Source organism: Pantherophis guttatus, chromosome 1 (assembly GCF_059756535.1).
Source record: "Pantherophis guttatus breed Tessera chromosome 1, ASM5975653v1, whole genome shotgun sequence".
NCBI classification, from domain to species: domain Eukaryota; kingdom Metazoa; phylum Chordata; class Lepidosauria; order Squamata; family Colubridae; genus Pantherophis; species Pantherophis guttatus.
In genome coordinates, this window is record NC_142063.1 from 323,469,671 (window position 1) to 323,611,143 (window position 141,473).

At 42.0% G+C, this 141,473-nt stretch overlaps 7 protein-coding genes and 1 long non-coding RNA gene across 15 annotated transcripts in view; 4 read left to right on the forward strand and 4 right to left on the reverse strand.

Moving 5' to 3' along the window:
- Positions 1-2,049: 2,049 nt before the first annotated feature.
- On the reverse strand, positions 2,050-26,625 carry SLC5A6 (solute carrier family 5 member 6). 2 transcript variants are annotated; one of them, XM_034421133.2, is made up of 16 exons: positions 25,302-26,625; positions 17,022-17,628; positions 15,406-15,471; positions 13,519-13,570; positions 13,201-13,268; positions 12,876-13,030; positions 12,580-12,720; positions 12,245-12,374; positions 11,741-11,829; positions 11,527-11,639; positions 11,359-11,426; positions 8,864-8,950; positions 7,855-8,027; positions 5,862-5,965; positions 4,899-5,020; positions 2,050-3,064 (listed from the first exon to the last, which is right to left on the reverse strand). In XM_034421133.2, the coding sequence occupies exons 2-16, from the start codon at positions 17,349-17,351 to the stop codon at positions 2,888-2,890; spliced, it is 1,875 nt and encodes a 624-aa protein (XP_034277024.1). In that variant the 5' UTR covers positions 17,352-17,628; positions 25,302-26,625; the 3' UTR covers positions 2,050-2,887. The 2 variants fall into 2 exon arrangements, with proteins under 2 accessions (XP_034277024.1, XP_034277025.1); XM_034421134.3 differs by having other exon boundaries at positions 26,306-26,427.
- A 2,802-nt stretch (positions 26,626-29,427) lies between these two features.
- ATRAID (all-trans retinoic acid induced differentiation factor) lies at positions 29,428-36,934 on the forward strand. The gene is made up of 8 exons (XM_034421132.3): positions 29,428-29,671; positions 29,753-29,877; positions 31,534-31,605; positions 32,503-32,574; positions 33,106-33,227; positions 34,854-34,954; positions 35,707-35,854; positions 36,513-36,934. Exons 1-7 carry the CDS (start codon positions 29,579-29,581, stop codon positions 35,809-35,811), a joined length of 690 nt encoding a protein of 229 aa, XP_034277023.1. The 5' UTR covers positions 29,428-29,578; the 3' UTR covers positions 35,812-35,854; positions 36,513-36,934.
- Positions 32,355-38,907, reverse strand: LOC148116969 (uncharacterized). Its single transcript, XR_015731609.1, has 2 exons — positions 38,835-38,907; positions 32,355-37,115 (listed from the first exon to the last, which is right to left on the reverse strand). It is a non-coding gene; the product is annotated as an uncharacterized LOC148116969 (long non-coding RNA).
- A 1,381-nt stretch (positions 38,908-40,288) lies between these two features.
- Positions 40,289-82,135, forward strand: CAD (carbamoyl-phosphate synthetase 2, aspartate transcarbamylase, and dihydroorotase). The gene is made up of 44 exons (XM_034421130.3): positions 40,289-40,620; positions 42,729-42,868; positions 44,088-44,217; positions 46,774-46,916; positions 47,558-47,699; positions 48,118-48,289; positions 48,980-49,165; positions 50,615-50,727; positions 50,941-51,083; positions 52,261-52,392; positions 53,463-53,696; positions 54,406-54,627; positions 55,482-55,670; positions 56,026-56,150; positions 56,470-56,603; positions 57,636-57,748; positions 57,874-58,127; positions 59,743-59,989; positions 61,428-61,526; positions 63,626-63,850; positions 64,296-64,478; positions 64,739-64,957; positions 65,755-65,922; positions 66,492-66,674; positions 67,094-67,198; positions 68,842-69,093; positions 69,285-69,366; positions 72,737-72,903; positions 73,533-73,697; positions 73,949-74,080; positions 74,307-74,508; positions 74,724-74,914; positions 75,558-75,698; positions 75,853-75,939; positions 76,094-76,235; positions 76,358-76,402; positions 77,381-77,535; positions 77,649-77,723; positions 77,814-78,026; positions 79,204-79,329; positions 79,425-79,580; positions 79,675-79,776; positions 80,601-80,695; positions 81,479-82,135. Exons 1-44 carry the CDS (start codon positions 40,536-40,538, stop codon positions 81,579-81,581), a joined length of 6,717 nt encoding a protein of 2,238 aa, XP_034277021.1. The 5' UTR covers positions 40,289-40,535; the 3' UTR covers positions 81,582-82,135.
- Positions 82,136-84,736: 2,601 nt separating this feature from the next.
- Positions 84,737-98,164, forward strand: MPV17 (mitochondrial inner membrane protein MPV17). 6 transcript variants are annotated; one of them, XM_034421126.3, is made up of 8 exons: positions 84,737-84,894; positions 86,290-86,379; positions 90,578-90,693; positions 90,923-91,015; positions 91,822-91,917; positions 95,657-95,689; positions 95,974-96,026; positions 96,154-98,164. In XM_034421126.3, exons 2-8 carry the CDS (start codon positions 86,307-86,309, stop codon positions 96,221-96,223), a joined length of 534 nt encoding a protein of 177 aa, XP_034277017.1. In that variant the 5' UTR covers positions 84,737-84,894; positions 86,290-86,306; the 3' UTR covers positions 96,224-98,164. The 6 variants fall into 6 exon arrangements, with proteins under 6 accessions (XP_034277017.1, XP_034277016.1, XP_060549119.1 ...); XM_034421125.3 differs by having other exon boundaries at positions 84,747-84,938; XM_034421127.3 differs by having other exon boundaries at positions 84,756-84,942.
- An 8,328-nt stretch (positions 98,165-106,492) lies between these two features.
- On the forward strand, positions 106,493-107,037 carry UCN (urocortin). Its single transcript, XM_034421359.2, has one exon. It carries the CDS (start codon positions 106,493-106,495, stop codon positions 106,901-106,903), a length of 411 nt encoding a protein of 136 aa, XP_034277250.1. The 3' UTR covers positions 106,904-107,037.
- A 1,929-nt stretch (positions 107,038-108,966) lies between these two features.
- On the reverse strand, positions 108,967-129,561 carry TRIM54 (tripartite motif containing 54). Its single transcript, XM_034421123.2, has 10 exons — positions 129,082-129,561; positions 119,827-119,999; positions 115,665-115,836; positions 114,680-114,775; positions 113,312-113,545; positions 113,058-113,080; positions 111,633-111,757; positions 110,388-110,495; positions 109,898-109,951; positions 108,967-109,197 (listed from the first exon to the last, which is right to left on the reverse strand). Exons 1-10 carry the CDS (start codon positions 129,247-129,249, stop codon positions 109,187-109,189), a joined length of 1,164 nt encoding a protein of 387 aa, XP_034277014.1. The 5' UTR covers positions 129,250-129,561; the 3' UTR covers positions 108,967-109,186.
- A 1,132-nt stretch (positions 129,562-130,693) lies between these two features.
- Positions 130,694-141,473, reverse strand: part of DNAJC5G (DnaJ heat shock protein family (Hsp40) member C5 gamma) — a 13,892-nt gene continuing 3,112 nt past the window's right edge. For both annotated transcript variants that reach the window (XM_034421121.3, XM_087883357.1), the window contains exons 2-6: positions 139,468-139,586; positions 137,285-137,498; positions 136,983-137,136; positions 135,228-135,311; positions 130,694-133,923 (exon numbers count right to left, since the gene is read on the reverse strand). In XM_034421121.3, the coding sequence (XP_034277012.1) occupies positions 135,232-135,311; positions 136,983-137,136; positions 137,285-137,498; positions 139,468-139,580 (561 nt within the window). In that variant the 5' untranslated portion in view covers positions 139,581-139,586 and the 3' untranslated portion in view covers positions 130,694-133,923; positions 135,228-135,231. The remainder of the gene's footprint in view (positions 133,924-135,227; positions 135,312-136,982; positions 137,137-137,284; positions 137,499-139,467; positions 139,587-141,473) is intronic.

Below are 141,473 nucleotides of genomic sequence, written 5' to 3' on the forward strand. Positions count from 1 at the left end.
GCCTGAAGCTTTGCTGAATAAATTAAATTGTTGCGATAGTTGAAACCTAGGATAGAATAAGTCAGAAAGCATTGTTTTAGGTCACTAAATCCAGTGTTCTGCTCCATGCAAGAATCTAAATTAAAATGCTGAGTATAGCTGGAGTTGGACAAATAACACAGGATTCTTTTTTCTGGTATGTTTCTTTACTTCTCAGTTTAATCTACAGTCCTGATATTTCCTGATTGTATTCCACTGAAGTATTAAACAGGTCTGACTCCAGGTAGCTTTCCAAAATCAGCCAGGATCTATTGAAGCTGAAACACTGAAACTAAACTTCTGAAGAGCATTTTATAATTATGAAGCATTAGCAGCTTCTGGTCCTCTAGGTATCGAAACAGAATTCTGGAACATCCTGTTGGAAGTACTTTAGAGCACACAATCACTCGTGTACAGGATCCAGTTATGACCCTCACATTGCCTACAGCAATAGGAAAGTCAACAAAAAGACCAGCTGTTGACTTCATTTCATTGGAACAAATCACATGTATCCAAGCATCTTCACTGCTTTTCACCTAATTCAAAGACTAGGTTTCTATATTGTGCTAAGTTAGACTAAGCCATGGGAATTTAGCCATTGTCTTAACATTCTGTGTGTGAACTAGGCCATCATTTGAGCCATAATATGGGTTTGTTATATATAAAAATAGCAATTGGGTTTTGTTAGGATTTAGTGTATAAAGTGGTCCTGAGGTACATTCATAGCAATGCAAAAAGTGGGCAGAAGGACAACTCTTTAACTATGGCAGCTCCAGAGAATGAAGTCTCGGTGGAAGGCATGGCGTCTGGAAGATGCAGCTTTCCCAATGTCCTTCCACCTTGAAATGGATCCATCCAGAATTCTCACTGCTTTGCCTTTTCTTAGAAATTCTGCCTAGGAAGCTTCTCCCCACATTGCAATGGATGCCACTAATTCGGTGCAGAGCTTCAAAAAGATATTTCTTACCAGGAGATAAAATATGTGTGATGCTCAAAGAATAGCATTCAATTCTCATCACTGACAATAGGGGATGAGATCTTGCTCCCCACAGAGAGGGCCCGCAACTTGGGTGTCCTCCTGGATTCACGGTTATCTTTAGAAGATCATTTGACGGCCGTGGCCAGGGGTGCCTTTTATCAGGTTCGCCTGATCCGCCAGTTGCGTCCCTTTCTGGATCGGGACGCCTTGCGCATGGTCACTCATGCCCTAGTTACCTCCCGTATGGACTACTGTAATGCTCTCTACATGGGGCTCCCCTTGAAAAGCACCCGGAGGCTCCAGCTGGTCCAGAACGTAGCCGCACGGGTGATTATGGGCGCAGCTCATTACGCCCATGTAACACCTCTCCTACGCGAGCTGCACTGGCTCCCGGTGGTCTTCCGGGTGCGATTCAAGGTGTTAGTTATCACCTTTAAAGCGCTCCATGGCTTAGGACCTGGGTACCTACGAGACCGTCTTTTGCCACCAATAGCCTCCCACCCAGTTCGTTCTCACAGAGAGGGACTATTCAGGGTACCGTCAGTCAAATTATGTCGACTGGCGACTCCCAGAGGGAGGACCTTCTCTGTGGGGGCTCCAACCCTTTGGAATGAACTGCCCCCGGAGATACGGAATATCCCTGATCTTCGTGCTTTCCGCGGTGCCCTCAAGACCCTGATGTTCCATCAGGCGGGGCTAAAAGTACGAACATGTGAATGATTTTTTAAATGTTATCTAATTCTGGGTTTTATTTAATTGACCAAACTAAGTAATAATTTTAATTAGCAATTTTATGATGTGTGTGTGTCTATATTTTTCTTGACTGTACACCGCCTTGAGTCCTACGGGAGAAAGGCGGTATAGAAATATAATAAATAAATAAATAAATAAATAGAAATGAGTGCAGTAGTAGAACCTCACTTGCAGCCCTTCTTTGTGGTATTTATTAAGCACAGTGACTCCTCCCCCTGAGATGGAAAGAAGGGGATGGAGAAAGCTGGAGGCAAGTGAGATGACAAACTCTGCAAACTGCAAATATGAAACAACAAACATAAACAATAATCGTTTTTACTAACCACAAAAATAATTGCTGAGTATCAGAAAGACAACTATTAGGAAAATAGACATTTCTCACAGACATAAATTACAGAGTACAGAAACAGAACAAACTGGCTTTCAGGCAAAGCCTTAAAGACAAGAGAAGTCACATTTTTTGTGGCAAGAAACACCAGGAACATATGAATGTCTACGCTCCCAAAATATCCCCACAAAAGTGCTAGACTTAGGAATGGATCCATGAAGGCTCTCCTGTCCCTGCTGGTTGGACTTGTGGAGAGCCTGTATTGGCTAGTTCCAGCCCTTCCTTTGGTAGCTTGATGCTGCAAGACATTTCAAGGGACAGAGGGATGGGACTGGGATCCCAATAGCAGCTTGATCCTATTGTAAGGTCAAATGGCTTTTTTTGATGAGCCCCACTTTACACCTGACAAAAGGTATAAATACAGGTAGAAAAAAAGAGATCTAAACTTTAATGATGATAATAGGGGCAATAAACCATGGAAACCCCACCCATGGCTCATTGGACATGAAGTGTCCAATGGGGGAAGAAGTACCTAGCCATCTCTCAGAGAAATTGGCACATGCACATGAGATGGAAAAAGCAGGAGAAAATGCTTGGAAAAAACATTCCATAAACATTGTCCAAAAGGGATAGACTGACTGGCCTGACAACCATCCAAGGTTCTATAAGAGAACTCAGGATTCAGTAGTTGATATGCCAAGACGACAAGGAGTTGGAATGTTTTTAGTACCAGGAATTCTAGGATTCCTCACCTGGATCAGAACAGATCCCTGCTGTGTCTCCCCACTAGTATCTTTGTTCCATACAGTTCACAGGGCAGTCTCCTGAAAGACATAAGTATGAGTTCCATCTACCCTGGGGAATCCTTCAGATGCTTCAACTTCTTCTGTATTGACTCCCAAAGACAGGCCTTTTGTCAATCCATTTGCTACACCATTGTTGATTTTCTCCACTCCCAAAGAGGTTGGCTCTGAGCAATTAGCATCCTTTAAAAAAATTAGAAAGCAAAGATCAACTATCCTCAAGGCTTCTGGAACACTGCTTTTTAACACACTAGTATCGTAACATTCCCACTGCACTATCATACCTCATCCTCCAACTTGTACAAAACTATTTTAAAAATCCCTGCCACAGAGAAATTGCAGGAATTGATCAAATATCAATTGATCAAACAAAGCTAAAGGCAAGCAGAGACTAAACAATGAGGTATGCAGCCACTAAATCCAAGAGGTTACGGGATCCGAAAAGGGTTTGCTGGAAAGGAGGAGGCTCTGAGGAGATAGGAATTGCTGGAAGATTCAAGAGAAGAGTTTGCTGGGATGGGTGGAGGGAGGGAATGATCTAAATTTAATGAGTTAATTGGAATTAGTTGGAATTTTATTGGTCTGAAAGTGAACTTTCAAGTATGCATGCTAAGAGAAAGTTAAAAAAAAAGATGTATTAGAATGTTTTAATTTTGGATATGTTTTTAAAGAAAAGCTTAGTGTTTTAAAATGGATGAAAAATATTTTCCCTTTAAGGTTAAAGAATCTAAGAATACAGTGAATTTTGTTAATATAAATGGTGATAATTTAGAGATTATTAAGTGCAAATAGAAATATATATTAATTCAACAGCAAGGAAGATATAGCAGTAATGGTTAAATTGATTGTTCTATTCAAAGAGGAGAATATAAGTTTTTTATTTGAATATCACTTCTGGACTTTGTGCTTGTGATGAAAAAAAATGAAAGTTGATTTTGCCGATTAGATAGATTTGTTGTTATAGAAATGGCCATTTATATACTAATGTGTAAAAGTAAAAAGTTGAGGTGGTAATGTTATCATACTGTGCTAAATAGAGTCAGAAGTCAATGCCTTTTTCTTTCTTCCCTTATACCTCATATTTTCTTTTCACCCTTTTTCCTTCCCTTAATTTCCTATTTTTCTTTGTATTTTATACATTGATAAAAAAATAAATAAAAGTTCTAAAATTAAAAATGCAAAAATGAGGAGATAGGAATTGCTGGAGGATTCAAGAGAAGAGTTTGCTGGGATGGTCAATACAGAAAGGCTGCATGATCAAGAGAGCACTACAGTATGCTGGAGAAGAGACAGCCTATCTTGAATGGAGCACAGAAGAAATGAAGAAGGAAACCAGGTGAGGAACAGGAGATGTTGTCCAAGCTACCAAGGAAAATTCATTTTTGGACAGAACCCCCTTTTTTGGGAAAAGCTGTCTTAGGAAACTCCCAGAAAATTATCTTTGCTTGTCCTCATACAGCAAAGCTGGCTGAGGAATTCTGGGAGTTGAAGTCCACAAGTCTTAAAGTTGCCAAGGTTGGAGACCCCTGCTCTAAAGCTTTTCTGCAATGAGTGCTTTATTTAACCTTCAGTCCACTAACGGGGTCATGTGGAAGAAAAACACTGCATTGTATTCAGGACTCCAAAGGAGAGGATATCCCAGGCACATCACTTCTACAGCCCACATTCTAATAAACTGATGCTTTGTAATTACTTTATTTCCTAGTAGGGAAACCCAACTGACAGCCATTTTCTGGGAGCATCCACAGCATGTTTTCAAAATTCCAAATGTATCCATCAACACACCAAATGCCTGGGTCCCTGAGCCTAATTTTAATCAAGTCTCTGCTCAATGCAACATCTGAAATGACAGAATCCTCATTAGTGGCCATCCAGCCTCTGCTTAAATGCTCTCTCAGCATTTGACTGCCAAATTGTGCTTAAATGATAGGATGTTTCTCTTAATGTGGAACTAAGATTTGCTCCTCCATAATGGCCACTGTTCCTTATCTTCTGGGTTAACAAACTTAAATCTCACCTCTGCAGGGTCACGTACTCCACAACGGAGCATTTTGTGGTACTTTGCAGGCAAACAGCAAAGTAATCGCGGCAGCACTAGAAAAATGGTTTTGGGATTTACATCCCTCCCACGTGTTGGGCCTGTGAGAGAAAAAAGATGGCGTTAGCAAGGGAAATGTGGGGAAGCAGAAACCTTGTAGGGCAGTTCTTGCTGAGTCCAGGAGTAGCATTAGTAAGGTTATCAGGAATGGGGAGCAACTCTTTGCAGAACTTAGATTTACATCTCCTACCAAGGAAAACAAAGAACCCTAATATTCCTGGTGTCAACTCATAAAGCATTCCAGGCCTGCTCTCGAGTTGCCATAGGCCTCATAACCCTCACACCTGGGTAAGGACTAAATAGAATGCTATCCCAAGGCAATCTAACTTTGTAAGACAAGATTTAGGCAACCTAGTTTCCTTTGATGCTTTCGATTTCTATTCCCATCAGGTTTAGTGACATGACCAATGGTAAGAATTTGTGGAAGTTGTAGATCAGCTAGATGGAAGACACTAGCCTTCCTATAACGAGGTGCACTGACTGGAAGACCAAACCCTTCTTCCTTGCTTTTTAAGCCATCTCTTAGCACTGCAAACATTTGACTTCAATCTTTACCAATATCAAAACCTGATTTTATTCATTTTATTTATTCCTGACATTTGCATCCTTTCTTTTCATAAGCAGTCGTGGCAGTTTACACATGGAAATAAAAGGAGATACTTCCTCACTCTTTTCAAGTTCTCCACTCTGCAGATGTAATGATACTATGTAAAATGATGGCAAGCTATGTTTGAATATCCAAGATCAATTTCCCAGCAAGACCTATTCTTGATGGCCTCTCCATGCAAGATGCATGTATATACGTATAGCCATATATACTTGGGGGTTATTTATGTTCTGGATGGTAGTTCTAGATCCTATGTATTTAAACATGTTACGTACCAGTGAGAAGACTGACTAGCAGTCCTACCACAATAACTGTGGTAGAGTTGTGTGCGCTGTACCACATGTATGATAAATTGTAAAACTTCCGCAAACCTGTCAGCCTAGAAAAAATTCAAAGAAATACATGTCAAGAGCTATTCCATTCAAACATCTCCTCAGACTAAGTGGTGGAACAAAGCCAGAATCCCAAAGAGGCAGTTCCACAAGCTTCTTTTAGGTTATACAGTAATCACTGTATTCTCCCAGTTCCATTGCAGCCCCTGATTTTCTGTCCCTCAAGAATTAATGTCCCAAAACAAACATTTGAGCAGCAATTAGCTCAAAGAAGGCAGGTTGATTTAGAAATGCAGTAGGGGAGCAGAAAACATGCTCAATGAAAGTCACATAGAGTTAACAAAAAAATGAGAAAGAAGCTCAAAAGGAACAGATCTATCAGTGGCTGTTAGCTAAAGTGATAGATGCAGTCTCCAAGTTGAGAAATGTTTTGAAACCAGTTATTGCAGAGCAAATACACGAGAGAGCACTGGTCCATTTTATTGCTGAACTTTTCTCAGTTGGCGATTGTGAAAAACAAGATGTTGGATTAGATTACTCTTTAATCTGGACAATTGCAACTTTTAATAACATGTTCCAATTCTTACAATGACCTTATAAAATTGCCATTGCTAACACTTATATATTACAAGAAAAGCAGTCAAAGGCTGCCTTTCCTCCATAAAGTTTGATCAATGCAATTGTCTTCCAGATCTCCTCATTTGATTCTGGCCTCTCGAGCCTGAGGGTAATTATGATAAAGATGGTAAAAGAGATGTTTAACCCTAATTCATGATACTTTCCCTTATACAAGTCCCCCCTAAGGAACTTTTCATTGTTCTGTTCTGCTATTCTGTTAAATGCAATTCCATATTGATAATTTATTATCTTGGTATTATGCTGCCTATAAAGCTTTATAAATAAATAGCTAAGGAGGGTTTGAAACCAGGAACTATGCTGCTCACAAGGCTCTTTCTCTAAGCTAGTTATAACAGTGTTTAATTATTGCTCATAAATGAACAGCCTAACAATTATAAAAGAAAATAATAAAAATGATCCACTGAAAAGAAAAGATTAAAAAATGAACTTGAGAGGAAGAAATATAGGAAGAGAAAGAGGTGATAACAAGAACTAGAAAGAATTAGCTAGAGAATGGATTAAGAAACATCCAATATTTGCAAGCACCTCCAAGAGTTGAAACATAGCTTGGAGAAGTTAAAAAAAAAGTTACTTTTTGTAAAGTGCAAATATGTTTAGGGTCAGGGCTAGTCTGAACCTATCAAAATTCAAGCATTCACTAGTGTAAACATGATTTTAGGGGAGGAATAAGAGCATTGCTGAAAATCCAAGAGGAACATGTCTTGCAATTTATACTGCATAAGCACAGGACAGCTAAACATCTTGCGGAGGCAATGTTTCAGTTAAACAAACATTGGATAATGTTCTGAACTGTGAATAAGTCAACAATTGAAGTACTTGCTAAAAAAATGAAGCAGGGCAAGGTGAGAACTTTCTCTTGGAGAAGGATCAAAAGGCAAGTAGGTTCAGGCTGTGACCTTTGATGAAACTTAAGAAATTGAGTAACATTTTGGAGAGGAATCTCCTCCCTACATGTCCTAAACAATTGCTTCTCAAGGCAAGGCTTCTTCTATTACCACTATCTTAACAAAACAATATGGACGTCTTCTCATCCGAAAAGCGAAACATCTTCAAAAGAAAAAGTCCAGTTGCCTCCTGAAAAAGCACTTTTGGGACAACTATGACCTGGATGACTGAGAATCTCTATAGACTTAGCTAAAACAATATAGAATTTTGCAGTGAACCACCTAAGATTCCTGGAGTTAGGCATACCCTACTTGACAGGAATTGAGAATGAAAGTTGGACTTTGCAGCATGTTCCCAACCTGTTACTTCAGCCCAGAAGATGTTGGACCACAGAACAACTTTCTTGTTTTACCTTTCTGGAGCTGTTGTTGAGGTCAACAATGTTGTCATGACTGCAGTAGTTAGATTCCCATCAGTTGCTAAAACAGTAGGATCAGGAGACACAGACTGGTAGTTGATAACCATGTTCCCAATGCCCACCCAAAATGCCATGGCCAGCCCAGCAATTAATCCAACTACAGCACCCTGTGGAGAAACAAGGAGTAAAGTATGAGGGGTTTTCCCACATGCATAAAAAGGCTTATTCCCCAAAGGGTCTGAACATAAACTGGCTGGGTTCACCCACCATGGCAGGTTGAATCTACTGCAATCCCTAAATAAATCCTATGAAACAGTGGCAGATGATCAAAAGAATTAAAAATTGCCCTGGTTAAATAGTGGGTAGCCATCTTCACCAGTTTCCTTGAGGAGGCTGGCAAAGTCCTGGTTTATTTTTTACAGTTAAAAAAAACTAAAAATAAACACCAATGATAACCAAATCAGATAGCAAAGACATTCACCTTCTGTCCTCTTTTCTCCCTTCAGGAGCTGAAAACAAACAAAAAATAATAGAATGTTCCCAGACAAGCTGTATTTTATAGGGCTGCTCTAGGCTCTTGCTTCTGTGATCAGCAGCTGGGACAGAAGGTGAACATCCTCTGTAAAGATGACACAGATCATTGAGACAGGGCAGTTTCATCCAAGCCAACTCCAGCTAGATGAATACTGATCTTCTCTTGCCCCATTGCTGACTCAACTTTTTTTCTTTGCATCACATACTAACTTCGTTTTTGAGTAGTAGCAAACAGTAGCAAACAGCAAATACTTCCCTGAGTGTATCAGTTGTTTGTGCATAATACACACCAAAGTCAGAACTTCTGTAAGCTTGTTTCTTTGGCAATACTACTAGAAACCTGTCTTGTCACCATCCTCCATCAGATGTATTGCCAGGTGAAGGGTACATGTATGTGCGTGTGTATGCCGAATCTGACATTGGGCATAGGTATGAGGATCTGCCCAGCGGCTGGGATAGCAACACTTACCACAGAGTTGGCACAAGGAAAGAACATGCCCAGGCAGAATAGTCCCAGCAGTGGTCCTCCCACCATGCCAAAGATGCTGATGGCAGCCTTAGAAGAGGGGGAAAAAAGGAGGAGTCTGATTTGGGGGTTTTCCCATGAAAAACTGCCTTCTGCTGAATCAGATAATTGGTCTATCTAGTGCTGCCTGCAGGTGCTCCTTACTGAATCTGGGAATTGCATGAAACACAGATAACTGAGCTACCGCTTCCCTTTACTGCTTATCCTCAGTAAATATGATAAGGTATCTGAAGTACAAAAATGCTATACTTTTGTTAAAATAAGCAAATCCAGTCTGGCCCAGAGTTCTAATGGCTGAGTCAGAAAAATTGTTCAATGCACAATGTTTTGATAGGGCATCAGGAAGAATAAACTCCCTCCTTACCTCCTGACAATTCTGGCAACTAATATCACCGGAGAGCTCTATTTGATTAAGATGCATTTGGTGCATTTGATGTCATCTATGGTCCATACAGCAATCTTCCCCATGTTAGGTGCCCTCCAAATACACGGAACTTCAATTTTCAGAACTCTCAAGCATGGCCCTGCTGGTTAAGGGTTACCCCTAACAAATTTTGGGAAACCATCTTTATACAGTGGCAGCTACACAGACAGAGAAGGCAGAATTATAATTTTCCAGGTAAAATATCAATTTGGCACACTGGGCACAAATGTAGTTAATTTGTGGTGACTGCACTGAAAAAAAGTATGTAATGTAATTTGTAAAATATGTTAAACAATGTAATTTGCTACACTTGCATTATATCTTTGGGATAGAGTCCTCCATACCTTTTAATTGCCACAGATTTGCTATGTGGCAATAGGCTCATGCTGCTGTAGTTCTTTCCCAAAGTTGCCAGAAAGTAGATTGTAAAGATGTGGTTGGGCAATTCAGGGAATAGCAACAGAGGAGGAGGAAGAAAAAGATGAAGAGCATCAAGTAGCTGGCCAGTTGTTCAGCCCCTAGGTCCTTTATGTCAACCCAGAAAGGGCCAAGGGGGGGCGGAAGGCAAAGAAGAGCAAGACTAAAAGTAAAAGAGAACGAAAAAATAAAAAAGGAAGTAACAAAGGAAGGCAAAAGAAAAGAAGAAATATGGGAGGGAGGGGCAAGGATTATGTTCTGAGAAGAAAAAGAGGGCCTGGAAGATTGACTTGTTACTTTGACAAGATACTGCCTATCAAGCATCCAAGAGGAAAAATCAGTGAAGAATATATTATTTTAAAAAAGCAGATGATAGGGCTAAAATGCTTCTCTCCTTTCTGAGATAATGATCTGGGACTGCATTACAATAAAATCCTCTTGATGAAGAAGCCAGAGTTTAGTTTGATTCTGCACTGCAGATGATATCACCAACAACAGAAGGCCAACAGAGAAAAAACATCATACTCTTTGACAGATGCCTAAAACTGAAAGCGATTGTTTCCAAACACAGTTTCCACAGTTCTCTTTTATCAAGATTTCTTAAGAAGAGATTAGGATTACAATAATCCTATTATTTGGAGAACAAATTTATCCATATGTACATTAAGGTGAAGATGTTTTAATTTTATTTCTATGCCTTATGATCCAATGAGGAGACAGGTCTTTTCAATTATAATGGGAGTTATCTTAACAAAGATAGATTATGGGGACAGATACAGTGCAAGTTGCTATAGAAGGAACACATCCTTTAAAATTACAAGAGCAAGCTAGCTCTCCAAAGGGGCATTGTCTACTGTTGAGTTAGTTAATTTTATTATTTGTTAACAGACATTCTACCCTGTTCTGAGGATTTAATTTGCTTTATATTATTAGGTTGGAACTTTAACATTCTAAAAATGTTTAAGAATTACAATTTCTTAGAGCTACCACAAAGAAAAATGCTGTCAATTTTACATTTTGTATCTATGAAAAAATTATGGCTTTCATATTGTTTTATATCTTTTTGCCATGATTGGTCACAGACTGCAATAAAGTATATACATATTGATAATGGAGAATTTTGCAGGTGGCCGATTATGTAACCTTTATCAGTCTGTGAACAATAATTACAAAAGGCTTCCTTCACTCACAAAAAAGAAAACTACAGAAAATCTCATATCCCAGGAAAACAACCACATTTTTGTAACACCTTCAAAGCAATGAACTGCTTTGAAGTCATTGAGATGACCTTGGAGAAGGCATCCAGAAGCCATCAGAACAACAAGAGCAGAAGAAGCAGGTGTTAAGGGGTGGGGGGTGGGGGAGAAAGTATTAAAAAAAAAGACTGGGTCCCTCCTGACTTCCTGGATTATAACAAAGAGAGAGAAAATACAGGCAGACTTGCATGAATTTATTACTATAGCCTAATCTCAGTAAAGCATAATTCTAGTCTTCCTGATCGGGTCTACCTTGTAAAGCTGACAATTCATAACGCCACATATCTTTTGGGGAGACACCTCTTCTCCACATGCTTTCCTGTCTAATGATCACTCCTTACCTGTAGCACTGGACCCATCATGGAGGAGATATAAGCCATGCCCAGGCAGAGAAGACCATAGGCCAGAGCTGGGAAGAGAAAATGTCAAGACAGTGGAGCCAAACTGAATGCTGGCAAGTAGAGGATGCCCTAAGACTGCATTTGACCACTTTGACAGGCATCACTCACCTAACAATTTGGAGTAGAGTGTGGCACGACTCTCAGGAATGTTGGCCACATATGGGCGAATCAGGTCTTCCATGGTCACTGTTGCCAGTGAATTGAAGGCTGAAGAGATGGTGCTGTTGAGATGAGAGGATTGAGACAGATAGGAGGACTATGTAAACCAAGCCCCCTTACATCAAGCCCAGATCCTAGGTCCAAAAAGGAAAGGAGGGCTTACCTTAGGGAGCCACTGAAGAGACAAGCTACAAAGAGACCAGGCAAGCCAGGCACATCTTGAAGCACATCCATCACAAAGTAGAGGACCATCTGCAAAAAGGAGGATGTCGGGTGAGAAAAAAAGACGAAAGGACAGAGGATCAGATTGGTGCAAAGGACTGCCACAGGCACTGTGCGATGCAAAGCAAGCAAGCAAAATGTTTCCAGGAGCGCACACAAGTGAAAGGACATCGCAAAGTACCTGAAGGTATCACTGTTACCCATCATCAGATTTCAGGGTGAACACATTCACTTTTCATCATGCATGGATTTCTGCCAGTCTCTGTGAAACAAGACATTTTCTCTTCCCCATTAGGCTGGAGGTCTGCATGCACATGTGTGAATATGGGAATGGAAGGAAGACACCCTTCAGCAAGTGCAGAAAAGAAGGCTTGAGTAAGAGAATAACGTAAGCCTTGTTGCACAGGCTAGCTCCAAATTGTGCACATGTAAGAATTTGGTCAACCTGATCAGGTGAAGCGTTGAGCTGCTCCTGTGTCAATTGATGGTCTTGGTAGTAAGCAAACATGACTAAGCCAGTGAGGCAGCTGAGGCAGAGCACAATTTGCTGGCAAGGGAACACTGCATAGCAGGACCTAAAGGGAACAAGAAAAGAAGAGACAGTGTTAATTTAACTAGTTACACTTTTCAACCATCTGCTTTCTCTTGGCTAAATGTATCATCTTCCCATCCTAAGTCCTGGTTCCATACTCAGCCAAGCGAAGCATCTACAGAGCTTCTTGAGACACCCAGCACGGTAATTCCCCAACCCTCCCAGTAGCCCACAAGTGTCACACTCACAACACAGCCTGGCGCTCTGAACGGGAGCTTAGATACCGTTGGACTTGAGCCTGGTTTACCCCATAGAGAGCCAACATCATGAATACGCCCCCAAAAGCCAGAGTCCAAAAGGTGTGTCGTTCAAAAGGGTCAGGATTCAGACTATTGAAGAGAAAAGTCAAGGGTCATAGGAACATCAGGCATGTGTATGCACATGAACTAAATTGCTTGCAGCTAGGGGAGCACAAATATGAGTGCTGAGGGAGCTCTTCAGTTACTGCTCTGTAAACAGGAAAGAAAACTTGTCCCTCACTTACTCAATGCCTGATATCTTGCCCTTCTCATCAGCCAGCTGCCAAACACGACCTATGCCGCCAACCTTAATAGTACCCACTACAATCACAGCCACCTGTCCTGCAAACATGACAAATGTCTGGAACACGTCTGTCCAGATCACAGCTTTGAGTCCACCCTACAAAGAGAAAGAATCTGCTGTCAATAAGGGTAGCAAGATGAAAATAGTGAGAATCTGGAATCCTCACAACACAGAAGCTAGATCTTCACAAAGGACAAATAGCAAGGAGTTGGGGTGATATAAGGGGAAAAACTGTCCCATCCCTTTTTCTTCAAGAGATTACTCACCAGGGCAGTATAGAGGGTACAGACGATGCCTATGGTCAGCACTGAAGCCCAGATGTCAAAATTGGTCACTGCAACCAAGAAAGAACTGTCAGGGAAGGGTCTAATTGCTGAAAGCCTCTTCCCAGCAAGCTAGAAATGTTCCTCATCTGTTCACATTGAGGCCAAACCAGGCTTTTGGGTCAACGAGTGCTAGCTTTCTTTGAGCAGATCTTTGTCCCAAATTCGTAGCTCAGAAGAACTTCCTACCCTAAATTCCCATTGTGAAAATGGATCATCATGATCCTCATTGGACCCTCAAGAATGTGGCACTTTACTCACCTGCATTGAGAGCCAAGGCTGGGGCATAAAGGACCACTCCCATGTATATCACCTATGGGGACAAAATCAGTACCAATGTTGCTGGACCACAGCTGGCTCTATGACCCTCAGGTCAGAGGAAGGTAGAAGGAAAGACAAATAAGGAGACCCATGTCTATTGCCTTCTCCTTCCAATACCTACATAAGTTCTTTATTCAAATAATATTCAAGGTGTATCTTCCCCTGAGATTTAGAGAGAGGAGAGGGAAAAACAGACCACAGGGACCATTTAAAATATATTATTGTGTAATGTACTTTAAAGCAATTTTTCCATCAAATAGTCTTACTTTTTGCCCTCACAAGAGCCGTGCAATTATTTGACTGAAAAAGTGACTTGCCCTAGAATTTTAGTGAGAGATTTTAGGAGTTGTTAAATTATGCTATGAAGGACTTACTATGTAATGTTTACCTCTCTACCTCAAAATGTCAGCAAATGGTTGTCATTTCGTAACAATTATACTTTGAGCATTCTTCAAATGCCATAAAAGAGAGATTTAAAAAAACCATATGCTGCGCTACAGTTACAAGTTAGCAATAGCAATACCACTTAGACTTACAGTATTTTTCAGAGTATAAAACGCACCTTTTCCCCCCCTAAAAGGGGGTGAAAATTTAGGTGTGTCTTATACACCGAATGTAGCCCCGTCCACCCACTGGCCCCCACCCTTTGGCCTCTGCCTCCCAGCAGTTACCTCCTTGCAGCAAGCAGCAAGAAGAAATAGCTCCTTTCTGCTTCAGCACAGCCTAATTAGCACAAGTTGATTGGATTGGCCTCCCGACTCTCAGCTGTTTTGCTCTCAGCTGTTTTGCACGGGCCTCTGCTGCTTGCTGCAAGGAGATAAATTGCTGGGAGGCAGAGGCAGATTTCTTTTTCTTATTTTCCTCACCAAAAAAGGTGTGTCTTATAGTCTGGTGCGTCTTATACTCCAAAAAATACGGTATATGCCAGCCCATAGTGTTTTACAGCACTCTATGAGCGGTCTACAGTGTCAGCCTATTGCCTCCAACAAACTGGGTCCTCATTTTACCAACCTCGAAAGGATGGAAGGCTGAGTCAACCTTGAGCTGGTCAGGATCGGACTCCTGGCTGTGGGCAGAGTTAACCTGCGATACTGCATTCTAATCACTGCACCACCATAGTTCCTTTTATTTGTTGCTCACCTCTGTTTATTTGTAAAAATAATGAAGGTGGGTTACAAATAAAATAAACGAAGTGACCTTCACAGCAAGGCAGATTTGAATCCACATATTCCCTATACTGTAGAGCATAAGACAACAGGAAGAGGATGAGGCCTTGGTATTCCAGAAAGAGTTTGATGAAGCCAAAAATGTCACAAGGAAATAAAGTTTGATATCTGGACTCAAAAAATGTGCAGGAGTGTCATTTGAATAGGGTAGGAAGCCTATCCTTGGCTAGAGATGCAAATGAATTTACAAAGCGAAGAGAGAAATAAGAAATGAGGAGATGAGGGGGAAAAGAGCCAAAACACACACTTAGATAGGAAATCTAGCACCTAGATCAAAAAAGGAGGAAAATATGGTTCTCATTGCCTGGATAGCTCAGCAGACTAATGCATTGTAATTTAACTCCAGCTGTCTGCAATTAGTAAGTTCAAATCTTGCCAGGCTCAATGTTGACTCAGCCTTCCATCCTTTCTAAGGTAGGTAAATTGAGGACCCAGTTTGTGGGGACAATCAGCTGACTTTGTAAAAATATACAAAAGTATGAAGGCTATTGCTTAACGCATTGTAAGCCGCCCTGAGTCTCCGGAGAAGGGCGGCATATAAATCAAATTTAAAAACAAAACAAAACAAAAAAAACCCAATGTAGATAAATTCTGTACTTACCATCTGGAAGATGAAGGTGGCTGTTCCACATAGTCTCACCACCTTGTTGAAACGCAGCTCCAGATACTGGGAGGGCAAACAGAACAGGCAAAATGATGAAGTTGTGGAAAGGCAGGTAGATGCAACCCTAATAAACTTATCTTGGTCAAGACTTTGGCTCCGTGGAAAACAAGGTAAGATCAAAACACAGGTGCTCATCAGTGATCAAATGCCTAAACTTCTTTGGGGAAGGGATATAACTATTTCTCTTGACATTCTTCCTAGCCCATGCTAAAATTTTGCCATTTGGTGCAGCTGCTATTGCCCCACATTTGTCTTCCAACCCAAATTACAGTTTACTTCTTTTGATATTCCCTACCTAGAGGGAGAGGGAGATGGGATAGAATAGTAGGGTATCTATATTTGGATTAGGTTTGTGAAGATGGGAAAGGGAGTAAGTTTGTCTTTAGACATACAGCCCATGGCATCCTTTCCCAGGCTGAACTTTGCTTTCAGTCTAAAGACAATGTTTTCAATCAGGATTTCAGTTATTTTAAACATTTTCTGTTATCATGGTATCCAAAGCAAGTGGAAAAGTACAAAAGCTATTCAACTTAAAAGCTATGTGCAAATGAATTCATGTCTTGTTTGGGGAAAATTAAATTAGTAGTGTTCAACTTAGAACAGATTGCAAGGAAAAAACTAGAACCAGGATGGATTTGATTTAAATCGCAATTTAAATCATGATTTAAATCACTAGTAAAAAGGCTTGATTTAAATCAACTCAATTTAAATCATAATTTTTAAAGAGCAACTGTCATCTCTGCTACTCCTTTGACCCACTGTTGACTCACCGATAGTCCCAGTGTTGCAGAATATACAGCCTCATGCTACATAACTAAGCTCCATTTCATGCTGAATAAACTAAATTATTTATGTATCTTAAATAGAAAACTATCTTACGATAGATTTTTACCCCAAAAGTTTTTTATTAAAATAAATTCAATAAAAATTTTATGTCCAAACTTCCACAGATGTATCCTTACTCTGTTTTAATGAATTTATAACAATAGATGTTGCCAACTAAGCCACAAACATTGACTATCTTTTAAACACTTTCACTCTAGGAGAAAACACAGAGTAAAGAAGAGGGAGTCAAGGTATTCTCCAAAGCGCCTGAGGGTAGGACAACAAGCAATGGGTGGAAACTAATCAAGGAGAGAAGCAACTTAGAACTAAGGAGAAATTTCTTGACAGTTAGAACAATTAATCACTGGAATAACTTGCCTCCTGAAGTTGTGAATGCTCCAACACTGGAAGTTTTTAAGAAGATGTTGGATAACCATTTGTCTGAAGTGGTATAGGGTTTCCTGCTTAGTCAGGGGTTGGAAGGTCCCTTCCAACTCTATTTCTATTTCTATTGATTTCTATTTCTATTGATGACTCTAATCCATTATGCAGGTACTTTTATGCATTTAACTTGTATGTTACCTTTTCAAACGTTTCTCTCCCCGAGGCAGCTTACAATACTCTAAAAATATTATTTGTTTCTGTAAAGCTAAAAAATACAATATAATTAAACATGCTGGCGCCAATTCTCATATTCTATGTCCATAGAATCCATGCCCAATACTTACCTCATATGTACTGGTAAGTCGCAGGCGATAGAAGATTGGGATGAAGACATGAGCTGGGATAAGAAGGCCCAGAAAATAGGAGCAACCAAGGAACCAGTATTCAGTCCCAAAGCGATAGATTTCAGCGGGGACACCAAGAATGGCCACAGCTGACTGGAAAGTGGCAAGTAATGAAAAAGCCAGAGGTAAGAAGGACATGCTACGATTGGCCAGTAGAAATTCTTGGACGGTGCGCTGCTTCCCACCACTCAGTGCATAGAAGAGTCCTATCCCTGCAGAGAAGACTAGCAGCAGCACAAAAATAGCATAGTCTGCCACAGTAAACTTCATTGTTGGTGTGGTACAATTGCTGACACCTTTGAAAAAGTAGTGGCTGGTGGAAACCGTTGGTGAGTCCAGCTGTTGGAGAATCCAGCTTGTTAATAACTCTTGTTCATAATGTAGAAGCACCCATCATGGGTCGAATGGCTAAGCTGAATTCTACCAGAGCACCAGGCTCTGTTTTGTCCACTGCTGGAAATGCAGACAGCAGCCCATCACCAAAGTGCCAAGCAAGTAATTTAGGTCCGGGATCCTGTTGAGGCTGGCATGCTCAAGAAGAGCCAATCTGGAGGAAAGAAAAGAAAATGCAAGTGAATAGAATGCCAGAGCATACAATGTTCAATGAGACATTCATCTTAAATGCCAACAAAAGCTCAGCTTACGCACTGTTCTGACCTTCATTCAGTCACCTCAGAGTCTCAAAACCTAGGACTGAGCAAGGAAAGTTTTCTTGACCTAGCAAGGGTTGGCAGGCTTCCAAGCAGGGTAAATGCTGGCAACCAACTGTAACCCCTTCAAATCAAAAACACTTTTGGCCTTTTGCACAAAGGTCCATCCATCTCCCAACAGCAGAGGCAGGGTGGAGTTGACAACTTGCACACCAGGGGTGAAGGCGTCAGAGCAAAGTACTCAGTCTGGGCAAGCCAAAAACAACAGTCAGAAGAGTCAGCAGGAGATACATTCAACACATTTTTCCTAATAAAATATGCCAGTACACACACCAAGGCAGCCAACTATGACACTAGCAACCCAGATGCTGAAAGATAGATCCAGTAGACCAATTAAGACAACTGGTATTTTGGTGTACCATTTAGTTGCATGTGTGAGGTAACTATCTTGAGGTTATAACCCTATCAAATCAAGGCTCCCTGCCCTTGAATGTTTTCTTCTTCCTCCCTCCTTCCCTCCTTTCCTTTCTCTTTCTCCCTTTCTCTCTCTCACACACACAATTCTCAAGCCTCATTCACACAAGCAGAGGAAACAAGAGTGTCTCCTCCTGAACTATATAATACTTTGAAATGCATATTCGAGTTTGCATTACAAAATATTCTTTCCTACAGTGAACCCCCTCTCCATTAGAAAAAAGAACTACTGGTATGAAGGATAAACTAGGACAGTGATGGCTAACCTTTTTGCCGTCGCGTGCCAAAAGCAGGGGGAGCATGGGGGGGTTGCGCGCACACGTGCTTACACCCATAATTCAATGGGCTCCGCCCCTGTGCATGTGACAACCCCCCCCACTCTTGGCATGCGATGGAATGGTGGGCCCGGTGGGCCCGTTTTTCACCCTCTGTAGGGCCTCTGGGGGCTGAGGAAGGCCGTTTTCGGTCTCCCCAGGCTCCTAGAAAGCATCTGGAGCCTGGGGAGAGCGAAAAACAGGCCTTCCCCACCCCCCTGTAGGGCCTCTGGAGGCTGGAAACAGCCTGTTTCCCAACTTCCGGTGGGCCCGGAAGGCCCGAAAATCAGCTGGCTGGCCCACGATTGTGTGCTGGAGCTGAACTAGGGCAACGCTCGCGTGCCCACCGATATGGCTCCATGTGCCACCTGTGGCACGCGTGCCATAGGTTCGTCATCACGGAACTAGGACTTCTACTCCTGACAGATTCCTTTTCTGTGTGCGGAGCTTAGGTGTAATCTAGAAATGGAGGAAGTTATATTATATATCCGTGATGGCGAATCTATGGCACACGTGCCAGAGGTGGCATGCAGAGCCCTCTCTGCTGGCATGCACACTGTCGCTTCAGGTCAGATCTCCATGGCGTTTCTTTCGTGAGCTTGTTTCTCTGCAAACGCCATGCTGCCGGTGTTGGGATGCCCCATCTACCGCCAGCCAGCTGGTCTTCGGGTCCCTGCTGCGCATGCATGTGTGTCTGTGCATATGCATGTCTGCGCATGTGCACGTTCGCCTTTCAGTTTGGGCATGCGCGGGCGCGCAGTTTGGGCACTCAGTGTCTAAAAGGTTTGCCATCACTGTTATATATCCTTTATTCAGAAGATCAATTAATTATAAACGATTAAAACAGGTTCAGCAATAATACTGTAGGCAAAGTTAGCATAGGATAAAAATTATTTCTAGTTTAGAGGCAGATGAATAAATCTCTCCTAAGTCTTTAATATAGAAAGGTTGGCATAAGAACCATGAATGTTGTTCCTTTCTTTTCTACAGTTTACACAGCTTATCTCCTTTGTCCACATCTATGGTTGTAGTCACCTGCTGTGATTATGTTGAACTGAGTTTTTAACGTTGCTTTTAAAATGCTGTATGCTTGCTGTTTCTATTTTAATTGTTTTAGTTGCTTTTAATTGTTGCAAACGATCCAGAATCATATATGGGAGAAGAACAAATCAAATAAATAAAAAATTGTCAACTGCATCTCTCTTCTGGTAATCCCTCCCTACTCTTAGTTTTCTGAATATTTTCCTTGTAAGCAAAAAAAAAAATCCAATTAAGTTTTACTAGCATTAATAGATTGTGTATAAGCCTACTGCGTCAATCAATATGAATAAATATTAAATTATGGGAGCCTCCATCTTCAATCTGTATAGCCGTGAAACACAATTACCACAATTACCACTTCATCTGATAAGTTCCAGAGAAAGAGATGTCAAAAACTTTTATACGCATACTGTATGCTGTAGTTTTTATAACTACAAGAAAATATATCTTATGTATAAAAAAATGTGTAAAAAAACCACAAGAATGTAATTGCCCTGTTTGAAAAGCCAATTTGTCTCTAGCTTTTATCACTGAGGGACATATGATTGACCTCAGTGGTGTGCAAAATATTTCATCATCCATCATTCCAGTTTCAAAACAGATAAGCAGAGTGCTGTAATTTGGCGCCTACAAAATACTTTCCTTGGAAAAGCGAAGATATGGCAATTAATGCTCTGAAATTACTCTGATGGAGGAAGATGAAAAGGCCTTCAGATGGCTCAGTGTTAACAACAGGCAGGAAAAATGAACATTCTCTTCCATACTGCTTCTTCTATGAATCCCATCACAAAAACCTTTTTTGAATTATTCTGTGAGTCCAGATAGCAGAAGGAGATTGTCTGAAGCCATTCTCCAAAGCCTATTCTTCAGCCAACTTTCACCTGATAGTTCATTAATATGGAAGAGATTTCAATTTCAAGAAAGAAAAGGAACATCCAGAATTTTTTTAAAAAGCCTTCAGCAGAATCAGGACAGAAAAACTGTGATGGAATGTAATCTGGATTCCCAGGAGGGAGGGGTGCATTCCAGAGGACAAAGAGGGCAGCGTTGGCAGAAAGAGGGTTAAAACAGTTCCTCTCTAGCGCTTCCCAGAGTATATCTGTAGTTATTCAGAGTTGCTTTAGTCTGGAAAAATTCTATCTATAGGTGAAGAACAATAAAGGAAACTATTCTAAAGTAACTCATATCATTTATGGTTCTTGGGGCCTACAAAAAAACCCAGGCAAATTTCTCTCAGCCATTAGCAATCCCTCAGCATCAGTGAAGAAATATGCAGTCAAATGGAACCCAAGCAAGAAATCCTTGAGATGTTGAAGAATGACGTGCAACATTATTGAGACAAAAGCATGGCCTGATCCAGGCTTAGACAACAGCTGCTGAAGGAACCTAGATTGATAAGACAGTGAAAAAAATGACTTTGAGGCAGAAAAAAGTATAAAGCAAAGATAGGAAAGCCTTAAATGTAGGGCTTAACCTATAACCCAAATTTCCTTCTCAGGTAATGTAAGAAAGATCAGGAGAAACAAGAGCTCAGTGTGAAGGGGATACAGGTAGTCCTCAATTTATGACCACAATGGAGCCCAAAATATGTTGTTAAGTGAGCTTTGCACCATTTTACGATCTTTCTTGCCACAGTTGTTAACGGAATCACTGCAGTTGTTAAGTTAGTAACACAGTTGTTAAGTGAATCTGACTTCCCTGTTGACTTTGCTTGTCAGAAGGTGATCACATGACCCCAGGGCACCGCAACCGTCATAAATATGAACCAGCTGCCAAACATCCAAATTTTGATCATGGGGAATGCTGCAAGGGTCATAATTGTGAAAACACATCATAAGTCCTTTTTTTCAGTGCCGTTGTAACTTTGAACAGTCACTAAACCAGTGGTGGGTTGCTCCCGGTTCGCACTGGTTCTATAGAACTGGTAGTAAAACTGTATCCACTGTATCCATGTTCGTTTGCACCCAGTGAAGCACTGGCGGCTCCAGAGGGCCTGAGAGAAAGTCAGAGACGCCCTAGCTCTCCACCCGTACTGTTTTATCCGGGAGGCTCCAACCACTGACCCCGACATCATGAAAATGCTTCTGCGCATGCGCGCGAGCAAAGCAAACAAACGCGCACGCGGCCCCGTTACAAACCGGTAGTAAAGGTAAGTAGAACCCACCCCTGCACTAAACCAACTGTTGTAAATCGAAGACTATCTGTAATTGCCATCCTTTGAAATCACAGCCTCTGCCCATTGATTATAAGACAATTGCCTTAGCAATTTTGAGCCCCAAATGGTACAGCAGTCCAAACATGGCAGAGACAGACTACAGATTTCTTTTTTATAACTACATTGTGAAGAACTTCACAGGTTCCTTGTATGGGAGAGAATCTGTGGCTTCCGTGGTCTGACTGCAGTACATTTAAGGACACCAGACAGAATTTGCCATCCAGCTATTGTTCTACCAGTCTCTATCAGTAGAAAACAAGCTTGCCAAGTGTGGATGTTAAAAGTCATAGTGAATTGACTGCAGAACTAGTAGATACCATCCTATCCTTTGTGGAAAACCATAAACAGTGATTCCTCTGCCTGACCCTGAAGCCTCCCCATAGCAATGACAAAATGAAGAAAAACATAACCATATTGTTCCAATATAGTTAATATTTATGTATTATTTAATATTTTGTTCTTCTTGCATTTTAGAATATGAACCAAGTGTTAACAGCTAACTGAATCTTTTGTTATTTTGGCCTTTGGGTACATTCTCATCTAGGCATGATTAATAATTGCTAAGTAAACTGAGATAGGCCTGACCCAGCAGGCATACAATCTATAATGACAAAAGGTGGAGAAAAGAAAGTAGAAGCATAATATGCTAGTAATAGAGAAAAAATCCAAGTAAATGGAAACGGCTTAGTAGCTTGAAAAATCTTAGGTCCAAATCGCCTCAGTGATCTAGCAGTTCAGGTTTAGCCAAAAATAGACTCCCTTGGAAATTAATGAAGAGTCAGAAAGACTGCAGAGAAATAGATTTATTCTGTAAAGGGCTTTTACTTTGTGCAATCATCAAGAGCTCTTAAATGAGCAAGACCTTTAGAGAAGACAAAAAGAAAATTAGTTTACACAACTAATTTCTCTTCTCTTTATATGAAAGTATCAGCAGGCTTTGATGCTGCAAACAAAATTGGGGAGGGAAAATATCATGAAGGAAAGTATTCTAAACAGAGAAGAACAAGTCTGGAAAATAAGCAGGATCAGTAGCTAATTCTGGCTAGGGATATTGAATGCATAGTTAGTGGGATTAAGGCAATTGCAAAATAGGCAGTGGCTTGTTAAGGCTTGCCAACCAAAGACTGAAAGTTTGAGGATCAAGGAGAAAGCACTAAGGAAGGATTCTAGTCATAGGGTGGAAGGAACATCAGAGATCTTCTAGTCCAACCCCCTGCTCAAGGCATGAGACTTAATACCATCCTGGTCAAATGGTTGCCCAGTATTTTTGAAAACCTCCAGTGATGGAGCATGGTGGCACAGTGGTTAGAATGCAGTATTGCAGGCTAATTCTGCTGACTGTCGACTATCAGCAGTTTGGCAGTTTAATTCTCACCGGCTTCAAGGTTGACAGCCTTCCATCCTTCCTAGGTGGATAAAATGAGGACCCAGATTGTTGGGGGCAATATGCTGACTCTGTAAACCGCTTAGAGAGGGCTGTAAAACATGGTGAAGTGGTATATAAGTCTAAGTACTATTGCTATCATAATTCTGAAAGGCAAGTTATTCAATTGATTAATTGTTCTCATGATCATAAAATTTCTCCTTACTTCTAGGCTTGATCTCTCTTTAACAAGCTTCCATCCATTACTTCTTGTCCTGCCTCTGGTACTATGGAGAATAAGTCAATCCCCTTTTCTCAGTGGCAGCACCTCAAGTACAAGTTCAATCCCCCTACTCTAAATAAATTGCTTCAAGAAATCCCTAGATCATTTTGCTCTCTACTAAATTACATATTCTGAGATGGAGAACTGGTTTTCTTCCAAAGACAGCACGTGGCCAGATACATAGCCAACTTGTTTATGTGCAGTTGAAGAATTTCAAGGCAGATGCTCCAGACTGCCCTTCTCAGTAGACTGGCCTTCATCCAAGAAAACCCACTTTTTAATCTCACAGCCATAAACACTATTTTAGGTCGATAATGCCAAACCTATGCCCAGTCACACCGCTATAAGTCCACTACACTAGGAATAGCCACATCCTTTTTTAATGTCACATAGCATCTCCAATATTACGGTAGATTAATTGCCTTGATACCCATTGAATTAAGTTCACAGGTTACTTTCACCCATTCTAAGGATAACATAGGCCAAAATACAGAACTTCGACTGGAGACAAGCTGCAAGTTCTTAGTCAAGGGCACTCTGCACAAAACTTTCCATCTACACTGAACATGTCAACATATTAGGGCATGAGATATGCTGGCTTCCTCTTGAGAAACCTCTATCATTTGCTGACTTAGATAAGAGTGTCCCTTCTCAGAGATTCACTCTCACAATTGCCCTCTGACCAGGAAGCGTCAACTTGCAAGCTCCAAATCACATATAAAGAGGATGGTAATTCATTGGGGAGGATACCAAAGCTCCCTTTTGTTTGTCAAAATTAGGCTACAAGTCTAGCCACCAAATTAAAATCTGGCTCAGCTATATCTCAAGATTTGCAAGATTCTAGGCATTCCATATCAGATGCAATAATTCCAGGCTGATTGCTGGAAGCATTAACAATAAAACTAAAGGTTAAATATTTTGGACATACAATCTGAAGTTTGGGATCAGGGGAGAAGATTATCATTTCAGAAAAATATCAGAAATAATTGTCAGAGATAAGTAGCTAGATCTTATTGATGATACAAACATGAGTTTACAAGAATTCAAAGAAGCAATTACTAGCAGGTAATTCTAACAAACTGAAGTTGATCCAGTCACAAAAAGTCACACGTGATTGAACACAAACATCATAGAGCTTCTCCTCTATATTGTTTGAATTTGAAAAAACTTGCTGGCCAGTGAAACCTTACTCTCAATCAACTTCTCCCCTACAAGTTCACTGGATGACTTTGATTTACTGTATATCCTTCTCTAAAATTAAATTACTTTAGAGATATTGCAAGCAAATGTGGAAAACTGCTTCTGTGCTCATCTCTAAAGAAATTACACCCGTTGACACAATTACAGGGGCAAACAGGTTACAGATGTAGCAGAGACAATTGGCACTAATCAGAATATGTCTAGTGGCAAGTGTATTTTATGTGTCTTAGGAAAAGTTTGGCATACCAACAGTCTCACCCCATGCGCACCCAGCCAGAAAAGGCAGATAATCCACAGAACGGGAATGACATATATAATTTCTTTAGCCTCAGGGGATCCAGGCAATTGCATAGATTCTCACTTAGGGGTCCACAATATCTTCAGCAAAGCGACCTGCTACACAACTTTGCCTGGGGCTCCTTGTAGCTGAACGGGAAAACAATGCCTCCCATCTAGATGGAATTCCCAACCTCCCCTCCCCATGGCTCTCTACCTGTGCGAGGAAGCAAAAGGTAGGGGACGGACATACTTAAATTCCCTGCTCATGAGAAACGCTCAAAGAAAAACAGCCCTAAACACGTGTAGCATCTTTGCCTATAATCAGGGAAGTAACAGGGAAAGCTTTTTGCTCTAACGCTAGAAAAGCAGCTTCTGGCCGGGGAGGTGTTTCTCCTACTTACCACGAGGCCAGCGATGGATGAGAGGTAACCTCTCCGCAGTTCGGCGGTGTAACCACGTGCAGCTCTGCTGCTGCCGACACTTCGGCTTTCACCGCTGGGTTGACATTCCCAAGGACAAGCACCGCCCACTTCGCGCATCAGGATGACATCAAGCCGCCCATGCCGCCTACCGCCATGTTAATATCTGGCACTGGGCTGCGTTTCTACTGCAGGCACGCTAAACTACAGATTAGCCTCATAGGGTTCAACCCGGCATGTTACGAAAGCCCAACCAGCGCTGTTGCTTTATAGTTGCATGAAGCGTGTACACTCAGAGAATGTATTAATTCCTAAACCATGGACAAACGTATCCTGAAACGCAAGCACAGCTTGCTTAACCTGTTTGCTTAAATGAGCTCATTTTTTACATAAGCAAAATACGCTGAAAAGCCAACGAATTAAATGAGAGGAGTTTGCAAAACACACTTCGGAAGTTATGGTTCACTCTTCTCCGAGGAAAAGAAAAAGAAATTTAAAGATGTTAAAAGGGCAGGAAAATTCCCCTACAAGAAAATAGAAGCAGAAACTCGGGCAGAGATTGAGCCTCCACCTTTGTCAATGGGCGATTAAGAAGCTGAAGCCACTCTTATTTTCCACAACAAAGGAAGGACAAAATTACAGCAGCCCGCAACACCCAAACAGGCATGGGACACAGAAAAAAGCAAACACCCAAAAAGCAAAAGAAATCAAGCCAAAGTAATTAGAATTTTAAACACGCGACAAAAGGAGATATTCACTAAAACACAGTAATAGCAAACTGATTAATTATAGGGAACAAACAAGTACAAAGGGTTAGGAAAAACAGATTGGACTATAAAACAATTACTTATTTGCCAGATCCAGAACGGAAGAACCCAATCACAAAAAGCAGAATTTAAACACCATAAAACAATCACACACACAAATCAAAGGATTCACATGCCAAATCAAAAGAATTTCAAAAGACTTTATAAAGGGTCACATACAAAATCAAAAGACTTTTTAGGATATAAAAAAGGGTTTTTCTTATAGTTCAAACAGGCTAGCCTCGGAACGCTGTGCAACTAATTCCGGCATTCACGCAGCCGACCTCCAATCATTTCGAAGTAATCTCCCAGCCGGGAGTTTTGAATTCGAAAAGGGAAAACTCTGCCTTCCAACAACCCTTAAAGGGAAAGGCTTCTTTTTCTTTCAACAACACTAAGCCATAACCAAGTTTTAACAGTAACCATTTAAGAAACCTGATTCAGCACAATGTCTTTCAGCCCAACAGGTTCTCAGGGTGAAGCAGGGTCTTTCTCAGCCAAGTACAGTGAAATACCTCAGCTGACATCTATTTATACCCCAACTTTCAAATTACAGAACCTTCAGGTTAATAACCATTTATAGCAGGTGAGCAATCAGATATTGCTCAGTGAGATATCTAGATTTGCTAATTCACTTTACTGAACCATGTCAGATTTCCAAAAACAGCTGGAAACTAATTCACTCATTCTAGACCAGTGTTTCTCAAACTTAGCAATTTTTAAGATGTGTGGACTTCCTCTAGCTAGGCTATGGAGCACTGGGAATATTAAGATCCTTTTTTCCATAAAAATTGATAATTGCTTTTCAATTCTGCAAGGAAAAGGGCTGCACTTGGGGAGACACTGTTTTTTAATAACTTCATTCCCTAAAATTAATTCCCTGCCCCTTATGCTGGGCATGATGATGGTTTTGGGTCTTCATACAGAGTATCCAAGCTCATGGCATCTAATAGAGGTCCTTGTGAAACTCAATATTTGACTTTCACTTTCTTCCTGCGCACAAAAGAATGGGTAGCTTGCTAATATAAGTTAAATAACTTACATTTAAATAAACTTCATTTAGCCGATATTACAACTAATTGCTGAATTTTAAATGAACTGGCGTGGCTTGTGGAAACTGATATTCATCTTTTGTCCCCCCTACTCATTTAAAAAGGCAAGAGATTTAGCAGCTGCTCACCCAAAATACAGTCTGTTTTATTCCAAGTAGTACTAAAAAAACCCTTCCCCAGAATTGCCCAAACTGATATTTCAGCAATACATTGTTGACCCTAAAAACAATGGTTTGTAGGAATTCATTAGCACTGTAGAACTTCACTATTAATAAGGAATCGCAATCTTATTAAGACCTTTTACATCATTAGAAAATTGGAAATAAAATCTGGACTTGGACTGCACTCTTAGTGATTAAGTCTATAAGAGGTTGCAACCAGGGAAATATAGAGGAAGGTGATTACCTTACTTCCAAGTCGGAACAGAAGACAACAGCTAGTGGAGTTAACAGAAAATTCAAAAGCTGATTGAAAGCTAGTTTCATCTAAGAGGGCTTGATATTTTTGATTTTTGGACTATCTTTTTTAAAGGGCAAGATAAAATTCAGATGGTGACATGCAGTTAATTTTTGCAAAAATGGTTGAACTATTTGTTTATCAGATCTATTTCTATTAAACTGGAAATATGCTGAATTTAGATCATAGGTACTGCCAGAACCAATTACCGTAAATGCCATCTAGGGCACGTCAACATTTTCAACTTTCAATTTCCAAACATTAGGGGTGCTCAAAAGTTGTGACCTGCCTTGGGGACTGTAAAGATATTTTGGTTACTTTAATATAATTTAGATATGCTTGATAAGTAACTACATAAATGTCATAACTTTTTAACATTTTGTTTGCTTCATTTGCCATTCCAAAGTGGATGGATTGTGCCAATACATTTATTAAGAACAATGTTGGAATGTTCTTAGAAACATACTGTGGTTTGTTCTTAGAAACATACTGTGGTTAGGTTAGACATTTTTAGTCTACAGTAGACTAGCATGAGGTCGGGTAGCTTGTAGTTCACTGTGTTGTGGGAACCTAGTCATTGTCTTAGACTTATCAACGAGGCTATCACATTGAGCCATAATAGGATTAAGTTTTATTTAACTTTTTATCACTTCATTTATACATTTTCTCTAAAATAGTTAATAGAATATATTAACTGAAAAATAAAGCATTTCAGACAATTGGCTATCTTTAACATATTTCCATATATTTAACATATTTCCATCTCTGAATTGCCTTATGAAATGTCAATCTGTTTTTGTGTTTTTCAGATCCAGTGGTGGCTGATTTAACCACTCTTTCCTCCATGTTTTGATCCTGAAGATGAATGTAAAAATAATCTACTTGAATTACAGTCCAAACTTTGCTGAATCCTTTAAAACTGAGATTTTTCATTCATTTTCAGTGTTAACTTCTAGATTTATTTTATGACTTGATTGCAGCAAATTTCTATAGGATCAAATTTACTGCTGAATTTCAATCTAGGTTGCAAGAATAAGTGGTAGCAATTTCTTAGATCTCAAATGTCACAAGAGCAAGTGGATGGCTTAACACAGTAAATAAGAGCATGCACCAATTAACATTATTTTTCATAATCTACTGTGATCACTGAGATGAAATGGTGAATTGATATCAGATGCACTTTGGTTTGGACTTAGTGTTCTCTTTTTCAAGGAATGTTCCTGGAGAATTTAGAAAGTATATTGGTGCAATTATGTGTCTTTAACAGTTTATTATAGGCATTCAAGGTCAAGGTGATAAAATGCAGTGACTTTTAAGAGAGGGAGACATCCTTGGGGAAATGATTATCAGTCCACTAATTTATCTCTGCAAACAACAAACAGCCTGGTTAAACCTTGTACCTTAAAATATAATTTTGACTTCAGTGAATAAGAATGGTTTGTTCTAATCAAGTTCAATTTAACCATGATGTATTGAATAAACCTAAAGCTAAGTTCACATAAAATACTAAGCTATAAACTGTGATTTACAAATCACAAAGGCTGAGTTTATATAATTTACTGAGTCTAAATCAAACAAAATCTATTATGATTTAAAAATTGTCCCACTTCCTAGTGTAAAAGAGCAGTAGAACTGTCCCCATATTCAGAAAGCATGTTTCTCTCCTCTGGCTTTATTCTACACCCAGGCAGAGAGCCTCAGTGGCAGACACACAGATGTGGTCAACGTCACGGGTACTACATTTCCCATAATGCAATTTCTGCCTACATCTCCCACAATGCAATCTCTTAAGGAGACAGCTCTTAATTCTTAAAGTGATTAATTTACTGTCTAAGCAACACATGGAGACAATATCCTTATTGTCTCTTTGGGAGAGAATAACACGCTTTTCGTGCTTGTTTTGATTCAGATTCACGTGACTAAGTTTGAGATCATGTGATACATCATGGCTGCGCCCAGCTGGCTCTGGGTTGCCCAGCTGTTCCTGTATTTGGTCGTCCCTTCGTTCGCCGGGTTCCTGGTAGAAACCTTAGAGCAGGTAAAGGCGGAGGCGGCTTGTCCGGGAGGGGGGAGATATATGAGGGGTCTTTCATGCTTTCCATCTACCTTTTCCTTTCAGGTCTGCGGCTGCTGTGCTGGGCCCATGCGAAATGAGTCCGCAGCAGCCGTTTTCTGCGGTTCCCGGGTGGGTACGGTTAGGCGGGGCCGCTGCTGCTTAGAGAGGGACAAGAAGATTGTTTTGGGGTGAGTCGATTCGAGCTGACATGATCTGTTTCTAACCTTTATTCGGGCTCCTCCCAGTCTGGAGTTAGCCAGGTTACACCCCGGAATTGCAACGGCGCGGGCGGCGCTTATGGGGAAAATAATTCAGCGCCTGACGCAAGCTGGCAGTTTAGCAAAATGTGTTCTGTAATACAGTGCTTGAGGCCAAGTACGTTATCTTTTGCTTAACCGTGGTAACAAGGCAATCCAAAGGCAGCCCTAAAACCAGATAATTGTATCTGGTTTTGGATTCCAAGAAGCATTGTCTAGGAATATATTTTAAATGTGCCATTGCCCTGAAGAGGTCGTGATCTGATTAAGAAGGCTTATTTTGTTTTGTTTTGTTTTTTTAAAAAACCAAAAGTATATTATGAGAACCTATAAAATGAGCTTTCAAAAAAAATACTATTGTTGCTGTTTTAAAAATAAATCTTTCCTTCCTTCTTTCTATCTTTCCTCTTTCTTTCTCAATGGTGAGAACAGTGACATAGCTAGATATTATTTAAACGGGAGAAAATATGACAACATTGCAAAAATTCTCCCAGGAAGTAAGGGATGTGAAATAGAAGGCAGGTCCTCCCTTTCTATGGAAAATGCTGCCTTAAATGTATTTGCCTTGTACAGTTCTGGCATTATATTTATATGGGCATCTAGTTTTAATTTAACTTTAAAATGATTATAATGGAGTGAGGTTGATGAGATTTTAATTATGTTAAGGTTTACTGAGAGTTGAGTTTTGTGAATGTATGTTGTTAAAATACAGAAATGCATTTCTGTAAAATAAAGTAAATATACTCAGTAAATGTACTGAGAGTTCTAAATATATGGTTATTGAATTTGTATGCTAATTTTATTTTTCCTGAATTGCTGGGCACCTCATTATGCATGATTCCTAGGATAGTAATCTGAAAAATATTAATTAGAACAAAATATCTGTGTTATTATAATCTGAATGATAATTCCCACATTCTCTTAGTATTGGCTATGATGACAGGATAATGTGAGTTGAAGTTAAATGTTAAGTAGTGTACCTTTTATTTATCATTTCATTTTCCCAAGTTGATTTATTCAATACATTAATGTATGAATGAACTTTATGGTACAGTATTATCCTGAAATATTTTTTCTCCAACATCATTCGTTGGATAAAACTTAGGAGATAGGATCAGAACTTTGGTGAAGGATAAAATTGGGGGGATAGCTGCCATGAGACATAAAGAACAATATATTTCCTCCTTTATGCTGGGAGTATAAAGAACATTGATATATTTCCCCTATACCTGCTCAACAGCCAACCTTTACAAGCAATTTGATATGTCACCCACCCAATATCTGGATTTGTGCAGCATGTTAGGATTGTTGAATTCAGCATTTTGTTTTTTTTCTTTGTTCCATTTTAATTAATAAATATACCAAAAGAATCAAAAATGTTGTGGGAACTCAGTCAACCAGTGTAATTGACTACTGCATCTGTTCAAAAAATGTTATACCAACAGAAATATAACATTCGATAACTGAGGTTTGTGATATGTCTTACCTAACTATTGTGAAATATGTTTTCTATTACTCCCCAATATAAAAATTACCCAGTCCTTTACACTAGAAGTAAGAGGACTGCTTATCTCTCTTCATCTATAGGTTGGATTATGGAAACTGCTCAATGCATCAGCTGTGCTCTAGCTTCCAGGAAGTGAATACAGCTTTTGTCATGTAAGTTTAATTCATTGGACCTGCCACCGTTTAAACCTCTAATTAGAAATGATCCTTGGAATGTGAAAATCACATTCCAAAATTCCCAAGCTCTACTCTTCCCTCCCTTAACTGTCTCTCATTGCTCCCCCCAGTATAACCACTCTGGTTCAGGCAAGAAGTTTTCCTAATGGTCAGTTCAAGCACAGATTGGTATGCAGCCCCCTTCTTTCTCCAATTGGGTGACCTTGAGGCAGCAGTCTTGTGGAGATACCACACTGAAGTTTGTTTCCCAAAGCATTCCACCCCTCATCTCCCCTCCCCTCAATTCATGGCAGTCTGTCACCACAGTGAAGCACAAGCAAGCATAAGGTGGCAGCTGACAGAATTACTGGTACCATCATGTTCATAAGTCCCCATACAAGACATAGAACTGAAAGGCTTTTTTTTAATAGTAGAACTCTTTGTGGTTCTTTATTCATCCTGAACACTAGGGGAGGCTAGGGGAGACAAAAGTCAGCTTGTGGGTTCTGGCTTCCCTTTCTGAAATACCAGCAATAATTGCAAGTAATTTATGCTCAGATGCTTGTTAATGGTTTATATGTGAGTCTTTGATACATACAGGCATTACATTTATCATGTAAACAGCCATGGAATGTGTGTTCTTTTTGTATGAGCTGCTGTTGGAAAGTGTTTTAATTCTGTATTTGGGCATTTAAATTGCACATGTAATATCTGTCTTCAAGCTGGAAAGAAGGAAAGCCTCAAGATTGAGATACTTGTTTTTAAATGTGAATTGTCTCACTATAGCAGACATGATATCAGAGTGATGTACTACACTAAACATCATTCACAGCATAGAGGAAGCACAACATTGGCCTTGAATGTATTCTCTTCATTCTCTTGTTCTTAATGTAGTGATCTAACTGACAATCCATTGGAAAGTCTCCCTGAAGACCGCTTCCGTGGATTCACTCAGCTGCAGACCCTGTGAGTATTGTAAATGATGACAGATGCAAAATGAGTGGAGGCTGCTGACTTGAGTTCATTTATCAAATTAATATCCACCACACAAGAAGTGATTCTGGCTAGCATATAGCAAAAAAGTATAAAAACATGTCAAACCAAGACACATAAAACACACACACATGCAACATGAGATTTGTTCAGGAACAGAGCCACCTCAAGATCTCACTGGTGCTCTTGAGGGACTTCCAAAAAATAAGGAGGAATGAAACTGACTTATAAGGGGAGAATGTTCCATAAGGTGTGGGCATCACAACAGAGAAGGCCTACCAAGCAAGGTTTACCAGGAGATGGAAACTGTAGCATAACCTTGCCTATTATGCATTACTGCCACATTCTCATTAAAAGGATTCAGTAGAAATCCAGCTTTTCTTGGCTATTTTCACAACATTATGCATTTGGGATGTAGTTTTGAGGTTCTATTTATTTGGGGGGTGGGAATCCTATTGAATCTGCCTCTTGCCTGTTTCTGATATAATTTATGTTGATCCCCAGTGCTTTGCCCCAGAAGCTGGATTGTCCTGGAGGCAGTGAAGTATGGAAAAATATCACCATCCAAGGGAACAATCGTATCTGTCAAAACCAGAGGAGCTCCTGCAATGGCTCATTGGGACTTGGTATGGATATAGTTAGGCAAGACCTTGGGTGCTTGGGCTGTAGACACCTAAGAAGAGGTAGAGAAAGGTGGGGATTGGTGATGAGGACCCTAAAAGTAAGTTGTTTACCTCCAAACTCCAACAAAATTATTTTCAGTCTTATGAAAAAACAATAAAGAAGAGTGGCTGCCTGTTGGACCTCTGAGGCTGAGGTATGCCACAGGGTTGAGGACCCTCAGAGAATGATTGTCTCCAGGGCTAGACTTACTGAAACTCTATTAGGAATGGGACCATTAATATCCATTTCCTGGAAGAGCATGAGAGACAGCCACAATCATATTGGAGGAGGTGGTACTAAAAGGTCAAAACCAGAAGATTGATTTAGAAGCTTCTTAGCAGCCAATGCGGTAACTGAAGAATAGGAGTTAATTCTACAGTAATGGTTCTTATCTGCTAAAAACCTACCCAATATATACTGCTCAAAAAAATAAAGGGAACACAAGCAGAAGACATCCGAGATCTGAATGAATGAAATAGCCTTATTAAATACTTTGTTCTTTACATACAGTAGTTTATATACTGCTCAAACAACTAAAGGGAACACAAAACTACTGTATGTAACGAACAAAGTATTTAATAAGGCTATTTCAGTCATTCCGATCTTGAATGTCTTCTGCTTGTGTTCCCTTTATTTTTTTTGAGCAGTGTATTTTGACTCACTGCAGTTTGGGTCGTGTTCAAAGGCAGCCCCACAGACTACTACATTGCAGTAGCCTAACCATCAATTAGTAAAGCTGTGAGTCAGGTGTGAGTCACTCTTATCACTGTATGTTTTGTTGCAGTCTGCAAACATAGAACAAAGTCTAGAATTCCCCTGCAGTGAAATAGCTACAGGAAGGCAAACAGAAATAAACACGAAGCAACTCTCAAATTTCATGTTTCCACTCTGCTATCTCTTGTATGTTGATGTCAATGAGGTAGCTAAATACTATATGATATTAATCTGAGTTCTGAATTTGGCTGTTGAGGTTTTGATTTTTTTCATCTTACTCTATTTCTTCATTGATAACATATAACTCTTAATTATTACTATCAAACAGCACAGTTGCCTTGGGCAGTTCTGTTAAGGGCAGCAAAAGACTATCCAGCAGGAAGTTCTTTTGCATGATATCAGTGTTCTTGCTTAGCTATTATTTCTGAAATTTATTTTTCAGAAATGAACTGCAGCTGGGGGAGGAGGTGGCTTTTCTACATATTTCTCCAGTGGAATCTACTTCTGATTTTAGCATTAGCGTTTTATGGGCTAGTCCTAATCCTGAGTAGATTGAGCAAAATATTTGCTACATGAAACACACCTTGTACAAAAAGATATCATCAATAGTAGTAGGAGGCAAAAGACTTGAAGTGAGGGCAGCGAGGTCCTCACGTCCCGAATCTTAGGAAGATAAAAATAGGTGGTTTTGGCAGAAAGGTTTAAGGTGGGCAGAAAAAGGTCAGCTCTGCAAATGGAAGGCAAAGTATTAATGGTGTGGAAGAGACTGAAAGAAAACTAAAGACAAGAAGCTGTGAATTGTGCTGTTTGTGGAATGAGATTTGAAAAGTGAGAGGATATCCTCACCCTTTCCCCTCCACCTCCTTTCTCTACAGTTTGGGTATGTCCAGAGGGATCGCTTTGTACTTCTGATGGACCCGGCTTGTCCCAGTGCCTCTGTGTAGATCCATACCATGGCTATAAATGTTTGCGCCAGGTAAGTTGGTCTTTGATTATGATGGGATTTGTGCTCCATATGCTTTTCTTCTGGTACAAGGAGATGGGGCTCTTGGGCAAAATAAGAGCTCTTAATGAAATAGATCAGGGGTGTCAAACTCAGATTTCATTGAAGGCCGCATCAGGGTTGTGTTTGACCTGGGGGTGTGGCCAGGGTGGGCGTGGCCAGCTCAACTTCACTCGTGTTGGGAGCGCCTGTGGTGGCCCGAGCGCTCTGCCAGCAAAAACAGGCTCTCGAGCTCCGTTTTTGGCTGCGAAACTCTCCTGCAACCCTCTGCCAGCAAAAATGGAGCTGGAAGGGCCACCCACGCCCTTTGCATGCTCCATTTTCAGCTGCAATGGCCTGCAATCCTCTGCCAGCGAAAACAGAGCTCGGGAGGGCTGCCCACAGCCCTCCCGAGCTCCATTTTTGCTGGCAGAGGCACCGTGGGCCGATCCTTCACTGTTTCCAGGGCAGCCCCACAAGCCAGATCTCCAGATCCGGCCCCCAGGCCTTGAGCTTAACACCACTGAAATAGATTATTTCAACTGGGAATAATCATTACATTGTGTTAGGACTGCCTTCTTCTCGCTGAGGTTGTTGGACACTAACATCCAACAGCATTCAAGGTCTTCAGTTTGGTAAAAGCTGTGCTAGAGCCCATTTGATTCAAGCCTTTGAAGCTGATGAAAAGGAATCTTTGTGAGCTAATCAAATTAGAAAAAGCCTTCTAATTTACCTTTACCTTTCAGGGCAATTTTCCATACCTGCTGTTCTTCGGAACTTTGGGAGCCATCACTATCACTCTCTCCACCTTCCTTTGGATCACCCAGCGGCACAAAGCCAAAACCGTTTAGTGGCCTCTCCATTCTCCAGGCCCACCAACACTGCACAAAGGAGGTGCTAGTTTACAAGTCTTATCTGCTGTCTGTTGTTACCTTTGGTTTTGGAACTGATGGTTCCCAATTTTTCTGGGGGAAATAATTTTTAGATTAGAGCCTGTCAGAGTGGTTACACTCTGTTACATGTTCGGACACATGGGAGAACACTGTAGCAGTTAATGTACAGGAACATATTATTTTCAACGAGACCGGTTGCTTTGCCAATGCATACAAATTGGGACTATCAATAAACTATAAAAAGAGAACTGGGGGAAATTAATGTCTTATTGGATGTTAGATATTCTTTGGAGTGTACATTTAATTTCTAATAAAGTAAATACAACTAATCAGGGTTGTGTCTGGATATGACAAAAACCAGTGCTTGTGTGACTCCTGATTCTTTAGGGCTTAATCCAGATTTCTTTCTTCTACTATTAGAAGCAGGGAGCCTGAGAAAAAGTGCTAGTTAGAAGCAGTATATGGGTGCTCTTTTTCAGGGGAAGTTTTTCTGGATCTGGAATGTTCAAAAGAGAGCTTATGAGACATTCAATCCCATCCTTGCTCCTGTTACTTCAGGACACCTCTTGGATTCTACCATTAATGTACCCAGTTGTTTTCCTGCCTTAAAATGTAAAGGTTTATTTTAATAAATAACTGAAGCATGTTTCTTTCTCTAGCCTTTACTCTTTTCTGGGACCCGATTACTCCAAATCACCTGCTGTTCTTTCCCCTCATGCCTGTTACAGAAAGGTTGCAAGTTTGCACTCTTTCTTCAAATGTCTTCTACAAATCATGAAGCCGTTGGAAAAACTATCTGTCTGCATTCCAGGCCAAAGTTGAACTAGTAATGTGATTCTGTGTTTGAACAATACTCATCCTTGAACGCTTTGCTTCTTTCTCTCCTTCATTGTTAAAAGACTGATGTCTATTCAGCCCACTGTCCTCTGTTCGTGCAAGATTCCCTAAGCTTTTAAATCATGTCAATGCTGTATACCAAGTATTTGAAAAGTGATTATTTAAAACCATTGTTTTCATTAAACAATTAGCTGATTCATGTAGTAACTATGATTGTTTAAATTAAACCATTAGCTTATCAATTTAATAACTGATTTAAACTTTTTTTTTAAAATAAAACTTCCTTGGGATATGTATTTTTGGGACACATTGTTCCAAGGATTTGATCCACATCTACTTCCCATTTGCAAAAATAAATAAATCCAACCTTGGCTCTCTGGAGATTGCTGAGTTAGGCAAAAATGTATATAATCAGGGCAGCAGCACTGTAAGGAAAAAGCGGCTTCAGTTAATCAATAAACCAGAGAAGATTTCATAGCATGTCTGCTCTGGATTGTTTTACATTCCATCTGCTCAGTTTTGAGGCTTAGGAATGTGCTCAGATAAACAAGGAATTTGGTTTCAATGAGTATGTACAGAGAAGGTCAGATGTATAATGTAGTCAATTTTGAAAAGTCAACAAGAAAAATATAACAAATAACCATGTCAAATTATGGCAAGAAATCGAAGAGATGGAAGAATTTAATGGTATCCTGGATAAGATCAATTACAATTATGAAAGTGAATATACTTTAGTACCAACAACTGTGTCGGAATGAAGAGCCAGCAAGTATATTCTCCTTGTGAGAAGACTTCAAAACGAAGATTCCTGCTGGTTTAGACCTCTGGAAGACCATCTTGCTCAAACCATGGATGGTGCCTTTAAAGTGCACCAGGTTCATATACTTCATTTTACTAATCATTTTCAGAAATTGGTTAGCTGCTTTTCAGCTATTAGGAACATTTGGATGTACTTTGAAATCAAACTTTTCTTAAAAGACATAATTTCACAAAACTCCAAGAAGAAACAATTTGATGAGAAATATATAAAATCACAGCAATAAGAATAAATTTTGACCAAAATTTACTAGAAAGAAGATATAATCCTGACAATATTTAACTGGGAATTTAAACTCAGAGAATATGCAGTAATGACAAAATTAGCAGCATAATTGAGTTTAAATTTAAAGAAGATTTGCTTCCATTCACACAATATATCACAGCATGGTAAATATAATTACAGTCTGGCTTCTAAATATTTACAAATGCTGTAAAGTAATTGATAGGGAAAGTACAAAAACAGAAAAGCTAGAAATCTAATTTCCCCCTCTTTTCCCTTTATTGACATTCTAATTGTTAAGACAGTCAGTTTGATATAGTGTAAAAGGAACCAGTGTACAAATTGGGAGATTATGAAATGATGGGTCTTTCTAGGCAATGGATAAGTAGGTATTTTTTGGATCCTCAGTTCACTGTTTCCTTGCCTTGGTATTACTGCTTGGTTGTTATTGTTCCATAACTACTATGGAGTTATACAAATAAAAGTAAGAATTGGAAAAAAATTGAAATGAAATATTTTCTATAATACAGCTTCCTGACACTGGCATAATCACAGGTGGCTATAGAGATTTCCATTCTTCTACCATTCTTTGGACGATAACGAATTTTATAAAAAATTAAGTCTTCCCCCCACCTCCCAATTTCAAAAGCAACAGTATGTGAATCCTATTTGCAAAAATACAAAGTTCTTGCTAGGCCACAAGATGGTGCTGGAGTGCTATAATTTGTGTTGAGGGACACTGCATTTAAATTATGAATTTACATTTGCACAGAGAAATAAAAATCAGATGGCTTTTAATACACATAAAAAAAATAAACATCTAACAATTCCTAGCTAAAAACATTTATTTATATACGAATTATTTGAATCTTGAAACAAAATATTTTCTGTAGATCTGCCCTAATTTCTGGGGGGTAAATTCAAACATATATCAGAATTACTTTTAGCTTTATATCATTTATCCCAGATAAGGCATAGCAACTTCTAGTCTGCATCTTCAGGATTCTGCCCTTTGTCTTTGTATAAGACACAAAGCTTTTTCCCAGCTAGAAGAATGGATTACAGGGAACCTCTTTATGTTTATAGGCCCAAAATTCAGCCTTACCTCTGTGAATGTATGTTTCAACTCAAGATACTGGTTGGCTGGGAACATGGCCAGGCTCAGAATCTACCTCTGAACAGAAGGCAATTGATCCAATATGTATTATGACATCACGAGGTAACCTCTAGTCGAACCCTTATGTACTTGATGAAACTGGGCCATCTCTAATCATGTAGCTTATTTAAGCAGCAGTGTTACACATTCTAATGCAATTTTAATTTCAACTGAGTGTAAAACACTGAACTCTGCATGGGTTTCCCCCTGGATATCAAAACCAGGGGCCTGGAGTTCTAGTCCCACTTTAGGCATGAAAAACCAGCTGGATGACTTTGGGCCAGTCAACCTCACAGGGTCGTTGTTGAAGGGGAAAATAGGAGGAAGGAAAATTAATGTGTTCCTATTAATGTATTGAACTGTGGGGTCCTTGATGCTCTCTGAGCTTGGTTGTTTTCTTGCAAACATTTCACCCCCATGGAGTGGGGTGGGCATATTGTTTTTTATTCTTTTAGATTAGGCTTTTATTCTTTGTAAGCAACCCAGAGTCACTGAGAGTGAATGGGCGGATACCAGATAACCAGATAACCAGTGTTAGCATGAGTGCTTACCTTACAGTTTGATAATGAAATGTCTTGCAAGATACCAAGCAAGCTCAAGAGAGCATCAAGGACCCCACAGTTCAACCCCAGCTACAAATATTCTCTTATATCGTAGCTTTTTTTTTTTGAATTTTTTTTATTTAAAACAAAACAAAACATAAAACCACCCTCATTCAAACACAATTACAGACAATGTGTCGATCGCTGGAAATTCTTTTGTGTACAATCCCATATCCAAAATTACCAATATTTAATTTCTCTTATTTAACAGTTTTATATAACCCTTTGTATTATTATACTCATATAACCATTATTTAACGTAAGAAAACGTTTCATATATTTTATCATTACATTAATTTCATATTTCCTCTCCATGCTTTATTATCTAGCCATTGGTAAAACAAATCCCAAATCAAATAATATTGTTTATCTTCCTGTTCTCTAATTTCAAATGTCAGTTTACTCATTTCAGCACAGTCCATAATTTTCTTAATGACTTCATCATCAGTAGGTATCTCCTCGCCTTTCCAATTTTTAGCAAAAACAATTCTAGCCGCTGTTAAAACATTCACAATTAAAATCTCAGTTCTATCGGTAGCTTTTGTCCTCCCGCAACTACTATTTGAGTGGGCCAAATGCAACTGCCCGCTGGCAAAAAATCTGCCCACGGAATGCATTGTTTTGTTTTGTTTTGCTTTTTTGCAAGCGCTTTCCTTCTACAGCACATGCCGACCGGGCCTGGCAAGGCGCAGGTACGGTACTACCCTAAAGAGAATCTGTGGCAGAAGAATCCCACCAGGGCGGAGCTCGAAAGAAAAACGTGCCCGGCTCGGTTCGTGCTGCGCCGCCCCTCGACAGGTCATTTCCTCCCTTCTTCACCCGCTCGGCTCCGCCTCCTGGCAACGCGCTTTTCACCGCTTTCGGCCACATCACCTCCCCCTCGTGCGTCCGGCGCCGGCCGCATCCTCTGCTTTCCCCCCCTTCCTCCTCCCGCTCTTGTCTCCCGGTGTCTCTCTGTCGCTCTCTTCCCACCCACCTCCGCTCCCCGCCGCCGGGAATTCCGAGCCATCCCATCCCGCCGTCGTCCTCCACGTGTTAAAAGCGAGCTATGGGCAGCCTAGTGCTGGAGGATGGGACGGTGTTGCGTGGGCGTCCCTTTGGACTCGTGGGGACTCCAGTTGCGGGTGAAGTCGGTGAGTTTCCATGCAGGACCAAAGTGGGGCAGAAAGAGAAGGAAAGCTCTTTGCTTGACCGGTCGTACTTCTGCCTTTCCGGCAAAAGGAAGGCTGGAGGTGCTCTCCCCTCCGTCTAATGTAGAGAAGGTCGAGATACGGTCCTGTCTTCTGTCGTTATGCCCATTTGCTCAGCAGGCGCCTTTGACCCGTTGTTGGATCCCCAAATGTGCCTCAGGCTATTTGAGTGCCTTTGAAACATGCCCAGACTTGGTAGCACAGCTGTCTGTGATAGACCTGACAAGACCACATCTCTTCTTGCCTGGTCAGGCCCCTAGACTTTTCTCCCGCTTGTTACATTGCTGATCTTGGAACTAGATCAGGCTCATTCCCAGTTCAGTTAAATTAGAAAGTATCATCCTGTCTGGGTTCATCCTTCTGCTTACCTACACCAATAGTTCCCAAGGTGTTTTTGAAACATGATCACCTGAAAGGTTTCAAAGGAGTAAATAAGGAATTGTCACTCCTTATTCTATGCCCTACGATGATGATGGCCCTCCAGGGGAAAAAAAAACTTTTAAGAAAAGAGAAGTGCTAATTCATGAAGATCAAGGCTCTTGCTGGCTTCAAATTATGCCAGTTATGCTTTGGGAATAGTGGCAACATACACCTCTCAGTGCCATGTGATGGATAACACAAGGAAAGTGTGCTGTTGTGTCAGACTTTTAGAAGACATTGAATCAGTTAGTTGGCTGTTTTGAGGACAGGCTGCTGGACAGAACAGATCAATGTTCTCATCCAATAGAATGGTTCTTCTATTGCTGAGTGTAGTCATATCTGGTTTGCTGATTGCTAAAAAGTATAAAATATCTTGTTGAAGCCAGTGAATCAAAGTGGATCTTCTCCTCGTACCCTTTCTATTGAAGAAGGCAAGTCCAGAATCTGAGAACATGTCACTATCAAGAGGATAACTCAAGCTTTTATAGGACTCACAATAATGACAACAGAACCACAATAATACACATTTGTGTAGTAGTTTTGAGTGGTCAGAGCACATCATATGATTTATTTAGTTGTAATCCTTAAAGCAGTCTTGCATGGATGGATTTAGAAACTGGAAGCCCTTGAATGTTGATCTACAATCATGATCTAGACTCTAGCCAATGTTCATATTGGCTAAAAATTCAGCACTATTTGGCGGGACAGATTGCTTACTAAGAATAGTCAATATTGATACTTGTAGAGACTAAGTTTTAGTTAGGCCTTTAGTTTAATCCAGCTGCAGCTCCTCCCATGTACCACTATCTTTTTAATAAAAAGCTATAGCATGGAGAACATTCTCTCCTGGTAAGGAGACAGCTGTACTGATAGTAGAAAGCTCATATCAGGAATATGATGAGGAAAAAGCAGACATGGATAGAAGAGAGTGCCAAATGGATAAGAGGTGCTTTGAGAAGTCTGTGTATCCTACAAGTTCTTACAATCATGAGAATTCAGCTTATTCAGTGAAAAAAAAACCCTTCTTGTACTAAACAGTAGCAGCAGCATTCTTAATGCTTCTGTAATAGTGTGTTCCTCCATCTTTGAAAAGTCTATGGCACTAGAAACCTGGTATTGAATTGTTCCATGTGACAAACATCATGACTGTGTGTTCAAGATGGATTTTCTGGATGTGGAAATTGTGAGAATGGAGCAGTTGCTGATAATTGTTTATCTTGGCTCTGCCTTTTTTATGTTAGGAATATTGTGCAGCTGTAGAAGTGAATATAGCGATATGGCCTGGGATTCCACACTGGGTAAACTGCAAACAGAGATAAAAAGGTGACGAGCTCAGTATATAGATCCCTGCATTTGCTTTGATGTTTCCTAGAGAAATTTGGACAGGTCAGCAGTCCACTCTATCCAGTCTTCTGAAAAGGCTGCTGATGTCGCATCTGATTTCTTTCCCTTAAATGCTCCTTTTGCCAGATGCAGCAGAGCGCTAAAGGACTGAAGTAACAACTACGAATGGGCTGGAGAAAGATTATTCAGTTCTTAGGCCTGGTTTGCAGGAGAGTCATTTGCCAAAACCAATATGGGTTTTTGCCAGGATCACTAATCCAATTTGTATCGTTTCTTGGAATCTACAGTGTTCCAGACTGGCATGGTGGGTTATCCTGAAGCACTGACAGATCCCTCCTATAAATCCCAGATCTTGGTACTGACGTACCCACTGATTGGCAATTATGGTGTTCCTCCAGATGAGTTGGATGAATATGGTCTCAGCCGGGTAAGTATAGCATTGGCAGAAAGAAACCCATTCTTAAATGTTAAAATAAACATTTCAGATTGCTTAGCATTGAGATTTAATTTCTGGATGCCTGGAGACCAGGTGCCAGAAATTATCCTGGCCTAGTTGAAGAGTTCTAGGAATTTCTGGCATAGCCAGCTTGGTGTTCACATACTTCATCTGCTCTGTCAGTGCAATGCTATAAAATTGACAGACAACATATCTAAATTTGGGTTATCTGCATCTTAGATGTAGAGATTTGATTTGATTCATATGTGATAAGATTAGATTGTTTTCCAGAATAATCCAGTGTCCTGAATTAGACTAATGATTCATACCAAATAATCAAAACACATTGGATACCTTTGAACTAATTGGATGAAATGAACTGGATTAGAGGTTCATGCACTTCTAATCTGCTTGCTGAATTAGATCAGTTTGTAGTCTTTCTTAACTACCGTGTATCCCTGAAGTTGTGGAGAGTTTCAAAGAACAGGAGAGAAACATATTTTTTGGCTCTGGGAATGACAGCTGAAAGTCAGCTGCAGAATTTCTTCTAATGAAATTGTTGACACAAATGATGGATATAAATATATATACCATATTTTTCGGAGTATAAAATGCACCTTTTCCCCCCTAAAAGTGGCTGAAAATTTGGGTGGGTCTTATACTCCTAATGTACTTTTTTCCAGCCCTAACGAGGCGCTAACGAGGCACTAGCAAGCGATCTTCCCAGCTTTGCCTGCTCATCCACTGAAGCATCTCCATGCTTTGCTCCAACTCTCAGCTGTTCTTTAGAAGCTTTTTTTCAGCCCTAACTAGGCACTAGCCGAGTGAAGCAATCTTCCCCCTCACCCCCACCCCGCTTTGCCTGCTTTTCTCATTGCTGCTTCCTCTCAGCTGTGCCTTAGAAGCTGTTTTTTATCCCCAAGCAGGGGATAAAAAACCAGCAAACTTAATGTGCTGAAGCTGACCAGACTAAGAACGCTAGCCAGATGAATACCTGGTAGGCAGATTTTTTTCCTCCTATTTTTCTCCCCAAAAACTAAGCTGCGTCTTATATTCTAGTGTGTCTTATACTCTGAAAAATATGGTATATAATGTACATATTTCAAATAAATAAATAAAGTGTTTTGGGGACTTGAATAGAAGGGGATTAGGAAATTTTTGTGATGATGAGATATGTTTCTTTATTAACTCTTTGCTTTCCCTCCTGTAGTGGTTTGAATCTAGTGGCATTCATGTAGCCGCACTGATTGTCGATGAATGCTCTAGAAATCCCAGCCACTGGAGTGCTACACGCTCACTGGATCATTGGCTGAAAGAAAAGGGGATTCCTGGTTTGGAAGGTAAGCACTTCCTGTCAGAAAGACTTGTGCTAGGGCAGAGGTCTCCAACCTTGGCAACTTTCAGACTTGTGGACTTCAACTCCCAGAACTCTGGGAGTTGAAGTCCACAAGACTTAAAGATGCCAAGGTTGGAGACCCCTGTGCTAGGGTTTGCCTCTAGAGGACCTGGTGAGTTGCAAGTTGAGTTGCAATATCTCTCTCATGTGCTCCTTGAAAGCCATAGTGGGGTGCTGGAAGGCTCAGTCCTTTCTCCCTTCCCATTTAATATTTACCTGAGGGGCTATTGGATGGGGTGATCTGACAGTTTGGGGTAAGGTAGTATCAACAGTATGATATCCAGATTTATAATTTTATCCCAAGCCACCTGAATGGATGCCATGGATATCCTATTCCAGTGCCTGGAGGCTGTGAAGTCTGGATGGGGCACCACAGGCTTTGGCTCAACCAAGCTAGACTGTTGTGAATTTGGACCTTTCAGTTTCAGGGATTTTCCACCTTTGGTTCTGAATGGGATAGCATTATCTGAGAAAAATCTGATCTGGGGGTGGGTGGTCTTCTTGGACTTATGGCTCCTGCTGAAAGAGCTGGTGGCAGCTGTGGCTATGAAGGCCTTTGCATATGTTTGAGTGGTTCATTGGACCAGGAGTCCCTGCTCATTGTCACTCATGCTCTTGTGACTTCCCATCTGGACTCCTGGAGCACAGTTTAACTAAGGTTGCCTTTCAATAGCATTTGGAAGCTTCAACTGGTGCTAAATGCAACAGCAGTGGTAATAAATGGTGTTATTTACTCTGCACATGTAACAACTCTACTTCATGAACTGCATTCATTGCCAGTGTGCTTTTGATGCAATTCAGGGTGCTAGTTGTCACCTTTAAAGGCCTTCATAATTGGGGCTGGGTCACCCTGTTTTTTCCCAGTTGTTTCTAACTGCCCAATCCGATATGGCAGGATGGGCATGCTTTGGGTCCTGTCAGCCAAGGATTGCTGGCTGGCAGTCATACAAATTGAGTGAATGAAGGAAGGAAGGAAGGAAGGAATAAATAAACAAACTCTTCATTATGCAATCACTGATTACATTCCAATAACATTTTCACATGATTACTGGATCTCTCACTTTTTTTAAGTTCATGCATTACATTGAACCATGAACTAAGCAAATTGGGTTCCCACAATGAATTTTCAAGGAAGTTAGAAGAGATAACACTATTCATTAAAATTCTGCTTTGTGAATAATTGCAAACTTAACTTAAGAGTCCAAGAGTGGACAGACTGATTCTTTTAGCCATTTGCTCCTTGGCTGGAGGACTGCTGGCATTTGGAAGGTTCATAGCTTTTAGAGTTGGATGCAGTTTGAGAAATCCTCCTCCTTCAGTGAATTAGAGAGACTTCTGTCTGAATTGCTTCCAGATGTTATCTGGATGTTCTGGACTTAAAATTGTTTCAGCCTCTTTTGCCTAGGCAACAGCTTCTGCACATATCCATTAAGGTAATCTTCCATTCTTTCTACACAGACAAAAATTTATTTCTGCAACAACAATCTGGGGAAGTAGGTTACTCTGAGAGATTGTAGGAGAAGTTCTGTCACTCTATACAGGTGGCCTTGACTTATGACCATAACTGGGCCCAAAATTTCTCTTATAGAGTAAGACATTTAATTGAATTTTGCCCCATTTTATGATCTTTCTTGCCATAGTTGTTAAGTGAATCACTGCAGTTGTTAAGTTATGACATGGTTATTAAGTGGATCAGGCTTCCCCATTGAGATTACTTGTCAGAAGGTCGCAAAAGGTGATCACATGACTTCAGAACACTGCAACCATCATAAATATGAGTCACTTGCCAAGTGTGAAAAATGGTCCTGTCACTTTTTCAATGTTGTTGTAACTTTGAATGGTCACTATATGAGCTGTTGTATGTCGAGGACTACCTGTACTAACAAAAATCAGAAGCAGTACAATAGCACCTTTTCTGATTACCAACATCTATTAAAAGACATAGGCTTTTCTGACATTTCCCATCAGATGGGACTTAATTGATATAGGATTTAAATTGGGAGGAGAAGAAAAGTTGACTCTGTGGATGCAGGTTATATGTGAGATAGATTACCTGCCTCCATGAAGCCACTCTGCAATGAAGTGAGATGCAGCTCATGAAAGCTTATGGCTTTTAATAACGTCTATTATTTGGAAAAGGGTTCTTCCTGATTTTTTTTTGCTGGGAATAAGAGTAAGTGACCCAAAGTTAACCACTGAACTCCATGACTAAGTGAAGGCTTAAACTGGATCCCCTTGCTTGACATCTAACAGATTAGATGGAACACTTGTCCACATAATTGTATTTCATTAGAAATACAGGGAAGCAAAACTGTGATAGAATCAACATTATTGATAACTGTCAAAATATGAAGATAGTTCGCTTGTTCCAAAGTTCCCAAGGTAGTCTTAGCATAGATAGAAATAGAGATTATCCTGTCTGTGAATTCTCCCGGTGATTACAGAACCACATAGTCTACTGATATAGTCCATCCTTTCTAACGGTTCATTTCTCCTGCAGGAATTGATACACGAGCGCTAACCAAGCGGATCCGGGAAAAAGGGAGTATGCTGGGAAAACTGATACCAGAGGGCGTCCATAGTTCACACCAGCCATTTGACGATCCAAACACACGGAACTTGGTGAAGGAAGTCTCACTGAAAGTAGGTTGGAAGGGAAGAGACAATGTGGGCAAAGCAAATTGGAAGTGGCAAGCAACAGCAATGGAGATACTGTATAACATTCAGAATAGGAGAGGGGTTTCTTTAACTATTGCGTTTGGAAAAAAATAAAAGTCCATTTAACATCTTATTTGTAATGAATTATTTTTGAGAAGAAGTTCTCTGATTCAATGGTCCCTCCTTCTGCCTAAAAATATACACTCTACTGCTTCCAAGTGGCTCAGTTCTTTCATAGAACCTTTCTGCACCAAAAAGTTATTATGTTATAAGGTTTCTATAGACACACAACTTATAAGGTTATGGGTGGTTCACAACAGTAATAAAAGCAATTAAAAGCATAAAGACCAATCAGTTTTGTTATTGTTGCAGGATTCCACCTCTGCTTTGTACCAATACTTGGACAGGAATTTAAATTAGATATGCATTGTTGGGGGAAAGCCATTCATGACTGGAGGGGTTTAAGGAGGAAGGGGATTATCCCAAGAGTTTACAATCTTCCAAACCATCACTCCTTTCTTGCTTCATCTGTATCATTAATAGTAGAGGTATAGGATTAAGTGTGATTTATTGGCCACTGTGCTATAAACTTCAGCATACCTACTTTCTCCCTTATGACTCCATAGAAACCTCGTTTGTTCAACCCTGGTGGGTCTGTGAGAATCACAGCAATTGACTGTGGCCTGAAATACAACCAGATCCGGTGCCTGTGTGCTCGTGGGGCAGCTGTTACTGTGGTGCCCTGGGATCATCATCTGGATAGTACGGGTAAGCATAACTGAGTGATGAGTATGGCGTTCACAGCTCCAGATAGGTGGCTTGTTTTAGCTTCGGAGCAAAGAATGTTCATGCTTGTGGAGCCCAAGTGGCTAGTTCAAGAGGAAAAATAATAACAGTTAAGGTCATAAAGAGAACCAGTTTGGTCTGGTGCTTAAGGTGCTGATTTAGAAACTAGGAGACTCTGAGTTCTAGTTTCATCTTACGCGTGAAAGCCAGCTGGCTGACTTTGGGCCAGTTGCTCTCAGCCCAACCCACCACACGTGGTTGGAATGGTGTGGAAAAAGAGGAGGAGGAAGGAGGGTTATATATGTCCACCATTTTGAATTACTTATAAAGTAATAAAGGCAGGATAAAAATGAAATAAATAAATGGATAATGCCTTCTGGTACCTCATTTCTTCCCCCAGAATTTGATGGGTTGTTTGTTAGCAATGGTCCTGGAGATCCACAATTCTGCCAAGAAACTATTTCCAGTCTCCACCACGTGCTGGAATTGCCAACTCCAAAGCCCATCTTTGGCATCTGCTTGGGTCATCAGCTGCTGGCTTTGGCCATTGGAGCTAAGACTTACAAGATGAAGTAAGTGTTTGTGTGGATATTTGAAATAGCAATAGCACTTAGGCATATACTGCTCCATAATGCTTTACAGCACTCTCTGAGCAGTTTATAGTATCAGCATATTGCCTCCACAATCTGGCTCCTCATTTTACTGACCTCGGAAGGAGGGAAGGCTGAGTCAACCTTGAGCCCGTCAGGTTCAAATTGCAGGCTGTGGGGCAGAGTTAGCCAGCAATACTGCATTCTAACCACTCGCCATCACAGCTCTTAAATAACCAATAGATACCTCTTCAATGATGTTGAGCAGTCTAATTCTTCAGTACTATAGTAAATGTTAGGTAGTCCTCAACTTATGACTGGTCATTTAACATAAAGCATGTCTGCCTGTTGTAAAATATCATGCCGGCACTCTTATTGTCCCTGTCACATGATCACACACATATGGAAGACCAGACCTGAAATTTATTGAAAACACTGGTGTTTGCTAGTGTTTTCCCCTCCAGCAGCATTAAATGCTAGCGAATGCCAGCATTCTGGGCCCAGCCAAGATGGCAGTCATTGAGCAAAGAAGTCATGTGGTTCTCATTTAACAATCGCTTCACCCAACAGCTGAGATTCTGGGTGGATATGGAGGACTACCTGTAGCTTGAAACAGAGGAATATTTTTTTTCTCCTAAGTTAAACCTTCTTCCCCTTCAAATTCCTCCTCAGATACGGAAACCGTGGACACAACCAGCCTTGCCTGCATGAGGGATCCCAGCGCTGCTTTATCACATCGCAGAACCATGGTTTTGCAGTAGATCCAGCTAGCTTGCCATCCGGCTGGACTCCTCTCTTTACCAATGCAAATGATCACTCTAACGAGGGACTGGTGCACGAGTCAAAGCCATTTTTCAGGTAAGGGCAAGCAAGAGAAAAGGAGGTTAAACGAGTGAGTTGGGGCACCCTTCTTTATTCTGATTTGATGCAGGGGTGAAATGCTCCTGGTTCAGACTGGATCGCCTGACCCAGTAGCAATGGCAGCGGGTGGTTCGGAGAACAAGTAGCAAAAATCCCTGGTCCCCCCCTGCCCAGCTAAGCCGCGTGATCATCAGAGGCTTTTTTTTTTAAAAAAAGCATTTTTTCTACAACCCCTTTGGCCAAAAAAAATGCTTTTAAAAGTAAAAAAAAAAAGCATTTTTTCTACAACCTCAAAGAGGTTGCAGAAAAAATGCTTTTAAAAGAAAAAAAAAGATGGCCACGCCCACCCAATCACATTACCCCCCCACCAAGCCACGCCCACAGAACTGGTAGTAACAATTTTTTCATTTCACCACTGCACCAAGCTGGTGTGTTCAGGAAGCATTATGAGGAATGTTCTCTTCTCCACTGTTACATCCCAAAATTTGATATTTAAGGTGTGCTAGTTATGATTTGTGTGTATGTTGTCAAGTTTTCCTAGCAACTACATGCAGTTTTATAGGCAATGTTTTCCAAAGTGGTCTTTCTATGGCTGAGTGAGTGTGACTGGCCCAAAGTCACCCAGCTGGCTTATGTGCCTAAGGCAGGACTAGAACTCAGTTTCCCCTACTCTTTTAGCACCTTAATCACTATATCAAAGACAGGAAGTAGCTATCAGATCTAATTGCCATTAGTAGCCCAGTCTTCCATCAGTTTCTCCAATCTAAGACCGTCTCCACACCAGATGGCAAAAAATTCTAGGTTCTTTTATCAGCCAAAAATCTTCCTTCATTTACTTCTGTTGAGACTTGGAATTCTCACCTTGGGTTCATAATGTGCACACTTCGGTATGCCTTGCATCATGTTTCCCCTTATCTGCCTTTGTTCTAAATAAACAGCCCCAACTGCTGTAGGTTTTTCTTATAGGAGAGCTGCTCTAAAAATTTTGACAGACGACTAGAGAGTGGTAAGGTAAAGGTAAATGTAAAGATTCCCCTCGCACATATGTGCTAGTCATTCCCAACTCCAGGGGGCGGTGTTCATCTCCGTTTCAAAGCTGAAGAGCCAGCGCTGTCCGAAGATGTCTCCTTGGTCTCCGGCATGACTCAATGCCAAAGGCGCACGGAACACTTTTACCTTCCCACCAAAGGTGGTCCCTATTTTTCTACTTGCATTTTTTACGTGATTTCGAACTGCTAGGTTGGCAGATGCTGGGACAAGGGAGCTCACCCCATTACGCGGTACTAAGGATTCGAACTGCTGAACTCCCGACCTTTCGATCGACAAGCTCAGTTTAGCCACTGAGCCACCCTTTGAAGAGAATGGTATTGCATTGCATTGTTTTAAGGGGCTTGGATTGCACCTGTAACATTTCTCTCCCTGTTTTCTCCCCCTGTCTGATTCCAGTGTGCAATTCCACCCAGAACACAATGCGGGGCCGATGGATCTTGAATGTCTTTTTGATGTCTTCTTGGAGACAGTGCAGGACACCATTGCTGGAGGGCAGAGCCCTAAAACAGGTGGGAGCTCTGTAACTGAGTTGGCTTCTGCAAGCCTGGAGATACAGGCCTGGCTTTACCTCCATGCTGCCCCGTATAGTCACCAGGTTGTGCCCTTTCTATACAGTGCTTGCTAGTCTCCTGGCAGGGTCGAAGCTCTGGTGGGTCCACATATGGGTTGAAATTACTGCAGTGATCATCCGGGCATCCCTTTCTCTTCTCTCCCACCTCTAGTGTGTAAACGACTGCAGGACTGCCTGCACGATTCAAAAGTCCTGCCTGCCATCAACCTACCCCGCCCTCACAAGGTGCTCATCCTGGGCTCTGGGGGCCTTTCTATAGGGCAGGCAGGTGAGTTTGACTACTCTGGCTCTCAGGTGAGTGAGTGAGGAAATGGAAGTCAAAAGGCAGTGGGGAAAATTGCAAAGTGGAGTGCAGGTTGAGTGGAATACGCACAAGCAAAAAGAATTAAGGGCTTTTGTTGATGGCAAAGTCACAAGTGTGCTTCAGGTATTTTTGTTATGGAGGAATCATTTCTTTTGTACTGATACAGGGCAATAGCTGATCTCAGTTCACCTTGGGCTGCATCATAAAGAAGCAAGGATTATTATTATGGTTAGTTGCACAGTCAGCCAGATGACTGGATCTGACATTTTTATTCCTCTTTTGAGTCCTTCCCAAGGATCTGGGATAGGCAGAAGTTATTTTGATGGTATTAAAGGTATCGTAGCAGGATGTAAGCTGTTCCACGTAAATCTGTCTTTTGTAATTGACTGATGGTGATTTTGTCAGTGCTGATGGTTTTCAAGATATTTGGGGATTGCACCCAAGGCATCCATTACTGTTAGTACTATCTTTGCTTTCTTTTATCATTATTATGATTTTACACAGGACCTGGCTTTTTTATCCACCTATTGAGTCAGTATTATTTTAATGTATATGTTTCATAACTCCCAGTAACTTTAGATGGTTTACAAATTGTTAAAAACATTTTTAAAAAGTAACAATCCAAGAAGCACAAAACAAAGATGGCGGAGAAAACAATGGGAACAAGGAAAGGGAAGAAAAGGAGATGGGTAGACAGTAACAATTTGGTGGCATTTGTTATCCGTTCATATCATGAAAGTGAAAAAAGAGAAGACAATGGGCCAGGATTAATCATGGTTTATTTCAGCAAATTAGTTTCCCAAAAAAGAACTATGTCTTCATTCTAAAACTGTATTCACACATTTATCTTGATTACTGAATTCACAACAGTTAATTTCCTGGTTTTGCATAATATATTTAGCCATAAAGTAACAGTAAAGGAACCAAATGGACTGAGTTTGCCCAACACACTGGGCCCAAATTCACATTAGCCAAATTTCCCATGCTGTGCCAATTCAACTGCTAACTCTTTAATAGACCTGGTTAATACATTTTTTGTTTTGATGGTGTTGCCTTGTGAGTGGCTTTACTACATTGTCAGGCCTACGTGCATATTTTGACGTGACTGGTGTTGTGTTGCAAGGATGACAATTTATTCAGTCATAATCTCACTTCCCACCCTCCCAGGCCATCAAAGCTCTGAGAGAAGAGAATATCCAGACGGTGCTCATCAACGCAAATATTGCCACTGTTCAGACCTCCAAAGGTTTGGCCGACAAGGTCTACTTCTTGCCCATTACTCCTGACTATGTTACCCAGGTGAATTTACTATTTCCCTCCCCCAGATTCCTTGTTGCTCATCTGCCACTCAATATTCCTATTCTACTTGGAAACCATGAATGTCCTAACATACAGGTAGCCCTCAACTTACAACCTTTTGTTGAGTAACCATTCGAAGTTACAGCTTCACTGAAAAAAGTGACTCTTGACCAATTTTCACACTTATGATCGTTGCAGCATCCCCATGGTCACATGATCAGAATCCAACATTGGCATGTATTATGACAGCTCCACTGTCCTGGGGTCATGTGATCAACATTTGTAACCTTCCCAGCTGACTTCCGACAAGCAAAGTCACTGGGGGAAAGCCAGATTTTTCTTAATGACCACATGATTCACTTAACAACTGTGGCAAAAGCATCACAAAACGGGGCAAAATTTACTTAGCTGCCTTGTTTAGCAATGGAAATTTTGGGCTCAATTGTGGTTGCAAGTCAAGGACTACCTAAACCAGTGGTGAAATCTGAACTGGTTTACTACCGGTTCGCTGGCTGCGCATGCGCAATGCGCACCATGCACCAAATGCGAGGTGTGCGCACACAGTGCATGCCAAAAGGAGGCATGCAGAAAGTAGAACAGCGCACGAGGGGGGGTGATCAGCTGTGGCGCGCAATCTTTTTTTTTACTTTTAAAAGCATTGCTTTTAAAAGTAAAAAAAAAAAAAACCCTCTGACGATCTGGCAACTCAGCTGGGATGTCAGAGCCTTTTAAAAGCATTTTTTTAACAACCTCTTCGGCCAAAGAGGTTGTAGAAAAAATGCTTTTAAAAGTTAAAAAAAAGCCTCTGATGATCACGCGGCTCAGCTGGGCATGGGGAAGGCCAGGGATTTTTGCTACTGGTTCTCCGAACCACCCGCTGCTATCGCTACCGGATCGGGCAATCCAGTCCGAACCGGGAGCATTTCATCCCTGACCTGAACAGTTAGGGGGATTGGAGAACCTCTCTACTTTCCTTACCGAATTCAGGGGTGGGACTGAGTGGAACTGGAACTAACTGGAACTGAGTGAGGGGGACATTCTCAGTCTTCCACTTTCTTCTCTGTGGTCAGGTGATAAAGAACGAGCGCCCAGATGGGATCTTACTGACATTTGGAGGACAGACAGCACTCAACTGTGGTGTGGAACTGACTAAGGCTGGGGTGCTGGAGCGCTACAATGTGCGTGTGCTGGGCACTCCCGTAGCCTCTATTGAGATGACAGAGGACCGCAAAGTCTTTGTGGAGAAGATGGAGGAGATAGGGGAACATGTGGCACCTAGTGAGGCTGCCTGCTCCATTGAACAAGTATGTCATTCTGCTTAATTATAGCCATACCTCTTTTGGGGGGAACCCAAGACTGTGGAGGTAGAGTTCTCCTTCAGGTTCCGGTCGACCCAGCTCTTGAGTAAAACATCCTCTTAAACATGGTGCTTCTTTTCCAACAATAGAAGAATCCATGTAAGAATATATGGGAAGAGGACTGGATTTGCAGGATAGAATCTGGTTCACTTTTCAGTGAAACATGGTTAGGAACTTTCTCTGACTGATAATTAATTAATTAATTAATTAATTAGTTTGATTTATATGCCGCCCTTCTCCGGAGACTCAGGGCGGCTTACAATGCATTAAGCAATAGCCTTCATACTTTTGTGTATACCTGCTTAGTAGGGCTTTCGGCCCCCCCAAGTGGTGTTCTTTTTTATACAAAGTCATTTTATTGCCCCACAATCCTCATTTTACCTACCTCGGAAGAATGGAAGGCTGAGTCAACCTTGAGCCTGGTGAGATTTGAACTCGCAGTAATTGCAGGCAGCTGGCAGCTTAAGTGCTAATTTAACAGCACTTTAGTCCACTGTGCCACCAAGGCTCTGATAAGAGAAAAGAAATCAGGATTTCTGAAGTGAACCTCATACTGGCCACTTGGATCTGCTAGAATTGCTGGCCAAAGGCATGAGATGTCTTCTGATCACCACCACTAGGGATAATGGATTTCCTAAACGTTTTCTCCCAACAGGCACAGGTTGCTGCAGAACGACTTGGCTACCCAGTGCTTGTGCGCTCAGCCTATGCGTTGGGCGGGCTGGGCTCTGGGTTTGCAAATGGACGGGAAGAGCTGATGGCACTGGTGAGCCAGGCCTTTGCCCACACCTCGCAAGTGCTGGTGGACAAGTCACTCAAGGGTTGGAAGGAAATTGAGTATGAGGTGGTGCGTGATGCCTATGACAACTGTGTCACGGTAAGCCAATTGGGTTAAAGGGGTAGAGGGAGGTTCATCACCAGAAGGGCACATTTAAGCTTGTTTTGGGTGCCAGAAAAAGGATGAGCAAAACTTTCTTACATTAAAATTAAGCAGCCAAATTTTTGATTAAAGGTAAAGGTAAAGGTTTCCCTCACACATATGTGCTAGTCGTTCCCGACTCTAGGGGGCGGTGCTCATCTCCGTTTCAAAGCCAAAGAGCCAGCACTGTCCGAAGACGTCTCCGTGGTCATGTGGCCAGCATGACTAAATGCCAAAGGCGCACGGAACGCTGTTACCTTCTCACCAAAGGTGGTCCCTATTTTTCTATTTGCGTTTTTTACATGCTTTCGAACTACTAGGTTGGCAGAAGCTGGAACAAGTAACAGGAGCTCACCCCATTACGCGGCACTAGGGATTCGAACCGCTGAACTGCCGACCTTTTGATCGACAAGCTCAGCATCTGAGCCACTGCGTCCCTTGGCAATTTTTGATTGCAGATTGCTATTTGCTGCTGGGTGTCCAAGGTAGCTAGACAGGTCTTAGCCTCTGGATTTGCTAACAAGCACATTGCAAATCGTATCTATGCAAGGAATTGATTTGGAGCAGAGAAATTAAAAAAAACTTCTAACTGGAATAGTTAAAAACAAATGTAAACTGCCTCAGTGAAAGGCAAAATGAAAAGACAAAAAAACAGGATCATGATGAAGGATCCTTTAACAATAGTTAGTGAGGCACGAGACCTAACTTGGGATCTAAGAACTTGGAGGCATGGATTTGCAGGTTGTTATTGCAGCAGTAATGATGGCCACCTTCTCATCTAGCTGACTTTCTCGGTTCCCAATCCTGAACAGGTGTGCAATATGGAGAATCTGGATCCATTGGGCATCCACACTGGTGAATCTATAGTGGTGGCCCCCAGCCAGACACTCAATGACAGGGAATACAGTCTCCTGCGCACTACAGCCATCAAAGTGGTTCGTCACCTGGGGATCATTGGAGAATGTAATGTTCAGTATGCACTGAATCCTGAGTCTGAGCAGGTGAGATGCTCTTGGGTTGAGATTACAAATGTATGGGAACCTATGCCTGATTGTCCTTGTTGAGCAGTGTATGCTGACACTGTGAGCTTACTTGGCAGTTGCTTAACAGCAGCTTTCTGCTCAATCAGATCAGGTCCACCTAATTCAGTATTGTCAACACAGGCTAGGATTGGCTTGCCAGAGTTTGAAGGCAATCTTTCCTAGCTCAACTCAACCTTCTGCCTGTTAACCACATGCTCTGTCCTGAGTCATCATTCATTCCCAGGAAATATGGAAACTTTCTCATTCTGCTTGCTATCCTAAAGGATGGTGGAAATATTGGCTGGGCTGCATCTGTCTCTTTCCTGTCCTACAGTACTACATCATAGAGGTGAATGCTCGGCTCTCACGGAGTTCAGCTCTGGCAAGCAAGGCTACTGGCTACCCCTTGGCCTATGTTGCCGCTAAGCTGGCTTTGGGCATCCCGTTGCCTATCCTCAGGTAATGTCTGCATGCTCTGGGGTGCATTGCTTTGCTAGAACTATTTGGGGAGGAGTCTGCTTGCTCATTGCCCCCACTGTGTCAACAGATTATTTGCTTAAATATTGTTTCAGCTTTTATGGAGCCAATCCCCTATGTATTTTTAATTTTGCTTAAAATATGTGACTGATAAATTGTGTCTTAGCATTGTTGCCACCTTGGATTCTTGCCATCTCTTATACAGTCTTTCTAAAGGAACGGCAACTATGCTGATCATAGATGCAGTAAGAGATACATGGCTCTCCATCTTAGCCTTCTCTTTCCCTTCACTTCAACCCAGGAACTCAGTCACTAATTCCACCACAGCCTGCTTTGAACCCAGCCTTGATTATTGTGTAGTCAAGATTCCACGCTGGGACCTCAGCAAGTTTCTGCGTGTGAGCACTAAGATTGGCAGTTCCATGAAGAGTGTGGGTGAGTGTTGAAAGGAAGAATATGGTGAGAAGTGCATATTGGAGTCAGGCTCCAACCTTGCAATCAAGTTTGATTTTCATTTGTGCTTTGTGTGGTTCAGGCAGCAGACTAGGTATTCGGATACCATGATTTGGGTGTTCCATCAGCTGACAATCTTCTATTTTTCTGTTTCCTCTTTTCTTACCTATGTAGTAATATAGAAGGGACGGGGTGGCTTGGTGGCTCAATGGCTAAGACGCTGAGCTTGTTGATTGAAAGGTCAGCAGTTCAGCGGTTCAAATCCCTAGTGCCGCATAACGGGGTGAGCTCCTGTTACTTGTCCCAGCGTCTGCCAACCTAGCAGTTCGAAATGCAAGTAGAAAAATAGGGATCACCTTTGGTGGGAAGGTAACAGCATTCCATACGCCTTTGGCGCTTCGTCATGCCAACCACATGACCACGGAGACATCTTTGGACAGCGCTGGCTCTTCGGCTTTGAAACGGAGATGAGCACCGCCCCCTAGAGTTGGGAACAACTAGCACATATGTGCGAGGGGAAACTTTACCTTTACCTTATGTAGTAATATATACTATCAAATTGGTTTTCTTCTTCCACTGCCAACTATAAATTGAGGTTGATAATTATGTTCTATTTTTTACGTTTTTCCTTCAAAAATCCCAGACAGTTGGGCCCCTTTTAAACATGTGTTAATATCACATGCATATCCAAAAGAGGCAAGACTTGATTTTGACACCACTTCTGCCACTTCCCCTTTTTTGACACACACAAACATTTAGGATGGATTTTGAGACTATACTGCAGACACAGTTGTGGGTGTCTCTAAAAAAAAAAGACATGCCAATGCTTGAGTGATCCTGACATTCCCTGAGTTATGGCCTGTTCATTCCTCATGCTTGAATCGTGTTTCTTTCTACATGCTAATTTTATCTGCCTTTGAAAGAAGCCCTGTTTGTTTGTTTATTTAGTACAAAAATCTAAACTTAGTCATTTTCCCCTGGGTAAATTTACTGCTGTTCTTGTCATTCTTTCAGGTGAGGTCATGGCCATTGGAAGGAGTTTTGAGGAGGCATTTCAGAAAGCACTTCGCATGGTGGATGAGAATTGTGTGGGCTTTGATCCCACAGTAAAACCAGTCTCTGACATGGTAGGCCTTCCTGGTGAGGTGATGAAAACATGCTGAATTTCCAGTAGCTGCTGTCCCCAGTCCCATTGGACTAAGGCTCAGGGCTGTGCTGTCCACAATTTTCTGTTCCCTCCCCATCACTGCAGGAGCTGGAGACTCCCACCGACAAGCGGATCTTTGTGTTAGCAGCTGCACTACGGGCCGGCTATTCCATTGAGCGTCTCTATGAGCTCACCAAGATTGATCGCTGGTTCCTGCACAAGATGAAAAACATAACTGATCATACACTCTGCCTGGAATCATATCGCCAGGCAGAGCCGGGGTCCATGCCACCTCATGTCCTGAAGCTGGCCAAGCAGTTGGGCTTCTCAGATAAGCAGGTGGCTCAGGCTGTGCTCAGGTACAAGATCAAAGCATCGGCATGTTTATCATTTGTCTAAACTGGTTCGGCTTCTTGACTGTTGTTTTATGTTATTGTATGAGTAAATAAAAAGTAAGCCAAAGGCAGGGGTGGGATTCAGCCGGTTCGGACTGGTTCAGGAGAATCAGATGCTAATTTTACATCTGGTTCGCCGAACCGATAGTTGCAAGGACTGGTTGGCCCCTCCTCTCCCAGGAGTCTCCACATGGCCCGTTTTAGATGCCAGGTAAGTGCAATGCCCATGTGGAGGCTCTGGGAGGGTGAAAAATGGGCATCACGGAAGTTCCAGAAGTCTGGAAATGGGCCCGTTTCCAGCTCCAGAGGGCCTCTGGAGCCTGGGGATGGCCATTTTCGCCCTCCCAGAGGCTCGAGGAAAGCCTCTGGAGCCTGGGGAGGGTAAAAAACAGGCCTCCCGGAAGTTCTAGAAGTCTGGAAATGGGCCCGTTTCCAGCCTCCAGAGCCCGGGAGAAACTGTTTTCACCCTCCCGGAGGCTCAAGGAAAGCCTCTGGAGCTTGGGGAGGGCAAAATCCCCCTCCCTGCTGTGGTGCAGGAGGCCGAGTAGGCCACGCCCACCATGGCCACGCCTACCCAGCAACCGGGCAGAGAACCGGTTGCTAAAATTTCTGAATCCCATTTCTGCCCAAAGGGTTCTAGGTCTAGGTGGTCCCAACCATTCGTCAAAAACTGGAAGCAAATTAATACCATCTGTTTACTAAGAACAGGCTGTAGGGATGGAGACCATTAAGAGGGATGAGATACGTGGGGAAAAGCTGTAATGCTGACTATGCCAATGGACAACAGTCCCTTGGTAGCTTGTTCTCTGACAATATGCTGAGTCCAGGTTAAAATAAGGTAGCTGGTTTTGATTCAGCACGTTGTGAGAACCCAGCCATTGTTTTAGCTTGATTCACATAAATATGTGATTCACATCATAAGCTATCACGTTAACTGAATTTAGCAGTTGTGTGTAAAATCTGAAGTTCAGTGTCTGTTTGAAAGAAGTCCTGGAAAACATCTGTTATTTGGAGCCAGTACCCTGACTCAACATAAGACAGCTATTTTATTTTGTTATTTTAATTCATTTTAAACATTTATATGGCCACCCATCTTTCAACCAACTCTGGAGGGCTCCCAATCAGAGACCAAAAAACAGATAAAATCATGTTAAAACGATAAAACTAAACAAATTACAGGTAGTCCTCAACTTACAACAGTTCATTTAGTGACCAAAGTTACAACATCACTGATAAAGTGACTTATGACCATTTATACACTTATGACCGTTGCAGCATGGTCATACGATCAAAATTCAGATGCTTGGCAACTAATTCATGATGTTTGCAGGATCCCGGGGTCATGTGACCCCCTCCCCCCCCCTTTGCGACCTTCTGACAAGCAAAGTCAATGGGAAAATCTGTTTCATTTAACAACCATGTTACTAATTCAAGAACTGCAATGATTCACTTAACAGCTCTGGCAAGAAAGGTCGTAAAATGGGGCAAACTCATAAATCTTGGGCTCAATTGTGGTCGTAAGTCGAAGACTACCTGTAAAACACGAAAACATTAAAAACAAAAGCTTGTTTTGTTTCAGCACGGAATTGGCAGTGAGGAAGATGCGCCATGACCTGAAGATTTTACCAGTGGTGAAACAGATTGATACGGTGGCTGCAGAATGGCCAGCCCAGACCAACTATCTGTATCTCAGCTACAATGGCACCGAGCATGACCTGGCTTTCCTTGAACCACATGTCATGGTCATTGGTTCTGGTGTCTACCGTATTGGCAGCAGTGTGGAATTTGACTGGTGTGCTGTTGGGTGCATCCAGGAGCTGCGCAAGGTGAATGCTTGGAGGCTTCTTCAAAGGCATTTCCTAGCCGTGTTAGGAGTATTCCTAGTGGTGAAATGTAAATTCGGTTCTGTGGGTGTGGCTTGGTGGTGGTGGGTAATGTGATTGGGTGGGCGTGGCCAACTTTTTAAAAAAAAACTTTTAAAAGCATTTTTTCTACAAAAATGTGAAAAAAATGCTTTTAAAAGGCTCTGACGATCCCAGCTGAGTTGCCTGATCGTCAGAGGCTTTTGTTTTTTTTAAAAGCATTTTTTTTTTGCAGACGATCCCAGCTGAGCCATGCAATCAACAGAGAGGTTTTTTTTTTTTACTTTTAAAAGCATTTTTTTGGCCAAAGAAAAAATGCTTTTAAAAGTAAAAAAAAAAGCAATTGCGCGGCTCAGCTGGGCTGGGGGGTGCAGGGATTTTTGCTATCGGAAATGATCCGGTCCGAACCGGGAGCATTTCACCCCTAAGTTTTCCTTGTTAGCCTTTTATCACAGAGAGTGTCATGCTCTGTCTGAATCTGAGATGGAAGACGAACAGCTGACAGAGAGCGAGAGAGTGGTTGGCTGTGGAGAAAACTGGGGAAGGGCAAAGTCAGTCTGGGCAGAGCAGGGGAGAGGTAGAACAAAGGAGAGGGCGTTCAGATGAAGATCAAGGCCCACCCCACCCCCATCCTAGGGCACGCAGGAAAGAACGCAGAAGAGAGCAACGTGGGTTGTGTGACTTACGAGGAAGGAAAGGGCCCCAATTCCCTTCACAAGGCACACCTGGGGTTGGAGTTTAAAGGAGAGGCAGTTGGGAGGGGCGTTTGTCAGGAACAAACGCTGAATTAATCTGGTGTTGCGAGTTGCGGCCTGCATTCCTGGCATTCCCTCCGGAATGTTTGAATTACTGCTGTGCTACTGTGTGCCTATCTTGTTTTGCTGAGATTATTCTTCCCGTCTGGGACTCATTATCTTGCCCTGCTGGAGTGATTGATTGCAGTCATTCTGTTTACAGCATTGGGACTGGAGTATCTTTAGGTTTGTGGGAGAGCTTTTCTCCAGGCCATGCCAATAAAGGAATTCATTCCAGTTCTTTGCCTGTGTTGCCTTCGTGCCACACCCCAGGTCATCACTCAGAGCTTTCAGTTCCTCCTTATGCCTTTCTCCTCTGCTATTCACAATCATTGCATCACTCTTCTCTAAATGGGTGATAGGATGTCTGTCAGTGGTAGAAGGCGGCCATGTGGTCTGCTACTGGAGTGTTTCATGCAATCAACATCCAAATGACTGCATGAAGTATCAGCTCCAGATAACTCTTCTGAAGTAATGGCAGGTCACCGAATATACCTGCAGATTTGTGGATTGCTAATCACCTGTTGAGTCCCAAAACCATAATGAGGCAGATGTTGCTATAGGTGTGAATTCAGGAGATGTAAGCTCCATGTGCTTTTCTCCAACAGATGGGCTACAAAACCATTATGGTGAACTACAACCCGGAGACAGTAAGCACAGACTACGACATGTGTGACCGGCTCTATTTTGATGAAATGTCCTTTGAGGTGGGTCCTATATGGTTGGGCTGGGGCTGCATTAAGATTTGGTTTTTAAAAAGGGAAGGACTCTTGGCATGGGAATGGTAATCAGAAGTATGTTTTCAGCTCTCTCTTTTGAAATAGAAGTCACAGCAGTGTCTGCTAAACAATAGGAGAACTCTAGGATGAATTGATCTTTTCTTGACAGCATTGAGTTTTAAACTATGTATATTTAAGAGATGTTCTAGGAACCTTAGTCTATGGCAGGCCTGTGAAACTGGCAGGCGGCAGGCTGGATGCGTTGCATGCAGGCCACGCCCATCCCGGCTCCACAAAGGCAAAAAAGTCACAATACATCACGTGATGCAATCAAGTTTGACACCTGTGGTCTATGGGCTTTAATGCTGATCATGAAAGATTCTACCAGCACATCTCAAATCAGTGAATTCTGAGCCTGCTGCTGTGTGTGGGGTGGAAATGATGGAAATAAAATCATTTACTTCAGATATTACTCACATGGCCATTTCTTCCCTTGAAGATAGCACTTATGTCCCCATTCCCACCAGGGGTGGGTTCCACTTACCTTCGCTACTGGTTCGCAACGGGAGCGTGCATGCGTGCGCATATGTGCTCGCTTTGCTCATGTGTAGTGCTTCTGCGCATGCACAGAGCATCCTTGATGATGTCCGGGCGGTTGGGTGGAGCCTCCTGCCACCATTACTACCGATTCGCAAGATCCAGACCGAACCGGTAGCAACCCACCACCCTTCCACAAATACACCAGCATTTTTCTTACACCTGTCCTCTTTCTTGATTTTTAGACAATAATATTCTGTCAAGCAGTTTACGACCACAGAAAGGATCAGGCTCTGCTCAGGGCCTCAAAATAATAAGGTTCAAGAAGAAAGAGGAGGATAGGCTTCAAAGCAAGGAAGCAATGGTCTGCAATGCATTGGCAATCAACTGCATTTCCTGAACGGCCATTTTGAATTCCTTGAGTTTTTTCCTGAACAGAATTTTTTTTTTTTTAATAGTAGGCCCAGAATTATTGTGACTAATGAATCGATATATACCAAGTGTCAGCTGAAGCTCAGGGAGCTCTTTACATCTGGCAGGGAGAGGCAAGGCAAGCTTCCTCTAACCATTTCTCCCCTTATTATGGTCGTCTTCCTGGGAAGCAGATGCAGTCTTTTATTCTTGCAGGCCTCTTTCTTTGGTCAATAAATAGGGTCAATGTGTGTTGCCTTCCAAGTTATTTATAAGTTGCCACTTGGGGCAACTTTCCTTCAGGTAGGATATAATAAAAGCAGAAACAAATTTGGTGCCCATTTAAAGTCTACAGTAGAATCAGAACCAGAAAGTTTTTTTTTCCTTGGCAGTAACTCCATTATTGCTACCACTGGACTGAGTTTGTGTGATTGATTAATTTAAATGGAGTGTAATTTACCTGGATGGTGTGGTGCAGCAAACAGACAGAATAAGGGAGACAGCAGTTGTCTCTTTATTTGGTTGCCACAAGAAAAAGGTATCTGGAGCTGAAGCAAAGATACCATATTTTTCGGAGTATAAGACACACCAGACTATAAGACGCACCTACCTTTTTTGGTGAGGAAAACAAGAAAAAGAAATCTGCCTTGCCCCCCAGCAATTTTACCTTGTTGCAGCAAACAGCCTGCTTTACTTTCATTTTCGTTTTCAGCATAGCTTGATTAGCACAAGAAAAAAAAAATCTGCTCCAGCAATTTACCTCCTTGCAGCAAGCAGCAGAGGTCCTCACAAAACAGCTGAGAGCAAAACAGCTGAGAGTCGGGAGGCCAATCCAGTCAGCTTGTGCTAATTAGGCTGTGCTGAAGCTGAAAGGAGCTGTTTCTTTCTGCTTGCAGCAAGGAGGTAACTGCTGGAAGGCAGAGGCCAAAGGGTGGGGGCCAGTGGGTGGATGAGGCTACATTCGGTATATAAGACACACCTAAATTTTCACCCGCTTTTAGGGGGGGAAAAGGTGCGTCTTATATTCCGAAAAATATGGTATGTTGGGAGGGGGCAGAGCCTGTCCTCAACTCCAGGAAGTATCATATGGCATCCTCTTTTTCCTACCTTTCTTCCCCATTCTCAATTTTGCTCTTCAGGTGGTGATGGATATCTATGAGCTGGAGAACCCTGAGGGTGTAATTCTGTCCATGGGGGGCCAGCTTCCCAATAATATTGCTATGGCCTTACACCGGCAGCAGTGCCGGATCCTGGGCACTTCCCCCGAAGCCATTGACTCCGCTGAGAACCGCTTCAAGTTCTCCCGTCTTCTGGATACCATCAATATCAGCCAGCCTCTCTGGAAGGAGCTCTCAGATATGGAGGTGAATAGAAGGTGCTCCAACTAAAGAGAATGAGTGGGTGGGAATAGGGGGCAATCCTCAAAGTGAGACCACCATCAGTTAGGTCTCTTTCCATTTAAACCATGTAAAGTCAAGGAGCTATAGAGCTAGTTTTGTCACGGCAAGTATATGAGGAAGTATAGCAAATTCCCAGTATCCACCTCTTTGGAAGTTTTACTTTTTTCTAATTGCTAATGTAATGAACTGCAGACTGGCATTTTAGGGTAAGAAAGGAAATTAAAGTCCATTTGTCATTGGAACTAACCTGTTTACACATTTTAGGGAAGGGAGGATGTGGATGACTTGATGCTGGGAATTTCTGGTACATCCTGGGAAACTGGCAAAGGAAACAATGGCCAAAGATGAGACCGAAGGGCTGTTGCTCCAGATATAGCCTTTGTAACCCTTTGATATCTCTCCTCTGTAGTCAGCCAAGCAGTTCTGCTGCAAGGTGGGATACCCTTGTGTGGTGCGTCCTTCCTACGTGCTTAGCGGTGCAGCCATGAACGTGGCTTACACGGATAACGACCTGGAGAGGTTCCTTAGCAACGCTGTTGCTGTTTCCAAGGAGCAGCCTGTTGTTATCTCCAAGTTCATCCAAGAGGCCAAGGTGGGCAGGGCTGATGGGTGGGTTTTGCATGCCCAACAGTCACTTTGGATGATGTGACGGGCTCAGCTGATCAAAACAAGCACAGGACTGTTGCAGAAGGTCACCCTTGAAAGCAGTCCCATGATGCTCATCTGTTCGACCCAGGGGCTTACTCTTTGTGTGATCAGGAAAACCCTGCTTTCTTTGACATTCAGGAAGACAGGCACGAGGGAGGCGTTATTGACAGGGTGTTTGAGGCTCTTGTACTTGCCTCCCAACAGGAGATAGATGTCGATGCTGTGGCCTGTGATGGACAAGTGGTGGCCATTGCCATTTCCGAGCATGTGGAGAATGCTGGTGTACATTCAGGGGATGCCACACTAGTGACGCCCCCACAGGACATTACACCCAAGACACTGGAGCGGATCAAGACGATTGTGCACGCCATCGGACAGGAGCTGCAGGTCACAGGACCCTTCAACCTCCAACTCATTGCCAAGGTAATATAGGAAGTGGAAGTGAGAAGTCAGTCTAGCAGTCATGAATAGAATCAGATTTTTCAGCTCTAGTGTGCACACATGCTGTTTGTGTGTTTGACTTTTGGTTGTGGCCTGTTGGCCGCCGGCCCCTCCAGCAGCCAAATCAGAGGAGGAGGAGGCTTGGGAGTCAGAGTCAGCATCAAGGCAACCTGAGAGCTCGGAGGGGAAAGAGGAAACGCAACTGGCAGAGAGAGAGAGAGGCGGAGCCTGGGCCATCCATCAGCCCTCAGATGGAGAGTCAACAACCCCCAGGTCTGGAAGTGGCTGATGAGGAAGAGAAGGAACAGCTGGGCCTAGTTCCTGATGCGCAGAAGAGAGGAGAGCAGTGGAAATCTGTAGGCCGATCCTTGGGACGGAAGAGCCACCACTGTTAGCAAAGCCCCACCCGAGCTCTGGGGATAAAAGGCAGGGGGCGGAGATGAATAGATGTGGTAGACAACTATTCATCTCCTGGCTGGATGTTAGCCTGCGGTGAGAGAGAAACTTTTTCCTGGGGCTGCCAGGGCTCCTAATAAAGGAATCTTTGAGTTAACTTCAGAGGGTTTGTCGTGTTTGGTGAGCTGGGTCAGAACACTTTTCTTTATTAATTGAACAATAACAGATTGATCTTACTTAATTGAAAGGTACTGTATATCTTCTAATGTTAATGTGAAAATGTGATGTAGATTAGAGTCTCTAGTATAATTTGGAGCTAACACCCTCTTATCGTTGCTGGTGCTCCATGAGCCGTCCTGCCAACCTGCTTCTCTTTCCTGCAGCATGACCAGCTGAAGGTGATTGAATGCAATGTGCGAGTTTCTCGATCCTTTCCGTTTGTCTCCAAGACGCTGGGTGTTGACCTAGTAGCTTTGGCCACGCAAGTGATCATGGGAGAAGAGGTGGAGTCCGTTGGACTCATGACAGGCACAGGCATTGTTGGTGTCAAGGTAAGTAGCTGAATAGCTTAATAGAGGGAATCACATTCACATACAGTAGACAGTGAAGATTTGAGCCCTGATATACTTTTTCTAGAGGGATGTGGTGGCTCAGTGGCTAAGACACTGAGTTTGTCGATCGAAAGGTCGGCAGTTCAGCGGTTCAAATCCCTAGTGCCGCGTAACAGGGTGAGCTTCCATTACTTGTCCCAGCTTCTGCCAACCTAGCAGTTCAAAAGCACATAAAAATGCAAGTAGAAAAAAAAGGGACCACCTTTGGCATTTAGTCATGCTGGCCACACGACCACAGAGACATCTTCAGACAGCGCTGGCTCTTCGGCTTTGAAACGGAGATGAGCACCACCCCCTAGAGTCAGGAACGACTAGCACATATGTGCGAGGGGAACCTTTACCTTTACCTTTAAGCAGCTGAATAGCTTAATAGAGGGAATCACATTCACATACAGTAGATAGTGAAGATTTCAGCCCTGATATACCTTTTCTATGCTTCTTAGAACAGTCATAGCTTGGGATATGAATGACTTGACCGTTTAATTTTGTTCTCTTGTTTTCTTACTCAGGTGCCCCAGTTTTCATTCTCACGACTGGCAGGTGCCGATGTGGTGCTGGGGGTAGAGATGACCAGCACAGGTGAGGTGGCCTGCTTTGGGGAGAATCGTTGTGAGGCCTACCTGAAAGCCATGCTGAGCACTGGCTTCAAGATTCCCAAGAAGAACATCCTGCTGACTATTGGGAGTTACAAGGTCAGTTGGGTGGAAAGGGTGATGACTTTTGCCAGGAGGAAAAGCAGAATAGTCCTGTTGGTGTCACCATCTCAGAGCCTTTTTTCAGGTTACACATTCCTAATTTTAAATGTCCCACTATCTATGCTTTTGTTGTAATAGCAGAACAACTGGTAATGTTTCTTACAACCCTTCTAGATTATTTTGAGGTTTGCTTTAAGGGTTTATATGGAATGAAAAATAACCCAAGTATTCTTGTTGTAATAAATGGTGGTAAGATTGGATTTCGGGAACTGGGTGAGAGAGCAGAGATTGCAAGAATGCAAAGAAATCAATGGGAAGGATTGGGGAAGGTGGCTTATAGCAAGAGCGAACATGCTTATGATGTGTCTGAAGTCTGAACAGGTGTGCCTTGCCTCTTTACTTCACATCTCTTTTAGAACAAGAGTGAGTTGCTGTCCACAGTGCGTACCCTGGAAGGCTTGGGCTATAATCTCTATGCCAGTCTGGGCACTGCTGATTTTTATACAGAGCATGGCATTAAGGTAGGTTCATGGATGGTCATGACACCTCATGGTATCTCTGCTACAAAGGCAGGTCAATTAGGTTAAAAATTAGGCTAATACCCTGTTTCCCCTAAAATAAAACATCCCCTGATAATAAGCCCAATCGGGCTTTTGAGTGCATGCACTAAAATAAACCCCCCCTGAAAATAAGCCCTCCCCGAAAATATTTAAACACATGCACAGCCGGTCCCCTTCATTTCCTCTGGTTTCCTCCACACGCCCCAAAATAATAAGACCTCCCCGAAAATAAGGCCAAGCGCTTATTTCGGGTTTCAAAAAAATATAAGATAGGGTCTTATTTTCGGGAAAACATGGCAGCTAATAGCAATATGGCTTCACAGTGCTTTACAGCCCTCTCTAAGTGGTTTACAGAGTCAACATATTGCCCCCAACAATCTGGGTCCTCATTTTACTGACCTCAGAAGGAGGGAAGGCTGAGTCAACCTTGAGCCGGTGAAATAATAATAATAATAATAATTAATTAATTCATCTTTGAAACCAGAGTTCTTCTGAAGTTGGGTGACTTAGAAATGTGATAAATAAATACATTCCCACAATGCTGGTTGGGAATTCTGGAAGTATGTTTATTTTTTTACAATATTTGTAGACTGCCTCAGTTGTTAGTTTCTGGGCAGCATACAATAAGGCAAGCAAATAAAACAATTAAACAAGCAAACAGGAATACCAAAATGGAACAAAACTTGTATACAAGGTGGAATGCCTACATTAAGCAATTCATTTAAGACCAAACACAGTGGAAGGAAAAGCAAGGAGAGAGGATGCTACATGTACCTCATAGGGAAGCATAACCCATCCCATAGTATATAGCAGGGGTGCTATTCATCAGGTTCTGACAGGTTCTGGAGAACCGGTAGCAGAAATTTTGAGTAGTTCAGAGAACCGGCAAGTACCACCTTTGGCTGGCCCCAGAGTCGGGTGGGAATTGAGATTTTGCAGTATCCTTCCCCTGCCATGCCCACCAAGCCACACCCACAGAACTGGTAGTAAAAAAATTTGAATTCCACCTGGTATATAGGCTGTTTCAGAGAAGGCCTGTTGCCTCATGTAGGTTCCGTGTATTTCCCAAGAAGGAGAAATTTTCAGTAGACCTTTTGTGATGTTCAGACTGGATGGGCAGAATTGACCTTGACAAGGTGATACTGATGTAACCCAATGCTACATACAGTCAGCCCCACTAGATAGACCAGACCAGGAAATCATCTCCACAAAAAGGCTAAAACTACTTCTATTGAGATCAGTTAAAATAAAATAACAGAATCTTATAAGTCTATACTGAATCGCCTCCTTCTCATAGTTTAATGAATTGGGGGATGGTTGAGTTGCTTCCAAATGTTATGTGAACATTCTGGCCTTAAAAATGCTTTAGCCCCCTTTGTCTAAGCAATTTTGCAGGTTCTTCCAGCCTAATTCACATTTGTACTTCAGAGCCATCATTATATAACTTATGGAATGTGTGACTCACAAAAGGTTCTGATGACTCCATCTCTATTTTGCAATTGTTTGGGCTAATCTGCCAAGACCATGACTGGCATTCTTGCATTGTCTTGAGTGTTGTATATCCTGATGGCTAAAGGGCGGCTTGCTATTTCTTTTTGTGGCAGGTGATGGCTGTGGATTGGCATTTTGAAGAGGCAGATGGCAATGAAATGCCATGCAAGGAGAACCAACAGCGCAGCATTTTGGATTATTTGGCTGAAAATCACTTTGATTTAGTGATCAATCTATCGATGCGCAACTCTGGCGGGAGGAGACTGTCTTCATTTGTCACGAAGGGCTACCGAACACGACGGCTGGCAGTTGACTACTCAGTGCCCCTCATCATAGACATCAAGTGCACCAAGCTTTTTGTTGAGGTTTGTGAAGGGTGGCAATGACCAAATGAATTGGAGAGGGATTGGGCAGTGATGAAGAGAAACATGGGATTCAGCTTCAGAAGAATGCTCAGATCTCTAGTGTGCATTGTGTGTCTGTTGGATGTGGGATGTCCTTTGCTATTCTGAGAGATTGAGTCCTTCTCTTTTTCTCTGTTTCTGTTCTCCATTAGGCTCTCGGGCAAATTGGAGGGCCCCCTCCGTTGAAGATGCATGTGGACTGTATGACCTCACAGAAACTCATCCGCTTGCCAGGTAGATCAAAGTTGGAGCACTTGCATAGGGGGAAGATTTATCTAGAGAAAAGAATGCATATAGAATAGAATAGAATAGAATAGAATAGAATAGAATAGAATAGAATAGAATAGAATAGAATAGAATAGAATAGAATAGAATAGAATAGAATAGAATAGAATTCTTTATTGGCCAAGTGTGATTGGACACACAAGGAATTTTTCTTGGTGCATATACTCTCAGTGTACATAAAAAGAAAAGATACATTTGTGAAGAATCATAAGGTACAACACTTAATGATAGTCATAGGGTACAAATAAGCAATCAGGAAACAATATCAATCTAAATCATAAGGATACCAGCAATAAGGTTACAGTCATAAGTGGAAGGAGATGGGTGGTGGGAACGATGAGAAGATTAATAGTAGTGCAGATAGTAGTGCAGACTTAGTAAATAGTTTGACAGTGTTGAGGGAATTATTTGTTTAGCAGAGTGATGGCATTCGGGAAAAAACTGTTCTTGTGTCTAGTTGTTCTGGTGTGCAGTGCTCTATAGTGTCGTTTTCAGGGTAGGAGTTGAAACAGTTTATGTCCAGGATGTGAGAGGTCTGTAAATATTTTCACAGCCCTCTTTTTGACTCGTGCAGTATACAGGTCCTCAATGGATGGCAGGTTGGTAGCAATTGTTTTTTCTGCAGTTCTAATTATCCTCTGAAGTCTGTGTCTGCCTTGTTGGGTTGCAGAACCAAACCAGACAGTTATAGAGGTGCAGATGACTAACTCAATAATTTCTCTGTAGAACTATATCAGCAGCTCCAACCTGATCTTTGCCTTTTTAGAAAGGCTCACTTATTGAATTTGGAGCCCTGCGAGGTAGGATTTGTTCCTTTGCCAGCCCCTGAGAACCAGAATGGAGAGCAAGGCTATTACAAAAAAGATTCCTGAGTCCAAGGAGAGGGGATAGGTGACAAAATAGCTATGAGCTATTTAATATGGCTTCAGACTAATTGCAATAAATATTATTGATGAGAGTCTAAGAGATTCTGTCGACTTCAAGATGAACAATGTAGTTAAACCATGTAAAGTCGGGGATCTGTGATTTATAGCAGAGTCCAGGTCCAGAGCTTGATAGACAAGAAAGCTGAACTTGCTACAGGCAGTCATCTATTTACAATCACAATTGTATCTGCCATTTTGATAAGTCATTGCGATCATAAGTCAAATCACCATGTGACCAGACTCATTTTTACAGCAGTTTTTACAATGGTTGCAAAGTCAGTCCCCACAGTCCACCAATAAAGGAGAATATTTGTAGCTCAGGGTTGAAATGGGGGATCCTTGGTGCTCTCTGAGCTTGCTTGTTTTCTTGCAGACATTTCATTACCCAAACTAGGTAACATCTTCAGTGCTAGAAAGGAGTCCTTACTAGCACTGATGATATTACCTAATTTGGGTAATGAAACCTCTGCAAGAAAACAAGCAAGCTGAAAAAGCACCAAGGACCCCTCACCACAGTCATTAAGCAAACCTCATTAAGGAGCCGAGGTGGCGCAGTGGTTAGAGTGCAGTACTGCAGCTACTTCAGCTGACTGCTAGTTCAACAGATCAGTGGATCAAATCTCACCGGCTCAAGGTTGACTCAGCCTTCCATCCTTCCGAAGTGGGTAATATGAGGACCCAGATTGTTGGGGGCAATATGCTATTTAGTATACTGTCTTTGGTGTAAGCCGCCCAGAGTCCTCGGAGAGTGGGCGGCATAGAAATATGACTAATAAAATAATAAATCATAAATAAATTAAGCTGGCTTTCATGCCTAAAATGGGACTAGAACTCCGTTTCCTCGTTTCTAGCCTGGTGCCTTCACCACTGGACCTACTGGTTTACCTATTGACTGCAGATGCAGTTTATCACAGTTTTTTCTATTGACCGTGGGTTGAGTTCATTTATTACACGGGAAATTCCTGTTTCAGAGATTGACTGAAAATAACCACATTTTCCCCTATTAAAAGATATGAATGAGCTCAGAGGAGTTAAACAGAAAAATGACTTTCCTAGTTGTTGAAAGTGTAAGAATTTAATTTGTTCAACTTTATTTTCATTTATTTATTTGTATCCCACCTTTATTATTTGTACAAATAACTCAAGGTGGAGAACATATCCAACATACCTTTCTTCTCCTGTTTTCCCTATAACAACCTGGTGAGGTGTATTGGGTTGGGAGAGAGTGACTGCCCCAAAGTCACCCAGCTGACTTTCATGGCAAGGCGGGACTTTGAACTCACAGTCTCCCACTTTCTATTCTGGCACCTTAACCACTAGACCAGGGGTCAGCAACCTGCGGCTCTGGAGCCGCATGTGGCTCTTTCACCCCTCTGCTGCGGCTCCCTGTCACTCAAATATGTGTCACAATCACCAATGTGCAACATCCGCCGGTATGTGATTTATTGAGCTTTTCAACCCCCGGTAGGCCAACCATGGATAAATCCAAGAATAGAAAAGTTTTGGAAGAAAACAGAATGTTTAATTCAACTACATATGCTAGTTTTGTGGCCACTCAAGAAATAGTCAGGGACAGGAAGGGTTTTTGTGGCTCCCGGTGTTTTCTTTTCTGTGGGAAACTGGTCCAAATGGCTCTTTTGAGTGTTTAAGGTTGCAGACCCCTGCACTAGACCAAACTGGCTCTCTCAATCCTTGAGAGCTGCAGAGTATTCCTTTTTTGGTCCCTAGGGCACCATAATCAATTTTGGCTTCAGGGTGGGTACACCTATACTGTGGACATGAGATATACAGAAACTACACACTTCACATGAACTACAGCATTCACACGATGTGTGTAGGGATATACAAGCAGCAGCCCTATACATGCGTTTTCAGGAGTGAACCTTAAAGAAAGTGAGATCTCTGGGTTCACATTTACAGTGTTCTATAGTAAATATCTGGGTTTGTACAATAGGCTAGATTTGGCTTAAAATGAGATTGACTGTTTTTTAATTCAATGTGCTCCTGGAACCCAGTGTATTGCATATTCAGATGTAACATAGTTTATTATTATTATTTATCTGTGAACATAGCTATTGTGCTCTAAAGCACACACATTGTGTAAAGGAGTTTATCCTCAGGCTTGCGATCTTCTGTTAAAGGGGGGTCTGAAATAGGCCTGCCTTTCATCCACATGCTTTCCTGTGAGCATAATAATGCTCCCTTTTTATGACCCTGTAATCCCCTTAATTCAGAGTAGAGTCGGGGCGACTGGATGGAGCTGAGCATTTACTGGCCGGATGCCCTTCCTGATGTCAACTGGAGTTTGCAGCTTTGAGCATAATATCACTGTGTGATCAAAAACAAGAATAGTCCTTTTCCCCCACTGATTTCTCCTCTTTCTCTTTCTTCAGGTTTAATAGATATCCATGTGCACTTGAGAGAACCAGGAGCCACCCATAAAGAAGACTTCAAATCTGGTACAGCTGCTGCTCTAGCTGGCGGCATCACAATGGTTTGTGCGATGCCAAATACCTCACCTGCTATCACTGATACCAGTTCTTTTGCCCTAGTGCAGAAGGTAAGGGCTGCCCAGATTGTGACTAATGGGGGCAAGGGAAAGATCAGACTTTTTGATAGTGGTTTCCAGAGTAGCAAAAGACTTCTGAAGAAAGATATCTGGCCCTTTATTACTTGTCCTTTGTATTAGGAAAGATTGTTCAGTGTGCACATTGCTGCTACTTCTGATGTTCTTTTTGTTAAATTAGTGGAATATTACCAATTCAGTTTGTAATCAAATGGAAAGGCAATACCAGTCAAAAAAATAATTTAATTGCTACAAGTGGAATTAATTATTAAAATCATGTTGCCTATATCATCTAGAAGAAAGTTGTCTTTCCCATGATATAGGAGATTTAACCTGTAGTCACGTTAAAACTAGCAAAACTTCAGCATGGAAATGTTTAATGCATTTCTCAGCAAGCATTTCAAATTATGGTCTGATTGTTGCTTGGACTAATACTTTATTGTTGTTACGCATTTTGTTATATATGTGTTTATTGAATGCTCTTCTGGTCAAGATGAAGCTGTTCTGAGTTTGGCAATTCTCTGCTTGGTATATCCTTGGTAATCCAAGTATTAAAAAGGAGAGTAAACTTGTCACACCTTTTGAGGCTGACTTTTTCTTTTTCCATCCTTGCCTACCTCTAGTTGGCTGAGGCTGGAGCCCGCTGTGATTTTGCACTGTATGTTGGAGCTTCATCTGACAATGCTGGCTCTCTGGGACCAGTGGCTGGAGCTGCTGCTGGTCTAAAGATGTACCTGAATGACACTTTCTCTGACCTCAAGATGGACAATGTTTCTCTCTGGATGGAGGTGTGTTTTATTTTGTTCAATCTCTGGTGCTTTGTTTCCTTAGCAAGAAAGGGGAAATTGTGTTGATGTGGAAGATTTTATTCTCTTCCCTTACTGCAGCCCTGAAATAGAATTTCTACTATCCCATCTGCCAATATTTCAATAATTTAATGGGTAGGCTATTAGAAGGCATTCAAACAATCTCTGGCCTATGTTAGTGCATATTTATCCACTGTATTTAATCTTTCTTTCATATTTCCAAACCACTCCAGCACTTTGAAAAGTGGCCCAAGCACCTTCCAATTGTAGCACACGCTGAGAAACAGACAGTGGCAGCCATTTTGATGGTGGCACAGCTATACCAGCGTCCTGTCCACATCTGCCATGTGGCCCGCAAGGAAGAGGTAAATATTTTTTGTGAAAAAGCTTAAAGGATAAGGGTGTAAGTTTAGGGAAGGTCCATGAACCAAAAACAAGGAAGTCTCTTTAAGATTTTTCTTCTTCCAACCAAATAGAGTCTAATCTCTGGTATGACTAGTAAGTGACTTGCAAGACTTCCTGTATCTTTATTAAAATCCTTGATATGAATCTGGATGAAAATTCTGGGGGTAACATTTCATCCCTTCACAGATCTTGATCATCAAAGCAGCAAAGCAGAAGGGCATTGAGGTGACCTGTGAGGTGGCTCCCCATCACCTCTTTCTCTGCCAGGAAGATCTGAGGCGTATTGGGGAAGGCCGGGGTCAGGTGCGCCCCATGTTGGGCACTCGCGAAGACATGGAGGCCCTTTGGGACAACCTGGACACCATTGACTGCTTTGCTACAGACCATGGTAAATGTGGCTTCAGTTTAGATTGCTGGAAAGCTTCAGCATCAGGACATGTTCAAAAATGGTTTCAATGGTTGATAGCCCCATCCTCTTATTTCTGAGAGTTCAGAAGAATGTGTGGGACTAGAAGCAAGGAAGGCAAGCCTGCCTATTATACCCAGTACCAGTTGGCACAGCTGCAGTTTTCCTTTGCCATATCTTTCCTTTTCTCCTTCCAGCTCCACACACATTAGAGGAGAAGCTTGGAAAGGAACCTCCCCCGGGCTTCCCAGGTCTGGAGACTATGCTGCCTCTGTTGCTTACAGCAGTTTCTGAAGGACGCCTCACTGTGGAAGACATTGTCAAGCGCCTTTATGATAATCCTCGGCGCATATTTGGACTCCCTGTACAGGAAGACACATATATTGAGGTGGGGCTGTTGTTGTGGGAGAAGGGTCTTGAGCAGGGGTGGGCTTCAAAAATTTCAACAACAGGTTCTCTACCTGGTTGCTGGGTGGGCATGGCCATGGTGGGCATGGCCTAGTCGGCTTCCTGCAGCACAGTGGGGGACTGTTTTCGCCTTCCCAGGCTCCAGAGGCTTTCCTCAAGCGTCTGGAAGGGCGAAAACTGCCTCCCCCAGGCTCCGGAGGCCCCCATTTCCAGCCTTCCAGAACTTCCGGGAGGCCCGTTTCCCCCCCTCCCTGAGTCTCTGCGCGGGCCCTGCACTTACCTCGCATCCAAAACGGGCCGCATGGAGACTCCTGGGAGGGGAGGGGAGGGGTGGGAGGGGTAGCCAGGGGTGGGATTTGGCAGTTCTCCAAATGAGCCATAACGTTAGTTACAGGTTCTCCCGAACCCGGGCAAACCCATAGCAACCCACCCCTGGTCTTGAGGAGAGAATTTAAGAGTCCTGTACAAACTGGCATCCTTGCCTTAACTCTTTTTTGTCAGAAAAACTATTGCTAGAAAGCTTTCTTTGGCCACAAAGTCATGACTCTGCCTACTCCATGGCATAGACCTCTCACCATCAATACCAGCAGCTGATCTTTCTAAGTTGTTATATCTTCTGGCAGGTGGATCTGGAGCAGGAGTGGCTGGTGCCAACCCATACAGCTTTCAGCAAATCCCAGTGGACTCCTTTTGAAGGGATGCGAGTGAAGGGGACTGTACGTCGTGTTATTCTCCGTGGAGAAGTGGCTTATATTGACGGACAGGTAAATACAAAGCAGCTGAGGAATGAGAGTAGAAAAAAATATATTCCCTTTATCTGATTAAAGGAATCCTCTATGGGCCTTTTGGCTACCTCCTTTTTATGAAGTTTTGATGCCAAAGGGGTTAGGACTGATGTGAGCGTTTTGTGTTGTGTAGGTTCTCGTATCCCCAGGTTACGGGCAGGATGTGCGAAAGTGGCCATGCTCAGTACCTCTCCCACCACCAGCCAAAGAGATCCTGAAGGTAGGTACTGGAGCCCAACTAAGAAGGGACAAAGGAGGAGGATGCTTGGGAATAGATGGATAAATGGATAAAGGTGGGAAATTTGGGAGATGCTGTTAGTGAAAAGGGAAACTATTCCCTAAATTTCTGTGGCTCAGTTCCTCTCATCTTGCAGACACCTGAGCGTCCTCATACCACTGTGCAAACAGAGATCTTTCGTGGCCGTGCATCTAGTCCTCGGCGAGCTGCTCCAGTGGGAGAGGCACGATTCTACTTGGCCCCCCGCATCCATCGTGCTTCAGATCCTGGGCTGCCAGGTGATGGATGAAAGGGTACCTGGAATGGATTCCTTTCTGGGGCAGGTGTTTAGGGAAGGAGGGCTGAGCCATGGCAAGCTGTCTCTGTTAGTCCGTAATTCTTGTCCCCTTCCTTTGACTAGCTGATGATCTCAGAGAAAGAGCTATCAAAAAAGCACCTGAGCCAGGTGAGTTCTTCTTTCTGCTATACCCTCTCTCTGTGATTTAATTTTCAAATCAGGTTTTTTATTCTAAGTAGCCTTAGGGAAAGAGCTGCTTGTTTAAATTTAGATATGGCCATGTAGATTTCAGTCTCTTACAGCCTTTCTCCATGGGCCAAGTTTGTTGAAGGAGAAATGGGGAGGGGCAAAATTGGTTGCTATAGACAACAAGACCAGAAAGGGATTCCACTTTGGATTTTATATCAGATGGGACTCTGAGGCAGGGAGGCCAAGGTATTAAGGGCCAATTGCATTAATATTTTTTTAAAATGTTGATTATGACAGTAAGGTATGTTTTATCCCTGCAACATTGCATATCAACTAATGAGAGACAAACTAGTTCAAAACCATTGATTTAGTAGAAATCTTCTATAAACTTAGAATAATCTTTTTAATCTTGGCCTGGTTAAAACAATCTTATTCCTCTTCTTATGAAGCCAATCCATTAAATGTATCCCACTGTCTACTATCTCATTTGACAAAGATAGTTTAGCCACCATGATCAAATTTCAAAATTGACATTTTAATTTTTAAATAATATTTCAGGTTTGATTATTTCTTATACTTTGCTTATGCATCAGTTAATTGAACCTAGTCTGAATATAGGCAAAACACCATTTGGCTCTGCCTTTTTAAAAGTTCAGGTTCTAAAGAGTTATTCTGCTGGTGTTCGTCCTATTGCCAAAAAATTTATTCCTCTCCTTCTTTTAGCGGGAGACTTGTGCCCGTGTAGAGTTTGGGCAAACAGTCGCTTCTATCCTGGTTACTCTAATGAATGATAATAGTTTAGAATTAAGGCTTGCAAGGTTATGGAAGAAAAGAATTAGAGGAACAATCCCAAAAATAGAGCAGGATCAGAAAAAGGCAAGAGAGACAGAGACAGATCCCTTACATCTTCTCTTGCATATTCTGCTTGAAGTACTGATCTTTTCTTTATCCCTTCAGACTTATCCATGGTCCAGGATGGCCCATTATACCTTGTTGGCCCCTTACCCAGGCAAGCATCTCTTCAGAGTCTGCCGCATCCTCAAACCTCACCATTACTCCATCCTCTTGTGGGGCAACATATACTGTCAGTCAAACAGTTCACAAAGGGCCAGGTATTTGCATACTAGCTTTTTCCCCTCCTACATTCTGGTCTCTGTGCTCATGGAATTCCTGTACTCAAATTCCTAAGCTGCTTCTCCACAACGTGATCCTGTTTTTTTTTCAGATGTCTCACTTGTTTAATGTCGCACACAATCTGCGCATGTTGGTGCAAAAAGAGCGCAGTCTTGACATCCTCAAGGTGAGGGAAACATTGAATTGGGACAATGGGAATGAGATTTGGGGAGGGCAGGAAAAACAGCAATACTAAACCAGAGCTACGTTTGCACAGGGAAAGGTGATGGCCTCTATGTTTTACGAAGCAAGCACACGTACCAGCAGCTCATTTTCTGCAGCCATGTATCGTCTGGGTGGCTCTGTGCTCCCCTTTTCCGAGGCCACCTCATCCTGCCAAAAGGGAGAATCTCTGGCAGACTCGGTCCAGACCATGACCTGCTATGCTGATGTTGTTGTTCTGAGGCACCCCCAGCCAGGTGCAGTGGAGGTAAAGATGGGCAAGGGATTAAAGAAGAGGTTGCATGATGAAGAAGTGATGGTGGGTTATGTTCATGGTACGGTACTGGGGTCTGCAACAGTAAACACTGAAAGAGCCATTTGGATCCGTTTCCCACAGAAAAGAAAACACCAGGAGCCACAAAATCCTTCCCGTGCCTGACTATTTCTTGAGCAGCCACAAAACTAGCATATGTAGTTGAATTAAATGTTCTGTTTTCTTCTGAAACTTTTCTTTGATTTATCCATGGTTGGCCTACCAGGGGTTGAAAAGCTCAATAAATTGCATGCCAGCGATGTAGCACATTGGCAGTTGTGACACATATTTTGAGTGACAGGGAGCCACAGCAGAGGGGTCAAAGAGCCACATGTGGCTCCAGAGCCGCAAGTCGCTGACCCCTGGTATGATACAAGTTCAGAGAAACTAGCAATCCTGTCTCCCCTTTCCTTTCTCACCTGGGTTTGTTTTTTTGCCTTCATGATAGAGGCCATTCATTTTCTTAGCTTTTAAATGTATGCCTCAGAAATCCATGACCAATTTTATTGATTGTAAATTCAAGCATCTGGTTCTCAAGATGCCTGCAAAAACACCTTCTGCAGAAGCTGTTTTTGTTTTGTTTTTTACTTCCCTGGACTGCTTGATCTCACCTTCTGGCTTCCAATAAATCATCTGATCTGTGAGCAGCAAGGATCTATTTCTCTGTTTCTATGCACTGTGCTAAATATAAATATAGTTTTTCCTCTTGATACAATTCATATAGTCGTAGGGAAAACATGGTTCTGCCAACTGCATCAATTATTTGGTCTCAATGGACTATGGTCTCATCCAAATCATTAAAATTATGGTATTGGCAAAGAAAGGAGAAGCTTGACCTGCTGAATGTAGCTGGGTGTGGGTGGAAATTTGGATAGTATGACCAAAATATGGAGACCTGATGTTGAGTTTAAAAATAGTAGTGCGCAACAAACACCATCTGTGACTTTAGGGAGATGATTCCAGGCAGTTTGAGTTTTCCCAGAAGAAAATATTTGGGAATCACTGAGGCAGATTTGCTGGTTTCTGGTTAAGAACAATACATGGAAGCCACAAAGGGTTTATGAAGTGACTGAATAAAGAAATGAATCAGCTGCTCACTTTAATGGCATCTTCCCCTCCCATTTTATACCAGCTGGCTGCCAAACATTGCCGCAAACCTGTGATCAATGCAGGTGATGGAGTTGGAGAACACCCCACTCAAGGTCTGCTGGACATCTTCACCATCCGTGAAGAGTTGGGTACTGTCAACGGCATGACGGTAAGGAAAGTTGTGGGCTTATTTCCAATACTTTTGTCTGCATGCTTACTTTCCACAGATCAGGAAACCTCATGACCTTCTTCCCTCTTTTCCAGATCACCATGGTGGGAGACCTGAAGCACGGGCGCACGGTCCACTCCCTCGCCCGCCTTCTGACCTTGTACCGTGTCAGCTTACGTTATGTCACTCCACCCAACCTGCGCATGCCCTCTGATATCTTCGACTTCGTAGCCTCCAAGGGAATCAAGCAGGTGAAGATGGGAAGGGGGGACCCATCATGGGGTCTTGGTTCCATTGCTTGGATCTTGATGTTGACTGCTTCCTTCTTATGCTCTTCTTTCCCAGGAGGAGTTTGAGAACATTGAAGAGGCTCTACCAGACACAGATGTTCTTTACATGACTCGCATCCAGAAGGAGCGCTTTGCTTCAGTCCAGGAATATGAGATGGTAGGTGAAAGCACCCAGATGAACTGTCCTCCAAGTCATTACACCAAATGGCTAGATTCACACATTGCCCTAATCCTGGTTTATTTCAGCATTCATTTCTTGAACAAGCTATCATTAAATGGCTCCCAGAATTATTTTCTGAACCTCAGAAAATAACTCTATATGTATATGTCTGTTGTCCCAACCAGCAGCGACAAGATCCTATGTTTCCCCTCAGCATCAGAATATATTCTAGTAGAAGAGAAAGAAAGAGAAGATCCTGTTCTTGCCCTTTTATTGAGAAAGATATCCTGCTTTTTAGCTAAGGACACACATGTTGGATTCACATAATATACTAGGCTAATTTGTTTCAGTTTACTATGTTGTTTCAGACCTCATTTATTTTTTTAATTTATTTGAGAAACATAGAAAATTGCCTAGTTTGTATGTCAGTTTGGCAAATCCTAGGCTTGGTCACTTCAGTGGGTTGAATCAGGGGTGGGTTCTACTTACCTTTACTACGGGTTTGCAGCAGGGCCATGCGCAGAAGCGTTCTGATGACATCGGGGTCGGTGGGCAGAGCCTCCTGCCGGTTTTACTATTGGTTCTATAGAACTGGTGCGAACGGGGGCAACCCACCACTAGGTTGAACCCATGTTTTCTGAGGGCTCAAAATGTGGAATCTCTAGCTAAATTCATTTTCTGGATCCTGACTACTTGGAGCAACACAAGGGCTGAGTATTTTGAAACCACCTGAAAAGTGGCATTGCAGAAATGGGCAGTTCCCCTGAGCATGGGATAGAGCTGCTAACAACCAAGAACTCATCCAAGTCTTTTCTCTCTAGTGTTTTGGGCAGTTTATCTTGACACCGCATATCATGACCCGGGCCAAGAAGAAGATGGTGGTGATGCATCCAATGCCCCGTGTCAATGAAATCAGGTGCGAAGGAGCTAATCCTACCTCAGCTCATTTATGTTCTCCTGAAATACAAAATATGCTACACTTGGGTAAGACTTTCTTCCAGGAGTTTTCCACCCAGCCTGTATGCACAAAAGGCTCAATCCTTGATGCTGGGGGAATGGTAAGCAGCAGCTCACACTTATCTCAGTGGTGAAATCCAAATTTTTTTTACTACCAGTTCTGTGGGCATGGCTTGGTGGGCATGGTGTGGCTTGGTGGGCATGGCTTGGTGGGCATGGCAAGGGAAGGATACTGCAAAATCTCCATTCCCACCCCACTCCAGGGGAAGGATACTGCAAAATCCCCATACCTCCCCACTCCTGGGGAAGGATACTGCAAAATCCCCATACCTCCCCACTCCTGGGGGAAGGATATTGCAAAATCTCCATTCCTGCCCCATTCGGGCCAGCCAGAGGTGGTATTTGCCGGTTCTCCAAACTACTCAAAATTTCCGCTACCGGTTGTCCAGAACCTATCAGAACCTGCTGGATTTCACCCCTGATTTATCTCCCATCTGAAAAGTGGAACAAAATGTTACTTCTGGTCAAGTTAAAACTCCTGGGTTATTAAGGTTGTTATGGACATCAAAACCCTTAGTTCAGAACGTCCTATCAAAAACAAGCACTTCTGTTTGATCAAACTACCATTCTTATTGAATAAAGCAATGGTCTCTTTTACGAGACTAGGCAAGGGAGGAGAGGGAAAGCTTCTGTAAATTTGGTGGTGGTGAACGATAATCCTTATCTTGGCATCTCTTTCTAGCGTGGAGGTGGATTCGGATCCCCGGGCAGCCTACTTCCGGCAGGCAGAGAACGGCATGTATATCCGCATGGCACTCTTGGCCACCGTGCTTGGTCGGTACTGATCCTTGTCTGTTGCAGCCCAGACTGGACATGAAGAGGGATTAAATTTTGGTCCCTCGATCAGCTGTCTCACCTCATATGCAAGTTGATACTATTTGACTGGGTTTATGCTCACTTTGTGCTACCAAAGACCAAATAATACTCTTGGTGGGGCAGGCTTTCTGCCAAGGACATCAGGAGTGACAGAGCAAAAATCAGAAGCTCAGGAAAGGTAGCTTAATTTTTTCTTTCTCTTCGGTTCTTGTCTTCCACAGCCCTGTTTCTGGAATTTGTGCTAGGGAGATGCTTTGTCCGATACAATTCCTCGTTCTCTAGTTCTATTTTTGGTCGGTCCGAATTCTCTCAAATTGCTGCTCCTCTCATTTGGATGCTATCCATTAGGCGAAAGGAGGGGCGGGGGGCTATTTGTCTGTCAGTGGCTATGCAGAATACCACTACAATTGTTTTTCCAAGGCTGAGAAAGCAGACTTGGCTATCATGTGAGCATTCTTCTCATCTGTGAACCAAACTGACGCCTTTGGGATTTTTTAAAGAAAAATTAAAGTATTGAATACAACCTGTGCTGATTGCTTGTATTTTGGGGGACTATTCAAAAAGAAACTGAATACATGTCCTACTGCAAATCAATGAAAGGAGAAAGGGTAACCCTTTAATACCCCGAGAGACTCTTGCAAAGAAAGGCAGGCAGGCAGGTAGGTAGGCAGGTAAACATTGCTGGATGGACAGCAGCACATTGGATCCCTGAAGGGCAAACAGGATATAGCCTTACCTTATAAGTAGAAAAAGAGAAGAATCACAATTGATGACTCACTGATGCAAGAAACAGGAAGAAAATGTATTACTGATTGATTCATTAGATGCAATCATATGCTGTTTTCCAAATAGTAACTCAAGGTGGCATCCAAGCTCTCTCTCCTCTCTTTTCTCCCCACAATAACTATTTGCACCATATGGAGTGGGTGGGCTGGTTTAAGAGAGAATAATTGGCCCACAGTTACCCATTGAGTTCCTGTGCTAAGGAAACGCAGCATGCTGACAAAACTCACTGGTTCTTAAGGTGTGCTATTTTAACCAAGAACAGGTATCAAGGGTGTGACAGTTTTCAAGATTTATCAAGTCTATTGATGATTATAATCCCATCCTGATAACACATGTGAACGCATGATACTGCATGAAAACAGCTGAAACTGTATCACAGTGGTGAAATCAAATTTTTTTACTACTCATTCTGTGGGCGTGGCATGGCTTGGTGGGTGTGGCTTGGTGGGCGTGGCAGGGGAAGGATACTACAAAATCTCCATTCCCACTCCAGGGGAAAGATACTGCAAAATCCCCATTCACTCCTCAGGGAAGGGCATTGCAAAATCTCCATTCCCACCCCACTCTGGGGCCAGCCAGAGGTGGTATTTGCCGGTTCCCCGAACTACTCAAAATTTCCACTACCGTTTCTTTGAACTGCTCAAAATTTCTGCTACCGGTTCTCCAGAACCTGTTAGAACCTGCTGGATTTCACCCCTGCTGTATCAGCATAGATTTTAACTTTGGAAGGACGTTCAAAACCTTGGGGGCTCAGTTGGTATCCATCCTTCAATCCATAGGGAAAGGAAAAGAAGAATACTGCAAGTCAATGATTCATGATGTTAATGGAGAAATTTAATTTTTGGGTCCCTGGTCTGAGTTAGTTAGATGAAAGACTGCTGGGAACGAGAACCATATAGCTAATTTGGCTAGGAGAGACATTTCCAAGAATTTACTTAATATTGTAACACTAGGCAATTTAAATCACAACAAATACAATGCTAAATCTGAATACTTCTATAAGATTATGGTAATGATTCTTTTGAAAAATTAAAAAGGTGCATCAAAGTTGAAATTTTTCAATAGCAAGATTGTTTAATTTAGAAAAAAATGCTAATTTCAGATGACCTTTCTGAGCAATAAATATTATTTCATAGTTTCCAAACAACCCATCAACTGAATTGTAGTTATATTCTCCACATATTCCACTAAACCATGTTCATAAACAAATCAGGAGTTTCAGAAGATTTAGTGATGGCAACAGTGCAATAGGAATTACGTACTACTTCTACAAGCAACCTTTAAGGATGTGGATTTCAACTCCCAGAGTTCCTCAGCCGTCTTATACTTACCAAGGTTGAGAAAGACTGCTTTATAGGAACATATTTCCCATTATTTATCAAGGAATTTTATTTATTTGCCCAAATCTATTTGCCCAAAGTCATCCAGCTGGCTTGCATGCCTAAGCCAGGACTAGAACACTGGTTTCTAGCTTGCTGCCTTAGATCAAATTGGTCAAAAATTCTAATGATTCTTGCAGACAGATGTAATCTGCATCCTTTCAGAGGGTCGTTGAAGCACTTGGAGGTTTATCTGTGTCCTCAGGCTCACCTGAGTAGTACTCCTGGTTCCTGTAGTCTGCAATTTTTCCTGTGGAAATCCATTCCTACTCCCACACCACTCCAAGGGTGTTCATCCCAAATTGTATAGCTAAAAGTCTACAACCATCACCCGAAGATGCTTTTTCAGGAGGCAACTAGAATTCCTTGTTTTTTGTTTTGAAGACGTTTTGCTTCTCCTGGATGCAAATTACCAACTGTCTTCAAGAAATATAAATCCTTCCATTCCCCACTATCCTGTCAGAGCTGAAGAAGCTTCTTGGATGAGAAGCAAAACGTCTTCAAAACAAAAAACCAAATCCAGTTGCCTCCTGAAAAAGCACCTTTGGGACAACCATAACCTGGATCAGGGGTTTCCAACCTTGACAACTTTAAGACTGGTGGACTTCAACTCCCAGAGTTCCTCAGCCAGCAAAGCTGCATGAGGAACTCTGGGAGTTGAAGTCCACCAATCTGAAAGTTGTCAAGGTTGGAGACCCCTGACCTGGATGACTGAGAAGCTCTAGAGCAGTGTTTCTCAACCTTGGTAGCTTGAAGATAGGCGGACTTCAACTCCCAGAAACCCCCAGCCAGCAGCGCTGGCTGGGGGATTCTGGGAGTTGAAGTCCACCCATCTTCAAGCTTCCAAGGTTGAGAAACACTGCTCTAGAGGTCTCTTTAATTCGTAGTTCTACTCGGGTTGCGAGGCGTGTATATTCTTCCCTCCGTTCCTCTGTTTCTTTCTACCAATAGGCGCTTCAGGAACGTTGTGCGTCATCTCTTGCCGCCTTGAGGTCGGTGGAGCCACGTGCCTTCCCGTACTGGGATTATTCAAAGCCGGGAAGGCGTGAGAAAAGTCTCTTTAAGTAATACATATATATCCGGCGTCTGTGCGGCCTCCGGCGGCTGATTTTGCAAGGTGCGGGCGGGGAGTGGATGTTTTCCTTTGCCTAGCCGTCGCGGGTAGGTTTGTAGTCTGCCTTGTGATGGGTTAACTTTCTCAGAGGCGTAATGAAACTGGAAGGGAAATTAGAAGATGCGATTGTGCACCGAAAAAAAGCATCCTAGTTGGCATGTTCCGGTGCAATGTATTAAAATAAGAAGCGTGAGATGCTTTCTTTCTTTCTTCATTTTTTAAAGCCTGTTTCTGGGGTCCTTGGTGCTTTCGGAGTTTGTTTTCTTGCCGACGTTTCACTACCCAACTAGGTACCTAGTATCAACATACTATCAACATGATTCCTGAGAACTAGTAACTAGGTACCTAGTTGGATAGTGAAACATCGGCAACCAAACTCCGAGAGCACCAAAGGACCAGTGGTGAAATCCAATTTTTTTTTACTACCGGTTCTGTGGGCGTGGCAGGGGAAGGATACTGCAAAATCCCCATTCCCACCCCAATTCAGGGGACGGATACTGCAAAATCACCATTCCCTCCCCACTCCTGGGGGAAGGATATTGCAAAATCTCCATTCCCACCCCACTCTGGTACCAGCCAGAGGTGGTATTTGCCAGTTCTCTGAACTCAAAATTTCCGCTGCCGGTTCTCCGAACTACTCAAAATTTCCGCTACCGGTTCTCCAGAACCTGCTGGATTTCACCTCTGCAAAGGACCCCAGCAATTCTACTGTAAGCTACAACTAGTCTCTTCTATTGATAAAGCCTGTTTGACAGCATGCAAAGGCAGAGCTGAATTACTGAGGCAAGCCCAATGGAGAATCAGTGACAGGGTCAGTCAGCTGTTGCATGTTATAATTGTCTTTTTCCTATGGTAATTTATTTTCTAATAAACATATAATTATTCCCAGGAAAACACACATACTATCAACACGCTTCCTAAGAACAAGAATAACACTTTTTATGTATGCAGGCATGATAATCGTGCTCTTTAAACACATTTAATGTATGGAAAATGCAGACACTCATAATATTTGAACTAGTGTAACTATTAGATAAATGTAAACCGCAACAGCATGACATTACAGATAGAAGAAAAGCATTTCATAGAATCCTAGAGTTGGAAGGAGCCATTTGAGTCATTATAACAAATGTCATACTCAGTGAAGAATCAGAGTGAAGCTGTTCGGCTTCTGCTTGGGTCCTGCTTCACTGGTTGTGCTCGTTAGTTCCACTGTCATTTTACTGCTCCAACAATATGAAGTAAAATATCTGACCTTCTGAAAAAAAAGGCAGTTTTTTTAGGCCATTTTGATCATCTAATATTTCTTCAGTGCTATAGAGAATGGTACTGCTAATCATAATGCATTGTTGGGCAGAACTTGTGCTCCAATGTCTTTTTCACTTCTCTGTACTACAGAAGCTGTGTTAGGTGATATGGCAACCTTTTGGAGAACCTACCAGAGATTGATGGTCCAGCACCCCTGGAAGGTGCAAATCATCACAGCTGGTAAGAGGAGCTAAAGCACATTAGCCCTGGGAAAGGAATAGGGTGCTTCCCTACTTCTCTGGCTGCTTGCTGTCTTCCTTTGTTCCTCCAGTTGTTCACTACCACTGGCTGATCACAGTCACTTCCTTTTGTGGAAGTTCTCATAACAAGAATCTAACATACATAAATGTGCCTCCAATGTATCAACTGAAAAGTTTGTATGCTTCTGTCTTCTAGAGAGTGGCAGCAGCATAAACAACATTTTTGTTAGTTTCTACATTTATATTCAGTTTCGGAATGTCTTTCTCGCTAAATAAGTTACATAAGACACGTAATGTCTATGGAGGTTTTCAGCCATTCAGGTCATGGTTGTCCCATGTCTCATCCAAGAAGTGAAACGTCTTCAAAGAAAAAACAAAGTCCAGTTGCCTTTTGAAAAAAAGTACCTTTGGGTAAGACACATAAATGATTTAACAATTGTTAAAATGAAAAGCAGGCAATCATAATACAATAAAACAGTAACTGGTATATAGTTAACCATTACATCAATAAACTGGGATCACAAACATAATATAACAGGCAAATAAAATTCTTACAATTGTAAGCCAATAAAATGAACAATTTTCAAAAGTCATCTAATGATACCTACTGCAAAATATAGAAGAGGCTCGCGAACTATGAAGAGCCAGGAAAAAGACATTGCTATTGCAAAAACCTAAATAGTTTTTCCTCAGCCTCAGGATGGGATCTCACTTCACTGCTTACTCAGAGTTTAAAGATTGGCAGGGTGTGAAACTTGGAAATTAGGATCTTGAAATTGAGAAGGGTTCTCTAATTATTATACTGATTTTCTGCCATTCCTCTGAGGAATCATTCCTCTGAGGAGTCATTTTGTTACTACCACTTCAGGCATTTGCTAAAGTAAAATAATAATTATTTTTAAGATTATCCTACAATCCTGAAACTAAGAAAACCCAAGAGGAATTGATTGTGGCTTCCGAAAGACTGATGTTAAGATTTTGCTGATTGTGTCTAAGAAGATACTTAATCAGGTCATTTAAATCCTAGCAGATTTTTGTAAATAGCATGGAAGGCTTGGTTAGTTTTAACACTCTCCTTCTTTCGCATGCTGTGCTTCATAGGCTCATCATTCTTTAGTTTATGATTGCATGTATTGTATGAACACAGAAAATGAAATTTGCTGAATCATTAGGATTTGTCTCCTGAAAGAGTTTCTGATGCCTTTTGTTGGGGCTACATTTCTACAGTACATTGCATAAATGGCTTTGACCTATGTCAAGGATGCTGTTCTTCATATTCCTCTTGCAAAATCCCTCGCTACTCCTAGCAGAAAACGAACTGAGAGAAATATCCCCAATATGGATAATTTTTCAGAGACTTTGGTAATTCAGCATCCAAAGACCAAGTTCAGTGGCCTTCTCTGTCACATTCTGGACAGAGAAGGCCACTGGTTTGAAAGGGGAGTCATAGAGGCCATCTATATTAATATCCTCCCTCAACAGAGAGGGAAAAATACAATACTACCCGTCTCCTGTTTACCCGTCTCCTGTTTACAACACAGTCCTTTCAGCAGTCCCAAAAAAATTCCACACTTGTTTGCACTCTGATTCAGGTGACCCTGAACCTCCAAGTGGCCTCAACAACTCTCAGAGTGCTAATAACTGGATGATTGAAAAAAATATAAAACCATTTCCATTCCCCATCAGTTAGTTAGAATGAAGAAGCTTCTTGGATGAGAAGTGAAATGTTTTCAAAGAGGAAAAAAAAAGACAGTCCAGTTGCCCTTTGAAGAAAAGCACCTTTGGGACGGATTTGGAGTTCCTTACAAAGCAGGGTCAGTCCTCAATACTAGTTTATTGCATTTGTTGGGCCCCAGTGGCTACGTACATGCAAACCTGGCTAATAAATTAATCTATTTTCTGAGTTGTATAATTCACTAAACTATAAACTAACCAGTGAACTGATTTCACACAGTATGCTAAGCAAAAAACAAGTAATCAAGGTTAACATTAACTTAAAAAATTAGCATTTTATAAAGCTACGTGCTTGGTCTTTTCCTACTCTGATTAGGTCTGAATTTGCACATTTAATTTACTACATTTAATTTCATTAAATTAGGTCTTTTCCTGATCTGATTAGCTTTGAATTTGCACATTTAATTTACTACATTTAATTTCATTAAATGTGAACATACCCAGCCATTGTGGATTTGCTTTTACTAAACAAGTTCTGGAAGCATTGTGCTAATGCTTGTGTTCCTGCATCTTTCCCCTCCCTAATTTTTCTTGCTGACAACTTCGTCCCAGAGCCATCCATCAGGTGTAATGGAATCTGCCTGTTTGTTGTAGGGGTGACTAGCAAGCAGAGTTGGCAGACCCCCAAAGTTCCATGTAGGTGAAGTCATCGCCCAGAGAGTCGTCAATCTCTGTGATGTAGCTGGCATTGAGAGAGACTCATCCCATTACACTCAGCAAGCCTGCCAACTGCATCATTCAGGTGCCACCCCCACCTTGTATAGAGGAATGAATGAATGGATCAGGGAAAGTGCATTTGCTTCCAGTAGCTGTGTATTTATCAATGAATGAGTTAGAAGCTGAGCCAGCGCTATGATGTTTCTGATACTTCAGCCAGAGAAAGTGGTTCCTATCTTTTAGGGTAGAATATCTCAACCAAGGAAATTTGCGCACCTGAACAAGAGAATCTTAAATACCAAGAGTTAGTTCTTCATGTGGTCAATATTTGAAATACTGGTCGTTAGTTTCCTAGCAACAATCAAATTACCTTGTCTTCATTTTTTTTCACCCAACAGTATATGGCTTCTTCGTTAACTTAACTCCACTTCTTCATATGTTTCTACTGTGCAGGAGGAAACTTGCCCTGACTGTTTTGAATGGTTTCATAGCCATATGCATGGTGTTACTTCCCTGTGTGGTATAAATTGTGTGTGATGTTACATCCTCTGGACAAGGCTTTCTGAAGTATTACCCCAGCACCTAACAATTTTTCTCTGGGTTTGTTTTTCTGCAGTATGATGGCTCTCATTTAATAGAGCTGATCAGTAACTGAAACAGATGCATTCATCTGGAAAGCCAAGAAATCACTTTGTATTTTTGGCAGATTCCTGAGAGTCTGGAAACTCATAGAGGAAACTGAGACAGCTTCTGTACAAGTGGTACTCTAGCTGGATCTCCTCTTTTGCCCTTGACTCTTAGCACTTGCTGCACCTTTTCAGTCAGTTCCAAGGGAAGGAGAGAGACTGACAGCTCTTCCAAGCATTGTGGCTTATTTCTCTGCCAGCTGGCTGAGTCTTACCCAAGGAGGGAGGCTTGACGTCAAGAGTTGTTGGCAGAGACTTTTGGAAGTCACTGGACCAAATGCTCTGCCCCCTTCCCCAGACTAGACTTCAGTAAAAAAAAAAAAAAAAAAGACGTGATTTGGACTCATGTTGTCTTTTGTCTTAATTTTTGCAATGAGTAGCTTCCCATATTTAGTTCTGGATGTTAGCAAGAGCCTTTTAGTATCTCTTAGGTAAATCAAAAGGAGAGTTGCTTTAATCAGATACTCCTGCACATTTTTTGTGATAGGATCTCAAAACTCCCCCTGTCTCTAACTGACTGTCAAGGAGGAATTGCTTGAGCTACTCATTCCCATTTTCTTATTTAGGCATAAGAATTCAGCTGTGTCTGGGACTTAGAAACAGAGAGAGTAAAATATAGTTAGGAACTCACAAGAGTACTGTTAGGAATCTTCTGTTAGGATTCAGGTTAGAAAGTTACTGGCAAATTCTGGTTTCCCTGAACAAGTAGCAACTAATTGAATTAGAGTACATGAAATGAGAAGACGGCAGAGATAATATAGATAAAGGAAAGGTCAGAGCCAATTTGGTGCAGTGACCCAGTTTGGTGTAGTGAAGGCACCAGGGCCAGTTGGGTGACTGTGGGCCAGTCACTTCTTCTCAACCCTAGGAAGGAGGCAATGATAAACCATGTCCAAAATCTTGCCAAGAAAACTGCAGGAACTTGGCCAAGCAGTTGCCAGGAGTCAACACAGATTCAAAAGCATAGACACATGCATGCACTCACACGTGCGTGCATGCACACACATTTAAAAAATGAAATCAGATATTACCTTAAGCTTTAAGGTTCTCTGGCATTCAGAATATTGATTGGATCAATACTGAATTAATGCTGTATTATAGGGACCCTCATGGGTGCTGGAGATGTGATTTCACAGCAGGTGATTGAAAGAAGAGGGCTGTCTGGGCACAGTGGCTGGCGGACCCTAAAAATGATGAGCATTGGTTTTTGCTTTGTGGTAAGTGAAAATTATGAGTACTGAGAGGGAGGGGCACTCATCTTAGAGCTCAGTTGGAAACATCTGCTCCAGCTGTTTTGATATACGTGCAATGACCAGACCTATTCCTTGAGCCGATAAAGTTGATTCTTCTGAGACATATGGAAAACAGAAATCGGATACTTAACGCTCAGGATGGGAGCAGAAGCTGCTTCAATATCGTCTCTGATGGCTATCCAAACCTTTTCAGGGCCCAGTCATTGGAAGATGGTACCAGATCCTGGATCGTTTAGTGCTAGGCAAAACCAGAGTGGCTGCACTCCAGAAGATGCTGCTGGATCAGGTTAGGGAAACCCTCGTGAATTCAAGTGATGGGAGGGGCGTTCACAAGCATCCCTCAAAAAAATGGCTGCCTAACTGCTTGTTAATTCTTTTTCTGTAGATTTTGAGAATCGAAAGAGCAAACCATGACTGAATTGCAATCTCTGCATTTTTGCAACTTACCTTTTGCAGAATTTCCCTTCTTGCTTGATACGTGCACACGTAGCTCCATCCCCTATATTACAGTGTTTGTTTACTAAATGCTGTATGTCAAGCCAAACAATGTAGGCTGGTGACCCCCAGGGGGAGGGCCTTCTCTGTGGGGGCACCTACCCTCTGGAATCAGCTGCCCCCAGAGATAAGGAGAATCCAAGACCTCAGTGCCTTCCGCCGTGCCCTTAAAATCCACTTTTTCCAGCAAGCCGGGCTGGCTTAGGAAGAAATTTTTTAAATTTTTAAATGTTTAATTGGTTTGTGGTTTTTTTTAAAAAAATTTTGGGCCAAATTTATATAGATTTTAATTGTTTTTAATATTTGTATTTCATGTTTTTAATTCTGGCTGTGCACCGCCCTGAGTCCTCAGGGAGAAGGGCGGTATATAAATTGAAAATTAAAAAAAAAAAATTAAGCTGCAGGTTCTCAGCTATCCATCATTCTGGGTCTGGTTTTCTTGTATTAAGTGGGGAAGACCAAGATCTACTGGAGCCCCATGGTATCTATATCTTCCACCTTGAGAGATCTTTTTTCTACTCCTTTTCTGTTTTATAGGCCAAGAATACTTCACTTATTTTCCTGAATCTCTTGTATTCCTATCTATATTTCACACAGGTTGGATTTGCACCCTGCTTCCTGGCCTGTTTTCTGACTCTGGCGGGAACACTCAACGGCCTATCCTTGCAAGAGAACTGGAGCAAGCTCAAGGAGGTAAGTTCCAAATTTAGCATCAAGATAGATGTGTGGGTACGGAGATTTCAAAAAAGCAGAAGAAGCATTGCTTACTAGGTTTAAAATCTTTGCCATTTCTTCAGCCAATTTGCCTTAAAGAAACAGTGCAAAACATGCATGTTTATCCATTACACTGTTCCACTGCAAATAGACAGCATTACACAAAGTGCAGGAAAGGAGTAAGAAGTGTGCAAAAGAAACTAAAGACTGGAGGTAAGAGGAAAGAAAAGAAAATATACTATAATTAAATCTAACCTTATGCAAGCATTCCTTATGCATTTATCTGTATCTATAAATACATTCCAGCCAAGGTGTTATCACATATCTTTATCTTATGCTAAATGTACTTAGTGAATAGTTTTACTTATTTATTCATACATACATATTTATTTATCAAAGTTATTTGCTGCCCATCTCAAGTTCAAGGCATACATACATATTTTGGCACGACCTGACTCCAAGCCAACTCTGGCAGAGTCACAATATAAAACACAACAAATGCTAACAGAACAAAATGACTAGCAATACAATATGGTAAAGGAATAAACAAATGACATATCCAGACAACTTATTTATTTTTATGCATGGTTTACTCACATCATATACTAATCTTACGTATTTAGCAACCAACCATCTGTTTTTGTGCAAAACATTCTATAATTCAAGCCTATTTATTTTCTCCAAATCAACAAACCTACAGTAGGCATCTATGTCATATTCATACATTTTCCAGTGACTCTGAAAAGCAAAAATCTGATTTTCATAGTGTCCCTGTTGCAAAGCTACTTTGCAATTCCACAATGTTGTCTCATTGTCACTTTTCAGCTTCCCAAGAACATGTAATATTCTTGGGAAGCTGAAAAGCTGTAGTTGTGTATTCACTTGGCTGAATGAATTAATTGGCCATCCATGCAAATTATTCTTTGAACGTAGCACAAAGTCAAAGTAGGACCCGGTTTGTGGGGGCAATAAGCTGACTTTGTATAAAATATGCAAAAGTATGAAGGCTATTGCTTAACACATTGTAAGCCGCCCTGAGTCTCCGGAGAAGGGCGGCATATAAAAATAAATAAAAATTTAAAAAAATAAAATAAAATAAAAAGTAAAGAAAGCTGCTGCTCTTAAATTTGCTACAAGAGCAGGTAAGCATTCTTGATCTGGAATATAGAAGAAATTCTCTAGGACAGTGTTTTTTCAAACATTGCAACTTTAAGCTGTGTGGATTTCGACTTCCATAATTTCTCAGCTAGAAGTTGTCAAGTTTTTTTGTTTGTTTTTTTTAAACTGTTCTAGGCCAATCTCCTTTTCAAAGACAGCACTACCCAACATTTTGCAGAGTAGTCGCAAACAGAAATGTAGCAAGAAGAGGAAAACTGGGCCACCAGCTAGGCTTTTATGCACTCTCTCTCATAATATAGTACTTTATTATCCCTTGTCATTGAATGGGGGAGATTTCAAATAGACAAAAGAAACTACTAATGAAATAGAGTATGATTAAATTATGGAATTCAATTCACAGAAAAGTAATTTAATTTTCCTCTACAACCATCAAATTGCTTTCTCCTTTATGAATTTCCAAATTCATAGTCAATAGTAACACATTCATCTATTCATTATCTTTACCCTCTCATTCTAAAGTTGTTTAATTCATTAGTATGTAGAAGCAGAATGTTAGAGAAATATTTTGGTTTACATTGAAAATCTTTCTGGAGAATTTAAGAAAATATTGTTGCCAGTAATCACCATGTACTAACAGCCACAAAAAAAAAAAAAGGTCACTTATGTACAATATTCTTTATATCTAATGGATAAAAATTCAAAAAAGACAGAGATGCACAGCTTCCATAGCAGCTTTCATTCCCACAAGGCTGCCCTCGGATACAAGATTCTGTCTTTTGAACTGTGCCAACTTCTGTCATACTCTTGAATGGCTTTTTTAATGTCTATTTTTGTTCCTTGGTTAGTGGTCCGTCATATTCTGCAGTGTGAGATGCCTGCCTGCCCCTCTCAGGGTGGCTGAGTCACACAGTGCAGGTTTGGTTAAGGGGCCACGCATCTTCCAGCATGTTATGACGATGCCTTAGCAAGATGCTTTCTGTTTGCTCTTCCTTGTTCATCAAAGAATTCTCATGTCTTATGTTTGCATGTACTATAACACTTTGTTTGCTAAGCAATGATGAGTCATGAAGAATACATTGTCAAGAAGTTTGATGGAACCCATTCTTAGAAAAGAAAAGAGCTGATTGAGAAAGACCGCCTATAGTTTAGAAATATTGAATCAAGGCAGGATCTAAAAGGAGTAATTACCCCCAATACATCTCTTACTTCTATTTTCCTGAATTCACTCCCAATCACACAGGAATCTGTCTGAGATGTTTTGGATGATGGTGGAAAAGTGATAGGTAGAAACTCCATGGACATGTGGGTGGGGTTTTGTTTTTGTTGTTGTGAACACATTTGCATGGATTAGCAGTTATTTCTTCAAGACCATTTCATTTTGTAAAATAAAAATAGTAAAATAGTAAAAAAAAAATACATAATGTGAGAATGAAAAAGTCCAGAAAAAAAAAACAATGTTATTTAAGCCACCAAACATCCCACGAAGGGGCATTGCCTATTCTGGCCCAAAGACTGCGGTTGAATCAAGTTTTAAAGGCTTGTTTAAGTAAGGTTAGGGTGGAAACCATGTGAATTTCAGGGTGTTTTTTTCCAGAGAACAGGCACCATGACAAGAGACGGCACATTCCTGGGGCCCATCAGATGACACAGTTTTATTGACGGGACGCAATACATGCCTTGTCAGTATGTTGTATGAGTAAGGCCAGTGATTCCTTAAATCAAAGGAAACCCCAGCTTAACAAAGTGTGGGAATGCGATGCAATGTTTGAACTCAGGCAGTGAGAAACTAGATGGTTCAGGGAGGCAGATTTAGACTTGACTTTAGGAAGAACTATCATCTGGCCTTAGAGCAGGGATGTCAAACTCATGTCATAATGGCATCGTCATGTGATGTATTGGGACTTTTTCCCCCTTCACTAAACCGGGCATGGGTGTGGCCAGCGCATGACGCATTCAATGCCTTCCATTGAGGACCTGTATACTGCACGAGTCAAAAAGAGGACTGTGAAAATATTTACAGACCCCTCGCATCCTGGACATAAACTGTTTCAACTCCTACCCTCAAAATGACGCTATAGAGCACTGCACACCAGAACAACTAAACACAAGAATAGTTTTCCCCCGAACACCATCACTCTGCTAAACAAATAATTCCTTCAACACTGTCAAACTAGTTACTAAATCTGCATTACTATTAATCTTCTCATCGTTCCTATCACCCATCTCCTCCCACTTATGACTGTATGACTGTAACCTTGTTGTTGGTATCCTTAAGATTTATATTGACTGTTTCCCTATGACTATCATTAAGTGTTGTACCGTATGATTCTTGACGAATGTATCTTTTCTTTCATGTACTCCGAGAGCGTATGCACCAAGACAAATTCCTTGTGTGTCCAATCACACTTGGCCAATAAAGAATTCTAGTCTAGTCTAGTCTAGTCTACCCATGGGCCAGGAGTTTAACAGCCCTGCCTTAGAACTTCAAAAAACTTCTCCCTGGGATTTTTTTTCTCTTTCAGGACTGTCAGTATAAAGCCTTCAAAGCTGGACACATACAACAACCCTACCTACCTGTCTCTCCTCTGCTTTCTTGCAGGACTACCCTGATGCCCTGATCACCAACTACTATGTGAGTGGCCATCAGATACTATTGCTGGGACTTGACATCCTTCCTCTGGATAGCCTTGCAGAGAGATTGTCTAGGCAGATTGGTGGAAGAAAAGATTACCTCCATATTTTCCAGAGACTCTATAGACTTGTTTCGCCATTCAGTTGATCCAGCCCTGTTAATGTTGCTTCAAACATCAGATTCTCCTTTCCTATTGGGTGGGTGGGATGAAGCAGATGTGGCTTCCTATTGGGTGGCTGTTCTTCATCAAACTTTTTCCCAATGGTGCTGTCTCTGTCTTTCAGATTTGGCCAGCAGTGCAGGTTGCCAACTTCTATTTCATCCCCTTGAACTACAGGTATAAACTGCCTTTCTTCCCTAAATTCCTTTACTTCTGACACTGCCTACATGCATATGCGCCAACACTCAAATCCATAATTGGCAATGTTGTTGTCCTTGACTTTTTCTTCTTTCTCCATCTCCAGACTTCCTGTGGTCCAGTGTGTTGCCATTATCTGGAACAGTTATCTTTCCTGGAAAGCCAATAAACTATAACCATGGGAAGACGTGAGAACTATGCTTAATCCTATTAGAACACCTGCAGCTTCTCTTTACTCTCTGTTCTTCATGAAATGCAAACAGATGAACAACCCAGAATGCATACCATATACCAACCACAAGGATGCCCAATCAACCAGCATATGCAACTGCACAAAGACATATTCGTGAAAAAGCTCCAAGTGTTTTCTGAAAAGGAGAATTGGGCAAAATAAACCTCTGCCCTGCATACTCTGCTATTAGCAGTTAAATAATCAGACCAGCTATCACAGCTGCTTGATGGAACTGTAGATATACTGTGTTATAGAACACAAGAAATGCTGCAATCATCTAGGTACTTGACTATAGAGTGTTTGGTAGGGCCTTGTAGGAAAACTACTAATTTCTATGAGCTATGTTTACTATTCTTTAGGAACGTAAGAAGCTCTTTTATACTTGCAGGCCAGGATACACTTGGCTCTAATGGATACACTTAGCATATGTAAACGTCAATGTTCTCTTTTCCGGTAGTTCTCGTTTAACAACTGCCTTATACAGTAACCATTAGCCTTTATAACAATGAAGAAAAAGTAACTTTGCAACCAATCCTTGCATTTATAAACTTCGCAGGTCTATAAAGCAAAGGAAAGCTGAAATAAGATCATAACTACAATTGCAGTTTCACTACCAACTGCTTTGCTTAATGATCAAGTTGCCAGTCCCAGGTGTGAGACCAAATTAAAACTACCTGTATTTAGGTCTTTCGTAGCTTACTGTGTCATATAACCCAATTTTCAATTAGTTTATGGCTTAATGCATTATTTTAACTCAGTGAGAATTCAGTAACCAGACCAAGCATCCTGTGTAACTGAGCCATGGAATAAGACATTTGGTCCATTTTGCCTATTACTGTAAATAATTACTGTAGTGGCTTTTTAGTGTTTTAAGGCTACTTTTCTGCTCTTGCTTTGGCATATCAAGAACTAGATCTGAGGCCACCTGAATGCAAAGCATGGGGTCTATTGCTGAACTCACTTTTGAAATATTGGGATGCTGGGAGCCCAACTGATACACAGCTAAGTTAATTTTTGGAAAGAATTTGGAAAATTGATCAAGGAGAGATCTATTAGTGGCAATTTGCTATGATAACTAGAGGGTATCTCCATATATTGAACCAGTCTCTTAGGAAGCTTCTATTGTTGATTTATTTATTTGTAATAGATGTGTATGACATCTACAGAGATCATCAATCACCAATATACAAATTAATTTAGTTTAAAGTGTCAGCAAATATATATATATATATATAAAAGATATATGGACAGTGTTTTTTATTTAACAAGTTTTTTTAAGAACTCACTGATTAAATATATTGGACTCCAGATCCATATTTTGCAACTAAACATAGAAGGCTTAAGTAGAAGTAAATATGAGTACCTAAGCAGACTGGCCATAGATAATAGGATAGATGTTATGACACTACAAGAGACTCATTTGGCTGACAAGGAACAAATTAAAGCTCAAGGGAAAATCCAGGGACCACAGTTGTAGCCAAAATAATGTCCATTGTTGATGAGTAATATGTAAGAATGATTGACTTTTAGGTTTTGGTTGATTCTAAGGAATCAAAATGACTACTATGAAAAATAGGATGCTTAGTCCAATCCAACTGGAATTAATTCTTACAAAGTAGGCAATCATATAGAATGCATATATGGTGCAGTAGTTAAGGTTTTGGACTAGGATCAAGGAGACCCATTTCTAATCTTATATCAGCCATGGAAGCTCACTAAGCGATATTTAGGTTGGTTACTTTCATTCAAGCCAATCTACTGATCAGGGTTGTGGTTATGGGAGAAAAGAGGAGGGAATACTATGTATGCTATAATGAGCTTCTGTACAAAAAGTGATATATAAATCAAATGAATAAACATAAAAGTTTGAATTTAAGTGAAGTCAGATCTAGTAAGCCCTGAGTATTATTGTTCCTCAAGAAGCAAAGACTGTTTGCAAGCTCTGGAGCACTGAGTTACAAGCCTAAATTGGTACATCTGCACTGGTAGCATAATGACAATTGCACTCCTAATTATTCAGTGTGACAGATTCAAAATTGGTTCAGAATGAATTAATTTAATGTACTGTTGGTGTGGAAGTCCCTATCCTGCTGACAACAGGCTTTTAAAGAGAATGCAACAAATGCATGAAGAAAACATATGACCAATGGCCATTCACTTTTCCTTCTGATAGATCAGTATTTCTCAACCTCAGCAATTTCAAGATGGGTAGATATGAAGGCTGGGGGATTCTGGGAGTTGAAGCCCACAGGTTTTGAAGTGGCTGCGATTGAGAAACGCTGATGGCTGTACAGGTAGCCCTCAACTTACGACAATTGAGCCCAAAATTTACGTTGTTAAGTGAAAAGTGTGTAAGCTTTGTCCCATTTTATGACTTTTCTTACCACATTTGTTAAGTGAATCACAGCAATGGTTAAATTAATAACATGGTTGTTAAGTGAATCTGGTTTCCCCTTGACTTTGCTTGCTCAGAAGGTTGCAAAAGGGGATCACATGACTCCCGGACACTGCAACTCTGTCATAAATGTGAGTCAGTTTTCAAGCACCCGAATGTAAATCACGTGACCATGGGGATGCTACAATGGTTGTAAGTGTGAAAAAGGGTCATAAGTCACTTTTGTCAGTGACATAACTTTGAATGGTCACTAAGTGAACTATTGTAAGTCGAGGACTACCTGTATTTGGGGGTAATAAAGGAAAGCCATATCTCTGCTGCTGGAATACTGGCCCTTTGCAAACTACTACATGGTGCTCGAACAGACCAAAATTCCAGAGGGCCTGCATTTAAACCATAATTGCCCAACTCAGCATTGAGGAGACCTTGACGCCCTCCCATGCAGCCCCTCTGCTTTTCCTGGTCTCCACAAGAGAGGAACAGGCCGCCTCCATGTTCTTGCACCATTGAGAGTGTCCTGACATATGGCATTCTTGCATGGTATGGGAGCAGCTCTGTAGCGGACAAAAAAGCTCTACAGAGAATCATTAAAACTGCCCAGAATATCATCGGACTCCAGCTACCAGCCCTGGACGATATCTTCGAATCTCACTGTTTGAGAAAACTGCATAACATTCTCAGAGACTCTTCCCATCCTGCTTACAATCTTTTTGGACTGTCGTCTTCTGGCAGAAGATACAGAACAATTAAAACTCGGACCACACGTTTTCTGAATAGTTTTTATCCCAGAGCTATAATTGCACTCAACAATGAACTAAAGGGCCACCATCAGTGAGCTGTTGGATGGTATTACTTTTAATTTAATTTAATTTAATTTAATTTCGAATTTATATACCGCCCTTCTCCCTGAGGACTCAGGGCGGTGTACAGCCAAGATAAAAAACATAGAATACAAATATTAAAACATTTAAAAATATATATAAAATTTGGCCCAAAAAATTAAAAATCACAGACTAATTAAAAGGATTTAAAAGTTTTAAAATTTCTTCTTAAGCCAACCCGGCTTGCTGGAAAAGATAGGTTTTCAGGGAACGACGGAAGGCATTGAGGTCCTGGATTCTTCTTATCTCCGGGGGCAACTGATTCCAGAGGGTGGGAGCCCCCACAGAGAAAGCCCTCCCCCTGGGGGCCACCAGCCTGCATTGTTTGGCTGATGGCACCCTGAGGAGGCCCTCTCTGTGGGAGCGCACGGGTCGATGGGAGGTCATCGGTAGCAGTAGGCGGTCTCGGAGATAGCTAGGCCCTATGCCATGGAGCGCTTTAAAGGTGATAACCAACACCTTGAAGCGCACCCGGAAGACCACCGGGAGCCAGTGCAGCTCGCGCAGGAGTGGTGTTACATGGGAGCGCCATGTTGCTCCCATCACTACCCGCGCTGCTGCATTCTGGACCAGCTGGAGCCTCCGGGTGCTCTTCAAGGGGAGCCCCATGTAGAGAGCGTTACAGTAGTCAAGGCGAGAGGTGACGAGGGCATGAGTGACTGTGCACAGGGAATCCCGATCAAGAAAGGGCCGCAACTGGCGAATCAGGCGAACCTGATAAAAGGTCCCCCTGGTAACAGCCGTCAGATGTTCCTCCAAAGACAGCTGCCTATCCAGGAGGACTCCCAGATTGCGAGCCCTTTCAGTGGGGGCCAAAGACTCGCCCCCAATAGTCAGTGATGGAGTCAACTGACTATATCGGGATGCCGGGAGCCACAGCCACTCAGTCTTGGAAGGGTTGAGCCTGAGCCTGTTCCTCCCCATCCAGATCCGCACAGCCTCCAGGCACTGGGACATCACTTCAAGGGCATCGTTGGGGTGGCCTGGGGTGGAGATGTACAGCTGGGTGTCATCAGCGTACTGGTGGTATCTCACCCCAAAGCCACGGATGATCTCGCCCAGCGGCTTCACATAAATGTTGAACAGAAGGGGCGAGAGGACCGATCCCTGCGGCACTCCACAAATGAGAGGCCTCGAGGTCGACCTCTGCCCCCCTGCCAACACAAACTGCGACCGGTCGGAGAGAAAGGAGGAGAACCACCGTAACACGGTGCCTCCCACCCCCAACTCTTCCAGCCGGTGCAGCATGATACCATGGTCGATGGTATCAAAAGCCGCTGAGAGATCTAATAGGACCAGAACAGAGGAATAACCCCTGTCCCGAGCCCTCCAGAGATCATCAACCAGCGCGACCAATGCCGTTTCCGTGCTGTGCCCAGACCTGAAACCTGACTGGAACGGATCCAGATAGGATGTTTCCTCCAGGAATTGTGGAAACTGTTGCGCGACCACACTCTCAACAACCTTCGCAATGAAGCGAAGGTTGGAGACAGGACGATAGTTAGCCAATATTGCTGGGTCCAGGGACGGCTTCTTGAGGAGAGGCCTCACCACCGCCTCTTTCAGGGCAGCGGGGAAGTGACCCTCACTCAAGGAAGCATTAATAACGCCCTGGAGCCAGCCTCGTGTAACCTCCCGGGAAGCCAGTACCAACCAGGAGGGACACGGGTCCAGTAAACATGTGGCCGCACTAAGTCTCCCCAAAATCCTGTCCACATCATCGGGAGTCACAGCATCAAACTCCTCCCAGATAACATTCTCAAGACTGTTCCTCGTCACCCTGCCCTGATCTACCCAGTCAGAGTCCAAATCCCCCCGGATCTGAGCGATTTTGTCATACAGGTATTGTCCGAAATCCTCCGCCCTGCCTTCTAAGGGATCCTCCCGCACTCCCAGATGGAGCAGGGCGCGGGTCACCCTAAACAGGGCGGCCGGACGATTCCCTGATGACGCAATAGAGGCGGAAAAGTAGTTAGACTTTGCCGTCTTTATCGCCACTAGGTAGGTCTTAATATGCGACCTTACCAGTGTTCGATCAGATTCAGCGAGACTGGCCCTCCAACCGCTCTCCAGGCGTCTTTTCCGGCGCTTCATTTCCCTCAGCTCCTCAGTAAACCAAGGAGCCACCCGGGATCGGCATCGGGTCAGAGGCCGCAAAGGCACAACTCGGTCCAAGGCCCCACCAGCCGCCCGATCCCAGGCGGCTACCAGGTCCTCGGCCGAGTCATGTGCTAGATCCTCAGGAAATGGCCCAAGCTCCGTCTGGAACCTATCAGGATCCATCAGGCGCCTGGGGCGGATCCATCTAATTGGATCCGCCTCCCTGCGGCGAGGGGTCGCGGTTCGAAGATCTAGGCGAAGGAGTGACTTGGTCTGTTGTGTGGATGTTTGGGTGATTTAGTGGGGAATTTGTCGTGGGTGGGAGCGTGTTTGGGGATTGTTATGTGTGTTGGACCTGGTCTTTGGGTGTTAAGTGAATTTCGTTGTATGGGTATACTATGTATACATGTACAATGACAATAAAGTTATTATTATTCTTGAAATAACAGGCCTCTTCTGCTTTAGCGTCCAGAAAAAATAGGCTTCTTTTTTCCACTTTTTTTTTTTTTGCGGGGGGTGGGTAGGTGAGTGCTAGTCTGCCCTTTACCCTCAGAGGATGAGGGGAAAGGCTGCTCAGCAGAGCCCCGTCTCTCCTCACAGAGCTGGAGTTTTAAGTCACAAGCGCGCTCTTTCTTAGGCCCGCTATTTACGCAGGCTCAGAACACCGGACGCTCGCTCGCTCCTTCGCTCGCCCTCCCGCCGTCGAGCCTCTCTGCAGGGCCGCCCCGCCAGCCAATCATCGCCGCTTCCTCGCTTCGCGGCGGCGGACCTGGCCGGTGTTTGCCCAAAGAATGGCATTCGCTAGCGGATGTTTGTCTTCCTATTGTCTTCCTATTGGGGCCAAGCAGCACGAGGAGATGAATGGGAAGCGGGGAGGGGAAAAGTAGAGAGAAGCTAATTCAGCTCGGATCGTCGGCTACCAAATCAGCCGTCTGTGTGCCCCAGCCAATGGAAGGCAGCCCGAAATAATAACTGGGGGTTGAAAATAAAATATACAGGACCTGCCAATTTCTATAGCAGGACGGAGGCAATGGGTGCCTACTGTTGCAAGGCGATCCCATCCGAGAATTGGGTCGCTTGTCAGATTTAACACAAAGTGTTAAAGTTCAAGCACAACAGCCTAACAAAATATAATTTTATTTTTAAAATGTTGAGATTCTAGAAAAAGTGCAGAGGAGAACAACCAGGATGATTAGGGGACTGGAGACTAAAACATATGAAGAACAGTTACAGGAACTGGGCATGGCTAGTCTAGTGAAGAGAAGGACCAGGGGAGACATGATAGCAGTCTTCCAATATTTGAGGGGCTACCACAGAGAGGAGGGGATCAAGCTGTTTTCCAAAGCGCCTGAAGGCCAGACAAGGAATAATGGATGGAAACTGACCAAGGAGAGATTCAACCTAGAAATGAGGAGGAACTCATTGAGAATAATCAATCAATGGAACAGAAGTTGCCTTCAGAAGTTGTGGGAGCTTCATCACTTGAGACTTTCAAGAAAAGATTGGACTGCCATTTGTCAGAAATGGTGTAGGGTCTCCTGCTTGAACAGGGGGTTGGACTAGATGACCTATAAGATCCCTTCCAACTCTATTAATTGTTGTGTATGCATAACTAATATCCAAGCAAATAAACTATATTGTTGCTCAATTGTGACATAATGACTAGATTCCCACAATATGCCCAACCACAATTTTGTGCACTTAAGGTGGTGTCAGCTCTTAGTGACTTCAATAGATATTCTCCATGATATTCTGTCCCTAAACTGGTCCTTCAGCATTTCCAAGGCATCCCCATCACTGTTGTAACTGAGTTTACCCACCTTGTTGTTTTTCATCCTCTTCTCTTTTCTTCCACCTTTGCCAGTATTAGAGCCTTCTAGTTATCTTCTAGATAACTAGAAGATCTAGTTATGTGAAACTAGATCTTCACATAAAGTGTCCACGGAAGGATAATTTGAGCTTCTGGACATGTATGTAGATGGAATCCTTGGTGCTTTCTGAGCTTGGTTGTTTTCTTGCAGACATTTTATCACCAAACTAGATAATGTCATCAGTAATAGTAGACAGTGGGGTTTACTCTCATTTTATATACTAGTGGGTTGCCCTGTCAATGTTGGTGGAAGTAGTTTTGGTGGTTCCTTGATTGGACTGTTGTTTACTGTTAGCTTGTTTGGATAAATTGTCCGACTCACTGGACAATTGTACTTGTACTTCCAAATCCTGATCAAGAAATGGGTAGCATTTATAGTCCAGGAGTGGTTTTGCCTTTAATCTTCAATTGATGTGTCAAATGATATGTCAATGATATCTGCCCCTGGATCAGGTATCTCTGCTCCTGATCATTTAGATCTTAGTACCTTCTGGTTAAATGACTGCAATGCCCTTTAAATGGGGCTGCCCTAGAAGAATATCCAGAAACTAACTGGTTCAGAATGCAGTGGGTCAGATGTGTGCACCACGATATGCCCATTTAACATTACTATTTTGTGCACTGCACTATCTCTTAATAAGCTTCAATAATAATAATAACTTTATTGTCATTGTACATGTATACACAGTATACCCATACAATGAAATTCACTTAACACCCAAAGACCAGGTCCAACACATATAACAATCCCCAAACACACTTCCACCCACCACAGTTCTCCACCCCTAAACCACCCAAACATCCACACAACAGACCAAGTAATGCTGTCCAATAGCTCACTGATGGTGGCCCTTTAGTTCATTGTTGAGTGCAATTATAGTTCCGGGATAAAAACTATTCAGAAAACGTGTGATCCGAGTTTTAATTGTTTTGTATCTTCTGCCAGAAGGCAACAGTCCAAAAAGATTGTAAGCAGGATGGGAAGAGTCTCTGAGAATGTTATGCAACTTCCTCAAACAGCGAGATTCGAAAATGTCATCCAGGGCTGGTAGCTGGAGCCCGATTTAGTGATTAATGTTTTAATGATTCTCTGTAGAGCTTTTTTGTCTACTACAGAGCTGCTCTCATGCCATGCAAGATGCAATTCAAGGTCATGGATGTACATTTTCCATAATAGTTCTTTTCTTCTGAAATAATCTCCTCTCCCCATCCTTATTACCTTCCATAAGGTATTAAAAATGGTTTTTTCCTTTATAAATTTGGGGTGAGATGTTAGATGTGCCTGTTTTGAAAAAACATGAAGTGGTTGATAGCTGGATTGTATGTCTGTTTTTTTATTAGCTACCCAGAGTCACTCTGGCAAATGGATAGCCATATACATTTATTAATACATTTATTAAATAATTAAAATTTCAGACATAATTTGGAGTCTTTTTGTGTGTTTGTCTTCCTTCACCTCTTGCCCATTCCTATCTTACTGTCCCTCAAGAGATTTCAACTGGCTGGCCAAGTCTGCCCAGTTCTTCAGATCTGCTTACCAGTCACAACCTCTTCCTCCCTTGTATGGGCTGTGGTTGGTATATTAAGATCCTGTTTTTCAAAGATGCTGGACAGATTACCAGCTAAAGCTGACACATTCACCTCCATTCCTACCTATTGCTTCCTGATCCTTTCCTATGGAATTTTCTCAGTCTAATCAGAATTACTTGTCTGACAACCAGTTTTGAACTTCATCGCAACTTCGTCTTATATTAATTCATTTAAGTGATAGAGACAGCATCTTCTAAACTCATCGAACCCAAGGTTGGGATTCATGCATGTTTGAAGACAGAGGCTTTGTATTAAGACTGATTATATGAAGAGAAAAAAAAAACATGATCTATATGATATGGTCTATATGATAGAGCTCACACACGGAGGGGGTAAGGAATCACAAACACTTTCAGGGACCTTGAGAATAATGGCTCCAGCATTCTTAGGACCAGAGTCTGAGAACCTGGGAAGCAGGTGAGAAAAACTAGGTCCCTAAAGAGTGAATTTACTTTGAGAGGACTTGCAGGAGTGCTGAAATAATCCAGGGGGTGGGGGAAACAGGAGGCCCCCAATAACAAAGCACAAGGACACCTTCTCCCACCCAGACTCAGGTCCCAAGAGGGTCTATCGGGGGACACCGCCCCCACCATCAGCAATCAGTCCATGTTCCTCACTGACGTCAATGGATCTCCCGGCTTGCTATATATAAAGAACCCGCCAGCTACTCCGAGCACCCTTTTCCCGGCTCCGCAAGGACACATCGCGGTAAGTTGCTTCCCTTCCCACCTGAGGCTGAGGCAGGAGGGGAGCGGGTGGGAAGAGAAAAAGAAGCGGAGGCTAAGACGATCCTCCAGGCAACCCCGTCAGCCCTCGGGTGCTGCGGTTACCAGCTCAGTGTCACCCCCTACTGGCACTGGATCGCCAAGAGAGGGCTGGAGATGTCTTGGGGATGCTGTCCTCCGTCCGGTTGCTTAGGAGAGCATCTCTCAAGTAGACCCTTTTTTTTTTTTTTGCTTTAATTTATATGCCGCCCTTCTCCGGAGACTCAGGGCGGCTTACAATGCCTTAAGCAATAGCCTTCATACTTTTGTATATTTTATACAAAGTCAGCTTATTGCCCCCACAATCTAGGTCCTCATTTCACCTACCTCGAAAGGATGGAAGGCTGAGTCAACCTTGAGCCTGGTGAGATTTAAACTTGCAGTAATTGCAAGCAGCAGATGTTAATAACAGTGCTTTAGTCCACTGTACTACAGGCTCTTCCTTAGCCAGGTTAGACCTTAGCCAGGTTCCCCAGGTTCTCCTCAACTTTAGTGGGAAGGTCGGTGGCTTTATTTGCTCCCTTTCCTGGGTGACCCTGGCAGTACCAGCTGTCCGGGTCTCGCTCTCTCCAAGACCTCCCTGTCTCCTTTACCAGGCCCGGACCGCCTCAGCATGAGGCGGGCGCAGCTGCCCAGCCTCCTGGCCTCGCTGCTCCTTCTGGTCTTGCAAGTGTCCCTCGGAGCCAGACCAGCGGTCGACCTCGAGGGCAGCGCGGAAAGCGACCTGACCCTGCGGCTGTGGTTCCCCGAGGAAAACCGCGCCGGATCCCGCCAGCCACTGCAACCTGTTCCCGAGCCAGACGTGGCGAGCCTGTTGCTGCGATCTCTGCACCGGCTCTCTCCGGAGGGAGAGCTGCGTCGACGCCTCGCCGAACTGAGCGACCGGCTCAAACGCCACGAGCCGCCGCTCTCCATCGACCTCACCTTCCACCTCCTCCGCCACATGATGGAGATCTCCCGGGCGCAGAGCCAGCAAGCCCAGGCAGAGTTGAACCGTCAACTCTTGGACTCGGTAGGCAAGTGAAGCCGACAGCGAGGGCGCGCAAGAGATCCTCGCCTTTCTGAGCCAAATCCAGCAACGGAATCGCCCCGCGTCGCTCGCCCCAACTCCGGCGCCTTCGCAGAAGACATTTGTTTATGAAATAAAACTTCTTGGGCGTCAAACGGTTTCCGAGTGCGGGCTGTTGATTTAGGGTGGGGAAGGGGTGAGGTTGCGTCCTGGGCTGCACTGGTGGTCCTACCTGAGCTGTGAGGTGTCAGGGGTTTGTTGTCTTGATATAAACTGTTGGATTCACTAGAGGGTCCCAAAGGTGCTTTTCCAAAAAGCAACTAGACTTTCTTGGTTCTTTTCCTTGAAAACCTTTCGCTTCTCATCCAAGAAGCTTCTTTAGTTCAGTAGAAGGGTTTACACTATAGTACTTTGCACTGATTTATTGAATTAACATGCTATCTGCGGACCGCACATTACATAACCGATGTTAACGAATCATCTGGGTTCGAATATGGCAAACCCATCAATCAATCAAACCAAAATTAAATGAGCATGTATTATGAAGTTTAATTGATCTCCCGATACTGTAGGTCAACTCTACTAAAAGTTAATCAACTTTGGAGAAGTAAAGGGATGCTGATAGAGGAAAGTAAAATGCTAGTCTTGCTAATGAAACTTCCCGCAGGTCTAAACATTCAGATGTATCTCTATTTCAATCTGCTTTACAGGAAAGCAGGCAGAACTTGGGTCTTGAGGCCAAAGGAAGCCTGAATCGGATCGTTGATTCTCCAGGTCAACTTTGGTCAGACCCTATGCAAAGCTAAACTCAAGTAAAATCCAAATGCTTTCAGAACCAGGGTACTCTTTCCATCTAAGGGAACACTGTATTGCACCCCGAAATATAGGCTAGAATTGAGCATTTTCATGTCAACTAGACTGGGAGATTGAAGCACCATATATATTAGCTACAGGGGGTGTCTCAATTCCCCATTGATCTTCCCGCTCCACAAATTTCCTTGACTCCTTCGCTGTGGAGCACTCGTTGTACAGTACTAGAACTTCAAGAGTAGCACCATGGACAGCGACACTGCCCAGACCCGCTAAAAAGATCCAGTGCGAAAGATGGCTTCCAGGCCTGACACTTAAGCGCCTTCCAAACCAATTTTTTCACTGATGCTGTTGAGCTGGTTGCTGGTACTAACAATGAGCAATGTTTTAGTTGGAGGGTGCTCTGATTAGTTGAAAACAGCAGGTCAGAAAGGCAGATTAGACTTCCTTCCTAGTTTTTTTTAAAAATGTAAATAATGTAAATGGTCACTCATCTCACTAAAGTTGTATCTACAGAAGATGGAGTTCCACTTTTGATTTTTTCCTGCTCCAACGTACCTCCCATTCATGGAAGAATTGGACTTTTCCACCAATTCCTTCTGTCTAAAGCCAGGTAGAAGACATTTCAAGTAGAGCAGGACTTCTCTAGCAAAATGAGGTCTTTTTTCCCTTTGGCAGACTGCCAACTCCTTCTTCCTATGTTTGTTTTTTTGTACTCCATCACTGTTTCCTTAGTCAGTTCCAGCCTAGTTACACAAGGAATTCTGTTGCTCTTCTGGTGTCCTAATTCTTTGTTTCTAGTTCTGTCCTCCCACCTCCAGTACATGCAGCCTAGAGTCAGTGCTCAAAATGTAGGGATGCCAATTTTCCTCACTCAGTGTAAATTTGCAACTGGTCAAAGTAATATTTAAATTCATCCAAGTTCAAAGGATGGGACAAGTTACCCCTTCCTTAACCCAGACTAGGATGGGAGGGTTGAGAATGAAGTGTTTCTAAACCAGGCTAAAACCATGCCTATGGTTGACCCTCTTTTTCCCAACACGAGAAAACATTTTAGCCAGCCCTTGATGAATTGGGAAAAAGCCGCTGTTTGTGGTTTTTAAAAACAGTGAAGAACTAGTGCAGGTAGCCTCTGTGAATGATAAATGCAGAAGTTTATGAATGAGCACTCTATGGAAAATTTCACCAACCATGCCTATGGATCTCATTTTTTTTCCTCCAAAGAAAGGGGTCCAACAGAATCTCTTACCCAATGAAACTTGCCAGAATTGCTGTTAGCAAATAACTCACAACTTTATTATCTCCATAAATTAAAAAGCCAAATGGTACTATAGGAAGAAGAGGAGTGTAGAAGGAAGCAAGAAAAAGATGCATAGAGAAAGAAAACTTAGTGGGAAGCAAGAAAAACTTCTGCTGGAGAGGAGGAAGAAGCACAGGATGAGGCTGACCAGAACATTCTCCAGTTGCTTCTGTCTTCAAAGTGACTTTTCAGTGTTGTCCTGATGAAAGAAATAAAGATACACATCTAGTGGGAAATAAAATGTGCCAGAGTGCTCCCCAGCTGATCCAGGTCTTGTGAATGTCACAGTCAAAGCAGGAAAGCTCACTAATGGGCACACTATCTTTTACTGGTAACAAATCCTCTTCTTTTAATTCCTTTATACACTCTGAAAGCTAAGAGTTGGGGGAGAGAACAAGAGGGTGAACGCTGGGAGAAACTTTGCCAGGGAAAACCCAGAAGCTCAGGAGCAAGAAAGAAGATCCAAAATAGCCAAAGATCAACATTCATAAGTTACCAGAATTCTGCCCACTTTTTCTGGGTTAGGAAGCTAAATTATTTCCTGCTGCTTTGGAAACAGTAGAACCTGCTCTATTCCCTTCCTCCAATTCTGGCTGACGGGTGTATTTCTTTTCATTGTGTTTCCACCTCACCCTTTTTCATGTCATTGAAAAAGATTGTGATAAAAGAAGCTAGGCTATTGTCTTCTCTATAGCACAGTGCCAGGTAAAGTACACAAAAGAATCAATAGCATGGCAGAAAATTCCATTGAGATCATCCCTAGAAACTTTCAATGTAAGCATCCCATCAAGAGAACATCTGGTTGTTGGGACTCATTCCTGAAGATCCCTTTTCATATTCCTCCTGGTCCTCTCATTCTCTGCCAATTAAAGAAACTGTCCAGGAGAAGGGGGACTTACCCCGAGATGGTATATTAGGTGGCTTTGGTCTGAATCGAGACAGGTTCTCTCCATCTAGAGAGAAAGAGATACATGACATTAGGATTCTACATTTCACAGCTAAGGCTGAGGTTAACTCAACAGGAGTAGACAGAAGTAGATACTCAGAACTGTGATTATAAAATCACGGGCAAAAATAACCCCACTTCCATTATATGTGACGCCATCCCTCAGGCATTATTTTAATCTATTAGCTCACTTGTGCTTAAGTGAGCTAAATATATTAAAATAATTTCTGAGGATGTTTTCTTCTGCAAGTTCTCAATATCGAGTAGATTGTAAGGAGGACATTTCTAAGAAAACTGTGGCTCAAACAGAGCAGGTGGGAAGAAAAAAATATTTGGACTTTCTGTTCAAGGTCTCGCAGTGGCAAAATCTCAATGCATCCCCAGCCAGGCCAGAGCTACTCATTACAACTCTACCCACCTCTCATTTCAGCTTTTCAACTCACCTTCTGCTCCTTCAGGCCCCTCCGTTCCTTCTGGATGGTCTTCCTCTCCAGCTTCACCACTTCCTTCTGGGATAATTCCTTCAGACTCAGTTTCCTCTCCAGAAATATCTGAGAGGGAAGCAGAGTGGGTGGGTGGGAAGCAGGTATATGTGAAAATGACAAGTTTGTGTTATTCATCTATCTTGAATCTCTAAACACAGATTTTCCAACATGCTTTCTGAATGTTATCATTATGTAGACAGACCTTTCAAAAATATGCTGCAGTTCCCCACACGTGATGCATAATTCCTGTATAGGTTTTGTATAATTTCCTTCCTAAATCATACATGTTCTAAATACATTTTTCAGAAAACAACTCTAAGCTACAAGCAAAAGGGAAACCAAATCCTTTAATCTTTCTGAGTAAAGAAAGTCGTTGTTCTCCAAATTAATATTCTAACTAGCTCAATAATATCCTTTTACAACATGCAGGAATTCACTTTTAAGAGAGACGGGGGTACAAATTTCCCCCCAAAAAAAGTTTAAAGTAAAATATTTTTTTTATATTTTTCCCAAATACACCAGCACTAAGGATTTAAACTGCATATATTACCTGGTTACTGATCCATTTTCTGGATTTGCATAATATGCTAGCTTCATATCTTGTGCAAATACTGTATAGACATTAGGCTTTTAGCTGACTCAGGTATGTTGTCTGAACAAGTCACAAAATCCTTTATTGGGCGGTGTGGCTGTTGATTTTTGCACCATGAGGCAAATATGTATTTCCTTCAAACCCCAAACTATATAAATGTTGTGGACCTGCAGAATTACCTGATTACACATCAGTCTTGCTTTCAAATGCCTGCTGTTTAACCACTGAATAGTCCAGACAATGACTTGTCATTTTATGCTATTTCTACTTAGGAGGCTGAGGGATTTTGTTGAGTCAAGTTCAGAATAGTTTGGGTCATTCTCTTTGAGATAATCTAAATAATTCCATCTATCCCCATCCATCAATAATACTATGGCTTCTTCTTCTCCACTCTTCAAATACCCTTCATTGCAATCCCCCCTTACAAGCTTTTCCACCCTACATAGTTAAGAGTTAGGGTTTCAGCTCCTCAGTGTCAAATTCCTTCTTAGACAGGGGACGTGTAAGTTAATGAAAAAAATTAAAGAGAATGGCACCCAAATGGAGGAACAGCAGTGGATGCATCCTCTCCCTTCATTCCAGCAAGATGTTTCAGTCCAGCCACTCCTCACCTGTCTGAAATTCAATAGTTCTCAGCATTTCAGCAACGTGATCTACATTGAGAGAGAAATGGTCCATGTTTTCATAGCCAGACTCAGGCCGGCTACTCATGGATACCTTGGACATGTCTGTGATCCTGCAGAAAATAAGATGCATGATGAAATCTATCTGATGCATGTCTTTTTTCACCAAAAAAAAAAAAAAAATAGAGATGGGAACCGGCAGTCAGCAGGAGAAGATTCCTTTCTCTCCAAAATGAGACAACAGTGTGAATGTGTTTAGCTATTTTTGTCTCCTCCCTTCTTTGTCCATTCTGCTTCCAGCAAATAATGAATTAAAGACGTCAGCTGAAATGGCTTCCAAAACTGTCCCCATCAAGATTCTGGAAAGTATGCACCCCAGTTATGCATAGCATTTTTGGGGAATTGGGGAAAAGGCCAGGTATCATGGCTTACTACTGCCAATTGTGACTTCCATCAAAATGTTCTATAAATCCAAGTAAAGTTAAACAGGTAGGGAAGAAGCACAAGCAAGAGCTCTCTATTATTTCAAAACATATATGTATATGTATATGTTTATGTGTTTGCGTAGGATATAAATATTTGAAAGCTGTAAGAAAATGTGTTTTCTGCTGTTGTTTTCATTGCTCTGTCCTATAGAGAAATTGTGTGGTTTGATCTAAATACTAACTTACAGTAGCAATTACTGAAAGCAAACGAAGTTGTCTCTTCAGTTTTAGTTGACAAAATCTATGTTGAGAAAGACTCCTGTGTGACTCAGAAACTGCTTCCACAATTCTAAGCATGGATATTATTTGGAATAACATTAACACATCAACCTGAAAAATCTACAGCACTGACAGTAATCCTAAATCCAGAAGGAATCCCACTGCTGTGGTTGCTTAAGAAGGAGAAGATCATTCCTGTGAGCCTAAATAATAAATCACAAATTTGTGGGTTTTGGAGAAACAGACACCAGCCTAACTGGGTCAAAGAACCGAGTGTGGATAAATCAGAAGTGAATCTCTGTTTAACTTTGCTGTTGATTAACCTGTTAACTATTTTTTCTTCATGTACATAATGTATGACACATCAGATTGGGTTGCAAATAGATGCGGAAGTGTATAAATCTTGAACCTGTTTCACAAGAGGGAAAACTATTTCTGTTGCAATATATTTGTCAGGAGGGGATAATATGTAGTTTTGTTTTTTCTGTCCATTTAACTCCCATTTTTAAAATGTTTTTGTCTAGTTTTGTTTTGACTTGGTTAATTTTTGGGGGGATTTTGTATTTTAATCTTCTGAATAAAATAAAAAATATGCAAGAAAAAGTGGATCGCTGATATCTCGAGTGCTGCTGTTGAATGCCGGCTGGGCCACTGAAGGCTGATATTAAGGCTAAAGGCCTGGATCTTTGCTCCTGTTGCTTCTACTCACTTTTTGATCAGCTCCTTTGACTGCTGCAGGAAAGAAAGAGAGAATCTTCAGCATCAACGAAGCAGAAAACAACTATATCCCCAAGTTTTAAACCACTGAATCTTCCATGTTGCAAGCAGAGTCCTGCTTCTCTCCTCTCCTTACTTGTCCATCCTTAAGAAAGCTGACAGTATATCCTGCTTCTTGCTGATCGATTTAAACTGGCTCCAGGCTTACCCTGCTCCCCCACCCTGTCTTGTCACACCCGTATGCACCTGCAGATAGAGAGCCATCTGAGGTTCCTCCATGGACTGGATGGCTGACTCAACCAGCTTAGAGGAGACCTCAAGGTGGTCTCCATATTGCCGGATGAGCCCCCGCACCCTTTGGACTTTTTCTTCCTGCTCTCGTCCGATTTCTTGCAACAGCTCTTTTTTGCGTTCCTCCAGGATGCTGTACAAAGAGTCAAAGCGCAGGCAAAGATGCTGCTTCTGTCGCCGAGCATTATCCTGCCAGGGAGGGAATAGATGAACTATTATTTTAAAAGTACTATTTCCATCAGAGATTAAAGTTAACTAAATGGCATAATGAGATCAATAAGTACTGCAGGTGTATGTTTCCATGCTTTTCCTCTTATTTGCTCTCAGAAGACTCCAACTTTTCTCCAACTTTCATGTGGGAGAAAGAAGGAAGCTTAGAGGTAGTCCTCAACTTATGACCACTGTTAGAAAATGGCTATTGTCTAACTAGTTGGTCAGGCAATATATAAACTATCAATACATGTTTGTCAAAAGGTATTATATTGCTTTAAGACTGTATTGCATCATTCTGTATCCTGATTGGCTAAGCTCTGTAGCCAATGTACTTAAGGGGAAACCTGAATCATGGCTTGCGGACACTACACCATTTTATCTGCTTATTTGCTGTTACTCTCTACCTGTTCTCTCTGTATGATCACTGTTTGATCATTGCTACTTGTTGCTTTCTACTATTTATTGAATGTTTTAATACTGACCTTGTTCCTGTTTGAAACTCAAGAAGAACTGTTTTATTGTGTAATGACAACAACTGGTAAGAAGACTTTGTATTTGGAATATCCCTGAATTAATATTTTAACTATCGCCTTATCTGTGTATGACTTGGATTGTTATTGGACTTCACTTTACTTTTTTCTAAAAAGTAAAAGACTACCACAACTCAGTGTGTCAGTATATTAACTGTGGTTATTCACTCTCAGCCATTTTCATGTGCATACTCAAGGGGTTCTCTGCTCAATAATCCATAACATTGGTTATGAGCCAAGAATATCCTTAACAACCACAATTGAGTCCAACATTTTCATTGCTAAGCAAGGCACTTGTTAAGTAAGCTGCACTCAATTTTTCAACCTTTTTTGCTAAAGTGAATCACTACGGTTGTTAAGTGAATAAATAATACCAGTTGCCAAGCACCTGAATTTTGACCATGTGGCCGTGGGGATGCTCCATAACCAGTTGTAAGTCACTTCTTCAGTGCCATTGTAACTTTGAACAGTCACTGAATAAATAGTTGTAAGTCAAAGATTACCTGTATTGGCATATCCTGCAGAAATAAACATCGCTTGAGAGCATCCCAAAAAATAAATTGAATGATTTTATGCTCACCTCAATAGTTTTACAGATTTCTTCCATCTGGGTGATGATGGCTTGGATACGGTCATTCCCTGCCACTAACATGGCAATGCCATCACTCAGCTCCCCCTGCAGAAATAGGAAGGCAAAACGTAATGGCTGGGCTCACATTACTTAAGTCAATGCAATGGTGAAAACAGGTATTCATAAAGCCTGTCATGCCTTAGCAAATATACATTACACAGTATTACTCCACTACTCCAAACCACAAACTATTCAAATTCATTTGAAACTTGAAATGTCTCACTGGAAGATATACATAGAGGCTAGACTCTGAGGCTAAAGCTTGATGAGCCATAGACTCATATGCTGCATGAAATTGTTTTATGGCTCATCAGGGCTTAGTCTCAAAATCCATTTCCTCCAAAGTCTAGCCTCTATGCAGGTCTTCAAGAAGAGAGGAAGGCTACAGTGCAGTGCCTGTGGACATGTTTCTGCTTCTATTGCATGATTGTGCAGCCAACATAATGACTAACCGGTCAGATGGAGTAATTCTAGGGAATCTAGATCAAGGAAGAGGATAATGCAAGTCATAAGGCAACTGAAAGCCCCACCCTGGATGGGCTCTTGTCCAAGAAAACAAGGAAGTAGCATAGAAGGGAAGCAGCAGAGAAGAGGAAAAACCCCAATCAATGCTACCTGGGTGCTCATGATCCAAGCATTTTCTTCCAGACCCATAAACACATCTGATACATGAATAGGTCAGTTGTGGTGCGGCAATTCCCCTGTGTGACAGTTGACTTGGAAACCAACATTCTAAGCTGTAATATCAGGCCAGGATCACAATGCTGTTGTTAAATTGGGCACCAGCATCTAACATGTGTAATGGTGTATCCCCCACAAGATTCTGCACAACTCAAGTTTTTGCTCTAGTTGTCCAAAACAGAAACTATGAGTAGAAAGAAGACAGGATCTTCTTTCATTTCCATTCTTCCTCTCCCACCACCACTCCTTGTACCTTTTGGCGCTTATAAATGTTGGTCAGAGGAGCCACTTCACAGTCTTTGTGGGCTCCAAAGACTTTGCACATAGAGCAGGTTGGAACCTCACAGTTCAAGCAGTATATGTTGATTTTTTCCTCTTCATGTTCTTCACACATCAGCTGTTGCTCTGCCTTGGCATGGAGAGGCCTGGCCACAGCATAAACAAGAGATTGAGAAAGATGTTGAATTCCCCAGAAAATGATCCACCCTGGCTCAAAAACCTTTCTATTTTTCTTAAGGTCATCATGTCAAATGAGAACAGATGTGCTCTTTTTTGAAATATAGTGCAGCCTGCCAAGAGGCCCAATTTTTATTTCCAAAGGAAAATATTTTAGCTCCTTGTGTTCCAAACAGAAGTTTAGGTAAAGGTGGGCAGCAAGGAAGCCTTAGGATTTGAGATGGAGATGGATTTCAGCTTGGTTCCATGAAAGACTTGCAGTGACCAAGAGACAACCAAGCCTTTGGTTTTACCATCAACACCTAGCTATCATGATCCTTCCTTTGGTTAATGATAGCAATGCAACATTAGTGTAACCAGCATATTTAATACCGTGTTTCCCTGAAAATAAAACCCTGTCTTATATTTTTTGAACCCTGAAATAAGCGCTTGGCCTTATTTTTGGGGAGGTCTTATTATTTTGGGGTGTGTGGAGCAAGACGGGGCTCCTCTTGCTGTCCTTACCTGATTTCCAGCTCTGTCTCCCTAACCCTAACCAGAGGAAATGGCGGGGACCAGTTGCACATGCGTTTAAATATTTTCAGGGAGGGCTTATTTTCAGGAATGGCTTATTTTTTGGGGGGACTTATTTTTGAGGGGGCTTATTTTAGTGCATGTGCTCAAAAGCCTGATTGGGCTTATTATCAGGGGATGTCTTATTTTCAGGGAAACACAGTAGCTTCATGTGATTCAAATTATTGATGAGATTAACCCAGTGGTGAAATCCAAATTTTTTTACTACCGGTTCTGTAGGCATGGCTTGGTTGGTATGGTGTGGTTTAGTGGGCGTGGCTTGGTGGGCATGGCAGGGGAAGGATACTGCAAAATCCCCATACCCTCCCCACTCCTGGGGGAAGGATATTACAAAATCTCCATTCCCACCCCACTCTGGGACCAGCCAGAGGTGGTATTTGCCAGTTCTCTAAACTGCTCAAAATTTCCGCTACCGGTTCTCCAGAAGCTGCTGGATTTCACCCCTGGATTAACCATTTTCTTGATACTGTGTTTAGATTAGGTTAAGCATTTAAAGAATTATATTCTTTTTAAGTGCATAAAGAAGACCAAGTCCCAAGGCAATTTTGAAAATCACAACGTCTGGGGAACAGAGTCTTTTTGAAGGAGCACCCACAAACATGGGCTCTCTTCTCCTCCCTGCCCAGCATTTTATGTAAGCCTGGTGGTAGGTGATGGGTTTCATTGAGGACATCGCAAACTAGATATATATGAAGGATCGGAGATGATATTACAGATCAGCAGCCAGAGGTTGAATTCTAGCCAGCAAAATCTCCCTGGAGACAAAGAGATTGCCACATCAACCAATGTGGACAGCTGCTCCTCTTGAGTAAACTGCAGCAACTAAGACTTCTTCAGTTAGCTCACAAGTTGAGTGGCTGGGAATTGAGGATTTCCACCAAGCTCAGAACCACAATATAGTCTATATTATGGACACCAAGTTCTTAAATACTTATGGAAATTGTTTGTTTTTTTTTTACTGCTTTTCAACTATTAAGAACCTTCCAGTGGACACGCACTGGGGAAGTTCCCTTTAATCCTCAGCAAAAAAAAGTTTGAAAGATAAGCTTAAGAACATAAAAACTGGGGGGGGGAGGAGGGATAATCAGCAGAACAGCAATTAGAATGTTATACAGTGAATGGACTAAAGGTCCAGATGGATTTGAACTCAGATTTTGAAATTAGTTATCAGAATCCTTCCCATGAGAAAATACTGTTGTTTTAAATTCTTAAAAGAAAATATGATAAGATGGGAGCTTGAGGGACTCTAGAGGAAACCAAAGGCAACTAAAGATTATAATTAAAGGAGAAGAATACTTCAGTTTGACTTACTAACATAGAATAGCAATAGCACTTAAATACTGCTTCATACTGCTTTTTCAGCCCTCTCTAAACTGTTTACACAGTCAGCATATTGCCCCCAACAATCTGGGTCCTCATTTTACCAACCTCAGAAGGATGGAAGGCTGAGTCAACCTTGAGCCTGGTGAGATTCGATCTGCCAAACTGCTGGCAGCCAGCGATCAGCAGAAGTAGTCTGCAGTACTGCACTCTAACCACTGTGCCACCATGGCTCAGAATGGAGTAAAATACAAAATAACATTAAACATATCAAAGGATATTTTTGAACAATGGGTGCAGAAGTTAATTTTAGAAGTGTCTGCCAGTATAGATAGACTGTGTTCATATATTAAGGAAAAGGAACAAGTTGTACTGGACAAGATTGAGATCGATCTGAAAATGGATTTTAAAATAATTTTAAAATAATTCAAGAAAAATATGGAAAAATATTACATTAGATATACAAATTAATTCAGTTTCTCAATAATTAAAAGGGATGTACAAATGGCAAATAAAAAACAACTTGGATAAATTTCTTATATTGGAATTACAAAACAGACCTGAAGGGTTTTATGAGAAGCAACAAAGAAACAGAAAAGAAGCCATAGGACATTGTCTGATGGGATTATAGATTAAGATTGTTAAAAGTAAAAGGAATGGAATATAGGGTTTTATTTGATCAAAGTTAAAATAGATTTGTTATTTTTTGTAATCTTTAACGGACTTCTGCTGACTAGGACTGACTGACAAGGTTTAAGGATATGGTAAGGTTTAAGGATATGTTTATAAATAAAATGGATTTATCTGATCAAGAGATAAATTGTCATTTCTGGTAATCCTTGGTGGACTTTTGCTAACCGAGACTGAATGATGAGGCCAAAGGATTTGTTATAGGTATGAGATGAATTTTGGAATGAAGAGATTATTTGTTGTGTTTTAAGAGAAGGTGATAAATTATTAAAATTGTTTATACTGATTATGACAAGCGGGGAAGGCACTTGTTTATATGTTTCTTTTTTCTTTGCTATATTCTTATTTTTTTTCTTTTTCTGCATTTTCTATTTTTTCACTCTTTTAAGTTCTGGTAGTCAGTTTTTATAGAATTGTAATGCTTAATGAAATTTTTAAAAAATAAAGCCTTGTAATACGTCATTAACATGACGAAAGGCTGACAGAAGCGTGCCTTCATTTTTTCAAAAATATCATATATCATGCTGTGTTATTATTACTGGTATCTCCCTTTTTTGGAATAGTGTATGAAAGAGAAAATATGTTTGCAAAAATGAGAGGAATATTTTGCTTGCCAGGAATGTGAGAGAAGCCTAACCTTTAAACTGGTCTTGCCACCAGAGATTATGAATACAGTAATTCAATAATATTGAAATACTATGCAAATAAAGAACTGAGAAATGATATCAGTTATTAGCATATTTTTCTGAAAAACAAGTTCTAGCTTTGGGGAGATGGCTCTATCTAACTTTCGCAGACTTTGAACTCTGCTCTAGAAAGACCCAACAGTGTGTTAGATGTACTGGTTGACACACATTTGGATCAGTGGTGGGTTGCTCCCAGTTTGGTCCGGTTCTTGCGAATCAGTAGCAAAAGCGGCGGGAGGCTCCGCCCATCCGCCATCATAGATGATCTGCACATGTGCAGAAACTTCTGTGCATGCACAGAAGTGTGCACGTGTGAGCAAAGCAAGAACGCACGTACTCACACTCCGGTTGCAAACCGGTAGTAAAGGTAAGTAGAACCCATCCCTGATCTGGATGTATTAAGTAGAAAAATGCACATGAAAGCAAGAAAAGCATTTAGGAAGGAAGATGATGAGAAAGTAGAAAAGATAAGACCTGAGAGGTCCAGGCAAGGATTCAATTTCTGACAGGCCTTGAAGGAGGAAAGAGAGTTGAAGTAATTAGAAAGAAAATTCTGGTTCTGCTTCTTCATTTGGAAAACAAAGATTTTGGAGCCACAGAAATGTGTGAGCACACATGCATGTCTTAGGTGCAGGATGACCAACCAACAAGTGTTGAAACAGAAATTATGGGAGTCTACACGTAACTTACCGAGAGGATTCTTGTTTGTAGATATCAATTATGTTTTCCACCAAAAGGTTGCGTTGCAGGCCATAAACTCCATGCCGGTCCAGCACCACTTCATGCCGACAGGATGGGCACCGGAATCGGCCTCCTGAAGACACTGAAGTAGATCCACGAGATTGCCACAGGGGGTTGGAGGCCTGGCAAGGAGGCGATGGGAAAGTTGAGGTTTTTGCTGAAGTTCAGTACTGCTTACTTACCCATTTGTTAGAAATGTGGCTCTTCTAGGAAGCAGTAATAGAAACCCAGGAGGGCATTTTGAACTTCAATGACATTCCTCTGTCCCAGGACAGGTCATGAAAATAGGTTCTCTACCAGCTACTATTACAAGAGTTGGCAACCGCAGAGATCACTGCTATAGGCAGACATTGGCAAAGGATTATTCCCAGCCATCCCATGTCCAACTTGCCAGAATAACTCACTATATGCATAGCACAGTAACTCATTCTCCAACTCACATATGAGTTCTAGGTTATATTCAGACAGCTGAATGATAGTCTAGTCTAGTGACTAAGAAGTGCAACAGTTAAATAGGACCACCTCACTCCTCCAATAGAGGTCTTAAAATTTTGGATAAGATGCAGCCACTTGAAGAGAGAGCTCCTCTAAGTAATAAATAAACATCTAAATCAGATAACATCCCATCTCCTCCCCATGGGCACTCTGCTCCCTTCTTTGCTCTCCATCTTGGTCACTTTAATTTTAGCTGAATTTTAAATTTAAAATATCTGTTTATTGTTTCAATGTTTTATATGGCATTTTTATTCATTGATTGTAAGCTGCCTAAAATCATCTTTGATGAGATGGGCAGCACATAAGATAAATAATAAATAATAAAAATTATAAAAACAAATAAACAAATAGGAACATCCTGAGAAACATTTTAATATAATTTTTATTTTCATTTTTTATATTTACGGGAGCTTTTGAAGAAATGTAATAAAATGTATTGTTTAAAAAAGAAAATCCTAGTCTGAAAATCACAACTGTTGTTGTTTACACTGAAAACTTTTGGATGCCATACCAGGCCTTCAGGGGTGAGTTGGATTCTACAGACTATCCTGCTCCAATATTAGAGCAAAGAGCATTGAAGTGAAACTTGAGCCACGAAAACAGATTTCTTTGGAACAAAAGCATTGATTTGTCAACTTGAGGTCTGTAAGAATTTTTTTTAGGTTAAATGCATAGGACTCCATTTAATTCAAATTAATATATTTTCCTTCTGAGGGAAAGATATTGAAAGAGTGCTGTAGGATTTTCTCCTGGGCAATATGCAATTCAATCTTTTTTTAAAAAAAATTCATGTGTTGAGGGCCTATTTAAGTGCAAGGAAACTTTGTGTGGATTTTTCTTACTTGTGAATGCTATAACAGGGACTGTCCTTGGGGGGGGGAAAGCAGGTAGTCAATTCATTGTATTTTAACACAATGTAGTTAAAAGTGAATTATATTCAATTTTCCCTTGTTACATTAAAAAAGGAACATTCAGGTGGTCTTTAACCTAGAGATTGAGCAAGAAGCTGTCATCAAAGTGGATCTTCACACAGATGAGAAGAACGGATGATACCAGGGAAACCAGAATTCTGATTCAAAGAGGTATTGCATAGACAAGGAATTAAGGTCCCAACCAACGGAGTGAAATTCACCAGATCTTTAAAGTACTGCATTTAGGTACAAATAAATAAAGTCATAATAAAATGGGGATTTGGTTTGGTAAAAGTACCAAAGATGAGTAGTAAAGTCACACAGCTGCTAAAAAAAAAAAATTCTTTAAAAGATTATTGTGTGTCCAGATCACAGACCAGTTCGATTTTTGCTCTGCATAGTCCACTTATGTTGCTTGGGATGCATTTCAAGCAGAAGGCAACATATTTGAATAGGTTAAAAAACAGAGACTAGAATACAGAAGTCAACTTTGAAAGAATTGGGCATATTAATATAAGGAAGCAAATAAAACAAAAAAGCTAGCATTTCTTCCTCCAACACAGTGAATTTGGTTTATTTGTGGAGTGAACCCAACAAAAGTTAAAAATCTTACACAATATATTTTATTTGTGGCCTCTAGGTGGCACTAGTCATGCACAGGTTATTCTTCCTCTACAGAGAAGCAACCTTACTCTCATTCTAATTTTTTTTTTTTTTTTAATTTGATTTATATGCCACCCTTCTCCGGAGACTCAGGGCGGCTTACAATGCGTATTAACATCACTTCTTTCCTTCATACTTCTGTAAAAGTGCAAAGCATGCACTTTTGTTAGTTTTGTTAAAGTTGTTTTGTTTCATGAACTTAAAGACTATATCTTGGTGTCTTGCCTCTAGAGATGGCCTAGATTGCTTGGTTTTCTCAAAAAAGGGTTTAATTCTTTAGCCTTAAAGGGATCCCACAACTCAGATGGTGTTGATGGGCATGTACACAACAGGTTTTAAAGAATCAAGATTTAGATTTTCTAGAATTTGTCCAGAGAGATACAAAATCCTAGCAATGATGGAAAGGATGGCTTTTCCTTACTAGAATCTAGCCATAAACAATGCCAGCTAACCTCTTTTTCTGTTGTGTCCCCATAATGTTGCTTTCATCTCACACACCGCCCATACTCAAGGCAGATTTAAATTGTTGTTTGCTGCTTAAAGTAGAGTGTTCCCTTTTAAGTAAGGAAGAAAAGCCCTGGCTGTTTTACTGTGGGTACAATTGACTTGCAACCACAATTGGGAGCATGATTGTTAAGTGAGTACATTATGATCTTGTTTGCCACGGTTAGTAGGCAAATCACCTCAGTTGTTAAATGAATTGCATGGCCATTAAGCAAATCCGGCTTCCCCCATGGACTTTGCTTGTTGGAAGTCAACTGGGAAGGTGAGAAATGGTGATTACATGACCCTATGATGCTGCAACCATTGTGAATTAAGTGTCCAAAGTTTGATCACATGACCATAGAGATGTTGCGACGGCATAAGTGCAAGGACTGGTCATATATCACTTTTTTCAGTGATTTGTAACTCTGAACAGTTTCTAAACAAATGTTTGTAAACTAGGGCAGAGGTGGGCTGCTGCCAGTTCGGACCAGTTCGAGCAAACCAGTAGTTGTGACCTATGGGTGGGCCTGCTCCCCCGCCACCTTGGTGTTATTCTGTCTTATATCGTCGTGTTTTTTAAGCTGCACGCATGCACGGAAGGCCATATGCATATGCAGAAGGCATGCACGCATTTTCAATGCTGGGCAAACCGGTTGTTACAACCAGCAGCAGCCCACCACTGGCCAAGGGATATCTGTATTGCACAAAACATCCTAAATCTGATTTATCTTTAGAGATACAAGATGCCTTTAATCCTATACATAGCAGCTGAATCTGTTCTCTCAGTCTCTCCCAGTGAGCTACAGAAAGCTGTATTAATAAAAAACAGTACAGAACTCTGTTGGGATAGCAAACGCCAATTGTTAAGTACTAAGCCATCACTCCATCAACGCAGTATTACTTCCTAAAGGCAGAGACAGCAGGAATCCTCCTCCTCCAACAATAGTAATTTTTGCAGGAAAGCAATGGGCAAGCTTGCTCCATTTGCCAGGCTTGGCTCAAATCTTTACTTTACTTTACTTTATTCAAATTTCTATACCGCCCTTCTCCTTTCGGACTCAGGGCGGTGAACAGCCAAGATAAAAACATCTATACAAAACATCACAGTTAAAAAATAAAGTTAAAATAATTTATAAATTTGGCCCATAATTTAAAACTTGTCAATTAAAATCAATATTAAAATTTTAAAACTAACCCTAAAATCAAGACAGACCGGCTAACTGGAAAAAATGAGTTTTTAGGGCCCGACGAAAAATCCGAAGGTCGGAGATCACTCGTATCTCTGGGGGTAGATTGTTCCATAGGGTAGGTGCCACCACAGAGAAGGCTCTCCTCCTGGGGGTCATCAGCCGGCATTGTCTGGCCGACGGCACCCTGAGGAGGCCCTCTCTGTGGGAGCAAACCGGCCGGTGGGAGGCTATTGGTGGCAGAAGGCGGTCCCGTAAGTACCCTGGCCCTAAGCCATGGAGCGCTTTAAAGGTGATCACCAACACCTTGAAGCGCACCCGGAAGTCCACCGGAAGCCAATGCAGCTCGCGCAGGAGAGGAGTCACATGGGAGCGCCCCGTTGCTCCCATAATCCCCCGCGCAGCCGCATTCTGCACCAGTTGGAGCCTCCGGGTGTACCCCAAGGGGAGCCCCATGTAGAGAGCGTTACAATAGTCCAGACGAGAAGTGACAAGTACTTGAGTGACCGTGCGTAGGGAGTCCCGGTCCAGAAAGGGGCGCAACTGGCGTATCAGGCGAACCTGACAAAAAGCCCCCCTGGCCACGGCTGTCATATGCCCTTCTAAAGACAGCCGCGCATCCAGGAGGACACCCAAGTTGCGGGCCCTCTCCGTGGGGGCCAATGATTCGCCCCCAATAACCAGCGATGGCGTCAGCTGGCTATACCGGGACGCCGGCAGCCACAGCCACTCGGTCTTGGAAGGGTTGAGTCGAAGCCTGTTTCTCCCCATCCAGACCCGCACGGCCTCCAGGCACTGGGACATCACTTCCAAGGCATCATTGGGATGATCTGGGGTGGAAATGTACAGCTGAGTATCATCAGCGTACTGATGGAACTCCACCCCAAAACCACGGATGATCTCACCCAGCGGCTTCACATAAATGTTGAACAGGAGGGGCGAGAGGACCGACCCTTGCGGCACCCCACAAACAAGGCGCCTTGGGGTCGACCGCTGCCCCCCTGTCAACACGGATTGCGACCGATCGGAGAGATAGGAGGAGAACCACCGCAAAACGGTGCCCCCCACTCCCAGTCCCTCCAGCCGGTGCAACATGATACCATGGTCGATGGTATCAAAAGCCGCTGAGAGGTCTAATAGGACCAGGATAGAGGAAGAACCCCTATCCCGGGCCCTCCAGAGATCATCCACCAACGCGACCAATGCCGTTTCCGTGCTGTACCCAGGTCTGAAGCCGGACTGGAGCGGATCCAGATAGACAGCTTCATCCAGGTACTGGGGAAGCTGTCGCGCCACCACACTCTCAACAACCTTCGCAATAAAGCGAAGGTTGGAGACTGGATGATAGTTAGCCAAAACAGCCGGATCCAGGGATGGCTTCTTGAGGAGAGGCCTCACCACCGCCTCTTTCAAGGGGCCGGCAGGACACCCTCGCTCAAAGAAGCGTTAATAATCCCCTGGAGCCAGCCTCGTGTAACCTCCCGGGAAGCCAGCACCAACCAGGAGGGACACGGGTCCAATAAACATGTGGTTGCATTCAGCCGCCCCAAGATCCTGTCCACGTCCTCGGGAGCCACAGGATCGAACTCCTCCCAGATAACACTCTCAAGGCCTGCCTCAGTCGTCTCGTCTGAACTAACCCAGTCGGCGGCCAAGTCTTCCCGAATCTGAGTTATTTTATCATCCAGATACTGTACAAAATCCTCAGCTCGGCCCTGCAAGGGGTCCTCCCGCGCTCCCAGATGGAGGAGGGAGCGGGTCACCCTAAACAGGGTGGCTGGGCGGTTATCTGATGACGCGATAAGAGCGGCAAAATAGCTAGATTTCGCCGCTTTTATCGCCACTAGGTAGGTCTTAATATGAGACCTTACCAGTGTCAAGTCAGACTCGGAACGACTGGCCCTCCAACCGCTCTCTAGGCGTCTTTTCCGGCGCTTCATCACCCTCAGCTCCTCGGAAAACCAAGGAGCTAAGTGAGTTCGGTGCCGGGTCAGAGGCCGCAAAGGCACGACCCGGTCCAAAGCCCCGGCAGCCGCCCTATCCCAGGCGGCCACCAGGTCATCAGCCGAGTCATGAGCTAGAGTCTCAGGAAATGGCCCAAGCTCCATCTGGAACCTATCAGGGTCCATCAGGCGCCTGGGGCGGAACCACCTGGTCGGTTCCGCCTCCCTGCGACCGGGTACGGCGGTCAGAAAGTCAAGTCGAAGGAGCGAGTGGTCAGACCATGACAAGGGTTCAATATCTACATCCCCTATATCAAGGCCACTCAACCACTGACCAGAGATAAAAACTAAGTCCAGAGTGTGTCCCCCCATATGAGTAGGGCCGTGAATTACTTGGGTCAGGTCCATGGCCGTCATGGAAGCCATGAACTCCCGAGCTACCCCAGATGTCTCACCAATGGATGGCAGGTTGAAATCCCCCATGACCACAAGTCTGGGGGTATCAGCCGCCACCTCGGCTATAACATTGAGGAGTTCGGGCAGGGTCGTTGCCACGTGGCAGGGAGCCAGGTACGTGATCAACAGACCCATCTGCACCCCACGACCCCACTTCACAAAAAGGGACTCACATCCGGCTATCTGAGGTACAGTGGTCTCCCTCGGATCAAGACCTTCTTTTAAAATGACCGCCACCCCCCCGCCCCTGCCCTGAGCTCTCGGCTGATGAAATGCACGGAAGCCTGATGGGCACATCTCCACGAGGGGAACTCCCCCCTCATGGCCCAACCAGGTCTCCGTGATACCTGCCAGGTCCGCTCCCCCCTCCTGAATAAGATCACAAATGAGGGGGGCTTTATTTACTACGGACCTGGCATTACATAACATCAGCCGGAGACTCGGGCGCTGAGACTCTAAGCAGCCTGGGGAACGGGAAGAGCTAAGGGGACCGGGGCACGCAATCGCTCGGAGATAGCGAGCACGCGCCCCCACCACATGATTCAAAGAATCATCAGCCAAGCATATTTCTTCTTGACGAAAATGATCGCTTCCAGGAGTTTTACAACTAAATACATACTGGACTCAGAACTGACATCAATTGTCAGTGTCAAGCAAGGGTGAAATGCTTCCGGTTCGGACCGGATTGCCCGATCCGCTAGCGATGGTGGCGGGTGGTTCGGAGAACTGGTAGCAAAAATCCCTGCGCCCCCCACCTCCCATGACCAGCCGAGCCTCGCGATCATCAGAGGCTGTTTTTTTTACTTTTAAAAGCATTTTTTCTACAACCTCTTCTGCCGAAAAAATGCTTTTAAAAGTAAAAAACAAAAAGCCTCTGATGATCACGTGGCTCAGCTGGGATTGTCAGAGGCTTTTAAAAGCATTTTTTCTACAGAAAAATGCTTTTAAAAACCTCTGACGATCCCAGATGAGCCGCGTGATCGTCAGAGGCTTCTAAAAGCTCTTTTTTCTGGTTGTAAAAAAATGCTTTTAAAAGTAAAAAAAAAAAGTTGGCCACGCCCACCCAGTCACATTAACCCCCCCACCAAGCCATGCCCACAGAACCGGTAGTAACAAATTTTAGATTTCACCCCTGGTGTCAAGGCTGAGCTTTAAAACAAAATAAAGGCTCTCTGAGCTAGTGAAAAAATGTCTTTCAGTGTAAAGTAACTACAGTGTCTTCCCCTCTTAAATATTTAGAACTGTTATCTTAGAAATCACCAAGTCTTGGATAGCTTTCCATTAGGAAGCCATCTGGTTTAGATCAGTCCAATTATGGAATCCCTGACAAATGCTTGTCTTCGTTGAAAGAGAGCCTATCGCTATGAAATAACTCTTACTAGAACATTTCTCCTCAGGTTGAGATAAAAATCTATGACATCATAACAACCATCCCATTACTTCAAAAGGCCTGCTCCATTTTCTGTGTGGTAAATCATTATACTATATTTGCAGACATTATAAATCTCCCCATAGCCTTTTCTTCTCCAAGCTACTCAGCACTTTCCATCATTCTTTGTAGGACATAGTTTCCAGATAAATCACCCTTTTTTCTCATCTGGAAGGGCAACAGTTGGTTATGGTCTTATTTTCCGTTCTGCTGCTCTCTGGTAAAAGTGGCTGCATTTGCATAATATAGGCTAGTTTTAAGGGTTAGTTTCTTGTGGGTTAGCAAGATACAAAAACTTAATCCATCTGAGGGTAGAAAAGGGATTATAAATTTTTATCCTGTCTTTATTATTTTTATAAATAACTCAAGATGGCAAACATATCCAACACACTATCCTTCTATTTTCCCCAGAACAACTCTGGGAGATGGGTTGGGTTGAGAAAGAATGACTGACCCAAAGTCACCTAACTGGGTTTCACGGCTAAGGCATAACTTGAACCCAAGATGTCCTGCTTTTGAGCCTGGTGCCCTAACCACTAGACCAGGGGTAGGCAAATGCGGCCCTTTTACAACCTGTGGACTTCAACTCCCAGAATTCCTGAGACAGCTTGGCTTGGCTGTCTCAGGAATTCTGGGAGTTGAAGTCCACAGGTTGTAAAAGGGCCACATTTGCCCACCCTTGCACTAGACCAAACTGTCTCCAAGTTCAGCATAGTTGTATAAATGTAATCAACATGTAACCAAATGAGACTGAAGATACTTCCTTTGGTTAAAACTTTCATTTCCCACCTCATGTTACACTTTAGCTCAAACTGCCAAACTGTGTAACAAAAGAAGTGATAACTGCAGCAGCCTCCTATTTAGACAACTCACAAAAATCGTCATACACAAATCCTACTTAAATCAGTAGGATATTTTCCTCCATATATGTTCCATTTCATCATCCAGCTCCATTTCTGTCTTCTTTTTCCTATTAGCCATGTGAGTACAGGGTAAATGGGAATATCTCATTGTTAATGTCTCCAGAAGGTTGGAATGTATAGAAAATGTTCTGTAGGAAGAGGCCTTTTCTTGCATCAATTTTATTCCCCTCACTGATGATACATATAAAGGCAAAAGATCCTCTCCTCCTTCAGGCCTGCTTGTAATGGCCTCTCCAGGCTAATACAAGGTGTCGCCATCCTATCCTGAATCTCACAACCAGTCTTGTATTCCTCCCACTTTGGAGCGCCTGATCAACAGAACACACAATGTCCTTCCTATCTCCTGCCTTCCAAACCCTCCCTTAAACAACAAACACCTTGATACTTCAGTCCTTTTCCACGAAACAAGATATAATTGGCATTGCAATTATTCATATTTCCAAATTCTCTATTGCTCCTCCATCCCTCTCTCATTGGCCTTTTTAAGTTTTGGGAGGCAGATATTTCCCTTTATTTATGTTACTCAAGAAGCGCGATGAATATTAATGGCTATCTATAAGCAGAGAATACATCATAACATTTATTACGTAATTATCATAAACTCCTTCACTCAGAAATGGCTCAGATTTTAGAAAGGCATCACCCAGACAGACCTGAATCCCTTTCATGTTATGCTTATCCAGAGCATTGATTCCTGGGCTTCTTGCTCACCTGAAAGATGTCGTTGGCACACTTACGACAGAGGTTGTGTTGGCAGGGCAGGATGACCACTGGTTTGGTGAACATCTCCAAACAGATGGGGCAGATAAGCTGCTTCTCCAGGTTATCCATGCTCTGTGAAGTCCCCAGCATCGGCTTGAAGCCCACGGCAAAGTTCATCCCCGCAGCACTGATTCTTGCCCACAGCACACTCTAATGGGCTAGATGGATGACCCCCTCAGCCTTCCCTAAGTCTCAATGCCTGCCTTGCCAATCTCTGCTCTCTCTGCCTTGTTCTGCCTGCCTGCTCCAGCTCTCCTGCCTTCGCAGTGTAGCTTCTCTCCTTCCTGGCTTTTACGCCTCTTCCTGCTTTATTTCCACTTGGGGAATTTTCCTCCGTCCACCAAGCTTGCTTCTCTTTTTCTAATTTGCCTGTCCAGATCTTGACTTCTTTCTGACATCATTCCCTGTCCTGAGCCTACAAGGCTATTCTTAGTAGGTCACATGACCCCAATGGAATCCCAGCTGCCATTTTTGTCTCAGTAAAGGGTGCGGGGGCAAAGCAACAGCTGTCAACGGGATCAGGTGACACTTAGTCACTACTCCACAACAAGCTATGACACTTTCAAAAGATGGCTGTCAAGACTGGGGGGGAAGCAGTCAGTGGCATACTCCTATGCTATATCCAAAACAGTAAGATTCAAGTATTGTTGGGGAAAAGAATTAAATCTTTTCACATATTGGATAAAAATAAAGACCTTCCACTAAAGTATAACTGGATGTTATGTAAGTGGCTGGAACCAGATAATTCGAATTGCAAGCATCTACTAAGGAATAAAATGAATTCTCTTATTTGCATTTCTTCAGACAGGTTCCATGAAATATTACAAACTGAGTTTGCAATTATGAAGTCAAGGAATGCTGTGAATATGTAAGTGGCTGCTCAGTCTTTCTCTTTTTTTTTTTTTCAAGTGCAATTAAGTTGTTGGCTTTTGGTTTGATTGTACTTGACACATTAAGCAGCATACTCTTCTCAACATTCAAAATGAATCATTAAAATATTAAGGAGAAACATGTAAAATTACATTAGACTTAAAGGTAACCTTCGTAAATACTTTGCAAAATAAACAAGTCTTACAACTTTGACATTCAAAGCAATTGATAGCCATTAGCCAAGGATACTTAAAAAGCCACTGCTTTGAATCACACCAACTAGTCTTAACAACATTAATATCTAAACCAGCTTTGCAGATCCTGGAGCCTTCCAAACAGGATTTCCTGCAGTCAAAATCCAGATCTGGATGGTTTCCAACCGGGGTTGGAGCGAGAAGGCTGCTTAAAAATAATTGGGATCTTTAGGATAAAGAAACAGAAATCAATATTGTGTGCTCTTACTCATTAAAATGGATGTTGTGTAGTTTGGGAGGAAAGTATTCTCTGCTAATTGCACAATACTTTTAAGCTTCTATCTGAATAAACTTTTTATTGGGGAGACCAACTGGAAAATTGGCTATATATTACTAATTATATTTCCCAAAGTTTTTATTACTAACTGGCTTAAATGTAAAGTGACTTCAATTGTAAAGCCTGATGGATGGATGGAATAAACATTTGAGTAATTATGTTTAGTATAGGACACTTTTATTTTTGTATAGGTTTTCTTCTTTCTGCATATATTTTTTTAAAAAACAAAACATTAATACCTATACAAACATTTGTTAATTGTATCAGGTTGAAACACATCATTTCCATCCATTGTTGCCTCTTCAGATGGATCATACTTCTCCAGGATTTCGGTTTTTCAGCCCTGCTACTTTATTATCCTTTTAAATGAAATGCCAAAAGATGGATTTGGTAGCTTCTGCAGGAAAAGCACTCACCCACTGACTGAATCCATCCCACTGAAATGCTACATGGGATTAGAATACTTGGAAAGGTTTCTTAGAAAAGATTTGTGTGGATTTAGTGCAGCAGCTAAAAGGCTTTCAGCTTACAACAGAAACAGAAGATTTTATCACAGATGTCCAGGACAGCACAAAATCTCTATTAAACACCGCAGGATATTGGTGCAATGGACAGAGCCTGGAGTATGCTTGGAATATGCAAGAAAAAGCTAGAAATGTTTGCATTAAAATACATACATCGATTAAGATAATCTTAAAAGATTAATGTACAATTGAAACCAGTGGTTTTTTTTCTTTTGGGACTGATGGACAAAGGGTTGGAAAAGACATGGAACTTTATATATGCAGCAAGATTATTGTATGCATAAAGGGAAGAATTTGGCATTATCTCCAATGGAGGAATGGTTGGTAAAAATGATATAACTGACTAAGTTCACTTCTTTGGTTAGGGAAAAGAAATATCTACAATTATTGCTAACTGGAAATCCCTTACAGACTTTTTGCATGAAATAGAAAAAATGGACATGATTTATGGTTTTGATGATTAAACAGAATAGATATAGAAAGAAGAGAGGTATGTTGTAACCATACAGGTAAAGTTATAGCAATAGCACTTATATACTGCTTCACAGTGCTTTACAGCCTCTCTAGGCGTTTGCTTTACATTTTTTCTATGTGTTTTTTTCTTGCACCGCTCTTTGATTTCTTTTTCTTTCTTTATATTAGATTATGTTAGCTTTTTCTATTCTTTAAAAGATTGTTAATAAAAAGATATATAAAAGAAAACATTTTTTGGAATAGCTTGGACCTAGATCTGATTCTCAAAGCAAAAATGTGTATCTGATTATATCTTCCTGTCCCATTTATTATTCTCCCAAATGTGAAGAATAGTCACTTCTTAATACTTATTTTTCTGCTAAAGCAGGGAGTCAAATTAGTTCCAAAGTAATTATTCTTAAGCCATATAATACCATTAAGACTGAAGAGACTATGCAGTTTTTAGGCAAGGCTGGGTCAAGCATGTTAGGTTCTAGAATAGCGCACATTTGTAATTAAATTATAAAAACATACAATTTCAAAAGTTCAAGTTCCTGTACATACATATATCCATTTGTTATACTTCTCTTGACAATAATTCAACCTCTGCTTCTATTCTATTGTCAAAGAGTTCATATGATTAAGATACATTCTTTGGAGCAGGATTTCTCAACTTGGCTATTTTTCAAAGTGTGGCATTCTGGGAGTTGAAGTTCACACATCTTAAAGTTGCCAAGGTTGAAAAACACTGCTCTGAGGCAATGAAACAAATTAGCTTCATCTCCTATGTGAGTGTCTTTTAAAATGATCTTGAAGTATTTAAAGAATAAAAGATGACTGCAGCAAAACAGGTCAGACATGGAAGAGTGGAAGTCAAACTTCTCCTCAGAAGCCTGAATTGTTACATACTGGTACTGGCTCACATATGATGGTTCCTGCTGCCATTATTTATCTGTTGTGGGCACCTTATTCCACCCCAATGTGTGCAAGAGAGAAAGGGCCCTTACAACCTGTGCTGTCTAATGACAAAAAATAAAAAAACCCAAAAAACAAATTTCTATAGTATCACTTGCTGATCTTATAGTTTATGACCATTCCTATCAGCTATATACATTTTGATCTATAGCTATGTATTTCTTGTAATTTGATTTAGAGCTCTTGATCATTTAAATATCAATATTTAAATATGGTTTTAAATATTGATTCTGTTTTCCAAGGTACCTCCCAACATTTATTCCTCTCTAGGGCCTAGTTATTTATAAAAATGTTGAATAGGATAGATCTAAGACAGAACTCAACATACATTCCCATCCAAGTTAATGTGCAAATTAAATATTAATTGTTGGTATGGTTTCAAGGCCAGCTATTGATCCTTAAATAGCATAATACAGCCCACAAATATATTAAAAATAATAATTTGTTACTTGCCTTGTTCTACTAAAAAATTCCAGCATACAGGGAAAACTAGGATGTCCTTGAAGGGCCAAGCAGATTGCATGCAAAGTACATAAGACCTACCCCAATATTCCCAGGAATGTATGAATGAATACATCCTAAGGAAACATGAATAAAAAACCGGCTCTTTCCTTCAGAAATATTTAATTGTGCTGATAAAATCCTAACAATTTTTTTTTTAAAATCACAGTGTGAAAAATGTCCTTGCCCAGTACTGCCCCACAGAAAAGGATTCGGGGCAGTTTAAGAGGCAGGATGCTACACAGCAACTAAAGTTCTCTGGAGCAGCAGTTCATCATGGGAGATGATGGGCAACACCAACTTACCAGGCAGGCACTCCAAATCCCACCATACTTCACACTACACCCTGAAATGCAGCTTGGCACCAATGCATAGGTCAGAAACAGCAGTCCCAGTTGCCAGGGGACAGCCCTAGCAGGGCAGTTTGCCTCCCTGGCACTGGGAGGCAGGGAGCCCAATATCCCCTCCTCCATCATGAGTTGGGCTTTGACAAGGGCACAATATGGCTGGCTTAAAAAGACAAAATACCAAGATTGGAAGGAGAAAGAATGACTGGGGATAAAAACTGCTGGGCTGGCAACATTCATCCATTTTCTTTTCCTTCATTGCTGTGGGAATATAGGCTAAACAAAGAAGTGTTCTGTTGCTGGAGAAGGGGAAGCTGTTCCTTGGGCCTAAAGAGGCGGAGCTAAAGTGTCTCTCTTTCCTTCAAACCAGCTCCTTGCAAGGTCTGAGTATGCCTGTGGCCACGTTCCCTGAGAAGATTTATGACTCTGAAGCAGGCATTCAGGCACCCTCACCAAAGTCACTGCACAGCATCACAACTGGAGAGGGAGCTCTCTGTCCAGAGTCCAAAGGATTGGTAATTCAGACCTGGGCAGGATGTCTCTGGAATGGTTGCTGGAATAGGAACTGTGCTGTGACTGGAAACCGAATTCTGATGGAGGGAAGAGAAAGTGAGGTTAGAAAAGAAGGAGCAAGATAGAAAGCTTTAAAGCGAGTTTGCCTGCTAGAATGGACAGGTGTTTGTACTGGGCTTAAGAAACATCTGCTGTTGGTCTGTGCACAGCACTCGTGATCTGGAGAAAAGGATGCCTCCTCTTCTTCTAAATAATCTCTTCCAGTGCTAACCAGTGGATCAGTCACCAAAATAGAAGAGACTGAGAGAGAGCCAAAGCAACTACCGACACATAAAATGAGACAATTGTTCAGGGTGGTCTTAGCCATAGAGACTTGTCTAGAGTAGCATTTCCGCCCAAGCAGGTATCAATATTGCTACTAATGAGGAATGACTGCATCTGCTGCAGGTATTTTTGGCCATGGCTCCCTCGCCTTCTACTTTGCCCATCTCCAGTGCAGTCAGCTGCATCAATCCTCCAGGTAAATCTCAGGCATGTAACTATCACTTTGTGAACTGAGCAACAACTAGCCAACTCAATCTATCCACATGGCCTTTGATTGGCAAGGGATTTGTTCTCTGAAAATGTATTGAACAAGCCCAGTCATTACAATAGTAAGTTTCTGAGTGTGTATCCTCAGGTTGTAGTACAGGTAGTCCTCGACTTACAACAGTTCATTTAGCAACCATTCAAAGTTACAACAGCGCTGGAAAAAGTGACTTATGATCACTTTTCACACTTACAACTAATGCAGCATCCCCATGGTCACATGATCAAAATTCAGATTCTTGGCACCTGACTCACATTTATGACACTTGCACTGTCCTGGGGTCATGAGACGCCCTTTTGCAGACAAGCAAAGTCAATGCTGAAGCCAGATTCACTTAACAACCGTGTTACTAACTTAACTGCGATGACTCATTTAACAACGGTGGCAAGAAAGGTCGTAAAATGGAGCAAATCTCACTTAACACACGTCTCATTTAGCAATGGAAATGTTGGGCTCAGTTGTGGCTCTAAATTGAGCTACCTGTACAGAAAGCAGCAGAGTTCCATTCCACAGCAGATTTTAACCCACCAGCTCTTCCCCAGATCAGTGATGTTCTGGAAAAAGCTCGTCCTTGATGCAAAAAGATCCTAGATCTAGCCAAGGGTGTATTACATTTCAGAAAACAGAGGGGACTGCTTCACAGTAGCAGATGATGGTGAGGAAAAGGGTCACAAACTCTAGTAGCAAAAAGCTTCTTTTAGACCCTTCTAAATCTAGACACCAGCTGCCAAAAGGCTCCTGTAGCTTCCCCATGACTTTCCCACCACACCCCAGTGATCGAGCCGTGCTTACAAGGTCATGGCTTGCGGGACTGATTCTCATCTGTAGTGTGCAATGTTGTATTTGCTGTTGGCTGCATTCGGATAGCATCGCCACCTACGGAAGATAACATAGTCACTCAGCTTTGTGAGTTTGAAGCAGAGGAACAGGAGGAAAACACAACCCTCAACATTCCATTAACAGTAATCATTTGTCTGTGCCCTAGACCTGAGATTGGCTACCTTACAGGGGGAGGGGAGAGGGACTGAACTTAATAGGATGGGGGGACGGGGACAGGGGACTTACAGGTTGATTATTAATTATTGTATGGAACATTCACATTACATTTTGATACAAAAAAAACATGAGATAAAAATATGAATCATAAAATCTAAAACATTATAAACATATGTCTAGATTAGATATAACTTTTTGGTTTATTTGTTGTAGCCAGAAAATCAGCAAAGTCTCCATTATAGGTTTTATTTTGGCACCCTGTCACTATGTTGGATAAACTGCTCCCCCGCACCCCGCTTTCGGCCTTGGTGACCTCCTGCACCACCCTGCCGGCCAAAATGGGGCACAGGGGGCCTTGCACCCCACCCCCACGTCCCGTTTTGGCTGGCAGAGTGCTGCAGGCCACCCAGGCTGAAAATGGGGCATGGGGGGGCATGTGAGGACCCCCGTGCCCCATTTCGGCTGCCAGAGGCACCACGGGCCAGTCCTTTGCTATTTCCAGGCCGGCCTTGTGGGCCAGATTTAAGCAAGAGCCTTGAGTTTGACACCCCTGATCTAGTCCAACCCTGTGCTGTGTGTAGGAAAACCAATTAAACTATATTTGGAAGATGACTATCCAGCCTCTTCTTTAAAATATTCAGGGATGGCACACCCACAATGTCAGTAGCCAAAGTGTTGTACTGTTGTACAGTTTTTACTCCCCCCCTCCGATTTCTTTAAGTAAAAAAGAATATTTATCAACACATTCTGAGGAGATGTAAAAAGTATGAGCAAACCACATGAGGATTTACACTGCATTCATTACACCTCTGTCTTAATGCAGATACTTTTTGTGTGCTTCCTGTTCAAATCACTGAAAAAGTTTGGGTCAGCATTGTATGCCATTTTCAGTCATACAAAGCATAGTCTGTGTAGAATATTTCCCATTTTTCCTATTAAATCAGAAAACTAGCAGAAAACCCAGCAGAAAAAGATTATTGATTTCTTCCTGTCATTAATTGCAGAAGTTAAATAAATTCTGCCTAACAGGCCCAGCCAGCTAAACACTTGATCTCCTGGAGATCAGAAGCTAGCAAGAAGTCAGTACTTGCAAGAGGTCCCTGGAGACAGGAAATGAGGGAACAAAAGAGCAGAGTTCATGTGAACATGCTCTGTGCATGTGAAGAGACATACAGGTTGCATCTGACATACCCTAGAAATAGCAATAGCAAGTAGACTTATATACCGCTTCATAGTGCTTTACAGCCCTCTCTAAGCTGTTTACACAGTCAGCATATTGCCCCCAACAATCTGGGTCCTCATTTTACCAACCTCGGAAGGATGGAAGGCTGAGTCAACCTTGAGCCTGATGAGATTTGAACTGCCAAATTGCAAGCAGCCAGCAGAATTAGCCTGCAGTACTGCATTCTAACCACTGCGCCACCGCGGCTCTGGAGGAGAAAGAGCTGCATATGCCAAAAACTCCACTAACATTTCCCTTGGCTCTGGGGGTCAGCAAGTTCATGAAACTGAAGTCCACCCTCACCCCAGTATTTGCCCTAACAATCTCACCATTGTCTTCTGCACGGATCTGGGCCTCCAGGTCTTCAGGATTGACATACTTATAGGACTCATCATCTTCAGGTGGGCGGCATTTCCCACAACAGAAACAGCAGCAGCAGCAGCAACAGCAACATGTAAAGATGCTACAGCACGCTACTATTGTCTGGAAAAGGGGTGCAAATGACAAAATTAGCCACCTCTTAAAAGTAATCAATAACAGACACTCATTGTCAGAGTAATAGCTGGCAGAAAAAAAAATAGCTGGAGAAAGGAAAAAAAACCTGTCTGTTCCTCTTCTATGAGCCACCTACCTTGAACCAACACTTGGACATGAGGAAGTAATACTTCACACTTTCTTCCCCAAACTGCTCGGACACATAGAGTCCCATGGAGCCGTATTCATCATAAAGACGCCGCTTGTTCTCATCACTGAGAATTGCATTGGCATTATTGATCTCCTTGAACTTCTCTGCTGCTTCTGGATTATCAGGATTCTTATCTGGGTGATATTTCAAAGCCAGTTTCCTGGGGAAGAAAGGTGTGGGAATACATATTTAAGCCACATCAGCAAACATCCTGATTATGAGCCATCAAAGCTCAGGGAAGTCAACAGCTCCTTCTATAGTAAGTGCTATTGATTGAGCTCATAGTTTTTCCTTCTGTCTCCTAGTAAGACCAGTAACAGGTCACAGAAAGAGGCTCTAGAATCAAATGGTTTAGAAAAAAGTGTTGTGGGCAACAGCAGAATCCTCAAATACCATCAGTAGACAGGGTGACTCAGTTTTAGCAACTCGATCTTCCATCTGGACCACTGCAATGTCCTCAACATGGGGCTGCTCTTGAAGAGCATTTGGAAGCTTCAAGTGGTGCAGAATGCAGCAGCACAAGTTATTCGGTGCATTCAATATCTATTTTCTGTGAACTGCATTGGTTGCCAGTGTGGTTTTTGGTTCAATTCCAGGTGCTGGTTGTCACCTTTTGGAATTAGGTTACTTGAGGGACCATCTCTCCCCAATGGTTTCTAGCTGACCAATCCTATTATGCAGGATGGGTATATTTAAGGTCCTTTTGGTTTCTTAGTGGATTTAATGATTATGTTATGTGATTTACTTTTGGTTGCTATGTATTTTAATTTTTGTACTATATACTTAATTTCTTTTTGATGCCTAGAGTCAGTTGGTAAGATGGGCAGCCATACAAACTGAATGGTTGGTATGGAGTAAATGTATGGAGTAAAATGAAGTAAAAAAATAAATTTAAATAAACTTCCAGATGTATAGTCTTCAGTCCCAGAATTCTCACCAATGGCTGTGTTGGCTGTGGGAGTTGAACATAGATGCCCTAGTTGAGAAACACTGATCTACCAACTTAGTAGATCAATATGATCTACTAAGAGGACTCAGAAGTCTTTTATGGCTGTGATGTGTTATGATTTGGAGGATGATTTTTAATTTTTTTTTAATTTACAAATAATCCTCAATTTATGACAGCAATTGGGACCAGAATCTCAGTTGCAAAGCAAAACAGTTTTAAGAGAGACAACTGCCCACATGACTGCTTTGTTCAATGACCAAAATTCCACCATTCCTGTTTTTTTCATTAAATAATTGCATGGTTCATTAAGGGGATTCCCAGGTAAGGAGTGCAGGGTGTTCACTTGGGAGCTGAATATCTTTCCTGCCAAAAGCCAAGTAAGATTTTCAGCCCTTGAGCAAAAAGACACTTACATGCAGCCTGCACAGGTCTCTGCCACCTGGCTGAGGCACTTCACACTCCTTACCTTCTCACACTGACTCTCCATTCTCTGCATGGGTTTCAGCTGCTTCTGTCTCTGGGGGCTGCCTGAAAGAGCTGCCTGCCAAAGGAGTTGAGCTCGCCTCCATGCATGGAAGGAAACTTGAAAGACTGGGGCTGTTTCTGCATGCAGCTTGCAGAGCAAAGGTATAACATGTGCCATTCTAGGGGCACAGATAATTGGCCGGTGCTGCTGCATTTTGCATCATCATACAGCTGATACCCCAGGACTACTAGATGAAAGACTACCTTGCAGAAGTCCAGCCTGTAGAATAATGTAACTTGTCCTAAAGTGTAATCCTTAATGAGTAGAATAGCAGAAAATGCATTTTCTGCACCCCAGAAACTTGATTTTTATTTAACACCTTAACCAAGAGTATGGTAGTCAATTTTGTAAATTGTAAATATGTAAAATGTAAATTGTAAAATGTAAATATACCCACAGATTTTAGCAATGCTAGCTTGCTAACGGGTTATCAGAGACCTCTGATGCTAGATGATGGAAGTTTCCCTGCTTGGCTTCTTTCTTGGGCACTTTCTCTGTTTATGACTATCTGTTCATTGTTTTATATGCAGTTTTTTGGTTGCCTCCAACTATCAAAAGGACCAAAGCAAGGGGACTCCTGTGAAGTCAAACTTCTTGGACATAAGGAAAGCTAACTTAAAACCCAATCCAAGTAACACAGAATAGATACCCGACCTGTATGCTTTCTTGATGTCTTCTGGGGAAGCACCCTTTTCCAAACCCAGGATGTGGTATAAGCTCTCTCCAGCCCGTGACATCTTCCTCTGTGGCCGGCCTCCTTCCGCCATCTTGTTCTAAATTAAGCAGCAACATAAAGGGCTGAGTTATAGCACAAAAAGAGTGTCATTATAAAAGAGAGTAAATGCCTATTGATCAGAATGTCTGTTGCTACACAGGGGTGAAGATAACTGCTCTACATCCCATTGTGAAGGAAGCAAAGAATCTGGGTAACATTCAGGGTATGCATTTTGTGCTGTGGAAAACTCTTGCTCATATCCTTTGCTTGAGGATTATATCTTACTCTGCTAAAAGGATGAGAAAAGAAACCTTATTGCAACAGAACCTAATTCTATAACCCTTAGTAAACTGCCTTGGTATGAGGAGAAAAAATGGGAAAGTTGCCAAGTAAACAGATGATAATAATAATAATAACAACTTTATTGTCATTGTACGTGTATACATAGTATACCCATACAACGAAATTTCCTTAACACCCAAAGACCAGGTCCAACACACATAACAATCCCCAAACACACTCCCACCCACCACCAATTCCCCACCCCTAAACCACCCAAACATCCACACGACAGACCAAGTAATGCTGTCCAACAGCTCACTGATGGTGGCCCTTTAGTTCATTGTTGAGTGCAATTATAGTTCTGGGATAAAAACTATTCAGAAAACGTGTGATCCGAGTTTTAATTGTTTTGTATCTTCTGCCAGAAGGCAACAGTCCAAAAAAGATTGTAAGTAGGATGGAAAGAAGATACCTTATTCACCAGAAAGTGAAGAAAAATATGAAGCAATAACCATGCCAGGTTTTGCCCTGCTGCTTGTACAAAGCAATGCAGGCCAACAGGAGGGAAGATATGTATGTTTTGCCCTCCTTCTTTGGTAAATAAAGACTTTGCCTTAAGTCACTGAACCTGTGCATTTTGAAACCCATTTCATTCAGCTATAAGAAGAGAAACCTTCAATTCATTGCCTAATCCTCAAATAAGGCTTCAGCTCTTCTTGGTGCTTTGAGGCTGCTTATTCGTAGAACCAGATGACAAAACTGGGCAAGGTTCAGTTTTGGTTCTAACCTTGGTCTTTCTGCCTCAGTTGAACTGGCTGAACGGAGAAAATAATGACATGGCCATCTGAATCAACAGAAGCAGCTGATCTGATGTATGGCAATGGTTATTATTTGGGGCCAAAATGGATATTGTTTCTTAACCCTGCAGGGCAGTGGCTCAGCTTTTCTCCAAGTACTGTGTTGCAGCTTCACCTGGTTTAAATCAGGATTTTCTTCTGAGCCCAGCCTCCCTCGTAGTACACAGCAAGGCCCTCCTGTTGTGCTACCAGGCCAGCAAAGTTAAGACAGTCTGAGCAGGCTCTGCAAGACTGAATGTCTTAGTCAGATTAATCCCCCAAAGGCTGAGTCATTTCATTTGAAATGCTAATGGAATGAGGCTGTCCTGTACCAGGTATAGGGTTGGGTGAGTTTTCTGCAATAGCCATTAGCCAGCATTGAATTCTGCTAGTAGTTCCTGGCCAACAGAAGAGTAAACAATGAGTGTTTGCTGAACAGAAGTTAAGGAAAGTAAGATTCTATTATTTTAACTTCCTAAGCAAGAATTGCGGTATATATGTCTAACAACTTTTAAGACATTTTGCTGGTTGCCTTGTTTAATCAGTATATGTAAAGTAGCTTGTTTCCTTTAATTTATGGGCCACAAAAATATTTATTCACATGCAGAAATCTATTTAATTAACCGAACAGAAAGGTCCTGGGAAATAGGTATCCTTTCTTCTTCAAACCAAAGTTATAAAATGTTGGTGCTCGGTTTCAAAAGCTTGTGGAGAGCGAAAATCAAGAACTGCAGGTTACAAGCTTTCCAATTGACTTCATTTTCCAGAACAGCTCCAGTTTCAAAACTCAAAGAAGGAAGTAATACATCTTTAGGTCCATCCTGTGT

What these genes read in the sequence shown, in the direction of transcription:
- MPV17 (XM_034421126.3), top strand. Translation starts at nt 86,307, where the DNA reads ATGGCAACCTTTTGGAGAACCTACCAGAGATTGATGGTCCAGCACCCC. An exon ending in ACTGGAGCAAGCTCAAGGAG is followed by an intron (nt 91,918 to 95,656) that starts GTAAGTTCCAAA and finishes GCTTTCTTGCAG; the next exon opens with GACTACCCTGATGCCCTGAT. An exon ending in CCCTGATCACCAACTACTAT is followed by an intron (nt 95,690 to 95,973) that starts GTGAGTGGCCAT and finishes TCTGTCTTTCAG; the next exon opens with ATTTGGCCAGCAGTGCAGGT.
- CAD (XM_034421130.3), top strand. Translation starts at nt 40,536, where the DNA reads ATGGGCAGCCTAGTGCTGGAGGATGGGACGGTGTTGCGTGGGCGTCCC. An exon ending in TGAAGGAAGTCTCACTGAAA is followed by an intron (nt 46,917 to 47,557) that starts GTAGGTTGGAAG and finishes ATGACTCCATAG; the next exon opens with AAACCTCGTTTGTTCAACCC. An exon ending in CTGCCTGCTCCATTGAACAA is followed by an intron (nt 53,697 to 54,405) that starts GTATGTCATTCT and finishes TTCTCCCAACAG; the next exon opens with GCACAGGTTGCTGCAGAACG.
- SLC5A6 (XM_034421133.2), bottom strand. Translation starts at nt 17,351, where the DNA reads ATGAAGTTTACTGTGGCAGACTATGCTATTTTTGTGCTGCTGCTAGTC. An exon ending in TCAGAGCGCCAGGCTGTGTT is followed by an intron (nt 12,375 to 12,579) that starts GTGAGTGTGACA and finishes TGTTCCCTTTAG; the next exon opens with GTCCTGCTATGCAGTGTTCC. An exon ending in TGATGGGTCCAGTGCTACAG is followed by an intron (nt 8,951 to 11,358) that starts GTAAGGAGTGAT and finishes CCCTCTTCTAAG; the next exon opens with GCTGCCATCAGCATCTTTGG.
- ATRAID (XM_034421132.3), top strand. Translation starts at nt 29,579, where the DNA reads ATGGCTGCGCCCAGCTGGCTCTGGGTTGCCCAGCTGTTCCTGTATTTG. An exon ending in TTCACTCAGCTGCAGACCCT is followed by an intron (nt 32,575 to 33,105) that starts GTGAGTATTGTA and finishes GTTGATCCCCAG; the next exon opens with TGCTTTGCCCCAGAAGCTGG. An exon ending in CAATGGCTCATTGGGACTTG is followed by an intron (nt 33,228 to 34,853) that starts GTATGGATATAG and finishes CTTTCTCTACAG; the next exon opens with TTTGGGTATGTCCAGAGGGA.
- TRIM54 (XM_034421123.2), bottom strand. Translation starts at nt 129,249, where the DNA reads ATGAACTTTGCCGTGGGCTTCAAGCCGATGCTGGGGACTTCACAGAGC. An exon ending in GTGCCAACGACATCTTTCAG is followed by an intron (nt 120,000 to 129,081) that starts GTGAGCAAGAAG and finishes CCTCCTTGCCAG; the next exon opens with GCCTCCAACCCCCTGTGGCA. An exon ending in ACATTTATAAGCGCCAAAAG is followed by an intron (nt 114,776 to 115,664) that starts GTACAAGGAGTG and finishes CTATTTCTGCAG; the next exon opens with GGGGAGCTGAGTGATGGCAT.
- UCN (XM_034421359.2), top strand. Translation starts at nt 106,493, where the DNA reads ATGAGGCGGGCGCAGCTGCCCAGCCTCCTGGCCTCGCTGCTCCTTCTG.